We start from the raw sequence: 144,179 nt of genomic DNA on the forward strand, positions 1-144,179 counted from the left end.
ACATGAGTTTATGAAAAGTAACTCAGACTTCATGTATTCTGAAACTATTTACAAGAAAAACAATTTTTACGAGCTCATATACAAATTTTATTGACAATTAATGAGATGACGAATACTAAAGAAACTATTCTTTCCTATACTATTTTGTGTTTTTATTATGGTTTGATCATTGGAGTTAGAGGTTGAGATTTCTTTAGAGGGTAAATATGACTTATTTGATAAAGTGAGTTTGTAATGCGATTTGGACAAGTCATTAAAAGTAATGGTTAGACTATTATAATTGTTCTTGGACTCAAATACCCTAATCGCTTTACCCTTAATAAAACTAAAGTGTGGTTATCTCACATGTTATTGTTGAGTACAAGAGACACATACGAATCCCTGAAGTCGCAAATTAAATTTGTTGAATGATATTTGTGGTTACCTTGTAAATTGTTAAAAGTGACAGTTGTACTTGCTAACTAAAATTTAAGGCTTATATCATGAGTTTGACTCTAATGAGATTCACGATGAATCATTGACTTCATGGTTGTGCAAAGGCTTTTTATATATAAAAGCATAATCTCTTAGTAGGCACATGTTTTTTGGAAGGTTACTACACATGAGATTGCGCGTGGAGGGAAATAGTCCTAAAACACCATTATTTGTAGTTGACAATGTGATTTTACTACACTTGAGAGTTGCACATGATAGTGATATGTTTTATGATCATGTGGCACGACTGAAAGCATTCAGTGAGCACACACAATCACCATGAATTTTGGAATTGTGGTGAAAAATATATGTCGACGGGCTTACATCGGCTCACGCACACAAGCGATCACCTCTAACACTTATGTGACCAACCACTCATTTTCCTCTCGATTGGTCACGAATCTCACATATACGTTTTAAAGCTCGAATATTTGTTTTTAAAATTAGCGGATGATTTTTAAATGGATCCAAGTGTTTTAAAATCTTCTAAATATTTTTATGGGTCCAAAACTTATGTTAGTGGGGGTATTTTAGTGTTATTGAATCAAACCTGATTTTTAAAGTAAGCCTCTTTAATTTTTGGAGCCTTGAAAATAATAAAGTTTTAGAAAATTATTTTATTTAAGTTATTTTATTGTTAAAAGTATTATTTAATATTTAATATTTTATTTTATGTTAAAAACTTTACTTATTTAGATGATTTTATTTCTCTTAAGAAATATTTGTAAAAACTCATCATTTTATTTTATGATGCAAAATATTATTTTGGGATTTAGAAAACAAAGTTGGATTTGAAATTTAGTCCAATTCCATTTTATCTTGTTCGCTCTCTTATTTTTTTTATTCCCTATGTTTTAATTCAGCCCTTAGAGATAGCTCAACCCAACCCACAACAAGGCCCAAGGTCTTAAGGAGAATAACCTAGCCGATCCAAAGGGGAGACCCAAAGCTATGTCATTTTGGAAAAATCCTAATTTTCCCCTCCCCTTCCCTTTTTCCTCTTTCTTCCCTTTGAGACTCCACACCTAGGTTGCCACACCACCATCTCCCTTCTTGCACCGGTACCCCCTTCTCTCCTGGACTTCACCCTCACCCTGTAGCTCTCTCCCTTCTCCCTCGGCTTCTCTCATCACGACACAACGCCACCAGTTTCACCACTCTAGCCAGTAAGCTCCTCTTCCTCCGACGACCTCCCTCCCTTCCCCTCTTGGTATCTCTCTCTATTTCACTATTTCTCTCTCATTAGCCTTTGAGCTGCCGTGCGCCGCCACCATGATCTCCCAACACCACCACAAGCCCTGATTTCTTCCTCGCGACCGCCTCCCTCTCTTAGATTCTCTCTCTCTCTCTCTCTCTCTCTCTCTCTCTCTCACATTTTAGGCAGCCATCCACAGCCAATTGCAGCACCGCCAACCATAGCCGGTTGCGACACCGCCAACCACCATCTGCGACACCAATCCATGGCAACCAAATGCCCAACTTCAATGCCTCTGTCTCCCTCTCCACTTCTCTCTCTCTCTCTCTCTCTTCCCTCCTCCCTCAATCGACCTCCAGCACACACACACCTTCCTCTCTCCATCATCCATGGCAGCCTATCCACGACAGCAGCCCTCGTGGCACCATTAGCAAGGGATGAGCCTCCACCATACTTGCACCACGCTAGCCACAAAAACTACCCCTCTAGTCCACGACAGCACACACACATCCATTCAGCTCTAACTTGGTGACCATGAGCATCAGATCCATTCACCAAACACCATCGTGAGTCACTACTGTTGTGCACCAAACAGCCCACCGAGAACCACCACACGGCATACCTTCGATTTATGGTATATTTTCTATCCCTTTACATTTAAAATTGTTGTGTTTGTGAAGCTGCAATTTTGATGTAGTTTGTAATAGAGAAAACCTGGGGAGCAGTCCGATTGCTCCCCTTCATTAACCAGCCCTCCAATAGCTGTGCGCCACGTAACATGTTATAAAATTTAATCTACATTTGCATACACTTGATCAAGACCCATACAGCCCCCTCCCTCACTCCTTCGTCTTCCATACCATCACAACTCATACGAAATCACATCCCACACTCATCCCTGAAGACGCTCGACCCAGATGGTGGCAAGGAAGGAGCTTGACCCAGACGATGATGGAGCTTGATAATCTGCCAATATTGAGTTCTCAGTATGTTTGTACCCACGATTAATTAGTAACATGCATGCCTGACCAGTAAAATTTTTCTAAGCAAGAAGAACAACCGACTTTTATGTGTCTATGATTTATTGATACCTTAAGTAACCCACTCTGTCTTGCATGTAGATTCCTAAAATATTTTATCATATAATGGACAAGCTGGGCTGTAAGTTTTTTTATTCTTGACCGGGGTTTTAAATGGCTATTTTCTTGCCTAGAGAGAGAAGTTGATTTTTTTTTAGAATTTAAGTATTCCAAGAAATTGATTTTTAAGTGTTATCTAGACCAGGGTTTTAAGTGTTTTGAGAAGTTGATTTTTCCGATCTGCATATATACCTTATATATATATATATAAATATAAGGTATGACATTCACGAACAGTTTGTCTGAAAACCCTACTCTGCAAATAGAGGAAGAGAAAACCTGGGGAGCTTGGAGACGAAGACGAGTTCTGCCTTTTGCCTGTAGTGATTCTGTGGGGGTGAGCTTTAATTACTCTATTGTGTTTTTCCTACGTGTCACTATTTCAATAGAGGGCTGCTCTTCTATCCATAATACTGACCGTCCCACAACGCCTTTCTTTGTAATATGGTGGTATGATGTGCAATGATGAAATATTGTGTTTGTGAAGTTGAAATGGAATGTTATGAAATGTGTGTTGTGAGTTTTAGATTTTGAATGATTTAATTGTAGTATGGTTGTGTGTAGTATGAAGTGATAGAGATTAAATGTGAAGTTTGTGATGTAGTTGTGATTTGTGAGGTGATGAAATTATTGTGAACTATGCTCTGTGTTGTGAACTGTAGACAGTGAATGGAGTAGTTTGTGATATGGTGGAAGTGATAGGATCACTATGCAGTTGGAATGTGGTTGTGAACTGTCTGAATTGGTGGGGGTGATGGTGTAGTTGTGAAGTGGTCGGATGCTAGGTGAAGTGATGGGATCACTATGCAGTTTGGAAAATGGTTGTGAACTATGTAAAGTGATGGGATGTGGTGTAGTTGTGATGTGATTGTATGTCGTGTGGAGATAAACTATGTAGTTTGGAAATGTTATGTGAAGGGATTTGTTGGTTGGGATTGTGTTGGCTTGTAGGAAGCTTGTAAAAATAAGTGGATATTTAAGGTAGGTAGATTGTATGTTGAACTTAGGTGATAACAAGGCAAGGTATATGTGTAATTTGAGTTGTATGTTAGTATCGGTGTGTATGAAACTTGTATACACAAGCGGGAGTTTTAGTGAGCTATATGTTGATCTTAGGTGATAAAAGGGATAGGGTACATGTGTGAATGGTTGGATGCATGTATTGGATAGATCTACCATATGTAATGGATAGTCTATCTAAAGTATAAGTTTATAATGTTTAAGCGTCAAGGTTGGCTTAAAGTTGTGTATTATGCATGGTTGGAGTTATGATGAGGTGTCAGTTAGATTATGCATGAATGAAGGAATGGAGAAATGAAGTTGATAGGATTGTGCCTTAACCTTTAAAGTGAACCATGGAGATTCACTTTAAGGTATAAGGACATGAAGTTGAATGTCAAGTGTTGGAAGTGTGACTTGAATGGGTCTAAGTGAAGGAAGTATAAGTCAAGGGTAGTTTTATGCGTTTCTAATTTTAAGTTGCATATACACTTAAAAAGGGAATGATGTTAAGGTTATGTATGCATCTAAATTGCCATCTAACACGCACATGAATGAACTGCATGAAATGAAAATAACATGGAATCCAGGTAAGTATTATGTTCATACTCTTCTAGAATTTTCTAAATGATATGAAAATGAAACTTTTATGAGAAATGTTCTTTTTGTGCAATGAAGGAAAATGAAATGGTGTTTATGAGTATGCTAAGTAATAACGTTTTAAGGTATATGTATGTAATGATCTTTCTTGACGATCCGTTTTTATGCACATCAAGAATAGTTGTATGCATGTGAAATGGATGTAGTATGTAGTAACTATTATCTTTATGTTCCATGAAATGAAATGTTGTGGTTTATGTTTGATGCTAAGAAATAAAGTCTAAATAATGGGATGAAATTATGTTTAAATGATGCTACAAAATATGTTTAAATGATGCTGTGAAAATATGTTTAATGGATGCTATGAAATGTTGTTTAAATGATGATGTTTATTCTTATGCTTTGAAATGATGTTTATGAAATGAAATTGACTAATAAATGAAAAGACTGAAAATGAAAGGATTAAAAGGAAAAAAAATGAATTTTTTAATGTATGAAATTACGTAACAGTCATGACTGAATGAATGATGGGACCAATGGACTGGGCAGATTGTAATACTGGGTAAGTAGTACTAGTAGTGTACCCAATGCTACTCCTTGATTGAAACAAATTCTCAACATGTGGTCATGGGCGGAATCCGGATCCAAAAGTCCACTAACCCCAACACACGAGACGTAACAATGTGTACAAGCCAGAGGAAAAGTGATAAGAGTAATTGAATATATGAAACGATTTAGTTTCTTTATGAAGGAATGTACAATGTGTAGAAATTGTTTTGTGAGAAATGAAAACATATGTTAGTATATTTTTAAAATATGAAGTAATGTTTATTGAATATTCGACTCATTTTATTTTTATGTATGTCCCTCTCCCTTCCAGGAACAAAATGAGGACGGAGTGTCAAGACAGACATAGCCCAAGAGAAGGGTGACAGAAACCTAGGCATGTTAATGTAATGTATGAAAGAATATTTTTTTGGAAAAGGATTTTGTGATTAATTTAATGATTTTTGCTATAAACTTTCTTTTAATATACAAAACATATTTTAATTTTAAATATAGAATCTTTTATATTCTGAGAATGAAAGAAAAAAGTTTTAAAAGGTTCAATAATTTCCGTCTCATTTTCTAAAATTATTTTCTAAAGTTCTACCACAAGGACGAGCGTTACAGCTTAGGTAGTGAACATATATAAGACATTGTGTTCTTTGATACTTATGTAGCATATAGAGATGGTTGACACAATATATATATATATATATATATATATATATATATATATATATATATCGCCTTAGTTATGCTAAGATGAGATCTTTGTTATTTGTTAAAACCGTACATGGATAACCCACAATCTGTGTAACATGTGGTTTAGCTAGATGCAATATCCTATTTGGCAATTTGGATAGGGAGCAAATGGAGGGATTTGGGTTAGGCATTAAGATAGCGACTAGACTAAGATTTGTAGAATGTAATGAGATTAGACATACGCTCTTTTGAAAATAGAACTCCACGGTAGCATGTATTTCATACTACATATGCTTTTACAACCAACAATAGAGGTGAATGAATGGGATCCCTGCTTCCTCATCGTGTGAGTCCTATAGGTCATGATTGATTATCTTAATTTATTTATGCCTTTTTTTGAAAACTTTTGACCGTGTCAAGAGGTTGAAGTTTTAATGTCTACTACTTTGGCATATTATCTATGACCATGAATAATTCGATCTAAAAAGACATTGTTAGAAAAACGACTAGACTAAAACTAAATGATATGAGGGTGTAGGAACACTATTTGGTAACACACAAATATTGTGCTTATACTCGCTGCTGACAATTTATGTTACTTCTTTGAAGTTGCGATACAACTGTGGGTACATCCTGTTTTATGGAAATTGAGTATTGCTCTGAGTCATTCAAACTCGAGATGGATTAGGGATGTTTAGTTCGATTTGACCAAATGAGTCATGGCATAACGAGACACTTTTATGAATGTTGTTATGCTGGTCTTCTTTTAGAGAGGATTTAATATTGTACTCCCATTTTTCTTTTACATGTGTGCTTGATGGTCGCACAACCTATTTGTCAATATGATCAAGATTGAGAACATATTGAGAGATACAGACCAGGGATCTTACCCACTATGTGTCAGTGGGAGATGTAGTAAAGGGACGCTCATAATGGGCACCCTTTCACCTTCCCTTGGCTAGGAGTTATGAAATAGTTTAATAGTCACTTCATGAGTCTTGATGTTTGGCTTTTAATGGACAGCCAAGGGTTACACTTGGGCTATTTATATAGCCACTGTCCCCTTTGGATGAGGCATTTGTAGCACAAAAAATAAAAATCTCTCTCTCAAGTATGGTTCTCTTTTGTCCTAAGATTTAGGTTGTGGAATATGTGAGTGTTATTCTAATCTTATCATGTAGCATATTTCACTATCGACGATGATGATTTTGGATGAACAACTACAATAGAAAATCCGCAAAACAATTGCACTAGAGCCAAAATTTACTACTCGAGATAACATCACTTCTACTGTATATTCTGATATAATATTTTTAACAATTTTATTTTATTTTAGAAATCTCTTGCTATTCTGGAAGTGGGGGTACGATAGAAAGAGAAAATCTGTCATTATTTTATTTCAGAAAAAATTAACCACTACAAAATAATTTACAGCTAATAGAAGAGACATTACGAGCGTGGAAAATTACGTATGAGCTCACCATCCAGGGGCTAATACCTACAAAACTTGCAAAAAAATGTGATTGTACTAATAGTACCATGTGATATGGAGAGGCTATCATCCAACTTTTCATTTGAGCATATCAACGGACAGGCTATTATAACAATAATTATTATTATTCATTATCTTTGTACTGTATATAATTTTTTTAGTTTTTTTTAAATAAATATATGATGTATAGATGATAAGTAAAATAATTTAATTAATTTAAGAAGAATAAAATTAAAATAATTTTAAAAAAATAAAAATAAGTGTGGTATGTAATGTGTGAGATAATAAGTAACGAAACTTTTATAATAAAAATAATTTTATAATTTGATGAGTAATATTAAATCACATCAATTTATATAATTATTTTTGTATGATTTATTTATAGTTAAGAGTATTTTCCCCATTGTTATATGGCCATAGAATAGATTATAGACAGAGCATCGCAACGATGATGGACCCAAGTTAATGCTAGGGGGCCATGGCTCCCCAAAACTTCTAGGAAAATTAATATACATTGATCTTTTATAGTTTATAGGGATGTAATTAATTTGATCTTGTGATGGCCTTTCTTCCAAAATCACCTTGACTCAATCGACTATTTATTCATAAGCTCAACTTCAGAAAAATTCAGCCTAATTTGAAAACCAAACAAATAAAAACCCATCTCATTACAAAATAACAGGAATAATAGGAAAAAAAAAAAAATTCTATACGGTGCTGACACGTTTCACCCTACAGATTGTCTACGTGAGGACCTATCTAATCATTTTGCATGGAGAATTACAGTGTGAGGATTATGTTTGCCAGTTTCAGTGTTTGTTCGTGCTTTGTAATAATTTCTTATTATGTAATGCAATAATTCCCTTATGATTTTTAATGATAATAAGAAAAGATACATTGTTCCACTTATAAAAAAGATTATTCATCTTTAACTTCGTGAATTTATTTATTAAATCAAATCCTAATGCATCTTGCCTAATCTAGTTTTAGCTTCTAATTATAATTTATCTTGCTACTTATGCAATAGATTGATTAGTACTTTGTTTATCTATGATTATATTTATCGAATGACTGTTTATTTTGAGGTTGTAATTTTTTGACTTTAAACTCATGTCTCATAAGTAATTGAATTTATCCTTCTTGAAGCGTGGTTGTGGTTTACATAGAGACCCACAATCATTTGTAATCGTAGTTCTTTACTCAGACTGAGATCTGTTGTTATAACTTGTTTTGGTTGTTTTGATTTATTTATTTATTTATTTGGTTTTCCAATTTGTTGTGGAAGGATCTGTGATTTTTTGGATTTGTTGTTGTTTAGGATTTTTTTAGTATTTTCAGATTATTTTTCACCGTAGGTGGACGGGATGGGACAAACAGATGAGCTAGCAAGGCCAATTTACCCCCCAGAATGTAGCCGGGGCACCCCACACCCCGTGGTGCATGGCCGGAGTCAAGGGGGCAAAACCTTCCCCCGCCCATGCCGGGGAGGGATGCTTGAAGGGGGCCACCCACACTATGCTGTTAGCACTCCTATGAATGATGGTCCATAAATAAAAGAATTGTGTGCTCGCATGACTCCTTGTTAACCAGGTTACCCTGAATTTTTTGCACCCATAGGATTTCTTCTCTTTAATTGTTCATGTAGTTCAGATTGGAGCTGAAGTTCATTATATTTGTTTACCATTGTTAAGTCTTTAACTTGGATATGGTCAATGGAAACACTGAGACCTTTGATATTAGTCGCTATTTAACCAAAACATTCCATATTCAAAAAGCCCAGGGCCTGTTTGACAATTTTTTTTTCTTTTTTAATCTTCTAGCAGAGTTGGAACGCCGCTGATTTATTGACATTGCTTCGCCTGGCTTCAATGACAACGGTGGTACTAAAGAGTTTCTTGGGTTCAAAAGACCTCAAATTTGAATGGTTTAGGGTTTGATCTAGGGCCAAAACTCTTTGTTGAACATCCTCCTATGAGTCCTATCTACCTCTCCAAGCAGGATGATCAACTTCAAAGCTAAATTTGAAGTCAAGTCAGGTACTTCTGCGCAACCATCGCAGACTGGTTAACATGATACGATTCGAGAGATGCTGAGTCATTCGTCTAATGCCTACTTACATATGCTCGCAGCAATGGGAGCAGTGAAATGAACTCCCACTGGTCAATGTCCAGATATTAGTTTAGAACTTCTAGTTAACTCGATATTCCGTTCAGATATGCTGCTTAAACTCATACGAACAGCATCGATTTTAGATATTAAATGCTAGCTAGGGCTGGTAGTAGTTAATTTCGTTTAAAGAGCACTTTCTTGGTACATGTCCAGGAGTTCTGTCAAGCATAGAAAGCCCTCCTTGTGATCACTGATCATTGACTTCTTCGAATTCAAGTTCAAAGCAACAAGTTTTCAAAGAACTCCAGCTTTTTAAAATAATGCATATGCAGCTAGGTTTCGACAAATGATCTTACAAACCTCAATTCAACTTCAACTTGCATGTGGACTTAGTAGCGGTACTTGGTGGAGTAGTCCTTCGGTGCAATAACCAAACCACGACCCTTCCTTGCACCACGATACACCGTCTCAACAATGTCAATGAACTCTTGCTTGTCCTTCATAGCCCAGTTAATCTTGTTGTTGTTTCCAGTGCCAAGGTCAATCATAATGTGCTTGTTTCGGAAGAAGAACATGACTGTGGATGGGTCATAGAGCTCGTACATTGTGTTGAAATCAGGCACCTCGGTGATGTCCACAAGATATATTACAGCAAAGTTCTTAAGTGTCTCAGCAACAGATGCTAGCACTTCATCCATCTAAAATCCAAAACAAATAAATTGGACCAAAATCAGACATTAATCGAGGACAAAGACAGCTTTCACAACAAACTAAAAGAGAAATAGGATCATTTACTCATCCAAAAAATACAGCACTGATAATCACAGAGAAAAGATGGAGCAAGGGATAATGATTTCAAAAAATATTGTTTCCATTTAGGCTTTTGGAACTTAGAAAATCATCAAAGAATTATAAAAATCCTATTTTGTATTGTAAGAGCCCTGCCTCGGTGTTCCACATCATAAAAAAGAGTTTTGCTATGTACAAGCAAGTTTGCGTACCAATCTGCATACTAATATTGTTGCTTTCATATTCTAAATTCAAATTAGCATGGTTTTAATAAAATCTACTTTCTGACCAATCATATTAAATGGGTGCGCATATTAGTGCCCAGAATCGCTTACAATTAGATTTTTCCCATAAAAAAATCATGTATTTTGTATTAAATCAAATGACACCTCCAAAAAAATTACACTAGTGGCAGCGAGGATTCAAATTCCCCTGGGGGTACTACTTTTACCAAAAAAAAAAAAGGAAAACACTATATGGAATCATTTTGGTGCACCCCTTACGCACGAAACATGACGCGACTGCGTTTTGGCATTTTGAAACCAGTGTCTTCTCTCCCCTTGTCTTCTCTGACATCAATGATAACTTGCACCTTTTTCTCTATTTCCTGCAAATTTTCAGCACATCGTTCGGTAAAAACAATTCTCAAAACCCTTCTCCATATTTTCTTCCAGAAAAGTGCCTTTTACCCTTCCCTGTTTTGGCTCTCTAGACTCTAGTCTATAAGACTTCATGCCCAACCAAAAGTTTTCCCGCACAAGTTGATCTATAATTTTTCGAAGAGAGTACAATTTTTAATATCAGTCTGAGTCCTTCTCTTCTTGGTTGGTGAGTACCTTTGTTCCCCATCGCTCCAAGCTGTAGACAACTACTACTACCAATTGTTGGAAGTTTGGAACCCAAATATTTAAATTGTGTATTGGGTTCTATCATTAAGGTTTTTTTTCGGTTTAGTACAAAAAGTTCAGACCTTCCAAATCTGCATCTCTAACCATTTAGGGTGAAATTTTTTCAGTTTTGGTTTTCCATGGTAAACACTGTTTGTGAAACAGGTTTCATCTGGGTCTGAAGTATAATCCCAGTTTGCCTACTCTGCAAGCCGTCAAAGTCCACTGATTTGATTCCTTGTTTCAAACCAGGGTATTGAGAGAAATGTTAAAAGGTATCTAAAGTATAACACTTTCTGCAAGATTTTTGTGTTCACATCTGAAATATTTAAGATTTCTGTGTCTGGGGTTTTCAGTCTAATGCAAATTGAAGGCCCTGAACATGGCCCATCTTGTTCCCAGTGTCCTCCTCAGGCTTCTGCAGCACAGCCCATCTTGAAGGCCCCGAACACAGATATAAAGGTTGCCGGAGAGCACAGGTCGTTGCTATTGCAAGTTGTGAGCATTTTTCCAGTGCTTGCAGGTGGTGAGTTGTTCCCAAACAAAGGCTTTTATCTCAAGGTTTCAGATTCCTCTCATGCCACTTATGTATCCCTCCCTGATGAGCAAGATGATCTGATTCTTAGTGACAAGATCCAACTGGGTTAGTTTATTCACATGGAGTGTGGCTGATTCGGAGATCAGAGAAGAAGAGAAGGGGAGCTGAAAATCGGAGCTGATTTCGCAGAGGAGAAGAGAATAAGGGGAGAGGGCATGGCTGTGCTCTCATATTCTGCAGAGGAGAAGAAAAGAAGGGGAGATGATTTTGCAGAAGGGAGAAGAAGGGGAAAACGCTGGTTTCAAAACGCAGCATTTAATATTGCCACATTATGTTTTGTGCGCAAGGGGTGTGCCAAAACAATTGCATATAGCGATTTCCAAAAAACAATTATATTACTGTTGCTGGCCTAGTCATTTAACCCCACAGTACCTGACAACTGTGGTGCCCTCAGAACTAATGGACTTTTTCATGTTTTGTATTTCAAAATGAGTTGCCAACCCAAATTCGTGCTCCATTTTCTATCAAGCAAAAAGTCTCCGTCTCCCTTGGGCATCAGGCCAGAGCATCTAAAGAACTCTAAGCCCTCTCAATAAAGTACACAGGCTCAATATAAAACTCTAGAACACAACTGTTAAGCCCAATTAAATTGGGGATTGTCTGTATCAAGTCATATTTCAACCAAAAAGATCCATTTATATAATGTGACCAAATTCCATACTGGCTGACGGCTGTCATCCTGTTACAACTCTCAACCTTACTGCTGGTTTAGAACGGACTCCACATCATGTCCCATCAATGCATGCAAATAAATATTTACCATGACAGTGGTTCCCCAAATTCCACTAGCCACCAAATTAACTACAAAAGCATATTGTTTGTATAGGGTATGTAGACGCGTATGGTGTGGCATGTGAAAAAATTACCACTCCAAACGATCTAAAGCAAAACAAAACTTGCAGACGCGATATAAAGAAAACTTTTAGCAAAGGGAAAAAGTTTAAAGCCTTTTATGCCAAAAACACTGATCTAGATTAGCAATCTTTCCTATTAAGCAATAACGGTAGTTCTTTTAAACAAACCAAATGACGAATAAACTCTAGCAATTAGAAAATTGAAAAACCATGAGTATTAGCCTTGTTGAGCAAAGAAGCATCTCAATAATGATGAGACGAACAAAAAATTTAAACAAGAACAAGTTCTCCATTGCCAGCAGTACCCACTAACCTAAAAATTACAAAACTTTATAGCGAAGTCACAGTCAATACTGTGGGTAAATACAAATTTCAGTTCTTTTGTTCTACAATACAGTGGGTATACTAGTAATATACGTGTTATGTAAGAATAGGGTTTCTGAGTTCCTAATTAGTGAAATAAGATAGATGAATTTCATCTAGTAAAAAAAAAAAATAGCGTTAAACCCCGAATTTCGAATAACCATCTGACATAAAATAGATCTCAAAAACACATCGAGAGAAAGGGAGGGAGGGAAGGAGAGGAACCTGCATGCAGGTCTCGTCCCAATCATGGCCGAAACGAATGACGACGAGTCGCTCTTCCTCAGCCAGGATGGCCTGATCTACAGCCCATCCAGAGTGCAGGTGCGGCAGCAGGTATGACATCCCACCTTCTTGTTCTTGTTCTTGTTCTTATATTCCTCCTTATTCTTCAATTTCTGTGAACAAAAAATGAAGATGATGACTTAAATAGTAGCAGCCGACAAAAGCGATTGAATCACAAATGTGGGGGGGTAAAATTAGGGGTGTAACCGGTCCGGTCCGGTTTTAGACAAAATTTATGACCAAACCGATATGTACCAGTTTTGCATTTTCAAAAACCGATTATGCACCGGTTGCCCCCCTAAACCTATACTTCCGGTTTTACCCGTTCCGGTCCGGTTTTCCGGTTTTAATAATCTACCATAAAAAAAGCTGCCATAAAAATACTGCTCCCATGTAAAAAATCTGCTGCCATAAAAAATGTGCTATAAAAAAATGTGCTATAACAAAAGAACTGCTATAGAAAAATCTGCTATAACAATATAAAATCTGATATAAAAAAAATCTGTAACAACAAAATAAACCCTAAATCAGAAGCTCATTAAAGTTGTTATAATATGCAGTTATGCACATATTGATACCAGTTCACAAAAAAAAAAAAAAAAAAAGAAGGATCAACCAAAACTGAATTTTTTTATAAGTGTTCAATAGACACCAAATAAATTGATAAAAAGGAATCTCAAGTACAGGAATTGCAATGACAAGCCAAAAGGGCAAAGTACCCTGCCTCTCGTTACATAGCACAAGAGAAAAAGCTTTTGGGTTCCTTATATCAATACACGCAGAATAAAGATTAATAGAGAACGAAAGATCATCAATGCAATAACAGAAAATTCAAATAGAGAATACACACAAAAAGAATACACTCAGAATTCACACATAAAGAAATTCAAATAGAGAATACACACAATGCAAGAAAACATTGTAATGATTCAAGAAAACACAGAACACACAAGAAAACCAAACCAGTAGAATCACTGATTGACATCCATTCAACCCAAAAAAATTAATCAGGTTCAAATCTACTGACAGATATATATGAACAAACAAACAAAATTACCCACAAAAACAAAAAGGTAAAGAAATCAAGTTATTTTCAGCTGGATGGGGAACTATACATGTTCATCCTCAATGGGAGCTATACAACATTTATAAACCCTAAATCCTAAAATATAAAATATAAAATTATACCTTCTACAATTATAAAATACAGATTCAGCTTGATGGGGAGCTATACAACAAAATTATAAAATATAAACCCTAATCAGATTTCGAAATCTGTAAAAAATCCTAAATCTTAAATCTGTAAATTCGAAAAAAAAAAAAACTAAATGAAATGAATCAATTAGAAATAAATTGAAACATTGTAAAGATTTATGAAGTAAATGTAAGATCTTGAAAATTAAAAAGCATATATATGTTCACATACCGATTAGCTCGCCGAGAGAGGGGAAAACAATATCTGTGATTCTGTAGCCTCGGGAACAACTGGAAGTGGAGGAGAACAGAACGGACCAACAGTGTCGACGGCGAGGGTCTGTTGACGGCGTGAGAGAGGGGCTGAGAGTGAGAGACGGCAACGGGGACTCAGGGACTCGACAGGCAGAGCAGGGATGGGCGCCGGGGGGGGGGGTTATGTCCGTAATTTTATATATCCCCGTTAAGCGACGCCGTTTTGAGAACTAGATGAAAGCAACCAGCAACCCAGGCTCCCATTAAACGACGCCGTTTGGCCTTTGGGACGAAAATTTAATCTATATGCATAATCTATACAGTATATATAGTATAGTATATTATATATATATATATATTAATTGTATATATATAATATATATATAGTGATATTAATATATAGTATACTATAGTATATATTATAATACTAACTATAAATTATACTATTTTAGTGATACTATCATAATAATACTATATACTACACTAATACCATATATGGTTATATATATTTTGTTATAGTGATTTAACTTATTTTAGTGATTTATATATAATACTATAGTATAGTATTAGTTATAGTGATTTAGTATAACTATATTAGTATGACTATAACTATAGTCTATATTAGACAATTAGTATAACTATATATTAGTATTAGTTATAGTGATTTAGTATAACTCTACTAGTATAAATATAACTATAGTCTATATTAGACTATAAGTATAACTATAGTGAGTTTGTTAATTGTTATATTAGTATTTGTTAATTTTTATAGTGATTTAATTTATTATAACTATATTATTGATAGCATTATAGTGATAATATTAGTATAGTAATTTAGTATTAGTATTACTATATCATTATTTTATATGTGATTATTTGGTATAGTGATTTATATACTAATTTATATATAGAGTAAAGTATATTACTAATATTAATATATTATTAGACTATAATGTTATTATAAATATTAGTATTAATTATAGTGATTAGAATAACTATATATTATTATTTGTTAATTGTTATAGTGAGTTTAATTTATTATAACTATATTATTGATAGACTATAGTGATAGTATTAGTATAGTAATTTAGTATTAGTATTACTATATCATTATTTTATATGTGATTATTTAGTATAGTGATTTATATACTAATTTATGCATAAACTTAAAGTATATTACTAAGAAAAATGATAGAGCTCCCACTGGAGCTCTAGTGTATTTTATTATGTGTATTTTTTAGTTCTTTTTTTTTTATACAGATTTTTAAAATATTTTTAAAAAATAAAAAAAATCATAATATTATTAAATAATATTTTCTTAATCACGAAATAAAATAAAAAATATTTTTTATGACTTTTTATTTTACTTTGTGATTAAGGAAGTATTTTTTATGATTAAGAAAGTGTTTTGAATGATGTTCTAAATTTATTTTATTTTTTAAAAATATTAAAAAATATTAAAAAGTCTATATAAAAAATAACTTAAAAAAAAAACACATGTACATACATACTACAGCTCCGGCGGGAGCTGTAGCATCATCCTATTACTAATAGTAATATAGTTATAGTATTAGACTATTAGTATTAGGTCATAAAATGTAAATTGTAATTAATATAAATTATATACTAATATATATTAGTATTACTAATATACTAATGTCTCATGTACTTATCAAAAAATAATATTGAGAATTTATTAAGCCATCAAAATTTAGTAATAATATTTGAGTGATTTTCTTTATTTTTTTTTTCTAACTTCTTATGATAAAATATTATTAATAATTTAATATATATTTTATGTTTAAAACATATGATCAATTAAATTTTCATGTTTAAGATTAAACTTTTATTTTATAAATTATAATAACATTATCTTATATATAATTATAATTTATATTATTAGATATATTGTATATAAAATTAAAAAAATAATTAAAAATATATATTAAATAGAACCGGTCCGGTCCGGGCAAAAAATGTCCGAAACCGAAACCAAACTGGTTCCAGCTGATTTTTCAATTCCGAAAACCGGTTCCGGACCGATCTAGTCCGGTTTTCTGAGTTTTTTTACACTCTTAGGTAAACTACACTAGGCTCAAAGTGATTTTAAAGACAGAGTCCATCAAAGGACCATCACTAGAAGATAAATGAAGAGATAGGGAAAGGGGATAAGAAAGGACCAAGGGACTAAGGGTGAGGGTGTCAGGAGAAAGTAGGAAAGTGAGAGGGTCAGACACGCCAAGCAAATATCCATTACCACTACCGAGACGCAAGCAAGTAGATGGTCAGATAAAAGGGACAGGGAGCCTACGGGTTCTGGGACTTTTGGATTGGTTTTGACTTCTTTTTCGACCTCAGGACATAGAGCTCTAGATAGAATACCTTCTCCAACAAGTAGATTTACAACTCCCATTGTACAGTAAGAAATGAGAGACTACGAGAGACTGTAAACAAGCATATTATAATGAAATCTCTCTTCCCCAAACCCCTGTGGACGTAGGCTTAGTGCCAAACCACTTAAATCCGCGTGTTCATCTCTTCTTATTTTCTCTACATTTAAATACTGTTCACTGTCATTGATGTATGCACCAACACCGTACAACCGCACTGGACCACTGCGGGGGTGCTCCAAACAACACCGATCGAGGCCCAGTTCACCTCAATGCGTCTTGGGAATGGATCTTTCTTCCCTTCCAGGTTGCACCATTTTTAGATGTTAACAGTGGTGTCGTTTGTGGGATTGATATTGTTTTTGCACCGAAAGCGGAAGAATAATGATTTCTCGGCACGCTAAATAATCTCTGAAGGAGTAGATGAAAGTTTTCCAGATAAGTATCTTCAGCCTTTCCACTTTTATTTTTATGAAAAATACTACTACAGAAAAGGGACGAGTGAACCTTTCCTCACCTAGGAGATTAAGTACACTACACTTAAAATGCTTTTATATGCACACAACGTGTAAGTCGGGAACCAAACTTCACGGCCACTTGGGTTGTAAATGTCATTGCTTCGTGTACTTTACGTACATAGTACATTTGGAATACACATGGCGCATACACATGCACAATGGGCAAACACTATGCACTTAAGTGCACAGTGCCTGCATGGGCATTACGTTCTGACTGTGCATGGCATGCACAGTGCAGGTGCGTTCAACAGTTCAATGAGGAGCTCATGGCAGCCTATCGTGAGCTCGTAGGACCTGTTGGTGGCCACCGTTAGGTCCTGTCCCAACCGGTGGGGCACCCTGGACCCACAACTGGCATACAATGGCAAACAGCCACGCACCCGGTGCACCTCGGCGTGCACTCAGGGAGAGGCTCGCGGCACCTCACGGCGAGCTTAGTTGGCCTGGGACGAACACTACTTGGACTGCGGGCGCCATCTGCCTCAGTTGGGGAAACCCATGACAACAACAACAACAAGAAAGCAGTCGCCAGCAGCCGGGCACGACAGCACACAGCAACAGGCACCTACTGAAGCAGCACCACTGGAGTAGCACCGACGGTCACCTACTGAACCGTCGGCGCCGTCTGTCCCCTTGGGGATGGTCCCCGACCACCCCTCATAGCGAGGACCTCACCACGCAGGTCCCATGCCCGAAATCGTGCATGGCCGACATTCTCCTCGGCCCAGTCGCACTATCGCACAGTAAGGGTACCGGCGGCCACCACGTGGACTGCCCGCATTTTTTGTCCCCTCTAGGACTACATGTCGGCCATGCACCGCGGACAGGACTCCAAGGCCTTTCCTCCACAGCCATGGGCTCGTCGCTCAGTATTTTTAAATTATTTTACTACAATTCACAAACTATTATCTATTATTTTACTATTATTCACAAATCATCTGAGATACTCTTAGTATCCAAACAGACCTTAATTGGTTTTTGGGAAACTAGCTCAAATGATAGCAATGAATTAGGGGATGTTTGCGGAATGAGATGAGATGCGAAATCTATGAATAGTAGTGAAATAATTTGAGTTAAGATGTATTATTGAGTTTTGGAGAATAAAAGAGAAAAAATTGAATACAAATCTTATAAAATCAAAATATTGTTAGAATATAATTTATTATTATTATTTTTATTTTAAGATTTGAAAAAATTGAATTATTTTTTGTGCTTTATTATAAAGTTTAGAAAAATTATAATTATTAAGTAATGATTAAATAAAAAAATTAAAAATTAAAAAATATTTATGTTTGAGTGATATTTAAACAGAAAATGAGACAATAAACTTTTTTGACGAGATGAGATAAAACCATCTCTATTTCCAAACAATCCTTAACCTCCCAATATCGTGCTCAGTAGTACCCACAATTAGTAACATGCATATCTGAGCTTGCTTTGCTACTCCAATATGTCCAAGATGCAATTAAGTGCTCAGAATAGGAGCTTAACGCTCTTGTTAACTCGTCATCTCTACCTTCGCTCGATAGCTCTCCCTCGCGAGTACCTTTTGCTCAAATTCCTGGCCTGATCTTCGCTGAATATCACTAATACAATATTCTTTTAGGAAGTCAAATATCGTCAAAAGCACATAATCCTTAACATTTATAAAGAGATACTGGATTAAAACCAAGACTTAACCACATTTCTCTTAGGGGATGTTTGGAAAAATTTATCATTTTATTTCATCTCATTTTTTTCTCAGACATCATTCAAACGACATCGTTTAGATACCCATCCAGTAGATCAAGTTGTGTGAAAGGGCACGGTCCAAGCAACTTGGTTTATTTTATTTTTTATAAAAGCACTTGTGTTGAAACGACGTCGTTTATACGTAAGGGTTATTAAACCCTAAATGTTTTTTCTCCCAATCCTGAGTCCCTTCCTTATGTAGACGGCATACCTTCTTCACCCCGAACCCCTATTCGGCCTTCACACCCAGAGCCCCATGAAAAACACCCAAAGCCCATCAGCCCCACGTTGCCACGCCGGTCACTAGTTTCTACCGTCTAGTTGCCAATCATCACAGCTGCCGGCTAAGATGAGATTTCTTAAATTTCTCTGCTTGAGCTTAATTAGGGGGTAATATTTTTTATTTTTCGATGTAAATTTTGATAATATGTGAGGAGCTCATCTTATTGTTGTAGAATTGTTTGTCTAGTAATATTGTGCATGATTATTTGATTCCTTTATCACCGGATTGTTGTAAAAAAAAATTTTTTGACCGGATAGTTATTACATTTGAATTGATAAATATAGTGCTATTATGCTCTTACTGCCATTGACGTACAAGATAAAACCATTTCATTTTATTAGGTACCCATGATCTGTGAATTGAAACGTGTATAAAAGCCTACCATTTATGCACTGATAAGGCAGCATATTTGTGAATTTAAAAACTCTAGATAATCATAATCTGTGAATTTAAACTAATACTTAATGATTAAACCGATTTTCTAAAGTTTTTATATAGGTTAGACGAGTATAAATATAAGAGTTCTTCTACTCATCATTCTTATATCACACACCTGTTAAGGAGAAAAAAATAAAAACAAGTGTGTGGTATAGAGATGATGAATAAAATTTTTTTAAATATAATGACAAATTTGTTTTGCTAAGCTTACAGTACTTGCTTGTTAAGGCTCGGTTTGGATTGAGAGGAGCTCTCAACCCATCTCTCATCATTATAATTTTTACAAATTTCTACATAAAATATAATAAATAATTTAATTTTTTTTAAATCTAAAAATACAAATAATATTAATTAAATAATATTTTATTACTTTCATTTCAACTTACTATTCGAACCGAACGGAAGTTAATTAATTTTTGTCTCATTCTTATTAAGAAGTTGAATTTCTTTTATCTCACAACATGCAAGCCTAATAAAAATTCAAACAATTTATTTTTTAATCTCCGAATATTTCACAAGAAGTCGTTGTAGTATAGTGGTAAGTATTCCCGCCTGTCACGCGGGTGACCCGGGTTCGATCCCCGGCAACGGCGCTTTTATTTTAATTTTCCCTCTCTTATAACTAACTACCTATCGGTTTAATCAGCACTTACTGATATGGATGCCATTGAGTAAATAGAGCACAGCAGCATCATCATCCCTTTTGCAAACGGATCATGAAAAACAAAAACAAGAAAAGTAAGCGACATTGGCAAAACATCTGTGCAGCTGCCACTGGGATCATTGTGGAAGAATGTTAATACTTGAATGCGGATTCATTCCCAGAAAATCTAGCAGATAGTAATTTCCAAGAGTTTTAATAATCCTTCCAAGCAACTTTTCCATCAATGCAGAGCATATCCAAAGGACGATGCAAATGCACAATTTTTGCCAAAAACAAAAGACTTGAGAGCACGAACAGATCAAACCCCAAAAACAAACTAAGTATATATAATTAATGTTCCTAGATACAACACAAGCTCACCCTGTTGGTCTCTCATCCTCTGCTCAAGCATCACAAGCAGCAAGCTTTGTTTAGGATTTATTCCAAGTCTTGTACATAAGACTAGTGTTGCCTGTGAGCAATGTAATTCGACAAAGCAATCAATGGCGCTGCCTTCTCTGGGTAAAATCCAGAGAGCTGGTTCTTGGCATCCTTGTTCAGTTTCTTGGCAAATTCCCTCGGTTTCTCGATGCCCAGTAGCTTCGGATGTGCAACCGTATCCGCCACCAAGTCCTTCCCGGCCGTCTTCCCCAATTCCTGCGCCGATTTTTTCCCGTCAAGGATATTGTCCACCACCTGAAGCTGAAACAGCAGCCCGAGGTACCTCGCGAATTTCCTCAGCTTTTCCACCTCCCAGAATTGTTCCTAAAACCACAGCCCCTTCCAGCAGCACCGCCTTTTTATGCTGATGAATGAATTCCAGGTTCTCTAAATCAACCTCGGAAAGTCAGGCAACAAGCCCTTCGGAGAGCATGGGGCATAATAATTCCAAGCCAACCTCAAGAATGCATATATCTTAAACTCAGCTACAACGTAATTTCATAAAATGATGTAGAAAGTGCATTTTGCTTGTGTTTTTTGAGAGCAAGCTAGTGATAATTAATATAATACTAATACTTATAGCTGGAGTATCTACCGTAACTCATTTATTTTATTTATGGAATACCTAATTCAACGTGTGTCAGAAAAAGAAAACTTCAGCTATTTTTTAGCTAGCTCACGAAGCATTGGTATTCACTTAGTCAAATTCAAGATGGCCACCGTTTCGATATAGAAATACTCTCAATTCATCTTATTATGGACGTGTTTTATCGCCACCACTTCACGATCACCTGCAACCAAAGTGTGGAGAGCACGGAGTCTGAGGGAACGCCTCAGATGCCTAAGTCAATAATTTGAGGATAACAATAATAATAACAATCATTTGATCCCCCTTACTTACCTGAATTTTTCCTTTACATAGAGCTTCATGAGCTATCTTTACTCCCTCATGGATAATGGTTATCCTTTATTGAAATTCAAATTTAGAGATGATGATTCATCCCTTAGCAAATTTGAATAATAGCCTCTTTTATCTTTTGTCATTAACTGGATAGCTATCCCGTCGGTATTAGCTTATCCAGTCGTTATGGGCCATGGGCTGGTTTCCTTTGTACTGGGCTGGGCTCCACGGTTATAATATGGGCTTTAGTCGTGGGTAAAGGCCTAGGTCCATCTTAGGGGCTAACCGGTCGAGATGTCCTCTTCAGTTACCCCGCGAAGTCTCATTGATCATGGCGTGATGAGATTTAATTACTAGGTGTCGTTTCTTTCTTCGAGGAGTGTCTGTACACCGCTTCATTTCCTTTTCTCGGGCATGTTAACCGTCACTTCATTTCAACTCCTATTTATTGCCCATTTTCCCTCTTCTTTTCATCTTCTGTCACATTTCTTGCTTTCATCTTCTTTTCTGAGTTCTTGCATTTCTCCTTTGGGTTCTTGCATTTCCCTTCTCTCTCTGAGTTCTTACCTCTCATGTTTCTTGGGATTTCTTTCAATCCTTCCAAGGGTAAGGAGTTGCTACTCTGGATTCTTCTCCACCCCGCGACTCCCCTCCCCGACTAGTTGTTGTTCCGTTGACTTCCATTTTTGCGGGTTCTCCTTGGTCCTCTGTCGTTACTTCATGTGAGTTGGTGAATGCCCGTAATAATTTCAACATCCCTGATTCCGTTGAGTTGAAAGCTCCATCTCCCAACCAGAAACCTATTGATGCCAAAGGTATGGTTGTCTCTGTTGCCCTTTATCTTGCTATGTTCACCATGGGGCTTCGACTACCTTTTGTGCACCCCTGTTCACGATGTGTTAGACGTCTTAGGGCTTGCTCCAACTTAGTTGGTGCCCAACGCTTGGAGGATCTTGATGGCCTGCTACGTTTTATGGCAATGGGTGTTGGAACTTGTGGGCGATGAGTACCCAGACCTAATAGCCCGCAAATTTTTTTTCATTCACGGGTTTAGGCATCTGGATTGGAATCTCTACAGTTTTAGAGCCCGTTGGGCCTTGGTTGATTTAGAGCGGAAGTACTCTCATGTAAGGAATGGACCAACAAAATTTTCTTTATTGCAGGCTCTGGTTGGGAATTTTCTGCCGATGAAGTTCCTAATCTGGAATTTTTCATTAAGACATGTTGGTCTCCTGTCCCCGATGGGGATGACTACGAAGTGATTCTTTCCCCTCGTGAGGAGGTCTGTGTTAGGCTAGTGGAGTCTTTGGCTCAAGTTCACCTCAAATTGTGCCTCTCGGATGCGCTTTTAACCCCTAGTAACATTGAGAGGTTTGTGATTGTTCCCAGTTGGGCCCAAATTTTGGGGCGTGAGTTTTTGGGTGCCCCCCTTCGGCTGGAGACTTGAGAAAGAAGAAATGTCCTGGTGAAGGCGGGAAGAAACAAATGAATGTTAAAAATGCTCGTGTCTCACCTCGTTCCGATGTGTCCATTTCATCCAAAGGTGGGTTATCTACTTTTCTCGGCGGTGGGCAGAGATACAAAATTGGTACCTCCTAAAAAATAGAGTGGGGCCAAGTTGAGTTCTCCTCAGGAGTTGTCGAGTAAAACTGCCTCCCAGAAATGTGGGAGCACCAAGGTGGCCACTTCTCAGGAGAAACTAAGTGTTATGGCCACCTCTATGGATCCACTACTTTCTTTGGATGACGTCATGATGCAGGCCGAGGAAGACCTCAATAGTATACTCACCGCAGAGGTGGCTGCCGAAGCTGCTGCGTAGCCTTCGACGGCTCTGACTAATGATTTCTAGCAGTAATGTGATGATACTCCAGTGGAAGAGGACATTCTTATTTTGAACCCCGTCCTCCTTACAATGCCACCTTCCACTCCTGCGAGCTTCCCGCCCTTTGGAGCTTCTATGCCTCTACTGACCTAGCCCCTTCCAATCATTTTTGTGCCTTCTGACGCTTCTTCCGATCTACCTCGATTGGAGGGGGGGCGAAGAGGGGAGTGCTCAAGAGTTAGTTGCGGCGCCTAGTTCCCCCTTGCCTCAACGACTTCGGGTGGGGTTACTCTAGATTTGCCCTTTGTTTTTCCAGCCCTTTCCCTTGCTAGTGGCAGTAGGGTTTCGATTGCTTCGCCTCCTTTTAGTGTCTCTTCTCGAGGAAGTGGCGAAGCATCTGTGACAACTCTTGAGGAGAATCTCGGGATTGATCAGGCTGTACCACATCAGGATGAAACTGGTGAGATGGGGAAGGTAAAAAACTGCTTGGGCCCTCCTGCTGAACCGTTTGTTTGTTGTCCTTTGTTTACTACCACTGAAGCTGCTTTTCCCCAGGGGGATTTTGCAAACGTTTCCTCTAGCTCCCATTTGGTGGCTTCCCCAGCCTCCCTACATACTCGTCGAGCAGAGGTCATCAATGCCTTTGTTCAATAGCTTTGATAGTGTTTTTGCACCGGTATCGTTATGCTTTCCTTAATGCTTTGGTTAATAATTCCAAGGAACATATTTTTAATCCTCTCTCTCTCTCTCTCTCTCTCTCTCTCTTTTAGGGTGTTGATCGTCTTGCTGCTGACCTGGAGAATGATTGGATGCATTTGGAGGGCGAGAAGAACCAACTGGCCAACAAGTTGGCTCTCTTTGAAGCTCGCTCCCATTCTTCTGATGACGAGTTGGCTACCCTTCGCACCCAAGTTGCTTCACTCCAAGAAGAGCTGGCGACTTCTGCTGCGGATGCTAACCACTACCGTCGGGAAGTGGTAGCAATTGGGAAAGAACAAGATGACATTGCTACTAGCCTCAATGAAGCAGAGGTAGTTGTGCGAGAGAGGGACAACTTAGTTGCCCAGGCAGAGGCTTTTAAGAAAGAACGTGATGAGTTGGCTGCTCAGGTGGAGTATGTGAGAACTTGGAAATCGAAGGATTGACTAAGTCCAAATCTGAATATGCTTCTCGCCTGGCCTCTCTTGGAGACAAAAAAAGGGAGTTGCTTATAAAGTTGGGGGTGATTGAAGGGATGAAAACTAAAGGCGATAAAAAATTGGTTGAGGTGAAGGGCCTTCTTATGGATAGCGATCGTCAATACCTTTAGCTTGACAAAGTTGTTAAATTTGCCAAGAAAACAATTTCTATCCTGGAGCGCCGATTGGCTGAGATGGGATCTGCTTTGGAGAGTTCTCAGAATGACCTTAATTGGGTCCTTCCCCAGTTGGCTGCTGCCCCCAAGATTCGATTACGAGCCTGGGGTATAGGCTTCAAGTTGGGGGTAAAACCAATGTTTTGAATACCATACCGGACGCTGTATCGGTCAAGGCACTGGAACGAAATAATTCGGTACCGGTACCGGTACCGTTTCGGGATAACATTTCGGGATAGTCGATATATAAATAAATTATATTCCAAAATAGTAGTCTATATATAAATAAATTATATATAAATACATATATATATATAAATTATAAATAATCTAGTCTGAATTGAGGGTCAAAAAATGAGCTTGTAGTTTGAAAAAAAAAATAAAAAATGAAGGCCGAAATATCGGCCGGTACAGGTCAAAACGGCCGGTATTTAGGCCGGTACGAAATACAGGTAGTACCTGTACCGGCCCAGTGGCCAGTACGGCAAATACTAGCCGGTACGGTACGATTTTCACAACTTTGGGTAAAACAGCTTTGTGAGCTCCTTCTTCAGGAACCCACAATGAACCTGCATACCTTGGAATGTAAATCTATTCGGGCTAGTGAGGTTGCCCTTCATTTCTGTGACTCCCTTGGTTGGGCCGAGATGCTTGACGCCTTTCGCCGCCCATGCTGACGCTTGCCTAGCTTGGAGCTTTCTCATTCCACTCGGGATTTGCTTTTGATTTTTTTTTTAAGTCTCGTAAATGTTTGAATTTTGAAAGCCTTATTTATTTATTTATTTATATCGGACTTTTGTAAGCCGTTTTTTACGCTTTTGAACATTTTTTTGCTGGCTGTGAAGTATTGATTGCTGCTTTTGCATCATGATATCAACCCATGCTATTCATACCTTATGTATTAGCCTTATATTGTTCTCGATTGTGAGCGTTACATCACCCATCGATATGAGTTTCTCTTGACCTCTTTTAACCCTTTAGGGCTAGTGGGAGAGTTTCTCGACCATGTCGCCTTCTGGCATGAAGGTGTTAACATGAGAGTTCCTTGACCGTTTTAACCCTTAAGTTTTTAGGTTCGTTGGAGAGTTCCTCAACCACATCTCCTTTTGGAGTGAAGGTGTTAACGGGAGATTTTCTCGACCATTTTAACCTTTAAGTTTTTAGGCTCGTGGGAGAGTTCCTCGACCACGTCGTCTTTTGGCGTGAAGGTGTTAAGGAGAGATTTCTTCAACCGTTTTGACTTTTAAGTTTTTAGGCTCTTGGGAGAGTTCCTTGACCACGTCGCCTTTTGGCGTGAAGTTGTTAACGAAAGATTTCTTCAACCGTTTTAACCTTTAAGTTTTTAGGCTCGTGGGAGAGTTCCTCGACAAATGATATTATTATTTATCGAGGAACTCTCCTTTTCCTTTTTTTTTTTTAATTTTTTTTATTCAAGTCGTGGATACTTATTGAAAAGCCAAAAGGAACAAAACAAAAGAAATGGTGAACAAAACGTGATGGAATTTATTGAAAATGATATTCATACGTAAATCAACAAACGAAATAAAAGAAAACTACATATCTTTCCTTTAAACGTAGTACTTTCTTAGGTGCTCTGCATTCCATGGGTGAGGTAGCTGGCATCCTGCAGCATCCTTGAGGTGGTAAGTCCCCTGCCTGTGGCTTGCCACTACAACATAAGGTCCCTCCCACCGAGCCTAATTTTCCTTCTTCTCCCGAGGTCACGCTTGTATCCTTTAGCACTAAGTCGCCTGCTTTGAATGACCTGGGCCTTACTCTTTTTTGAAGTATTACTCTGCTTTCCTCTTAGAAGCTGCAACTCTGACTTTTGTGTCTGCCCTGATCTCCCATAATAGGTTTAGGCTTTCTTCTAACCTTGCTACGTTTGCTTTTGAATCAAAATTTCTTCTTCTGTAGCTTGGTAACCCGACCTCTATTGGTGCCATCGCCTCATTCCCATAGGTAGGGCGAAAGATGTTTGGCCCGTTCAGGTTTTTACTGTTGTTGTGTAAGCCCACAAAATTTTAGGGAGCTCGTCGGCCCATAGCCCCTTTTTTGCACCTATCTTCTTTTTCAGTATTCCCATGATGATTTTATTAGTTTCTTGGATGGTTGGATGGCCTGAGGAAGAGTACTTGACCTTGATTCCTATCTCTGCACACCATTAACAATAATGTTCAGAGTCGAATTGTCTCCCGTTATCAGAAATGCTACACTGAGGTATCCCGAACCTACATACTACTGCCTTCCATAAGAACTTTGTCACGCTTTGAGCAGTTATTGTAACTATCGCATCAGCTTCTGCCCACTTTGTAAAGTAGTCGATAACTACGATAATGAATTTGGTTCCTCATTTGCTAGGGGGCATAAAGCCTACCAAGTTTACTCCCTATTGGGCGAATGACCATAGGGATGTTATGGACCGCAACTCTTAAGGTGGTGCACCTGGGACTGGTGCATGAATCTGGCATTGCACACATTTATTCGCGAACTCCTTCACACCTTTGAGTGCGTTTGGCCAATAGTACCCTGCCCTTACAATCTTTGAGGCGAGTGATCATCCTCATGAGTGACTCTCGCAAATCCCCTCATGTACTTCCTTTATCACGTACTCAGCCTCTTCCTCTGTTACGCATCACAACAATAGGTTTGAAAAACCCCGCTTGTAAAGTACTCTGTCAATTATGTAAACTTGGTTCCCCTGCTTTTCAACTTTCTCGCTTCTTCTCGAGATGAGGGAAGTTCACTTGTCTCCAAAAACTTTTTTATATCATTAGCCTATCCTTGCATGTTCTCCCCGATGTGCAAACTTTCCTCTCCTACCACTGGCGTAGCCACTACTCGTAAATGAACCTTCCATGGTAGTGTTTCTTCTTGCTTTGCTAAGACCATGCGTGCCAATCGGTCAGCCTTGGAATTGTATCCACGAGGTATCTTCTTGATTCAAAAGTACTTGAGATCTTAGCTTTGTTCCTGTACTTGGTGAATGTATTTTATTAGCTTGGATCCCCTTGCCAAATATTCCCCTGTGATTTGCCCGACTATCACTTGTGAATCGACTTTTATCTCGACTTCCTCGCCTCCTGATACCCTCGTGATCGCCAAATCGGTGAGTACTGCTTCATACTCAACTTCATTGTTTGTCACTTTGAACTCCAATCATACTGTGTGGTATGACTCTTTCCCCTCACTTGTTACAATGCACACCCCGACTCCTCCACTTGCTCGGCAGGCTGACCCATCTACATACACTTGCCATGAATTTTCCTCAGGTGGTTTGTGGAGTTTTTCTTTGAAATTGGAAAACTCTGCTACAAAATCGGCTAGTATCTACCCTTCCACTGCGCTTTTTGGTATGTAGCTGATGTTGTACTCACTTAGTTCGATTGACCATTTGACCAACCGTCCTTAAGTGTTTGGTTTCTGCAACACCTTTTGTAGAGACGACGTGATGGGAACCAAGGTGGGCCTAGTCTTAAAGATATGTTGCAAGTTCCAGATGAGTCAATTACAAGTTCAAAGGCTTAAAGGATGAAGATTCAGTTTTGATTCATTTGATAAGGTATGAAAAGGGCAACAACATGACTTAAAGGCTTTGGGCACTTGAAGGCCTTCAATTTATTTAATTCATTTAAATGACTTATTTATTAGTTTAGAATAATTAGGTTTATTACGGGAATAACTTAAGGGGGCCTATGCAAGGGCATATTGGAAAAATTATTATTTTATTGAACTAAGATTTCAAGAGGTTACTGTAGCGTTACTATAGCCGCGACATTGTAGACACGGTAATGTTCATCCAGGGGCATTTTGGGTAAAAGGAACTTTATTTTAGCTAGGGTTTTAATTAAGTTTTGGTTTAAATACTCTTTGTAGCCTCATTTTCAGAAATTTATGAAATTTGATGAATTTATTCATTGTGAGTTGAGTTTTACTCCTCTTGTTCTTAATTGAACATTTGAACTTATCAAAGGTAAATCACAACCTTTGTGGCGTTCCACCTTTGTAATCTGGGTTCTTGAGACGGGTTCTTCAACGGGTCTAAATTTTAATATAATCTAGGTTCTTGAAACGTGTTCTCATCGGATCTAGGTTCTCTATCCATTGACTTGATTTTGGCTTTCTTGGGGAGTTTTCAAATTGATTGTGGGTTCAAGGGATTCCGTTTCTGCGGGTTCATATCATTTGGTATTCAGAGCAAGGTTTCCAATCAGGTCCAATTCTATCTTTTAATTTCTTGTTTTTTTTTTAATTTAATTCTAGGGCTTCATTGTTCTAGGGTTGCAAAAAAAAAAAAAAAAGTAGAAATAAAAAGTAGAATGCTGAAATTCTTAGGGTTTTGGGTTTGGCTGAAATTTGCATTACCTAGGGTTTCAAAATTCTAGGGTTTCTTGCATCTCGAAGTTTATCAGTTGCTTGAAGTGCCTTTCCATTGATTCTCTTCTACTTCATTGTCAATTCTTGTGTGATTGAATTCAATTGCTTGATTTTCACAATTGAATACTGCTATTTGTGATTGAATTAGAGAAAAGAAAAGAAAAGAAAAGAAAGGAAAAGAAAAAAAAATCGAAAAAAAAAGAAGAAGAAGAAGAAGAAGAAGAAGAGGAAGAGAAAATGTAGCATATTCAAAGGTTGCTACATTGTTACAAAGAAGAGAAACAAAGAAATTTGTTGATTGAACCTTATCATCAAAGGGGCTGCATACATCATTAAAGTTGGTATCTTGTCTTATTGTTACTCTTTCATTCGTATAACTTCCTTGATTCTTGGGTCATTTTTATTCCTTCTGTGTTTCTCTTATTCTTGTTTCTTGGACCTAATTACTAGTTGAGATAAAACAAGATTGCCTTGTCTTGATTGAGTTCATTTAGTTCTGAAAGAACTTGAGTGGGAAAGCTCTTGAGGTAAAAGGTAAGAGAGTGTGAGACTATTATTGAGAAAAAGCCAATTAAGAGTGAAACACGAGTGGAGTGTCATTATTCGAGTGTAAACACGTAAGGGAATGTGTGAGGTTTTCTACTAACATTCTTTTTGTGCAGCACGTTATTATGTCTCATAGGAGTAACTCATCACCAAAGGAGATGGTAGATAACTCATCCTTTCTGTTGCAAGCCATGCAATAACAGTTTGAGAAGTTGAACTTGATGTTGGGTGAAGTGAGGGATAGGATGGATCATCAAGATGCGGTAATTAGAAAACTTCATAGCAGGAGAGATAGGAGACGACGTGAGCCTAGTATTAAGAATGGATATGAGAATGAAGAGTATGGTGATTCTCTTGTTACCAGGCATGCACTCAATACAAAAATTAAGATGGATGATATAGAGCAGCAGAGTGAGAACATTTTTTATACTAGATGCCACATCAACAACAATGTATGTAATATGATCATTGATTTGAGGAGTTGTCTTAATTTGGCTAGCACTATTTTAGTTGAGAAATTGAATTTACGTACCTTGAAACACCCTAGACCATATATGTTGCAATGGTTGAGTGATTGTGGGGAGGTTAGGGTAAATAAGCAAGTGCTAGTTTCTTTTTCAATTGGAAAATACCAGGATATGGTCCTTTGTGATGTAGTGCCTATGCATGCTGGTCATATTTTGTTGGGGAAGTCATGGCAGTATGATAGGAAGGTGATCCATGATAGGTTAAGGAACATGTACAGTTTTGAAAAGGATGGAAAAACAATCAAACTTGCTCCATTAACTCCAACCCAGGTCCATGGGGACCAATTGAAGCTGAAAAGTGAGGTTGCTTAAAAAAGAAAGAGTGAAAATGAGAGTGATAAAAAATTGAAGAGTAAAAGTGAGACTGATAAAAAAAAAAAAAGTGAAAAGGAGATCGAGCTAATAAAACAAAAGTGAAAGTGAGATTGAGCTGAAAAAGAAGAGTGAAGGTGAGAGTGAAAGTGAAATTGAGCTGAAAAACAAGAGTGAATGTGAGATTGAGAAAAAAAGAAATAGTGAGGCCGAAATGGAGAAAGAGAGAAAAATGAGAGAAAAAAAAGAAGCGGGTGAGACTAAGACCATAAGAAAAAGAGAGAATGAGTTGAAAAATAATTGTGAGGTCAAGAGTATAAAAAAAAATGAAAAAAAAAGAGTGACAGAAAAAAAGAGAGTGAAAAGGAAAATGAGTGTGAAAGGGAAAAAGAGAGTGAAAAAGAAAAATAGAGTGGAAAGAAAAGAGAGAATAAAGAAAGTGAGAGAAAAACAAAGAGAAAAATGAGTTTTTATACTAAGGCGAGTCTAAATACTAACGAACTTAACGTATGTTTGCCTAATATTATTGTCTCTTTGTTGCAGGGACATAAGATCATGATTTCTAGTGGTGTGTTTAGTGGATTACCACTTAGTAGGGAGATAGAGCACAACATTGATTTTGTGCCAGGTGCGACAATTCATGTCCGACCTTTCTTTGAAGAACATGAGTCATTGACACACTTAAGGGAACAAGGTAAGTTGTTGACTAGAATGCATGCTAAGTGGGAGGACTGTATTGAGACTTTTCCTCATGTATTCAAATACATACAAGGTATGGAAAATTTTGTGGTTGACGTTTTAACAAGAAGGTATGTCATTGTCTTCCTTTTAGATGCAAAATTGTTGAGACTTGAATATGATAAGGAATTGCATGCTAATGATGATGGCTTTGCTAGTGCGTATGGAACATGTGAAAAAGCATCATTTGGTAAGTTCTATAAACTAGATTGGTACTTGTTTAGAAAGAATAGATTTTGTGTGCCTACTAGTTTTATGTGTAAGTTGCTTGTGTGTGTGAACATGCTGGTTTGTTGGGTAACCTTGGTGTAAGGAAGACTTTTGTTGTGTTGCATAAACGTTTTTGGGAATATCATTTGCCATTCAATGATGTGTTGCATGGACGTTTGTGGAAGTATCATTTTTCATTCATTGATGTGTTGCATAAACGTTTGTGGGAATATCATTTGCCTTTCATTGAAGTGTTACATGAACGTTTGTGGAAGTATCATTTGTCATTCATTAACATGTTGCATGAACGTTTGTGGGAGTATTGCTTGCCTTTCATTGAGTTTTCATTTAATTGGAGTAGTCATTTTGGTGTAAGAAAAGCTTTAGGTGTGTTTTAGGAACGTTTGTGGGAGTATCATTTGCCATATATTGACTTGTTGCATAAACGTTTGCGGGAGTATCATTTTTGTTTTATTGAGTTTGCATATAATTGGAGTTGTTATTTTGGTATAAAAAAGATTTTAAACGTATTGCATGAATGTTTGTGGGAGTATCATTTGCCATTTATTGAATTGTTACATAGACGTTTCCGGGAGCATCATTTGCCCTTATTAGAGTGTGCATATAAAACCTTCCATACTACTATTTCTTATTCTCCGTTTGAAATTGTTTATGGTTTTAATCCACTTACTCCTTTAACTTTGATGCTTTTGCTTGTTAATGATAGGAGTAGCTTGAATCAACATTTTCAAATTCTTTAGAAAATTAATCAAAATGCATATAAAATGGATCTTCCAGGTATGTATCATGTTTCTGTTATTTTCAATGTTACTAACCTCTTTCCCTTTGATCCAGGTGGAGATTCCTTTTGAGGAGAGGGGGAATGATGGGAACCAATGTGGGCTTAGTCTTAAAAATATGTTACAAGTTCCAGATGAGTCAATTAGAAGTTCAAAGACTTAAAGGATGAAGATTCAGTTTTAATTCATTTGATAAGCTATGGAAATGGCAATAACATGACTTAAAGGCTTTGGGCACTTGAAGGCTTTCAATTTATTTAATTCATTTAAATGACTTATTTATTAGTTTAGAATAATTGGGTTTATTACGAGAAGGACTTAAGGGGGCCTATGCAAGGGCATGTTAGAAAATTATTATTTTATTGAACTAGGGTTTCAAGAGGTTACTGTAGCCACGGTACTGTTCATCCAGGGGCGTTTTGGGTAAAAGGGATTTTATTTTAGCTAGAGTTTTAATTAAGTTTTGGTTTAAATACTTTTTGTAGCCTCATTTTCAGAAATTTATGAAATTTGATGAATTTATTCATTGTGAGTTGAGTTTTACTCCTCTTGTTCTTAATTGAACATTTGAACTTATCAAAGGTAAATCACAACGTTTGTGGCATTCCACCTTTGTAATCTGGATTCTTGAGACGGGTTCTTCAACAGGTCTAGATTTTAATATAATCTAGGTTCTTGAAACGATTTCTCATCGGGTCTAGGTTCTCCATCTATTAACTTGATTTTGACTTTCTTGGGGAGTTTTCAAATTGATTGTGGGTTCAAGGGATTCCGTTTCCGAGGGTTCATATCACGACGAAGTGATTATCTTTACTGGATGGGCTTGGAAATAAGGTCGTAATCGCCTTGTTGCTACTACCACTGCGAAGGCGACCAACTCCACATTTGGATGCTTGGTCTCTGCTCCTCTCAACGCCCTGCTTACATAATACACTGGCTTTTGCTCATTCCCTTCCTCTTGTACCAACGCAGCAGATACTGCGTCTGGAGTTACTGCTAAGTACAATGACAATGACTCTCCTAGCTTGGTGTGACTGATGAATGGTGGCTTAACTAGATACTCTTTTAACTGAGTAAATGCTTCTTCGCATTTGGCATCCCACTCTCATTCTTTCTTAAGCACTTAAAAGAAAAGAAGACATTTATCTGTTGATCGAAATACAAACTTGTTCAGAGCTACAATCTTGCCTGCTAGTTTTTGTACTTCATTCAAGTTCGTGGGCGACTTCATCTCCATTATTGCTCTGAGTTTCTCAGGATTTGCTTCGATTCCTCTGTTTGACACCAAAAAATCGAGGAATTTTCCCGACTGCACTCCAAATGTGCATTTGTTGGGTTGAGCTTCATTTGGTACTGACGTAAAACCTGGAAAGCCTCCCTAAGGTCTTTTATGTGTTGGTCAAACTCCCTGCTTTTTACTAGTAGATCATCGACGTACACGTCCATGCTTTTCCCGATCTGGTTTTTAAACATTTTGTTTACCAACCTTTGGTAGGTTGCCCTATCGTTCTTCAAGCTGAAAGACATCACCTTATAGCAATATAATCCATGGTCAGTTATGAAAGCGGTTTTCTCCTGATCAGCCTTTTTCATCCTGATTGATTGTATCCTGAGTAGGCATCCATAAAACTTAACATTTTATGCCTTGCCGTTGCATCTACTATCAGATATATTCTTGGTAATGAGAAACTGTCTTTCGGGCAAGATTTGTTGAGGTCGGTAAAATCCACACACATTTGCCACTTCCCGTTGGACTTTTTTACCAGCACCACGTTAGATATTGACTCTGGATAACGTGCTTCTTTGACGAACCCAGTTGCTAATAACCGATCCACCTCCTCTACGATTGCTTTGTACTTCTCGATACTAAAGTTTTTCTTTTTTTGACTCAATGTAAGTACGTTTTTATGATCTAGAAGAAAGTCTATCAGTTGTTGTCTATCTTCTTGTGCTAACTTTGTCCCGATCTTTACATGGCTTTCGGGATGAACTCTAGAGGCTCACCTATCTCTCCATGCTTCAAGGTATCTTCTTCTCTAGTCTCTAACTTTGTCGCCATTACCTGTGGTCCCAACTGGAGGACTGCCTGTTCTTCAGAATCCATGATACTGACCTTTGCTTTTCTTTGTCTAAGTTCCTGCACATAACATTCTCCAGCCAAGACTTGCTCGCCGTGCACTTTGCTTATTCATTTTTAGATGATGGGTCAAGATGATGGCCTTAAACCATTTAACGTGGGTCACCCAATGATTACATTATATGCCGACCGAGTTCTTACTACTAAAAACTTAGTCATCGCCGTGGCGACATAAGGGTCTATACCTACATATATTGGCAATGTAATGGACCCCATTGGTTGCATTGCATCTCCAGTGAACCCTTTTAACGTGGTTGGTGCTGGTTTCAATCGTTCTTCGCCGATTCCCATTTTGTTGAAAGAGTCTCAAAACAAAATATCCGCCAAACTTCCATTGTCAATTAATATCCTCTTGGTGGTAAAATTTGTCTCCAACATTGTTACCACCAAAGCATCATCATGGGGATATACAACCATTCGACAATCTTCCTCGTCAAAAGATATTGTGGGGGATACTTGTACTCGGGCTGTTTGATGGGCCTCTCTACGTTGTAGACTTATTCATTTCTCACCCACCTTGCATCGGCCTTTCTTCTTGAGAAAGTTGGGCCACCTCCTGCATATTCACCGATGATAGTGTGTATCTCGCTCATAGGTGGGTTTCTTTGGTTTTCATCCGCTCTTGTTCTTCAATCCCTAGGTTTATTTGACCTCCTTTCCCTTTTTGGTGATTCCCGTCGCCTGGGGCTCTTACTTCTTCGCATTTTATGCTCATTCTTTCGTTCGTTTGTTCGCCGTGGAGGGGTGATGTTCTGGGCGATCAACCGTTCCAACTCGCCACTGTTCTTCATTTCCTCTACTTTTCATTTCAAGTTGTAGCAGTCCTCGGTTCTGTGTCCCCTTGTTTTGTGATAAGTATAGTACTTCTCGGTTTGCCATTCGTTCTCAATTGGTTCTTTTTTTTTTTTTCTAAATAGTGTACATAATCGCCACTATGCCTTCTTGAATTGCTATCTCGCCTTGACTGCTATTAGTCCCTTTTCACCTTTTGACCTCCATCTCAGTCTTTCCCCTGCCCTCATTTTTGTTCCCGTTCACTCCTTCTTTCTGGCTGGGTGGTTAGGGCGATCAAGGTGTCTTCAACATTAACAAAATTGTCAACTCTGTCCATGAACTCTCGTAAGGTGGAAGGGGTTTTTCGGGCCAGCTCGACCATAAAAAGGCTCCTTGGCCAAACACCTCCCGCTGCTAGCATGATTTTCTCATCTTGGTCATCGGTCACCATTTTTTCTTTATTGAAGCATTTTAAATACGCTTTCAAACTTTCATCCTCACATTGTTTGATAGTCAACAAGTATGTGGTGGGTCTTCTGTGCTCTCTGCTCACCATGAATTGGATCAAGAACTGTCAGCCCAGCTTTTAGAAACTCTCCATGGAGTTTGGTTGCAGTGCACTAAACCATCCTCTTGCCGATCCCTCTAGAGTCAAAGGGAAATCTCTATAAGCAATTTTTCCCAAGAGCCCGTAAAGCGTCATATAGGCTTTGAAAGTCTCAAGGTGCTCCACGAGATCTTTTGAGCCGTCGTATAGGTCCATTGATGGGACTTTAAATTTCGCAGGTAGGGGCATCATCAGAATCTCCGTAGAAAACGGTAGATTTGTGCTGGATAGCAACTGATCGACCGAAGAAGACGTTCCTATCTCCTTGGCCATATCTTCATACTTGTCCATTAAGCTACGTAAGTCGTGGTGCAATTTCTTTGCTTCCTCGTTCTCTTGATGGCCTTTTCTCGCACTATTTGCCTCCATCTCTACCCTGTCAGCCTGACTGGGTGTCGCATCCTCGCCTGACGGCCCATTTCGTGACTTAAGAGTCTCATTTTCCTTTCGCAAGGAATCCACCTCCGTGGTAAGCTTCTTTATCATTTCTTCCATTTCTGCAATCTTCTCCTCCATGCTTTGTGAAGTTTCTCCCTGATCTCTAGTTGTCTGAGACCGAGTAGTGATGGGCATGTGAAAAGCACGCAAGGTGTGAGACTTAAAGATCCCACAGACGACGCCAACTATTATGGATGTGTTTCACCGCCACCACCTCACGATCACCTAAAGATCGAATGATTGTTATTATTATTGTTATCCTCAAATTACTGACTTAGGCATTTGAGACATGAGGCATTCCCTCGGACTCCTATGCTCTCCACACTTTGGTTGCAAGTGATCGTGAGGTGGTGGCGGTGAAACACGTCTATAACACATCTCACATCATCATTACAACTTTCTCAAATTTTCATACAAAATATAATAAATAACTCAACTTTTTCAAATCTCAAAACAGTAATAATATTAAAAAATAATATTCTAACAATATTTTATTCAACTCATCTCATCTCATCTCACTATCCAAACGAAGTCAAAATGTATAATATAGGCTAAAATAGATCTGCATTGGCTTAGGCTTTATGGAGGTCAAGTCTTTTAGAAAAAAACTGTGTAAATTGTAAACTGTGTAAATTATGCCTGCTCATTTGTTGTTCTTGAATTTAGCCCCCAAGTTAATGCAAGGGGGCCATGGCTGTGGGAACACCTACAAGAGGCCGTGGCTGTAGTTTAGCATGGCTTTCCACTCATAAAAGAGGTTGTGAGTAAGAAGAAAAAAGCTCTTATGCCTACCAATTCTTATCGCTCTACTTGACTGCTCGGGAAATTTTTTATTTTTATTTAATGGTTAAGGAAGTGATTTTTAAGTGTATTAGTATATATATTTTTTATTTTTTTAAAAATATTTAAATATATTAAAAAATATGAATAAAAAAATGAAATAAAAAAATTATAAAAATAAGTAGAGGTAACAATGAGCGATGCTACTCAGACTCGAGTCAGAAAGCTCCGTTAAGAAATAATGCTATTCACCCACTCCCATCTTATTTTGATTATACTAAGTGGTATGTGGTACATGTATCACCATTAAATGATAAAAAATATGTAATAAATAATTATTTAATGATGATAAATATGCTACATCATATTTAATAGAATGAAAGTGAAATGATAGTATAGTATATAGAATTTTTCTCCATTCAAAGATGAGCACTCTCATTGGATTAACTAAAAGTTAAATCCAATGAGTATTTAGCTATTAAAGAGTAAAATATGCTCACATTGAATTAGTCAAATTCTAAATATTTGGAATTTAGCTATATTGACTTTCAAAAGTTTTTTCAAATTTGAAGATTACTGTACATACATCAAATATATATTTTATTAATTATTTATCTCTCCCTTTCTTTCTGTCACATATTTTATCACAATTAATATATTAATTTAATTTAGTAATATATTAATTTAATAAGAACATGATTATTAATTAACATATAATAAGTAGAATAGTAAAATATGATAAAATTAAATAAATTAATAATTAAAAAAATTCAATATTTTTAAAATTATTAGTTATTCATTATCATATAATAAATAAATATATAATTTAATATAGAGATTTGATGTGAATAATCAAAACCAAATTCATCTTATATTATTTTATTATTATATAATGAAAAAATAGCTATTCTAAATTTCTAATGTGAAGATTTATGCGAATGAAATAGTTAAAAGTTAAAATTTTCTTACATTTATCAAAATTATCATTTAACTTTAACTAATTTAATGAAAATGCTCATAGTGAATTTGGATTCCCGCCTTTAAGCGAGGTTGCATTCAATACGTTCCTTTAATTGAGTACGCATTATATAATAGCTTCAAGGTGACAATTGGGATGGTATCGTACGAGGCACTGTACAGACGCAGATGTCTAAAGCCATTGTATTGGGGACCAAGTTAAGCAAGAGAGACCGCTTTAAAGTGGCTTTAAAGCATCCCTCGTGAATTGGATTGGAGCAAGTTTTTGGCTTAATAAATTTTTATTTTATTTTATTATTTTCCGTATTGTATTTGTTGTGTTTGAAATGATTGTTAGAAACTCCCACCTCACTAAATCTTATATTCTTGTAACCGTTTAACTTATCTATACAATATTTGATTTGCCGAAAAAAAAAAAAGTTAAGTGAGAGAACTAGATTGACGATAAATTTATTTAGGATAGCTAAGAAAAAGAATAACATCTACTACTTTTTTTGTATTTAATTTTTTTTAATTTTTAATTTTACTTAATAATTAAGAAAGTGAGTATTAGTAAAATTATATATTTTTTTAATTTTTTTAATGATTAAAGATGTTAAAACAATACTTGAAAGAAAATGATAACAAAATAAAAAAATAAAATGATAAAAAAATAAAAAAATTTGAAATACACTTAAGTAGTAGATGGATAGTAATAGGATAGTATCCCTATCACTACCCTAAGAAATATAGCTTTCATCAAATGAAAAATGAGATGACAATTCAAAGTTGTCAAAGAGTTGTGACAGACAATGTCGATGAGAGCTAGACATGGTGTTTATAAAGATTTCACCTATGAAGAGTGCAATGAAGTTCGATAAGAAGGGAAATCACAATATCTTCATTATTTTCTTGAAATAAAGAAAAAAAATAATAATGTTACATGCAATCATAGAGTACACAAGCGTCGTGCAATCGCTTTAAAAAAGAATGAGACCTATTGTTAAAAAATTATTATTTTTTCAAATGAGTCTCGTATTTATTCACTTTTTTTCAAAGTGATTTCACGGCGTTTGCGCACTTATGACTGCAACTATCATTTCTCGAGAAAAAAACCACCTATGAAATTAAGGACCGCCGCCTCCTAACTCTTAAGCATGTTTTTTTTCTTGCTTTGTTTCTATTTGAATTTACAAGCGTAATTGAGATGATTTATTCTTTAGGGGTGAGAGGAAGTTTTAAAATCCAACTAAATATAGAAGTCATTTTACAAGCGATTAGATCTCGAGACGTAATGACATACAAGATCTGAAAACGTAGAACACATGCAAATTGTTTTTATATTTGTCAATACAAACAAAGGGAACAGAGAAGAATAAGATAAATAAAGGAAAGACCAAATCTCATCTATCCTCCTTCAGTATCATGAAGCATAGGAATAGTTGCACGCACCGGTGAATGCTCCAAGTTATCAACCATGCTTGTGCTAGCTATAGAGTTGTATTGGTTGGTTTCAGTTCCTTCCGTTTCAAAAACACCCTTAAAGCTGTTTACATCGTCAAAGCCCCAATCAGTCAAGTATCCGGGTCTTGAAGTTACAGTGCTCACTTCAGCATCTCCTGAAAGCATCGCCACTACACGCGACATTGATGGCCGTAGCATTGGTGATGCTTGACTGCACAATAGAGCCACTCCAATCACTCGTTTTACTTCTTCCTCACCATAAGTTGCTAATTTAGAGTCCACCAGCTCAATATCACTTTTGTTTTCATGTAGATGCCAAGCCTAGGAAGCAGAAAAAGGACAACATCCATTAGTGAAATAGCTTTGGACATGAGAAATACTCAGGTCTTTTTTTGTCAGGAAAGTTTCACTTCGATCATTTTGACTTCAACGGCAAGAAGTATTAAAACACTAGTTTCAGCACAATAAATTGTGGAAGGCACTTTGTTAAAGACAACTATTGGGGTGTTGCAACTCTTTAGTGAATTTAGTGTCGAGTCGTGCTACACAGAAGCCCCACACTCTCCACACCACTTAAAAACATGTGATTTTACTTTTTTATTCTCATGTTTTATATTTCATGAAATATGAAATATAAGGGTAAAATGATAAAATCAAATATTTTTAAGTGGTGTGCAGGAGTGTAGGGCTTATGTTTAGAATTTCTCTTTAGTGTCACGTCTTAATGAAGCTCTGTTAGAAAAGTTATAGAAGTTAATCATATGTCAAGACTCTTTAGTGTTATGATAAAATGCATTACTTTGCAAAATCTGCTAATACCGTAAAAAAGAAGCACCCCAACCAAAATTTTCTATACTGTAGAAAGGAAAGCACTGGGAATCTCAGACCCCGATCAAGCAATTTCAAAGGCTCAGGAAATTGAGCTGTTTCACCATTGCAGGCAGGGGTAACTCCGACAAGAAGGTCTATCTACGATACTACAAACCAAAATGAAAAAGAGAAGATAAAAGCAAGTCTATGAGATATTCTAACAAACTACTCTATTCTGCATGACCTATCACTCTTTTTTGAATGACCCCACGACAGATGGATTTTGGGGTGAAATCAAGCTTTTCAAAACATTGAGAAAGAAAGTCGGGATAAATTTCAAAAGTCATGGACATCATAAAATGCAAATAGGTATATAATAAGCAAGTAACAGAGCAATTATGTCATATCTTGGAAATCTAAAAAGCTTTACACATACCATTAAGAGATGCTCATTTCATATCCCATCAAGTTCATAACTGGACTCTCATGAACTTCTATGAAAATAAAATAAATATCATTTCATTGGATGTGCAGGATTACCTCTTACTTTCTTTACTAAATAATGCTTCATTTTTCGTCTAATCCAAAAAGAAAGGAGTCTGAACCATGATTATCATATGTCTGATGTGGTTTCCAGAGTTGGGATGATTTGGAACTTTTGAAAGGATCAGTATTTACCAAATGAGAAAGAGGAATCTAATAAGGATACTGTGATATCTTCTTACCCATTCAAGTAGATAGAACCTCTCTTCGTCTAAGCTTTTGTCAGAGTTAGGCCTGCCGCTAATGATCTCCAGAGCCACAACACCAAAGGAAAACACATCCACCTTCTCTGTAAGGTGTCCACGCATGGCATACTCCGGTGCAAGATATCCACTAAACCAATAACAATTAATGCAAAAATTATTAGCATAAATGTCTGAAAAAGTAACACAAATAAAAATAAACTTCTATGACCTATCACATCATTCTTTCTTGACCCTATATCATTGACTCAGTCCAACCCGAACCATAATTTGAAGTTTCAGACTTCAGTGTAAACTACCCTCATAAACAGTCACTGTTAATTTGTTGCTTAGTTACTGAATTGCCCTTTTGTACTCTTATGGCACGCATGTGGATGTATTAGTACTGAAACAATTATATGCCCATTTACAGATTACAACGTCCATGTTGCCTTTGTTTGAAAATACAAAACATACCCATCGTTTACACCAACATAAAGATAAACAATTCAGAGGAGATTGCATCAATTTTGAAATAACCAACAAAGAGCAGTTCCCGAATCTGCGGTGCAAGAAACTGCAAAACTACAAGACATAAGTAGTGGTTGTGGAGAAGGCCATTGACAAGCTAAAATCCAGACCTTTATAGCATTCAACCACTAGTATATCAAGAAAATATGCCTCGATCAAATACGTTTCCAAGTTCACCTAAAAGCCACAATCTATCTATTACAATATATAAAAGCTGAAACATCCTTTTTGTAAAATATTGTGCCATCTCAGCATTTGTCTATTTTAATTTTAATTTTAGTTAGTTTATTTTTCCCTAATTATAGAACAAACACATTTACACTTCCACCTTTTCTTTAGCACTTTATTACCTTCCCACTTCATTAGCTGTCTCTTGCACTTCTTGTCACTCACAGCTTTTTATTTTCTCAAGTTAAATTTTACCTTAAAACCGTTTGTTTTCCATATTATCAAAACTATTCAGTTTTCAGGTTATTAAAGATTATTAAAACAATTAGATAGTCATCTCATTATTAATTTATTTCCTTAAACACTATTTGGTTTTCAGGCTGTTCAGTTTCCAGGCCATTTGGTTTCTAGGCTTAATGGGAAGTCTATTACACTTCCGCTTATTTCTTTGCAGATCATGGTCTTATATATAATGTGTCCTTTTTTGTTTCGTTGTCATCGGATAGCCGATTGTCAATTTTGAAATCATTGAAGCCTCCAAACAACATTGCAGCTTTTTCTTGAAAACTCATCTCATTGGGTGGTTGTGAAAGGTTCCAAAACTAATTTCCCTCTTAGAGATGAAACTTTTTGTGGCAATGTTGGTCGTTTGGTGGCCATCTATTTTGTGCAAAAAGCTGCAGGAACTGAGACTTTAGTGCCAAGCCCATCATCTAAAGATGTCAGCTTTGTACCCTTTCTTTGCATTTCTTACAGCTTTGACTTTTGGATTGTTCTTTTGAGCTATAGTGGTCCAAGCCCAATGACCAACATAGATAGACAACAGGATGGTTCATTTCTCTTTTGACCGACCCCCGCCCCCCCCGGTGTATTAATTAACCAGTATGTTGAGCTTCTCATGACGACGAAGAGAGTTAGGAGAATATATAATAGATTAATCCAAAGCACTGGTGTTAACCTAATGACCTATTCTTAGCACAAGGAATTATTCTAACAAACTATCCTCCAAATCATTGAAAAATTGCTTCAAAGCTTATCTGTTCCAAACCAAACCCTCACGAAGCATACTCAATAGCTTCTCCTACTGCCTTAATGCCAGTTTCCTGAATGTAACCTTTGCAAGCAGTAAGAATAGAATATAAACAACTACAAATCCTAAACTGAAGGGAAACACAAATTTCTTTTAGAAAGAACCCAGAACTCTCTAAAACCCAAAGAAAAATCGAAACAGTAAACAAGAAAGACACACAAATGGGGGTACAAAAGGTTTGTGATACTCATCGAAGAAGAGACAGGATTGAATATGACTGGCCGAGCTTGGTACAAAGTTGGTTTTTGCTAGACAAGTATTTGTAGTTTTGGATAGTGGAGCTTGGTTTGGATTTCTGGGATCAAATAATGGCAGATAGGATGGCATCTTAGTTGAGGTTTTTGATGTAGGTGTGGAGGCCATAAATGTCTACTTTGAAGAAGTTGAGGAGAGTGACGGAAGAGAGATTGGTATGGTAGCAACCAGTAAGTCTGGCTGTCATTTCAGGAAACTTTATGGATAGGGGGTAGTATTTGAAGTGCCATGATTCTGCCCCATAACATGTCTTTTGGTGGAAGGCTAGAAAAGCACATAATTTAGTCTTCCATTTCATGTTAAAGACATTTTCACAAGGGATGTAAAGAGTGTGTAGCACGTGTGCCGTTTTCTGTACATTAATGCCGGCTTTTGTAAGGGGGTAACTAGCAATTTACTTCAAATACGAATCTCAGTTGGAATGAGTATAAATTTATGACTGAGTGAAAATATAATTAACCCAGAAATATAGTTATGAGGGATCTTACATGGTCCCTGCAACGCGTGTGCTTATGTGGCTCTTTTTATCATCATAAAGTTTGGCTAAACCAAAATCTGAAATTTTGGGAATAAAGTCAGAATCGAGCAGAATATTACTGGCCTTCACATCTCTATGTACAATTCGAAGCCTTGACTCCTCATGAAGATAAGCTAGACCCCTTGCTATGCCCATGCATATATTGAAACGCGTTGGCCAATCAAGACTCAAACTTCTTTTTCCTGCCACATGCGAACCATATATAATAAATTCAACAGTTGTTGTACTTGTTAGAAAAATAGATAGAAAGTTCAACAACATATTATTCTCTTACCAAACAATGCTTGATCAAGACTCCTGTTCTCTAGATACTCATAAACAAGAAGTCTTTTATCTCCATCAATGCAGCAACCATGCAATTTCACAAGATTACGGTGCTGTACTGCAGATATGGTAGCAATCTCGGTTACAAATTGGTTCTTTCCTTGGTGAGATGCTAATGAAAGTTGCTTCACAGCGACTACTCTGCCATCATTAAGTGTCCCCTATACAGAACAAATTCAAATAGAATTTGAGGCAAACAAACACTCTTCATGAACAATTATATTATCATGTCAAATTCAAGTTGTAGGTATCATTTTACAAAAAAGATATCATGCTCTAATTTCCACTGATTGGATGTTGAGACATCTGGACATAAATAGAATCAAGTTATGCATAGCAAATCTGCACATCCATTTATGGTAGGAAATCAAACCAATTTACTTATTTTAGTTACATTGTAACTATTAGTCATTGGGCTCTATGGTCATTTAGTATTTTACTACTCATAACCGCATTGTAGTTTTAGATCTAGAAGACATATCTAGATTATATATTTAGGGATTTTGTGGAAGAGAGAGTAATTCTCATCTTAAACTTCGTCCACCCAAGCAGTGAAGTTAATTTTCATCTTATTAGAGACAAGTACTTAGTGGGGATATTGCTACATCATTCTTGAAGTCAGTAGACCAGTTAGCTGACATGTGGTCTTATGTCGTAGTCAGTCAGAAGTCACCTGTCCAATCTGGGCTTATACGAACGAGAATTGTTATGTCCACACAAGCTTTCTACAAAAGGCAAGTTACGTGCTGATTTCGCAAAGACAATATCAATCTTGGCTTGGCAAAGAGTTGACTTCAAAATTCAATTTAGAATAAAATTAACGGACGCATCGGCATGTAAAATCACTTTTGCATGATTCCTGAGTATGCCAAGTAATTCCCTAGACGATTTATGCTCTAGCTTGAGGGGACTGTTATAGAAAGTATTTTCATGAAAATTATATTTCAAGTAAGAAAAGTATATGAGGGATCTTTTGTAATAAATATTAGGTCGCCTTTGATCTCTACATAATATAATGTTTACAGGAAGAAAGAATTACCTTCTTCTTCTTCTCCTTTTCTATTCAAACTCTGATCATTACGTGTTACTAGTAATGACATCGAGGAGATTGAAAACTTGTCTCCAAAACATTTGGAGTTGAAATTGTATGTGGATGGAAAATGTGAAAGAACTGAAGAACTGTCTTTTTGGGTGTGGAAAAGGTATTGGTACTAAGGTATGCAATTAAAAACAAAAATTGGGATTCTAATTTCATAGTTTTTTTAATCTATGACTTGTTGGTTGTCAGAAATTTACTTATGTAAAGATGTATAGTGCTGCTCTAAATGTTTATAATAAATCTGAATGAGTGAACATGTAGCACTTCTTTGACCTTGCAGAAACATTGAAAATTTCTCCAAGTACAAAGAGTTGCTGGTCAAGCAACTGATGAAGTATTGTTTAATCAAAAGCAGATTATCAGAGACGTATCATTTCAACACCAAAACATTGTTTTTAAAAGTTCTGTGCAATTGATGAGATTGATTCGTGTATTTTGCATTAATTTTTAGAGGAAATACAGGGGATTAAACCAAGCTTTAAGGTGATTTCGGTAATAATTCCAGCACAAAGATGGATTTGTTCCCACACCAAATTCCTCGCAGAATATGGAGTGTGGAGAACATTTGGTCATAAAGAACCATGGAAACCTTGTAAGCCCCAAGCAAAAAGAAAATGTTAAAATAAGTGTAACAGACTTTCATCATATCTTCACTAGGACAAGTTTGAATTGGGACAAAATGTGGTTCAATAAGTGAAAAGAGATAGAATATGTCTATTTGTTTTCTCATTGTGAAATTTTTTAGCATAGCTAAGAATTTAAAGTATAGAAGACTCTGAACTTTAATTACTTCTTAAGTAGCCACAAGCAGAAAAGGCATGTTTAGAACAAGAATACATGGGCATGGAAGCTAATAGTAGAGAAAGACTTCCAATTTGCATGCCAATTTGTTTTTAAATGGTGTCTGTCATAATTAACACAATAATGTACAGATATTGCAATAGCCAGCATCTTGATAATCAGAAGCTCACAATATTTATTGGTGGTAACATGCACTTTCAAGTTGACTAGTCAAATTTGCATCATTGACATGGTCTTCAGAACAGTGACTTACCTTGTAAACAGGTCCAAATCCTCCCTCTCCAAGTTTATTAGAAGTACTAAAGTCCTCTGTGGCAGTCTTTAGTTCACTGTAACTGAACGTGTACAGTCTGGCATCTATCCCTAGGAGCTCTGCAGATTCAAAACAAACTCAGGTTATGGTTGTGAACTGTTTGTCTGCGTCATGAACTTTTTATTTAGTTATGTAGCATAAATTCCGTTAGAACAGTACTCGTGAACAGTATCCGCAAATAGTGCTTCTGTTTGTAAATATTGCAAGGACTGTGTAGTATACGGTTTTAAAGAAAGAAAAGGTCTAGAGTTCCAGGTTTCTTGGAAAATTATTGGGAGTTTCAAAGAAGAAAACATATATGAGAAAGATAACTCAAGCTTCACAATACTGTTTATCGACATCACACCTTGGAAATGGTTGAATTACACAATCAAAAAAGTAGATGCTGGAAATTCCATAGTCATTTTCTTTCATTAGTAATTAAAAACATTACATTCATAAACACACAACACACACACATACCCATGTAAAGACAGATAATGGCCAACTCTAATGGACTTGGGTTCCTTAGACTTTAACTAGTAAGCCCAAACCAAATACTTGAATTTAAGTATGCAAGTTCATAAGTAGGCTACACATGATCTAACATATGCCAACGTTCCCAAGTATTGAGGCATCACTTGGAGTTTCAACTGTTAACAACTCCACCAACACACAGGTGGTTACATACCTCACACACACACACACACACCACTTAGTAACGTTTTGAGACCCTAGAAAGCTGTGCACAAACCATGGTATTAGAGGGCCTTAAGAGTTTCCAAAACTCCAAGCACATACTTGGTGGAAATTCCTCGAGTCATGAGACCGAATGTAAAGAAAAATCCAGTAGCTTTTATGACTCAAGTTAGTGACCTTTTAAAACTTATCAATAGAAGGATTGGAAATAAGTGAAGTTAGGTTTAGCATATTCAGATGCATAGAGAGAAATTAAGAAAACAAATCAAATGTTTACTAAACCGGTAGCAAGTCCACCTCCTAGGTATGATGTGATCATCAATGAACAAAAACATTGGTTTTTTTCCCTTTAAAATACAAGTGTCAAATAACTGAAAGTAGACCTGTTTCTATGTACAAAAGCATGAATAAAAAGACTCAAAACATTTGTGCAAATAAAAATAAATATTAGAAATGGTTATGAATGCTTTCCCTAGGTTGTGAATAAAATGTTGATATTTTGAGAGTTAAGGAAACAAGTAGTATGGTAATACTTTCAGCGATTATTGTTATTATATGCTATGATATTGACCTTTCATGAAAGCTCACTTTTATTCAACTTCGATATGAGTACTAGTAAGAGGGTAGGACAAGATTTTATACTACCCATCAGTTTCCCTATTCTCCATTAGTTCACTCTCAAAACACTAACTTTGGAATCGTATTAGAACTAGCTGGCTTTTTTTTTTCGGAATCGCACAAACTGTTTGCGCAACATGTTTTTTACCCGATTAAATCTTGTACCCGTGTAACACATTCCCATCACATGGATAAGGTAAATCATTGATGAAATAGATGCCAGTCACCATAATGGGACATGGGAGCTTGTTTCACTACCTCCTGATAATCAGGCTGTTGGATGTAAATGATCTTGTGTAACATTTGAAAGCTTGCTTGGCTGCTAAGGAGTATACACATAGCTATGATGCTGATCAGAAGGAGACCTCCTTTGCTGGTACCAAAATTTCTTACATTCGAGTATTGATATCCCTTGCAGCTAATCTTGATTGGTCATTATTTCAGTTAATTAAAAATGCCTTTCTACATAGTAATCACCTGAGTTTGCTGCTCATGAGGAGAGCGAGGATACAGTGTGCAGGTTAGAGAAAGCATTATATGGCTCGATGCAATCCCCAAAAGCAGGGTTTGGGAATTTTTTCATGTTGTATTAGTGTTTTGTATTAAAGAGCTTACATTTTGTTGACAATGCTAGTCGATGATATTGTAATTACTGGAATGACCCAAGTGATTGGTAGGTTGAAAAAGTTTCTGTAGGATCAATTTCACATAAAAGATCTAGGAAAACTCAGATACTTTCTTGGGATTGAAGTTGGTAGATCCAAAGAGGGTATTATTCTATTCCATAGGAATTATGTACAAGGCGACTTGGCTTATTGGAAGGAATTGGTGTATTGGGTATTTTTGTAATTATGAATAATTGCCACTTTACTACTGATTTGGAGCAACAAAAACATCATTGGGAGGAATTTATGATTCTTTCCTTGCTATCTAGTTTAGACACTAATCTACGTGGGTTCAAAGATCAAATTCTTGCTAGTGAGACCTTACCTACAGCTGCTAATGCATATTCTCGATTGTTGCGCTCACCCTTGGGGCAAAATTCCACAGTCACCTCCTCAGAGTCTTCAGCTTTAGTTTCGAATAGTAGCAGTCACAGTAGCCCACAAGGTGGTTTTTGTGGTGGCCTTAGAGGCCATGGTTCCCGTAGTGGTGGTTGTACTGGTGGACGAGGTAACAAGAAATGCGATTGTCATAATGGTAATGATCATACTCAGCCACATTGTTGGGTGAAGTATGGCACTCCAGATTATGTGGACCTACTAAGTCACAACTTACCTCTTACTTCTTCTGGGAATATAACTTCTGGTTTTGATTTCCATAATGTACTCACCACTCAACTTAGTGAGCTTATTTAGCGCCTCAGTACTACACTTCCTTCTTCCACAGCTACATAGCTGATTCAGGTAATGCTACATGTGTGGCCAATTCCTCCCCGTCTTGGATCATTGATTCTGGAGCTAACAAACATATATCTGGTATACGATCTCTCTTTCCTAATTTGATTCCTGTTGGACATGAAATTGTTCTAGCCCACAGCTCTACTCGGCCTGTTTTTGGTAAAGGTTTCCTTCATCTTTCCAATTTGTTATCCTTACCATCTAGTCTCTATGCTCTAGATTTTCCCTTTAATTTTCTTTCTGTTAGTCAATTAGCTAAAGTTTTAAGTGTGAAATTTGTTTTCTCCTATCTCTTGTATCTTTCAAGATCTCAAGGCCAAAACGATGATTGGTTCAGGCATGAAAATGACGCCTTCTTTTATCTAGATCTTTGATGGCTCTCGTTCTCTTATTTCATCAATTTTGAGTGCTACCATATCTTTCAGAATGTTGTTGCCTGCTCTAGTGCTGAAGCTGAATATAGAACTTTGGCTCATACCGCTTCCGAATGTTATGGGCTCACTCCTTCCTTTGTGACTCGGGTTTTGATGTTCATACTCCTATGCAGATGCAGTGTAACAATCAAGCTGAAATCTTTATTGCTATCAATCCTGTCTTCCATGACCGTATTAAACATATCAAAGTTGATTGCCATTTTATTTGAGATTTATGTGACTCCCTTTGTTAGCTCAGAAGACCAGGGTGATATTCTCACCAAACCATTATCGCATGCCTCCTTTCAGCAATTATCCAACAACTTGGGCATGTTTGATTTATATGCTCCAGCTTGAGGGGGGGTGTTAGAGTTGCATATTTTATATAGGAACTTGTTACTCTTAGAACTTGAAGGTATTTTTTTAATTATGTTATAGTTACTCTAGTATTAAAACATGTATGCAGGCAGTCAATAGTAACAGACTCCTTTTTCACATTTCCCTCTATTTTTGTCCTGTTACACCTTTTCTGAACTCTATAACTCAACTTCACTTCTCTATTATGATGACGAGGATGAGTTGACATGCTAGAACTAGTAGTTGAGACCACGACCTAGTAGTGTTCATTTTATTTTGTTGCATTCCATACTATGGTTCAATAAAATTTTAAGTTATGGCCTGAGATATTAAAGTTTATGGATCTCTTATTTCCTGGCACTATATAGTGGTATGATGTGGCATTCCAAAAGAGTGAGTCAAACCATAAAACTAAAATAACAAGTGCATCCATTTTGGGTTGAACACAACCTGCATGGCACCAAAAGCTACACCCATCATTAACGAGATCTGATTTACATAGCAAAGGAAGTTTTCAATCTTTAGACCCTGCCACAATTGAGAAGACAGACAACTACAGTTGCAAAAGACCACCTGCATTACCTTCATTTTTGTTGGCGTGACGTCTTTTTCTTTTTTGAAGAATGCACAAAACTGCAAAAACTGCAAGAAAGCTTATGAGTCCACCAACAGTGATGCCCACAATGAGACCGGTCCTATTCTTCTTCCTGGTTGGAGGTGTGTTACTGACAGTAGGTTGGAAATCTGTATAAAAGTTCAATAAAAATTGAATCAGCAAAGCAGAAGGTGAAAGAAAACAAGCGGATGAGTGATTAGCTCTTCTAAACTTTCCCGAAAACTGGATATTCAGCTCTCCACAACACGTCACACCACAAAAGACCTTTTGGAAATAGATGGCTAAGAAACCAGCATGTCATCACCACAGGTAGTGTTCAAAATGGTTTTCTTTTTTCATTAGTTATTTAATTTTTATTAATGGTCAAAAAAGACACCATCTAAGTATAATGCAAGTATACATCAGATGTATCTAACTAGAGAAAATAATAGGATCAAGAAAGTCATGAAGATTAAAGCTAGAGAAACAAAAATGTTGAGCCATACACAAGTATGGTGTGTTACGGAATAACACTTTGAGATTCTCCATTTCCCTTGTGTTGTCTTTAGAACTCTGATAATTTATTTCACGCCAAATGCACCACATAAAGCATATTGAAATCATTTTCCATGATGTTCTGTTCTGTTCTGTTCACTTTCAAACCAACCTTTCTAACTTGCTAATAGACCTCTCAAGCTAAATGTTCAAAATGCTGTGGCTCTCACAAAAGGCAGAAGCTTTTATAGTGTAAACTGCTCCTCATCTTTCTATTGACCAAAAATAAAGGACAAGCTTCTTCCGTTTTAAAGATTCTATTGAAGGCTGTTTCCAGAAAGCACTAAGAGATTGTGACTATTTTCTCTTCTGTGTTCCTATTTTCTTGTCATGTTTTTATTTTCCCTAGCAATATGAAACCATATTGCATGTGTTCAAGGTCTGTTTTTTTAAATTTTCTTGTAAACCACTTGGGGTATTCTGCGGCTTTAATAAATCCTGTCTTTAGCAGCTTCTCTCATTTCTCTTTGATATTTTTTTATGACACTAAGGCTCTAGGCATACCATCATAGGAAAAGGAAAAAACATCATTCTAGTCTTTCACAAGGTCAATCACTTTTTCAGATCTTCTAGAATCAACCCTTCCCTACTGACATCCAGCTGAATAGGCAGGGTTTCTTTCACGACATGATACTAAAAGGATGTCATGGGCAAGAGCATACAAGAGAGATATAACTCAACAAAAAAAAAATCAAAAGCTAAAGCTTTGAAAAACCATGAACGTCCAGAAGGATAAAGAGAAGGGGTGCATGTGCCTCTCAAAATGCCAATAACCCTTGGATTGAATTGCATCACCTTCTCCTTAGAGGGTGGAGGTTGAGATTATTCAGTTCTGTGCAGTTGTCTAAGTTATTGTATTTGTTTATTACAAAAGAAGTAAAAAGGAAAACAAAGTGGTCGAACCAGTGAGAAGAAGAGAATTGCGAGAATACCTAAATGCATGCCACATGAATGCAATCTTGTTCAGAAAATTGACCTAGTACGTTATGTGGTGAAATGCATGAAAAGGAGGAGATTCTGATTCCACAACTGTAATATGGATAGCCACCTTTTATTCCGAATGGTCTCTAGTGATATCATACTAGTTGTTTATGCCACCGGAACTTCAAATGGTCCAGTCTTGTCCTACAAGTGTTTATATACATGGGAAGGATGCAGTAACATCCGCCATTCTAGGTCTCTTTGATGTTGCATCATTTCATAAAAGGAATTGGAAACCCAGTCCCCCTTGCAAAATTAAATATAGTAGAATCACAAAACTAGTCATTAAACTCCTAAATATATGGTAGCAATTCCTAATCTTTTACCTGGGGTAACACGGATGGCAGAAATAGAAGGCCCATAAGTACCTACGCTAGGTATGCAGCAAGTCCCTTTCCCAGTCCAAAATAGATGAATTTCAAGATGGTTGTCCGATACCTGAGCCTTAAACCCCTTCTGGACAGCTCGAAATGTGACCCCATTTGCCTCTCTTTGTATGTTAAAATCCTTCAAAACAAGATTCCCCTGGAAAATAAAGAAATTTAGAATTTGTATGATGATGATGATAGTATTACTCATAATATATAATAAACAAGAACTTAGGGGATTTATTGTGTTGAACTCTCAATAATTATGATTGGGTTGGGAAAGTAAGAGCATTTTACAAGACTTTTTGTTTAATTAAATTTTATTTCATTTGTAAAACTTAAATTTGTTACAGACGAGGAGTAATACTTGAGAAAGATAATTATAAAAGTAAACAAATCATAATCAACTAGTAGGGTAACAAGGAGTGTGTTGCCCAAAAATCTCAGTACAAGAGACAGTCAAAACAGTTTCAAAATAATTCAACGATATAATACAGACCTGGATATAAATATCAAACAGGCGTGTCCCAAGAGTATTCCACCTAAAAGAACCTTGGAAAGCTGTTTCTGCAAACTGGAGGGTCACAGTGTAATTGCCATTCTCTAGCCCCAACCCATAATATCTCAAGGAAGAAGCAGAGATTCGTGCCGTCTGGAAGAGCCTTACGTCTGAAGTATTTGTAATCTGAGTAGATGTAGAACTTTTATATTGAGGATTGTTGCTCTCAGCAAAATATCCAACATTGCTAACTGCCCACCTCATATTCTCAGTAACATAATATGTAGCAGGGCCAAGGGTCTCATTATCCCATTCATATGCAATGTCAGAAGAACTGATCTGTGGACCACCACAATTGATAGCAAAATTATAATCTGCATGGCATGTAAAACAGCTTGTCAAAGTAAGTTCAGAAAGCTCTTCTCGCGTACAGAATTGGCATCATCTTTATCTCGATTTGCTTGAATACATGTAAGACAATTTGTCAGGACATTATTGAACTCGATTTTAAATCCTATTCAAATCCAGGAGCCCACTTTCCAGATCTAGAATTTTATGCATGGAATTTAGTAGGCCATTTGACTGATAGGATTGAATTTTGTTCGTAGCACTAACGATAGTTCCATCACTTATGAACTGAAAACTTAAAATATTCTCATACAACTTCAATATTTAAAAAATCAGCCTAAAGTTAATGGCCGAACCATAGATCTGTGCAATAGGGGAACTCATGCAGCTGACAATTTTGTAGATTGATAAAATGAAAAATCTTTTGCTGCACATGTTTTTTTTATAGGTAATCAAGAAGTTTTATTCATAAGAAAAGAAGGCATAGCCCAAGTATACAGGATTTTGCTGTACATTTATATTCATAATGAGAAAACCATTGCACCAGTAAACAATTGCCTCCACCATATAAGTTGAATTTATGAGTTTAAATGGAGGACCTCAGTAGCAAAAGAAGTGAGCTCATGACATTAAAGTGGTGAACCTAAAATGCTTTAGTTAGTTGGCAGAGCCACAAAACATTTAAGATTTAATGGTACGTCTACTCCTTTCAAGACACAGGTTTGAGGTTGACCTATTTGAGTGGGGATCTGTAATTTAAAATGAAAATAGTATGATATATGTTAGAGGGCATCATTGTACTAAGTATACCCATCAGGGTATATTTAATACAATGAGGAGGAAGCATATACTTGGCTTATTGAAAGAAACTGGTTTAATGGGTGCTCAACCTATTGATATTATCAATCTGAATTGTAAACTTTTTCTGGATGAGGGAGAGTTGTTTGAAGATCCAAGCAGGTATAGTCAACTTTTTGGAAGTTGAATTATCTTACCATCACCAAAACTAACATTTCTTATACAGAGAGTCAATTCTTGGAAGCTCATGGGTTTCACAATGCGATGCTGTAACACATATTCTTCTCTATCTTAAGCGAGCCCCCCGGTCTTGGATTGCTACATAGGCGAACAGATGTTCCTGAGTGCAAGATTTTTCAGATGCTAATTTGGTAGGGTCTACTTCATATAGAAGATCAACTACTTGAGACTGTACCTTTTTGGGAGGTAGTTTGATTACATGGAGGAGTAAGAACAAATAGTTGTAGCTTGTTCACGTGTAGAAGCTAATTACAAGGTAATGGCTTATACCATTAGTGAGATCATGTGAGGACCTCGCCTATTCAAAGGTAGGAACTCCACACAAGCAAGCAAACATGACTGGGAGAAATGTTAGGAGGGCGAACAAGAACGAGGACTAAGCGAGTAGAAACATTGGGCAAGCAAGATGTCATGGCGAGTAAAGGCACAGGTTGTGGAGTGCAAGTGAGCAAGTCAAGCGTCACCTCGGGAGAGCAACAAACAAGGCAACCGAAAAAGTACGTGTCCTACATCGAGCGAGTAAGGGACGTACAAGCGATAAATTAGGCGAGCTAAAGGGTAGGCAACGATGTGGGCAAGCAATGTTTAAATGCGAAAGTATTTCCTGGGAGAGTATCAAAGGACGCAGTACGAGAGTTAGAGTGCTCAAAGAGTAACAAGTGATTTATCGAGGCACGTACTCCAATGGCAACATTCTACCAAAGCAAGTGTGGGAGAAGAGGAGTACAGATTTGAACATCATGTGTCTGACCACACAATCAAGTTTAATGCCACGTGGGCAAATTTCATAGGTGGCAAGCTGAGCTTTTATATCCGAGGCGGACTGCAGGGACGTGCAAGACTTGTCCACTCAATCAACTCAGCTTCTGCCACTCTTCAATGCAGCGTACACTTGGAAGATCAAGATTCATGGCTTCCCTCAGCCAATTAGAGACCAAAGTTGACAGACCCTTGATAGACATAACTGTCCGTATAAAACATATTTTTCCGTCAGTCTTCATCTCACGTTCGAGATCTCCAAGTATTCAAATACTCTCTCTCTCTCTCTCTCCCGTTCTAAACTTCAAGAAGGAGAAGGCTAAGCTAGGAGTCTTCATCAAACAAGGAGGCTAGCATCTTCAATGCAATGCTCAGTGATAATTCACTACTAAGGTATTCATTCCTACGACGATGCTAGTAATGTGGGGTGATGTCTATGTGGGATATGTTCAGGATGCTTATCTCCTATATTTCAGTCTGTTTCTCTCATGATTTTCCTACGTGCATGCTTTCTTATTATGACTTACTGATTACTTTGATGTTACTCTTTCAAAGTACTTAATATTCGTTTTTAAAAGAAGTTCTAGGTGTGTGAGTGGATCACGAACTCCAGGCCGGGATGAGACATTATCTCAATGGAGCTTCTCTAGTTACTTGAGAGCGCCTAAGAATTTAGTAACGTCCCTTGGATTGTCGTTGGGTGAAAACATAATCGGGTGAGATGGTAACACTCTTGGGTCAATGTTGTTACCTCTCTTCTGGCGGAGGCTAGATGACACTAGGCAACAAATGCGTCGGGCACTGAACTAGGTGTTGCTTGTTACGAAGTCATACGCCTGGTCATTACCCACAGTATGGCGAAGGGAGACAGGTGTGTGTGTGGCCAATTTATGGGGAGAAGTAGTGCATATGTTAATAAACAAATATGGTTGGTGTAGTGATTTTATGTGTTGATTTGGATCTGGAGTTCGGGAAATGATATGTTATGAGATGATTTGGGCACTGGGTGCTCGGTGATGTTTATTGTGTAATGATTTGGACACTAGGTGCTCGGAGATATTTACAATGAATCATGATTACTTTGTTTTGCTAGGAGGTTGGTACCTCAGTATGCTTATGGTAAATGTGATTACCCATTTCATTTACTTGAAGCTTCTACATTCATATTCATCGCCATTTCTTACATCAATAGTGTTGTCTTGGGTTTTAACTTGCCAAAATCTCACCCATGGCTGTCCCACTACAGTTTTGCTCATTGGAATCGTAGATTTTGATGCAAATGTAGCTTAGGAGGGTTAGTTTGAGGAAGAAGGACCAGCGCAGCCCAATGAATAGCAATGGGGGCCTGTCCCCATTAAGTTTAGAATCTCTTGTAATTTAGGATGTTTACTTGTATTAGGTGACAAACATGGGTTCAATATTATTTGTGTTAGGTGATGAACAAATCTTGGTCTGTAATTTGATGTGATTGTGACTTATGGATAATGTTATTGATGGGCGAGTTATGCATAAACCTCTAGTACTATTGTTTCTAGTTTCCGACTAATACCCTACTCTTTTCCGCTGCGACATTTGTATACATGTGTGCTTAGCATACGAGCACACAAGACTCCTACGTGTGTAAGGGGATGCAAACCCGTGTGGCGTGCAACCCAGGCACTACGGTTCCTTACCAAACCACAACCAAGGCCTGGGGCGCCACAGTTGACATGGTTACAACACTTTCTTCAAGAGATTGGCTTCCTGTCTCCTCCTCATCAATTGTTTTGTGGTGGTAATCAAGTTGCAATACATATTGCCTCTAATCCTATGTTTCATGAAAGGACTTAGCATATAGAGACTGTCATTTCACTCTAGATAAGATATTGAGTGGTGATATTTCTATACCTTTGGTGAAGTATGTGAAGCAACTTGCAGATGTATTTACTGAGTCCTTGTGTCATGATCTAGCATAGCACAAGAGAACTCTGTGAAGGTATTAACCTCCCAATCACAAGCCACTCTCAAAAAACTTTCAGTCTACTGAGGAGAGACATTTGAGAATTTCAGTAGATTAGAGAGTAAAGCCTCTAGTCCATGCACACAACTATACACCTCTAGGAAACTTCCTTGAGAGCCCAATAACTATGGTATAAGTCATGCTAGAACTAGTCCTAGAGCCATCACCCATGTCAATTCTAGTATGAATGGAAAAAAACCCCATATTTTCTCTTGATATTTCTCCATGTCCCCACATCATGTAGCCCATGTACCTCATTAGAACGCAACCCACCAATCAGTTTGTGAATGTTTGGAAACATATCTCATCCTATCTCATTTTTTTCCCAAACATCATTCAAACACAAATATTTTCAAACTAATTATTACAACTTTTCCAAATTTTCAAACAAAAAATATTTCAATTTTTTCAAATTTCAAAACAAAAATAATATAAAAAAATAATATTATAACAATATTTTAACTTTATAATATTTTTTATTCTTTCATTTCTCAAAACTCAATAAATACTTAACTCAAACTATCTTATTACTATTCACAAACCATTTTACTACTATTCACAAAATTCTTATCTCATCTCATTCCCTAAGCATCTCCTTAGGCCCGGTCTGGATACAAAAGTCCCCCCAACTCATCTCAACCCATCTCATCTAATCATTATAACTTTCCCAAATTCTCACACAAAATATAATAAATAATTCAACTTTTTCAAATCTCAAAATAATAATAATATTAAAAAATGATATTCTAACAATATTTTGTTCAACTTTCAACTTTTATTTCAACACATCTCATCTCAACTCACTATCCAAACCTCTCCTTAATCTCCACTACAGATTTCCACAAGGCCTTCCTCTCATATTGCTCGTGTCAAGTCACTTCTCTAGAAGGACACAATTCAAGAAAAAGAAAATACATTTCAAACTCTCCGATCTCCCCCTGAAACCAAAGTTCACACATAGGCCTAGTTCACTATGCGATATTTGAACTCTTCACCTGATGCACTCCATAAAAATTATTGTTGTAGTTCCTTCATTCAATCAGCCATGCTAGTTGGAAAACAGCAACAGGAATATTTTGGCATATTAGAGAGGGTACCATCGATCAAGATGATCCTACCTTCAGAAAAGTACATCCCCTTTCAACCAACCAATTAGTGCTCAATCTTCTTAATCACACCATCCCGAATAGACTTGGCATTGAAAGAGCCTCCCCAAAGGGGGACCATAATATTTCATATGAAAATCAGTGTTTTTGATACCGTACCGTACCGTACCGGCCTGTACGGCCGGTATATGCCGTACCGGCCAATCGGCCGGTACCGGTGAAATAAGTGTTTCGTTTCGGCCGAAATTTCGACTGTACCGGCCGGTACATGACTGTACCGGCCGGTATTTTACGTTTCGGCTGAAACACAAATTTCGGCCAGTACGCTTTTCAGCAGTTGGGTTGATGGCATTTTTGTAATTTTTGCAAACTCTAAAGGGCAAGTTTGGACTTTCACCACAAAATGAAAACCTATTTTGGCCTTAGTTTCGGTCCTTCGGAATTCTCAGACTCTCAATTCTCAAACTTCATTTTCGGCGCCCAGCATCTCACAACTTCACGCAGCTGCAGCGCACCCGAGTCCCAAACCAGCCAGCGGCCAGCAGTCCACCGCACGTCGCCGACCACCACCCTCAAGGCCTTAACTCGGTATTTTATTTTTACTATTTTTTTTGTTTATATTTATAACTTAATTTAATTATCTTTTTGTTACTTTTTTGATAAACAAATCAGAATTGTATTTTGATAGATGTTTTAGATTATATTGTTATAGTGTTTGTTTGTATTTTTATAGATATTTTAGATTATATTGTTATAGATGTTTGTTTTTATTTTGATAGATGTTTTAGATTATATTTTGATAGATGTTTTAGATTATATTTTTATAGATGTTTGTTTGTATTTTGATAGATGTTTTAGATTATATTTTGATAGATGTTTTAGATTATATTTTTATAGATGTTTGTTTTTATTCTTATAGATGATGTTTTAGATTATATTTTTATAGATGTTTGTTTTTAATTTTTATTCTTATAAATGTTTTTGATTATATTGCATAAGTAGTTTAGATTTGATGAGTTTCTTCTTAATGACTTACTTATAAGTGTTAATTTTTTATACTTTAATAGTTATAAATGTCTAGTTGTCAATCAACCGGTGGTATGACTTCAACTCCAACACTTGCTCCTGTAAGATCAGAAGATCCAGCATGGGCCCATGCACGTGCTGTGCCAGGGGCAAGAAATAATACTGAATGTTTATATTGTAATAAAGTAATTAGAGGTGACGGGATCACTCGGTTGAAGCATCATCTAGCTGGAATTCCAGGCGATGTAGAAGCATGTAAAAAGGTGTCTGAAGATGTAAAATGGCAAATGAAGGAGTTGCTTAATGAAATGAAAAAAAGCAAAGAGAAGAGAAGGAGAATAAGGTCAGAGATTGGAGGCGATATAGATTTAACATCTGATGATATTGATGATCATAATAGTATGGAGGGACAGTCTCAGCTTTCAAAAGGTAAGGGGAAGTCGAAAGAATCTGGAACTGGAGAGTCAGTGGGGGGATTGAGTAGATTTTTTGCTCCAAGAACAACTCCTGGGGCCCAACCTTCAATTAAGAGTTCTATGTATTCAAATGAGATGATTGTAAAAGCAAAGATGGTTGTAGCACGCTGGTGGTATGATGCTAATCTGCCTTTTAATGCTGCTCAATCTAAGTTTTATCAACCAGCTATCGATGCCATGACTGCCATCGGGTCAGGATTCAAGGGCCCATCTTTATATGAGTTGAGAGGAAATTTGTTAAAAATGGCTGTGGATGAGGTTCAAGATTATTTGCAACAAATTAAGAAGATTTGGAATGAGACCGGTTGTTCACTAATGGCAGATGGCTGGACAAACCAGAAGCAATAATCAATAATCAACTTTCTTGTTTATTGTCCGAAAGGTACAATGTTTTTAAAGTCTGTTGATACATCTGGTCTTAGAAAAGATGCTGAAACATTGTTTAATATCTTTGATGAGGTTGTTCAAGAAATTAGAGCTGAGAATCTTGTGCAGTTCATAACAGACAATGATGCAAGTTATAAAGCTGCAGGAAAAAAGTTACAACAGAAGTATGGCTCTTTCTACTGGTCCCCATGTGCAGCTCATTGCATAGATTTAATGTTGGAGAATTTTTCTGATCCAAGATATTTTTTCCTTATTGATGATACCATAAAAAAGGCAAAAAAGATAATAAAATTCATCTATAACCATGGCTGGGTTTTGGCATTGATGAGAAAAGACTTTACCAAAGGTCATGATTTGTGTCGTCCTGTAGTTACAAGATTTGAGACAAATTTTTTAAGTATCCAATGTTTGCTCTTGTTTAAGAAAGAACTCAGACAAATGTTTACTTGTGATAAATGGATTACATCAAGTCATTCTAAGAGCAGCATAGGGAAAGAGATAGCTGAGATCGTTTTAGAAGATAAAGAGTTTTGGGTTCAATGTCAATTCATTGTTAAAGTTAGTGAACCTTTGGTTCGTGTTCTACGACTTGTTGACAGGGATGAGAAGCCTGCAATGAGATACTTGTATGATGAAATGGAAAGAGCCAAAGAGAACATAAAAGCAAGATGCAATAACAAAGTCAGTTTATTCAGTCCATTCACCAGGATCATTGATTCCAGATGGGATAGACAGCTTCACAGTCCATTACATGAGGCGGGTTGTTTTCTTAACCCTGGAATTTACTATAGCCCCAATTTTAAAAATAAAAATGATGTTATAAGAGGCTTCAACAGCTGTGTTATGAAAATAGAACTTGATCCCGATAATCAAGATAAGATCATTGCAGAACTTGACTTGTATAAGAATGCAATAGGTGAGTTTGGACATTCTTTAGCAATCCGCCAGCGTGATAAGATTAATCCAGGTATTATCATTTATCAATATCATTTGTTAAATAGTGTGACTTTGTACTTTAAATTTTATCTTATTTTATTTTTACTTGTATTTAATTAATAATTTATAATTGCATTATTGTTATAGTTGCATGGTGGACCCAATTTGATTGCGAGGTTCCAACGCTTCAAAGGTTTGCTGTTCGAGTACTAAATCAATGTTGTAGTGCAACTGGATGTGAGAGAAACTAGAGCACATTTGATTTTATTCATTCGAAGAAGAGAAATAGATTAGTGCATAAACGTTTGAATGACTTAGTATTTGTTCGTTATAACTTGAAGCTGAGAGAGGTAAATTTTTTTAATACTAATGTTTTCACTGTTGAAAAATATATAACATTTTCACTTATGTTTGATTTTATTTTGACAGGAGCATAAAAAAGGGAAGAGATGCTTTAGATCCAATCAATCTTGAAAACATTGATTTGATGAAAGAATGGGTAGGTGAAAAATCTGAGCTTCTTGATGGAGAAGATTTGGATTGGGCAAGTATTGAGGAGCCATTGGCCTCACTAAATGAGGAAGACAATGATAATATTGGTGTTGATGTTGATGACGGAGATGACGTTGATGAAAATATTTTGATTAACATGTCGAATCCTGATCCTTATTGTCTTTTTCTTTGATGACGTAGTGAAGTTAATGATTTTATCATGATAATATTGGTATTTATAACTTTATGTTAGTTGTAACTTAAAACTTAAGACTTGTATTGAGAATATTGAGTTTGACTTATTTTGTTGTTATTTTGGAATACAGTTAATGCTTGTATATATATAATTTATCCAGGTTTAAATTATTCCAAAACGGTATACAAAACAGTACCGGTACCGAAACGGTATCGTGACCTAAATATTATGCCGGAACGGTACACGAAACGGTACCGGTACCGAAATATTTCATTCCAGTGCCTTGACCGGTACGGCTTCCGGTACGGTATTCAAAACTTTGATGAAAATACCTTACACCCTAATATGCTAGTCAAACAATATTGACCCAAGGAGCAATAGCACATCTGCTATGACAAAAAAAACTAGTCAATTTGATGCTTCTCTAGAATCACATGTAAATCCGAATTAGTAGTAGTCAACGTGTGACTTAGCCCTCATGACTACCTTTATAATAACTCGGCCACTCTATGTGAGTTCTTCATTTTCCCAACAATAGGAGTGGGGTGTTACAAATTGCCCCTCTTAAATTGCCAATGTCCTTATTACGGCCATAACATACAGTACTCAAGTATCACACAGTTTGGCCTTACTTGGTTGCTTTGATACTATATGTAGTAGCCATGCAAAGAAAGCATTAGCCATATCTGCACTATAGCCCCAAAAAGACTAGTCAATTTAATGCTTCTCTAGAATCACTACTCCCATCAAGACCATATTATATCCTCCAGTATCACATGGTTAGCCGTATAACCTGGATCTGATACCATAAATGACCCAGGGATAGCACTAATCACATCTATCTTATAACCCCAAAAAGACTAGCAATGTGAAACTTCACTAGTAAGTAGCCATAGTGAGACTTTGCACCCTGACTACTTTATAACTTTTCCAATTTATGACCAGGGTGTTTCAATGAATGAAACCATAAAATGCACTTTAAAGTCCTCCACGATAACCACACACAATGTTGAATTTCCTTCACTTGTAATACCTAATCTGATGGCATTGTAACAGTACAAGCCCCATTATCATTGGAGGGCAAGAACTCAAGGGGACAGAATTTCCTCTAGAAACCCTTTCAATTTCAAACTGGACAAGACATCACCTCACCTATTCAAGCCAATACCACCAATCTCAGCCTCTTCAGAAGGTATCACCACCTTACCTTAATCCAATTTGGTGCTATTCTCCATTAACTAAGCAACGAGAGTCACCCAAGAAACTCAGCGAGGGGAGAAGGGAAGAATTCTGCCAAGGGGAATCATGTTTCTCCATTGTCAAACATGGTTCATTCCAAGCATTGAGAGTCACCCAAGGGTACTAGACTTGAATTGAGGATCTTCATCAACTGACATCTACCCATTTAAGGACCACACCTCGACACCGTATCCCCACCCCTAAAGCTCTTTATTGACAAAAGATGGGTCAGAAAAAGAGGGACCCATACCAGAATATGTATCATCATTGGAATATTGCCAGAGGGTTCCTCCACCTTGCTCCATGGGGCCAGGGTTCTTCAGTCAGGCACTCAACTGGGACATAAACTCATTTCCATGGGAAGAAAAGCATGAGGTCAGTTTTCTACTTTGTGTTTTTCCTTAGTCTTAAACAGAAAAAAACAATAAACACAAAAAGGGGAATGAATAACAGCATTAGAAATTTAGAAGCATCTCACCACAGGCTTTGTGACCTTGCATTACAGTCTATACTGATCATCCATCACTTTTCATGGATGTAAATGTCTATCATTTGCAATGCTACTTGGTCATATTTGCCGAGGTAAAAAGTAAGTATTTTTTTTTTTTGATAAGTAAGAAATTTATTGAAACCACGTAATTAGGCATAGCCCAAGTACACAAGAAGTATACAAGAGAAAACACCTAATTACAAACTAAAGCTGAAAAACAGCATGAAAGTCATTTGGCACTAAACCCATCCATTACAAGAATAGAAGCCCAAAGCAACAAAGAGTGAAAAAAAGAAAGCCCTAATCTCATCCACCGAGCGTTCTCTATTATCGAAACAGCGACCATTCCTCTCATTCCAAATACACCACATAAGGCAAAGAGGAACCATCTTCCAAACAGCCGCTATTTGATGATCTCCTTGAATCCCTCTCCAACAGGCCAAAAGATTCACCATACTCTTAGGCATCACCCAAGCAATGCCAAGCTTGGCAAAGACCTCATCCCACAAAGCCCTCGACACATCACAATGAAGAAGAAGATGGTCTGCCGATTCTCCACACCTTTTGCACATAAAGCACCAATCCATTGCTATGATACTGCGCTTTCTCAGCTTGTCAATAGTAAGGATTTTCTCATGAGAAGCCAACCACCCGAAGAATCGGACCTTTAGAGGCACTTTGCATCTCCAAATATTTTTCCAAGGGAAAAAATCAGTAGAAGGTTGTGACACCAAAACCTTGTATAAAGATCTAACTGAAAAATTCTTATTACCAAGCTGATTCCATATTAATCTATCCTCCCCTCCAGCTTTAAGTTTAGAGAATAGAGCAAGCTGTAGAAATCAGTGATGGCCCCCACCTCCCAATCATGAGCATCTCTAATAGAACTTACTGACCACTGAATAAAACCAGCAGTGTTGTCCATGCAATCAGCCAAAGGAGCGCCTTTATCCAAAGCTATTCTAAAGAGGGAAGGGAAAGCAATATTCAAGACCACGTCTCCACAGCAAAAATCATGCCAAAAACTGATTCAGTTACCCCTATCCACTTCAAATCTGAAATTTTTGGAGAACTCCCCCCATCTATTACGAATGAAATTCCATAACCCCACTCCGTATGCCCCTCTAACTTCGTTTGAGCACCAAGCTCCCCAAATACTCCCATATTTGGCATCAATAACAATCCTCCAAAGAGCATCCCCTTCTTGATGATACCGCCACAACCATTTCTCCTTTATACTTGGGAGGTTTGGGGATTAGAAAGCTGAAAAGTAAGTAATTTATGTTCAGTTGATAATATTACTAGTATTTTTTCTTTAGAAAATTTAAAATCCTTGAGCAGATTGTTTGTCATGGGTGTTAAGGAAAGGGAGCATTGGATGGGAAGTATGCAGTAGAGGTACACGAGGCAAGAGGTGAAGCGCAGTGAAGTGAAGTATCAGGGCCCGAGGGAGCATGTGGGAAGCACGTGATTCATTAAGTGGGGGAATTTACTTTAGTGTCCTTACTGTAATGGAATTAACTGTAGATTGAATTGTATAAAGGAATTGTCATGAGAGGAAATAAACACAGAAGGATTTTCATAAATGCAATCTGCATTTTTTGGAGGCGCTGGTTCCTCGAAAACCAGAAGTTCATTTCCTTGATTCTCATTCTCTTTACATACTTTCTTTCTTGTATTTTTCATGATCTTGGTTGAAGAAGCAGCAGAAGATACTTGGGTTCTTAACATTGTTCTCCTTCATCGAACTCAATGCGAAATCATCCATTCCAATCTGAATCTTGGGAACTAAATGGAAATAAATTGTACTTACAGACTCCACGACCTCGATTGCATGGGAAGTTTCGCTGAAGACAGTTCAAACCTGAAGGCAAACTGCTGAAAGCAGAAAAGAATCAGACATAAGACAAGGTTAAGCATCATTTTAACATCCATATATTTCTACTGGGATTAAGTAATCACTGCTATAATGAGAAAAAGTGCAATGGTGAAAAGAAACAAGCATTCTCCTTCTGTATGTGCTCCAATGATGACAATTGATTTGGCTATTATATAGGGCATCCACCACACATAAATAACGACTCTTAGATGATTTTAAGTATCGAATAGATTCCTTTCTTTCTCTCTTTGATGACTATGAAGTTAACTCCATGATAGGGCATCTCACTTCCATATAGAAAAAAGGATAAGAGCTAGAATTCTTTTTTTCCCAAATCTTAGTTGTTTTATACACCCAATCAGTTTTTTTCATATTCAGTAACAGCAATGTTACAGAATGTTATGTCCTAGATTTATGTCAATCCTTTATTTGCTCCATGTAAGTAGCATCGTTTGTTAAATTCCAACAGCAATGATTTGCTCCATGTAACCTATTTTTCATCTATCTTAACAGTCAGTATTGAACGGGGGGGCACTGTGTGTCAGTTCATGATAGCTAGAGACTGCAATGTGCCCTGTTCGGTAATTTGGAGTAAAATTGCAAAACCCTTGGTAATTCGAAAGTGAAAATTTACTCTGTATATCATCTACAACTTTTTTTGTGAGACAGCAGAAAATATTATTTATTTATACTTACTAAAGTAGTATATTGCTCATAGAATAGAATGACTTATAATAATGTTTTCACAAAACTGCAAGAAAATATCTATCAGAACAAATAAGTATATTGAAAACCTCAATAATACTGCTTACAGTGTGACTAGCCATAATTGGAAAGACATCCACAGCAAGTGCAGAAAAAGACAACAACATTGTAGTTGAAGTGCAAAGTAACTATTTACCATGGAAGACTCGTGCAGTACAAGTAAAAAACAACAGAGAATCACCTGTTGTTTGAACTTCTAATTGTGAAGTTGTTGGCAACTAAGTTACTGCATATTACATCCCATGAAAAACAAAAGTTAGTTCCACAACCATTTAAATGGATGCAGAATAAAAGACCATGTAGAAAATACAACTTTTTGGAATCGTTGTTAAGAAGAAATAAGTTATTCCAGAACTAGAAGATCGTACTATTGAAAAAAAGGCACATAGAAACATTTAGTACCACAACTGGAAAACAAAGGAATGAGTAACAGTAAACATACAGTTGTAAATTTTCTTCATTGGCCCAAGAAGGAAAGCTCCCAACTAAATTATTGTATGACAAATCTCTGCAAGAAAAAAAATATAAGAGAACATAAGCACATTCAAGTAAATTAGACTTTCAGAGATTAGTCAACCCATCAAATGTTTTTCTTATAAGCTAGACACCACAGGAATTCAGATCTAAAATCTTTATTTCTGCATACTTCCTTATAGACCTACGCAAGTTGGTCATACAAAAGGGATATCCAAACTTTCATATATATATATATATATATATAAATAAGGATATCCAAACTTTATAATGCAAAGAGTTTCAAGACAACCAATAGAATATGCTTAAAGAAAAGTTCAACGAAGAGATACTTCGAAACAGATGTAACCTATTGTTTTAAAACAAACAGAGAAAGCCAATTTGATGTTAAAGTTGACAGTCAAACTAACTGACTATTTCACCTTGCAATTTTATATTGAAAACCAGTCACATTCTTTTTACGTTTTACCTTTCTTTCTTTTTTCTTGGTCTTTTATAAATGTCATTAACCAAAAAGAATAATGGGCCCCAAGAGAGCTAATATCATCACATGAAATTGCTTTTGGTGCACATCTATATCCATGTGTAAAATTATGTTCTTTTGTACTTGTGTTTTTCTAGCTATCTATTATTATTATAACTTCACCATAGAACAGCCAAAAGGAGCACAGTGGCAAGAAGATGTCCATAAGACCCTTTATAAGACCTAGACAACACCTTCCTTCTATAAGACCCTCACAAATCTGCAGCACAATCACTTTCCTTGGAAAACCATTTGGAGAAATATGGTGCCTCTCGAGGCGGAATTTATCGCTTGGACAACTTCTTTGGGCAAGATTTTGACTATGGATAACTTACAGAAACGTAATGTGATTGTTGTGGATTCGTTTTGTATGTGCAGGAAGAATGGCGAGATTGTGGATCATCTGCTACTACATTGTGAGGCCGCTAGGGCGTTATGGGATGATGTCTTTAGAAGATTGGAGCTAGCCTGGGTTATGCTTGCTACTGTGGTTGAGCTTATGGCCAGCTGGACAAATTTGAGCAGTATTCCACCAATCACAGCTATGTGGAAGATGGTTCCTATTTGTATTATATGGTGCCTATGGAAAGAATGAAATGATCGAACTTTTGAAGATTAGGAGAACTCATTGGAGAAGATTAGATTGTTCGTTGCTAAAACTTTATCCCTATGGGCTAAAGGCATAGATTTCAATGGCCTAGATTTTTATGATTTTCTTGTTTCTATTTCTTCCTCCAAACTAGGTGTTACCTCTTATATACTCTATGTGTACTTGAGCTATACCTATTCTTATCAATATAATCTTTTACTTATCAAGAAAAAAATGACCTAGGCCACAATGCCATAGACTAGAGTGCTCGATGAGGAGAGACAGATGTTATGTCCCAATAAAGGCCACCAACTTTGTGCCTCATACCAATCATACTCGTTGTCTTGAGATTCTAAAACATACGAAAAGACAGATAAAACTTAGAGATCACTAGATAGTTTTGGTGTTCTTGCTAATAGACAATAAATGAAAAGGAAAACAAAGAACATAGAGAACGAACAATAGGTATATATCGTGAGTAAGATGTGCATGCAACTTTAGCTAGGGATACCATTAGCAAAAATAGCATTTAAGGAGAAGAAATAGGATGATAATCAGACAAGGAGCCAGATAAACAAGTTATATGTTCAACTGTGCCATAACTGATGACCCAAGAATCTCGAGTGGAGGATAAAAGACATGTAGGTGTAGTACCTAACTAGGGCAGAGTAGCCATGGAGGGAGAAGTGACCTATTGATGAGTTAGGAACTTCTTTTGATGAGGAGGAATCCCAGACACCGTGCAAATGCATCATGTCTATTACCTACTTAAACCCTAGGCCCATGTAATGCGTCTACACCACACAAATGAAGTAAGTCGTTAGCCTTTCACTAAAGGGATCAGGCTAGTAGGAAGTGTTTGCACCCAAGGGTTTGAACCTTAGTCGTTGGGGGAGCATACCCCAAGAACAAGGTTCTTACCACTTGAGCATCCACGGGGGTATGAGTTAGGAACAATGCATATACATCTAGCGGAATAGGAATTGACTCAAAATCCAATGTTGGAGTCAGGTTAGATAGGAGTCTTGATGATGAAAGTAGTTCGTTGTGAGAAGTAGACAAGATGAGCTAACCCAAATATGGCCTTCTATGTAGACCGCATCAGTAGTTGACTAAGGGACTAGCATGACCACACTGAGTACATGTTTTAGACTCAGGGCTCGTTTGAACACTTAGAATATTTCAGAATATCTGTGAATAGTAATGAAATGGTTTGTGAATAGTAGTGAAATGGTTTGGGTTAAGATGTTTTATTGGGTTTTGGGAAAGGAGAGAAAAAGTTGAATAAAAATATTATAAAGTTAAAAAATTGTGTGAATATAAATTTTTAATATTATTTTTTTTTTAAATTTGAAAAAGTTGTATTTTTTTTTGTGTTTTGCTTGGAAGTTTGGAAAATTGTATTGGGTTTTATGTTTGGATAATGATTGCATAATGATTAGATGAAAAAGTTGAAGATTTGAAATTGAAAAGTGTTTTGTGTTTGAGCGATGTTTGGGAAAGAAATATATGAGAATATCTTAGAATACTTGAGAATACCTCAGTGTCCAAACTAGCCCTCAATCTCAAGTATGACCACGGCTTGAGAGACTACAGCCACATAAATCACAATAAGCTTAATCAATGCATTCCCCATGCAACTACTAGAAATTTTAGAGAAATTAGATAATTTAGGGTGCAAATTGAAGCTTTTTCCATTTTGAGGTGCAAAGTGAACAAAATTTAGTAGTTTGTGGGTGAAAAGTGCAACTTTCCAAATGAGAAGAATAAAAGTTATATTAAGGAACATGACTTGGAAAAACATTTTTATAAGTAAAATGAGTTTTATCAATGATAATTTACTGGACTATACAAAATGTACACCTAGAGAGAGAAGGAAAAAGGAGCAAAAAATACTGATTTTTTTTTTTGACAAGTAAAAAAGTATTAGAATTAGTAAATAGGCGTAGCCCAAGTACATAAGAAGTATATAAAAGAGAAGACCTAATTACAAGTTAGAAGGTAGAAATAGAAATGGATGATAGAAAATCATGAAAACTAATCCCATTGAATACAGTAGTAGAAGCCCAAAGGAATAAAGTATGGAAAAAGAAACGTCTAGTATCATTCAAAGAGCATTCCTGACCTTCAAAACTCCAGTCATTCCTTTTAAGCTAATGCACCAAATGAGACAGAAATGGATCATTTTCCACACAACAGCAAGTTGGGGGTCCCTTGAAAGCCCCTCCAACAAGCAAGAAGATCCACCACCCTTATAGGCATCGCCCATGCAAGTCCAATCTTGCTGAAAATATTGTCCCATAATGCTCTTGTCACCTCACAATGGAGTAGTAAATGACCCACAAATTCACCACATCTTTTACACATATGGCACCAATCTGTGAAATTAAGCCACACTTCCTAAGATTGCCAATGGTCAGAGACTCAGAAGTATCTCAAGGGAAGCAATCCAAACACAGAAAACAACCTTGGAAGGAACCTTACACCTCTAAATGCATTTCCAAGGAAATAGATTATGATTTTGACATGCCAAAATCTGGTAAATGGATAGAACAGTGAACTTCTTGTTCCTAGTATAAATCTAGAGCATCCTGTCAACCTCAACGCTACCAATACTCAGTGTGCAGCAAGCAGAAAAATTCAGAGATAATGCCAATCGTGGGCGGCTCTAAGAAAACGAATATCCCACAGTAAAGAACCACTAGGTTGTCCCAAAAATTCGCCACCAAAGCCTGCGGATCGTAAGAAATCCAAAAAAAAGGCATAAACACAATCTTGAGAGCTTTATCAGCACATCTAGTGTCATGCCAAAATCTAACCCTGGAACCTTCACTGATCCCACATCTAATATGACTAACAAGCTCAACCAACCATTCCTAACATTTTTCCACAACTCCACACCATACACGACTCTCACTTCATTAGAACACCAAACACCCCAAGCACTCACACATTTGCAATCAATAACAACCCTCCACAATGATACCCCTATTACGGAGATGTGATTTGGGAGATTTGTTCTATTTTTGGTCATACTTTCCTTTCTAGCTACATTGTATATAGCTGTCAATTAGGATGTAAATACTTACCTTGTATAGCATATTAGTGATAGATATATACATAGAATCCGACAACAATTATGTAATCTCTACTCTATATAATAAATGCAAACCCTCAGTAAAGGGCATTCAAACCAATTTGACATGGTTTCAGAGCCACAAACTTAGAAATATTTTTGGTTCTTTCTCGTGGGATTTTTTTTTTTGCTGGTGGATGATTGGGTTGATCTTGTTAGCACTTTCTGTGTGCCGTTTGGTTGTTTAGGGGATGTACTTCTTCTTCCCGTTGGTAGGTGATAGTTTTGCCACTATCGGCACTGTCTGTGAGCATTCGTGTCTTCGGCATAGCTGGGCTGCGACATTTCTTGGTGTTTCTCGGCATTGTCTGTGTGGTTCTCGGCAGTTTGTGTGGGTGGCTGTGTGGTGGTCAACGGTCTTTATGGCAGTCGGCAGTCTCTGCTCTGGTGTTTCGTTGCTTCTGGGCATGTTACAGTTTTTTTCGCTATTTTTATGTGACTTTCATCATGTCTGTTGAGAATACTATTGTTCGTTTTACTAGAAATAAGTGGGAATTCCAATTTAAAATGTTTCTGAAAGGGAATGAATTATCAAATCATATTGATGGTTTTGCTAAAATTCCCACTGATGAAAAAGAACTTGTACAATGGGAGGTCAAGGATGCTAAGGTGGTCTCTTGGCTGTTGGGGACGATTGAGCCCCACCTTGTGACAAATCTTCGTTGTTTTACTACGGCTCAAGTTATGTGGGACTATCTCCATCGTATTTATCACCAAGACCACAGCGCTCGAAAATTATAATTGGAGTTGGAAATTAGCAATTACATTCAAGTTACTTTGACCATTGAACAATTTTAAGCGAGTATTCTGCTGCAAGGAATATGGGCAAATTGCTACCAATTGTCCTAAGAAATATTGTTCTTATTGCAAGAAAAAGGGTCACATTATCAAAGAATGTCATATCCGCCCCCAAAATCGTCGGGCCCAAGCATTTCAAACTTTTGTGATTGTCCCTCCCATAACAACTTCTATAGCATCTGTCTCTTCCTCAGGTGCTTTCTTTGATCTTGCACCTCCTGCAGCAAATTACTACACACCAGAAATGATGCAACAGATGCTAATTTAGGCCTTATCTGCAATGGGATTGCAAGGTAAAAATTCTACTAAACTCTGGTACGTAGACTCGGGGGCCTCTAATCACATGAAAAATACTCCCACCGCTCTGTGTCATGTTCGGGCCTATGCTGGTCAATCTGCCATTCAGACTGCCAATGGAAGTTCTTTGCCAATAGTTGTTGTTGGAGATGCCTCTTCTACATTTACTGATGTGTTTCTTACTCTCAGCTTACCATAAATCTTATTTCTGTTAGTCAATTAATTGATAACAATTGTGCTGTTAATTTTTCTGATGATGGTTGTGTTGTGCAGGACTAGGTAACTGGGGAGCCGATCGTGAAGGGACCTAAAGTGGGGCGCTTGTTTCCACTACTTTTACCTATTACAGCACTTTCTCCAGTTTCTTCTATTAAGCCTTTTGCTTGTAATAATGTTTCCGATCTAAGTATGGTGTGGCATCGTCGTTTAGACTATCCCAATACTTAGATCTTATCTCATGTATTGCACTCTGGTTTTCTTGGTAATAAAGAATGGTATTCTTTATCTCTTAAGTGTGATTCTTGCAAACTTAGTAAAAGCAAAACTCTTCTATTTCCTTTGCATGCTAGTAGAGCTTCTCACTACTTAGATCTTATCCATAGTGATGTTTGGAAACCTTCCTCGGTTAATTCACATGAAAAATTTAAATACCATGTGACTTTCATTGATGATCATAGCAGATTTACTTGAGTTGATTTTCTTCGCTCTAAATCTGAGATTTTTCTTACTTTCAATGAGTTTTTAGTGTATGTTGACAATCAATTTTCTACGACTATTAACACATTACGCATAGATTCTGGTGGTGAATATTTGTCTACTGAGTTTCAAGCATTCTTGGCATCTAAAGGTATTATTCATCAACGTTCCTGTCCCACTACTCCCCAACAGAATGGAGTAGCCGAACGCAAAAATCATAATCTTCTTGATGTGGTACGTACTCTCTTGTTAGAATCATCTGTTCCATCCATGCTCTGGGTCGAGGTTCTGAAAATTGCTACTCACTTGATTAATCGTTTACCTTCCCAAGTCTTACAAATGGAGTCTCTTTATTTCCACTTATTAGCTAAGCAATCTAGTTATGATAATCTCCGTATCTTTGGTTGTGCATGTTTTGTTCATTTACCTCCTCATGAGCGATATAAATTATCTGCTAAATCTGTTAAATGTGCATTCTTGGGATATAATGTGTCAAAAGGGATTTGTTTGCTATGATCCTACTTTACATTGTACACGCATTTCTAGCAATGTTATTTTCTTTGAAAATCAACATTTATTTCTTGTGTCCTTTGTGCCCTCTTCTTCTACTGCGGTCCTTCCCTCCTTTGAGCAGCATTTCTCAGATCTTCATCAAGTTAGCTTCCGCTTTAAACCAGATATTGTGTATACAAGACACTCCTACCCACAGTCTCTTACGGTGGCTCACCCGATATCTAATCCTACCATGCTCCAGAACCAGTCAGTTGCAGCACCTCCAGAACCTTTGGTACATTGCTCTCCTCTAGTGTCTATACCTCCGGATAGGTATGGGTTTTCTTCTGGCCAATCTATTTCAACTCTTACTGCTGCATTGTCCAATTTTGATATTCCCACATACTACTCACATACTGTCAAGCATGATTGTTGGCGACAAGCTATGCAGGAAGAAATTGCCACTCTAGAGGCCAATCACACCTGGGACATTACGCCTTGTCCTTCCACCATAGTTCCCCTAGGTTGCGAATGGGTTTACTCCGTCAAGGTTCGATCTGATGGGAGTTTGGATCGTTATAAAGCTTGGCTTGTTGCACATGGGAATAATCAGGAATATGGTGTCAATTATGAAGAGACCTTTGCTCCTGTGGCAAAAATGACCATTGTTCATACGATTCTAGCTCTTGCTGCTTCCAATGATTGGCCACTACATCAGATGGATGTCAAGAATGCTTTTCTTCACGGGGATCTTAAAGAGTGTATTTATATGAAACCACCCTTGGGATTGTTTCACTCTCCGACCTCACATGTGTGTAAACTTCGTCATTCTTTATGGTCTCAAAGAAGCTCTGAGGGCTTGGTTTGATAAATTTCTCACCACTGTACTACAATTTTTATTCAAGCAGAGCAAGTACGACACTTCATTGTTTCTTCGTAAATCAAACATAGGTATTGTTGTTCTTTTGGTTTATGCTCATATTGTGATCATTGGTTCCGATTCTGCTTTACTTGTCCAGCTCAAGACTCATCTCTCAGAATCTTTTCATATGAAAGATCTTGGGTCTCACATATTTTCTTGGTCTTGAGGTGCATCGTAGTTCCTCTGGTATTTCACTCAATCAACATAAATATGCTAGTGACTTGGTGGCTATTGCTAGACTACAGGAGGCCACTTCTATCGATACTCCTATGGAATTAAACATCAAGCTTCGCAAAGAGGAGGGTGACCTACTTGCTGTGCAGCAGGTCAGTCAATTTATGCAGGCTCCCCGACATCTTCATTTAGCTGTTGTCTGCCGCATTATCCGATATTTGAAGGGCACCTCTACTTGCGGGTTGTTCTTTCCTAAAGAGTCTTCCTTACAGTTGGTGGGGTCTAGTGATGCTGATTGGGCAGGTTGTGCAGATACTCGTCGCACGGTTACTAGGTGGTGCATGTTCTTAGGCAATGCACTCATTTCTTGGAAGAGTAAGAAGCAAGACAGAGTTTCCAAGTCCTCCACCGAGTCTGAGTATCGTGCTATGTCTTTCGCATGCTCTGAGATCACGTGGCTTCGTGGATAATTAGGTGAACTTGGTTTTCCTCGGCTTCATTCTACTCCTCTTCATGCTGATAATACCAATACTATACAGATCGCCGCTAATCTTGTTTTTCATGAGCGTATGAAACACATTGAAGTCGATTGTCATTCCATACATGAAGGTTTTGACAAGCACATGATTACTCTTCCTCACATTTCCACCCAATTTCAAACTGCTGACATATTCACTAAAGCTCTTCCTCGGCATTGGCGTCAATTCTTGCTAGACAAATTGATGCTTCATGATCTACCAGCATCAATTTGAGGGGGGATGTTACATAGATGTGATTTGGGAGATTTGTTCTATTTTTCGTCATACTTTCCTTTCTAGCTAAATTGTATATAGCTGTCAATTAGGATGTAAATACTTACCTTGTATAGCATATTAGTGATAGATATATGCATAGAATCCGACAACAATTATGTAATCTCTGCTCTATATAATAAACGCAAACCCTCAGTAAAGGGCATTCAAACCAATTTGACAACCCCTTCCTAATGGTACCACCATAACCACTTCCCAAGAAGGGCCTCATTAAAAAACCTCAACTTAGGAACCCCCAACCCTCCGCTAGAAATTCGGGAGCAAAATTTATCCCAACCAATCAAGTGGAACTTAGCTTCCTCCCCAATTCCAGGAAAGCACGAAAGATCTTCTTTATTTGATAAGCCACACCTACAGGTAGGGGAAATAAAGAAAAGTATATAGGGAGGTTTGAAAGAACACTTTTAATTAATGTAATTCTTCCCCCTTTTGATAAATAAATCATTTTCCAACCAGCTAACCTTTTCTTTATCTTCACGATCATGTCATTCCAATAGATCTCACCTTGAAAACAGCCCCCAAGGGAAGACCAAGGTATTTCAAGAGCAAAAAGATATCTTACATCCCAATATATTCGCCAAGCTTCTAATATTCCGCACTAAACCCACCAGGACCATTTAGGACTTTGCAAGGTTCACCTTTAGGCCAAAAACAATTTCAAAGCAAAGCAAGAGAGCCTTCAATGATTTAACATGGTCATCGTCCGCCTCACAAAAAAGTATTGTATCATCTACAAAAAGAAGATGGGACACAATGACAAACCCATAATCAGATGAACCCACCAAAAATCCTTAAAGGAATCCACCTCCAATAGCAGCCCCCAACATCTGACTTAGGGCATCCATAACAGTAACAAAGAGGAAATGAGACAACAGGTTCCCTTGTCTCAATCCATGGGAAGCGGGCAATGGAGACAAAATGCTTGATCCATTTACACCACCTCTCCCCGAAGCCACACCTCCCAAGTAAATAAAATTAAAAGACCTGAAAATTAAACCTATAGAGACATCGGTTGGCTCTCGTTCAGTGATAGAATGTATTGAAAAAGAAATAGAATGAGTACAAGGTTAATAACTTCCATGCAATGTTGCTAGTCAAAGATGAAAACAATGATTGACAGCTCCCATCATGACCCAATTCTTTTGTTTGCTTGTGCATGTGTTACCTATTCAAAATACGAGATTCAAGAGAATGAGTATGGCATTCAGACCAAATTTGCCTATTCCAATTATGACCAATGGATCTGAAGCTCCTATTCCCCTTTTTAGACAGGTCAGTTTGCCCAAAACTTCGTATACCAAGTTCAGTTTCTGATGCAATTTACTTTAGGTGGTTGTCCAAACACTAGTTGTAGGAACTGTGCTATTGATTTAGTGACAATGACAAAACACAAAGTACTGATTTTTCGAGTCCTAGCCTTGTAAGCCTATACCTGTATAGAGTAGATCATTCAACACCAATAATGCAAACCTATTTTTGACCAATTTTCCTAATTTCAAAAATTAGGATGATAAATATAATGATATTACAAAGCCTTCAAAATGAACAAACAACACGTTCAATAACAAAGATATATTCTTTGTTCAATGAACAAGACTTCAAAATGGACAAACAACACGTTAGATAATCAAATACAAATTACATCAATCCGAGCTTGAGTTCGTATTGGAATTTTGATTCAAGCAAAGTATATATATTAATATTATGTGCATGCATACACATATTATATGCTCATATATATTCACTTACAATCAAAACCGTTTCACATACTGTCCGAGGCAAAATTGCAAAATAGAGTCAATCAATATTAGTGGCACCTAACTAAAAATAAAGATTTAAACAAGTGTGATTTGCATAGAAAAAATATTCATTTATTATGACAAAGAAAGAAAATTTAAAAAAATATTGATTGGCCACCTCCTAATTACTAGACCATCATGCTGTTATAATTCACTAGACACCTACTGAAGGGGAAATAAGTGTACGGTTTTTTAAGGGATTGATACACAGCGGCAAAATCTTTTACTATGGCTTGGAATGGAATCATAGCCCATCTTGCTTCTGTCAATGGACAGCTTTGCTGTCCATAATCAATCTTCTTTCCTCCTTCTCTTCTTTCCTTATTTTATCTTTACTTCCGTTACTTAGGCTTGTACAGTTAGCATATTGACAGAATATATAGTTTCCTTATAAGGCTAGATTGCTAGAATCACTCAGCAATTAGTTTCTTCCCATGTATAGTTCTCTTGTAAAGTTTCTATATAATATACAGATCACTCAAAAGGCCAATTGATTCGGCCATTCATACAAAACTTTGATCTATTTTGACAGCTTCCCCCCGCCCCTCTTTCCCTCCACCACTAGACAAGGGGTTTAATTATTTAAATAACTTTAAATTTTAATGAAAAGATGACCTCTACTCAAAAAAGGAAACAAAAAAGAAAAAAAGCTAAGTCTTACTTTCATATGAAACATAAAGTGTTGTAAACAAATTATTAAATGTACTTACATATTGAGAAGAGTTCCACTTTTTGACGTTGGAAGGGTACCATTTAATTTATTGTTTCCAAGAAACCTACACACGAGGCAACAAAACACACTTCAATATATGAGGGATAAATGTCAGGAGAGAACATGGCACAATTGAGCAGATAGTTTATTACAGATGAGACAGAGAACTCATCCTAAAAAGTGAGTCTGGAACCTGTCCAGTTATGTTGTTGAAGCTCAAATCCCTTACAAAATAAAGACAAAAGGACTACAATTATACGGTTGTTTAGATAAGAAAGTTAGCTGACAGAACATAAAATCAAATAAAAAATTTGGAAAACACACATGATCTTTGAAGAAAATTAAGCCCACACCTAATATCCCAACTCCCCAACAACCCCCCCCCCCCAAAAAAAAAAAAAAAAGGTAAAACACAAAAGCACTGTACTGACCTTGGATTTACAATGACCAACCCTATAGAGAGAATTTTAAATGCCATACAACATAAACTGGTAAATATATTGCTTCCTCTATATTAACTAAACATATTATATTATAATTAAGCTATTTAAATATGTTCCCTTCAGGTTGAGGTTATTAACACATTGACACCCCTCCCAGATAGTCATCCATCAAAATGTACAACTTACAGCTGCCATAAGCTTTGGTATTCTCCAATATTTGCTGGAATTGAATCAGAAATATTGTTATTCCTTAAAATTCTGCAATAAATGTAACCAAGCTGTTAATTACTTTCCAGAAGAGCTACAAGTATAACAAGGAAAACAGCAACAATATGTTAGTGTCATGTAAACACACCCACAATGGAGAAAGATAAGATGAAACAGAAACGAATTTATGTCGTCTGGCAAAAATTCATATGTCCTGGTAGAAGAAAAGATCAAAACCTCATGATATCAAATTGAGGATTACCAAGCTCTCAACCTCACTCTTATCTCTCACTTTCTGATATAACAGTAGCAGCACCAAGGCCTCACTGTCCTGGCCCACAGCTAAAGCCATTGACCATTCGGCTTCTGGTAAAGTACCCTTTGCAGTACTCAAAAAGTGTCCAGTCAAAAATACAATATGCCTCACAACATTATAAAAACAGTTAATTATAAGATGGAACTCTTACAAGATTGCCAGAGACTTCATCTCCCTAGTGAATGCTAATGAAGAACTGCCATTAGATATATCACTTATTCTCCTACATTAAAAGCATACAAGGGATAATCAGCCTCAAAGATCTAAAACATATAAACAACATTCTGAATACACATTTGCTTCCTAAAATTTAGCCTGCATCTGTTTTGGTCCCTGAAATGTGAGAAGTGCTAATTTTATGCCTTGAGGTTTTAAAAGCTAGCAATGTCATCTTTGTTTCATTGTACATGAATTGGAAGCCATATATGAGTGGTAGAAGGATGATGAAACACTGTTATAATCTAAGAGACAGCATTACTGCCTACTAGTTTTTTCAAGGATCCAATCGAAACTTCCAATTTCAGGGATGAAAAATTATTCTTTGGCTAAATTTTAGTGGACAAAAGTGTAATTAAACCTGAAGAAAATACTGATAGATGTAGGCACTCACAAGTCTGTCAGAGAAGTTAAATTAGAAAATGAAGGTGGTATCGAACCTTCAAAAAGGTTTCCTTGAAGCCTCCTACAAAAACATTCAGAAATAGCAGATTGCAAACTGCAAACATAAAAACTTATGTGCAACAGACAAGTATAGCCTACATTTTTCTATATTTTAACAGTTTTCAGTTCGAGTATGCATTGTATTGGAAGCCTAGCTTGTCTTTTAAGTGTGATTCAACAAAAGTAAAAAAGAAAAGATCTAATAATACCGTCTTACAAGGTTTGAAGTGCTGACCAATTCCCTATGAAGTTAGGTATCCGACCAGTGAGTTCATTGTTTGATCCCAGCCTGTGACAAACAGAATATCTTTTCAAGAAGGAAACATACTCAGATTTTACATGTTTTTCAACAGGTTTAATTATCTTACATTATAAACAGATTCTGTAGATTAGCAAATGTACGCGGAATCTCACCACTAACTCCAGAACTATCAAAATACCTGTCAAGACAAATAAAAAATAAAAAGTTCTGTTGCAATCTAATATTCATTACTTTTATAAGTAAAACATAGTTAATAGTCGTCAATGGTAATTGATAAGTGCAAACAACCATAAAACATGGGGCAAGCGGTGCTTAAAGGTTAAAAGTAGGTGTTTCACTAATATGAAGGATTTGGATATGCTTGCCCCTGAGCCTGACAACACACTTTACTGCAATGCACCCATATGAACACAGCAACACAGCACTCAATGTTTTCTATAAAAGGGGTTAAAAAGAATAACAAGTGAGATTTACAATATAACATAATGTTGGCAATCGGCCTTTTTCAACTAGAAATGTGCTGACATGGAGGGGAAATTTTTTCTCTCCATTTTGGAGAGGCGATTAGGGCTTTGGTGATGGTGCTAGCCGCCGGCCCTGCAGCTGGGCCTCCGTCTAGGACGGATGGAAAGGGTGGTGGCACTGGTTCTGTTCGGGATGTTGTGAAGATTTCGGGTTTGAAGGCCGATGGAGGGTCTGCTACATCTGGTCCTGCGTTTGCAGAGGTTGTGATTTCAAGGCCTCAGATGCTCCCTGAAGTGGAGCTCCCATTACAGGAAACAAAATTTTCTGGGGAGGAGACGTTTTTTCTGTTTTCAAAGTCTGAAATTAAGCAATCGGTGGAACCATTCAGATATTCTGTGGTTCTTAAATTCTTGCGTAGAAGACCATCTCTGGATCAGATAAATGGGTTCATAAAACATCGTTGGGGGATGCGACGGTTCCTGTGGTTGGGGGCAATTGCAAAATCCACAGAATGTTCTTGTTCATATTTCGAATGAGGAGGATTTTATCAGCGTAATGGCTCAAGGAATTTCTAATATAGAGGAGGTTCCTTATAGAATTTCACATTGGACACCGGATTTTGTAGACGACTCGCCTTGGGTCCCTATATGGATTACGTTGCCGGGGTTGCCCCCTAATTTTTTTCATGAATCTATTTTGAGAAGCATTGGTGGAGGATTTGGTACTTTTTTGAAACGGGATAATGCAACGGTGTGTGTAACTCGTCCGAAGACAGCAAGAATCTGTGTTGAGATTGATGTTTCAAAACCATTGCGTCATTCTTTTTGGCTGGGAACGCCAAGGCTGGAAAATAGCCATTTTCAAGAGGTAGTATTTGAAACAATTCTGGTTCTTCGCTTACATTGTCCAAAGCAAGGTCACTTTGTTCATCAATGTAAAAGGCAAGAGAGAAGTCAAAACAAAGGAGATTCGGCGAGAGTTGATGTGGGAAAATCGGACAGGCCAAAGAAGGTGTGGAAAATTGTGAGTGCTAAGGAGCAAGAAAAGGTTGTTGTAGAACAAAATATTGTGGATGGAGGGTTCGATGGGTTGTGCCAAAAACAAATTCTAGAAGCAATAAAATTGAGGAAGGCTGGGGTGGAGAAAGCCACACAGGAAACGCTCTTTGTTGCTGCTGACGGTAAGGTGCACTGAAAAATTCAATGTGAAGGTATGGTTTCTGATGTTGGATTACCGGAAGTAGTGGAAGTAATGGCGGAAGGGGCTTGCTTGACTGATAATTATCCGGCTAGGAAGGATAGTTGGTTCAAGCTTTTGGAAAATGTGTCAGAGGATGAGGAAGATACTGTTGTGGGTGTTTTTGCGTCCCCGAGGAGTTCTCTTAAACTTATTGATGAGGCTTTGGAGTTTGAATTGGGAGGGCTGGCAGAGAGGGGTTGTTTAGGGGAGGAAGGGTGTAGAGAAGAGGATTTGCTCTTGCATGGCAGAACAATTTCAGATGTTGATCCTGAAGAGGATTTGAATGAGTTAGTAGTAAAATGTTTTGACTCAAATCCAGATTTGCACGTCCCTTTGAAGAAATTTAGAGGGTAAGGAAAGAAAAATTTATTGTGGTTTTGGAGCGAGTTACTCGCTCAAAAAAATTGCTTTAATTGATGTTGAACATATTGACATGGAACGTTAGGGGTATTCTTTCGTCGAAGAGTAGACTTTGGAGTTTATTGAATAAATGTCGCCCTTATGTGGTAGCCCTTTTAGAACCTTTTCTTGGTGAGAATAAATGTCGCCGGTGGGCGTGTTGGATGAAGTTACCAAATTTTGTTAATAATGCTGAGGTTGGGGGGGAAACTTTGGCTTTTTTGGGATGATGATATTGTGTTTGATTTAGTTTCAATGATGGATCAGGCTATTAGTGGTTGGTTTTCTCAAGGAAGTTTGCGAATCCTTGGTACATTTGTCTATGCTAGTTGTTTTTGGAACAGGAGAGGGGAGCTTTGGGATTTTTTGTGTAATCAAGATCCAGGTAGTTGTCCATGGTTCGTTTGGGGGAGACTTTAATATTATTCGCTGTGATGAAGACAAAGTTGGTGGGATTATGCGAGCTCCACGTGGAAAAGCTGAGTTTAATGAATGTATTCAACATTGTGGGTTGCTTGATTTGCCTTATGTTGGAAATCGGTTGTCTTGGTGTAATGGTAGACTTGGTGTGAGGCATATCTGGGCCAGGTTGGATAGAGTTTTGGCGAATATGGATTTTATTAATTTATGGGGAGATGTGCATGTTGAATATCTTCCGAGATCATCTTTGGATCATTCACCGATGTTGGTGTCATTAGGTCGTGAACAGAGCATGGGTGCAAGGCCGTTTCATTTCCTGCGCATGTGGCGCACTCCTGAGGGGTTTCTTCCCCTTGTTAAGGAGGTTTGGGATGTTTCTGTTGATGGTTGTCCAATGGTTCAGATTAGTAAGAAATTAAAATCATTGAGAGGGGCTTTGAGGAAATGGAATGTTGAGGTGTTTGGAAGAGTTGAAGTTGAATTAAAAGAGCTTGAAAATCGTATTGTTGGGCTAGAACAAGCGGTGGTAAATGATTACTCTTCTCAGGCTGAAGCGGAACTTTTAACTTTTAACACAGGTTGACGAAGACACGTTGTCGCTGCTAACGCCATCTATATCCGAATCTGATAATGAAGCTTTACTCGTATGTCCTTCTATGGAAGAGGTAAAATCTGCACTTTGGTCTATCCCTTTGGATAGTAGCCCGGGACCTGATGGGTTTTCGGCTAGTTTTTTTATTCTTGCGTGGGATATTGTTAAAAATGACATTTTGGAGATGGCCATAGAATTTTTTAGGGAAAGCCGTTATCAACATTTTTTGGTGCTACTAATCTGGTGCTCATTCCTAAGGTAGATGAACCTATTGGATTTGAGCAATTCCGTCCTATTAGCCTTTGTTTGGTGATCTATTGAATTTTGTCGAAGGTGATGGTGTTCTGGCTGGCTCCGTTATTGCATAAAGTTATTTCTCAGGAGCAATCTGCATTTATTAGGGGGAGAAGCATTTTTGATAATATGGCTATCGCTCAGGAGTTGGTTCAGGGCATGAATCGGAAAGTGAGAGGAGGGAATGTTATGTTTAAAATTGATATGTCCAAGGCATATGATAGGGTTAATTGGGGGTTCTTATTGGAGGTGTTGAAAAGGTTGGGCTTTTTCCGAAAAATGGAGGAATTTGATTTATAATTGCATTTCTTTTCCATATTTCTCAGTTATGTTAAATGGATGCTCTTGGGGATTTTTCAAGTCTTCAAGGGGACTACGTCAAGGTGATCCTCTCTCTCCATATTTGTTTATTTTATCAGAGGAAGTACTCTCGCGGTTGTTAAATAGGGAGTTCCACTTGGGAAGGATTAAGCCTTTTAATTCTTGTGGAGGAACCATGATTAGCCATTTGCTGTATGCGGATGATTTGCTTATTTTTGCTAATGGTGGTAAAGATTCAATTAGAAGACTTTTGGAGGTGATTCATCTATATGAGGCCATGTCGGGACAGCGGGTGAGCAATCATAAATCTTCTATGTTTTTCTCTTCTAATTTTTCAGTTGATAGAAGAGTGGAATTAAAAAGAATTTCTGGCTTTGAGGAAGGGGTTTGGCCTTGTACCTATTTGGGTATTCCATTGCATGTGGGGAGAATGAGATTACGAATGTTTGATGGTTTGATTTCTAAAATTCAGAAAAAGTTAGCCGGGTGGAAAGGTAAACTTCTCTCTTTTGGTGGGAGAATTGTTTTAATTAAGCATGTATTGAATAGTATGCCGATACATATGCTTTCAGTTTTGAATTTACCAAATGGAGTTTTGAAAGCTTTGAAAGGGATTTTCTCCAATTTTCTATGGGGATCATCCTTAGAGAAGAAAAAAAGGAAATGGATTTCATGGAGGAAAATTTGTCTACCGATTGAAGACTTGGGATACACGATTTATCAGAGGTGCAAACTTCGTTGCTTATGAAGTTTGCTTGGAAAATTTTACAAGGTAATTTGTTGTGGGCTAATTTTTTCTCTACTAAATATGTGGGGGAGAAGCATGTTTATTCAGTTATGAATTTGAGGAAGGGGTCTCGGTTTTGGAAGGGCATTATGCAGTTAATGCCAATGGTGTTGGAAAATTCAAGATGTGTTGTTCGTAATGGGAATTCTAGTTTCTGGTTCGACAAATGGGTGGGAGAGGGAATTTTGGCGGAGAGTTGTTCGGTGATAGGAGATGATGGGCTGCAAATAAAGGATCTATGGTCTGAACATGGCTGGAATGTAGAGAGGCTGCGCGAATTAATTCCTAAGCAGATGGTGTAGAGTATTATGTAGTCAAAAATCAGGTTGAAGAATGGTGAGGATGTTAGCGTCTGGGTACCTTCGGTTGATGGAAAATTTTCAGCTAAATCCGCATGGCAGATTGTGAGGAAAAAAGGAGCATTATACCCTTGGCGCAGGTGGTTGTGGAATGATTTGGTCCCCAAAAAAATGTCATTTTGCTGCTAGAGAGCTAGAAGGAAATCTTAGCAGTTGATGAGGCTATTATGAAGTTGGGTATTCCGTTGGCATCCAAATGCTCCTGCTATACAGAGCCAAAGATGGAGTCATTAGATCATGTTCTTTGTGAGGGAGAGGGGCCGAAAAAAATCTAGAATCATTTTGCAGTAATTTGCGGGATTCGGTTACCATGAATTATGAATTGGGATGGGATGATGGTGCTATGGTGGAGGCGTGCAGCATCGTCTTTGCAGGTTGGTTGGGTCCGAGGTGTGCTGCCTATTATTATTTCTTAGGCTATTTGGAGGGCGAGATGTGCTTCTCGGATGGAGGGAGTAAATTTTGATTGGAAATGAATTTTGAGAGTAGTGAAAGTGAATTTAAGAGACATCACCAATGGATTGAGGAAATTTAAAATGATGGGTGCTAATGATTTTTCAGTTTTGCAGGATCTGAATTGTCCTGTTATCCCGGTTCGTCGAAAAATTCCAAGATTAATAGCTTGGAAGCCACCAGAGAGAGGATTAATTAAACTAAATGTTGATGGTGGATCTTGTGGAAATCCAGGGAGGTCCGGTGGGGCATACTTCGGGATTCAAGGAGTAAGGTAGTAGCGGGTTTTGCACACTTTTATGGCCATGCGACGAATACTATTGCTGAGTGCCGTGCTCTTCTTGATGGTCTCCGTTTGTGTCAAACTCTTGGGTTGAGAGATTTATTGGTGGAATCTGATTCAAGCGTTGTGTATCAAAGGAAAACTAGGATTTTCTTTAAGATACGGCAGCTAGGCAGCTAATCTCCTATTTTACTGGGATACAGCTGAACTGAATTTCAAATTGATTAGGATTTATTTACTAATCTTATCTTGTATTTAAATTAAACTTGTACATATTTAGATAGGATAAAGTTAGGTTAGTTTAGATAAGATAAAGATGTAGTTTGTTGAGATTCAAATTGAATTCTCAATCTTATCTTTGTAATTATTTCTAGAACTATTTTTTATATAATGAGAAGGAAGCACCTCAAAGAGGTATTCAACCAAAATCTGAAATGGTATCAGAGCTACTCTAATTTCCTATTTTTTGCACTTCCTCGGCCAACCTTAAAATCTTTAGGGTTTCCGTTTTCTGTTTTTTCCAAAGGCTGCTTCTAGTTTCTTGATTTTCCTAAGGTCCTCTATTTCACAGCAGCAGCTCTCTTTTCTTGCTCTTGGTCTGTTTTTCATGGCATCTGAAAAATCTGATTACTCGTGCATTCGGTTCAATGGAAAAACTTATTCTACTTGGGCATTTCACTTTCAGCTTCTTGTCAAGGGTAAAGAACTCTGGGGTCATGTTGATGGGAATATTCCAGCCCCTAATGGTGCAAAGGAATTGTCTACATGGGAGAGTAAGGATGCCAAGATCATGCCTTGGATCCTAGGTTCTATTGAGCCTCACATCATCCTCAATCTACGACCCTACAAAACCTCCAAAGTTATGTGGGAGTATTTGAAGAGAATCCATACTCAGAATAATTCCACTCGAAGATTTCAGTTGGAATTTGAGATGGCTAATTTTTCTCAAGGTGGCTTATCAGTGGAGGACTTCTATTCTGGTTTTTCAAATCTGTGGGCTGAATACACTGACATTGTGTATTCTTCTATCCCTGCTGATGGTCTCCCTCATGTGCAAAGTGTGCATGAAACTAGTAAGAGGGACAGTTTCTTATGAAACTACATTCAGATTTTGAATCTGTTCGTTCTCAGTTAATGAATAGAGATCCAGTTCCTTCTCTTGATGATTGTTTGGGAGATTTGCTTCGGGAGGAGCAAAGGTTACTTTTTCAGAGTACAATGGAACAGCAGCTTGCATCTCCTGCTCAAGTGGCATTTACAGCACAAGGAAAATCCAAGGGCCGAGACTATACCACTACACAATGCTATAGTTGCAAGGGATTTGGTCACATTGCCACCTACTATCCAAAGAAATTTTGTAACTATTGCAAAAAATCTGGACATATTATCAAGGACTGCCCAATCCGACCTCCTTGGAAGCAAGAGAGTGCCTATTCCACCTTTGTTGAAGTCTCGGGTGCATCCTCTTCTTCAGCTCCTGCAGCTGCCACTCATGCTTCAGCACCTGCCGATTCTAGTTCTACTACTCTTACTCCCAATATGGTACAAACAAATGATAATTTCTGCCTTTTCTGCTTTAGGCATCTCAGGTAAACCAAAGTCCTCCCCTAATTCTTGGCTAATAGATTCTAGTGCCTCAAATCATATGACTAATAATTCCACATTGTTGCACAATCTTCAGTCCTATGATGGTTCTCTCAAAATCCACACGGCAAATGGTAGTTCACTACCAATTTCTGCCGTGGGTGATATGTCCCCTGTCATTCGAAATGTTTTGGTTTCTCCTACTCTCTCCACAAGTTTACTTTCTGTTGGACAGCTTGTTGAAAATAATTGTAATGTCTCTTTTTCATCTTCTGGTTGTGTTGTACAGGATCAAGTGTCCGGGAGGATGATCGCTAGGGGTCCTAAGGAGGGTCGGCTATTTCCAATAAATCCTAGTTCAGCTTCTATTGCGTCTAGTTCCTTTATTTCTTGTAATGCTGTCAAAATAAGTACTAAGGATCGGCATCGACGTTTAGGACATCCCAATCCTAATGTACTCCAAACTTTGTTTAAATCTGGTGCTATTGACAATAAAAATTATGTTTCAATGGAAACAATTTCTTTTGATTGTACCTCTTGCAAACTTGCCAAAAGCAAAGTGCTACCATTTCCACAATATGGTTCTCATGCCTTTCGGGTGTTTGATATAATTCATAGCGATGTTTGGGGTATATCTCCTGTTTTATCACATGCTCACTACAAGTATTTTGTTACTTTTATTGACGATTGCAGTAGATTCACTCGGATCTATTTTCTTCGTACTAAAAGTGAAGTATTTTCTGTTTTCAAGGTCTTTCTTGCACTCGTTCAAACACAATTTGCTTCCTCAATCAAGGTCTTACGATCTGATTCTGGGGGTGAATATATGTCTCATGAATTTCAGAATTTTCTTCAAGAAAAAGGTATTCTTTCTCAACGTTCTTGCACATCTACACCACAACAAAATGGTGTAGCTGAGCGTAAGAATCGTCATCTACTTGATATGGTTCGGGCTCTTCTTATTGACTCATCCGTTCCATCTCGTTTTTGGTGTGAAGCATTAGCTACTGCTGTCCATTTAATTAATAGATTGCCCACACCGGTTTTACATAATGTTTCTCCCTATTCCATACTGTTTGGTCACACTCCTAGTTATTTTGATTTGCACATCTTTGGTTGTGTGTGTTTCATTCATCTTCCACCACATGAAAGACATAAATTGACTACTCAATATGTTAAGTGTGCTTTTCTTGGATATAGTTCCACTCAAAAAGGATTTCTTTGTTATGATCCTAATGCACGAAAAATTCGAATTTCCAAGAATGTGTTATTTTTTGAAAATCAGCATTTTTTTCTCTCATGTCGATCCTATTTCACCTAGTTTTTCAATTCTTCATGATGAGTCCGAGCCCTTCCCTATGCCCATTCCTGATACCTCTTATGCTCCAGTGGCCCGGTTTAAACCTGGTTTTGTCTACACTTGACATCATAGCACCCCTTTAGCCAAGTCTCCTATGGTTTCTCAAGATTCTCCTACTCCGGCACCTAATCCAACATCCACCATAGTTCCTGCTGCTTCTGTTCTTTGGAAATCTACCCATGTCTCTCACCCACCAGATCGGTATGGTTTTTCTTCCCCCATTTCTATGACTGCTACATTATCTTCCATTGCTATCCCTTCTTGTTACAAACAAACTATGGAACATGAGTGCTATCAGCAAGCAATGCAGACAGAACTTGATGCACTTGCGGCTAATCAGACCTGGGATGTGGTACAATGTCCTTCTATCAAACCAATTGGTAGTAAATGGGTATACTCCGTAAAGCTTCGTTCCGATGGCTCACTGGAACAATACAAAGCTAGATTGGTTGCTTTGGGGAATCGCCAAGAGTATGGCATAGATTATGATGAGACATTTGCTCCGGTTGCCAAGATAACTACTATTCACTTGTTACTTGCTCTTGTGGCTTCTAAACCTTGGCAATTACGTCAAATGGATGTCAAGAATGCTTTCTTGCATGGCGATCTAAAGGAAGATATCTACATGAAACTTCCATCTGGTATGCCTATTTCCTCCCTTACGGCTGTTTGTAAATTGAAGAGGTCTTTGTATGGTCTTAAACAAGCTCCTCGAGCTCAGTTCGAGAAATTTCGCAATACTTTGCTAGGGTTTTCTTTTAAGCAAAGTAAGTACGATGCTTCCTTATTTTTGCACAAGGGCGATGTTGGAGTAGTATTTTTATTGGTATATGTAGATGATATTATCATCTCTAGTTCGGATGGACTTTTGATTCAAAAACTTCAGCAACATCTTCATAATGTGTTTCACATTAAGGATCTTGGGGATCTTACCTACTTTCTAGGGTTGGAAGTTACGTCTCAGCCACATGGTTTATTTCTCAATCAACACAAGTATATTCAAAACCTAATTCAGTTAAGGAGATTGGAAGATACTACTCCAGTTGATACTCCTCAGGAGGTGAATGTTAAGTATAGGAAAGACGAAGGAGAACTTCTCTCGGATCCTACCTTATACTGTAAGTTTGTTGGCAGCTTGATTTATCCTATGTTGTCCACAGTGTTAGTAAGTTCATGGATTCTCCTAGACATCCTCATTTTGTAGCTGTTCGTAGGATTATTCGCTATCTACTTGGGACTCCTAATTGTGGACTGTTTTTTCCTAAGGATTCTTCTCTTCAATTAGTTGCCTACAGTGATGCAGATTGGGCTGGATGTCCGGGCTCTCGACGTTCTACTACTAGATGGTGTGTCTTCCTTGGGAATTCTCTTATGGAAGTGTAAGAAGCAAAATTATGTATCTAAGTCATCTACAGAGGTTGAATATCGGACAATATCTGCTGCATGTTCAGAAATTATGTGGTTGCGTGGTATTCTTTCAAAACTCGGCTTTGCACAGGCACATCCCACGCCTCTTCATGGTGATAATACAAGTGTCATTCAAATTGTAGCCAACCCAGTTTTTCATGAACGAACGAAGCACATCGAGGTTGATTGTCACTATATCCGAGATGCCTATGAGTCTAAAGCTATCATTCTCCCTCATGTGTCCACTGAACACCGAATAGCTGATATCTTCACCAAAGCTTTGGCTCGACGACGGCATTAATACCTAGTTAGCAAATTGCTGCTAGTAGACTCACTAGCATCAATTTGAGGGAGGGTATCAAAGGAAAACTAGGGTTTTCTTTAAGATACTGCAGCTAGGCTGCTCCTATTTTACTGGGTTGTGGCTAGGGTTACATGGCAACTAATCTCCTATTTTACTGGGATACAGCAAAACTGAATTTCAAATAGATTAGGATTTATTTACTAATCTTATCTTGTATTTAAATTAAACTTGTACATATTTAGATAGGATAAAGTCAGGTTAGTTTAGATAAGATAAAGATGTAGTTTGTTGATTCAAATTGAATTCTCAATCTTATCTTTGTAATTATTTCTAGAACTATTTTTTATATAATGAGAAGGAAGCACCTCAAAGAGGTATTCAACCAAAATCTGACATTGAGATGGGTTGGCTAGCTTCCGGGATATGCAAATATTGGTTTCTTCGGGATTTTTGGGAGGAGATTAAAACTTTAGTAGCTTTGCTCAAAATATGCTTTCGACATAATTTTAGATAGGCTAACATGGCAGCAGATTTTTTGGCAAAAAAGGGTACGATAGGTAGAACCATTGATTTTACAGGTGAAAATTTGGTGCAAGGACGGCTACGGGGAATTGTTCGACTAGACTTATTGGGGATTCCATTTATTTGTTATTAATGTATTTTTTGATAAATGTTGTCATCATGGTTTCCTCTACCATAGTGAGGGATTAATAAGAAGAGGCTTGACCTTGCTTTTATAAAAAATTAAAAAAAATTAAAAAAAAAGGAAGAAGGTGAGATTTACAATGGTTTACGGTGGTTATCAAAGAGATAAATCTGCCAACCATCACTAGTTGTTGTCGATGACCATAAAGGTGATTCTGCTATCCTGTTCAGATTTAGTTTGGACGGTGGGATATCTAAATCATTACTTATCTGAATATAACCATTACTCTACAATATAACTTGCAGTCACAGCTAAAAGAAATATTGAAATTCTATCCACTATACAGTTACCTAATGGCTTACTCAAGACTAAAGGCAGAACCACAAATACTGCTCTTTTATCGTCCATGAAAACAAACAATCCGTTCTTAAACATGGCTAGGGGCAGCAGTCCAGGTATGAATTTGAGTCCGCCCCACCTCTGCATGGGCGGGGTGGACCCCCGTCCACTAAATGCCACCCACCCTGCATCTGGGCACCTAGCAGGGGTGGGGGGCGGGCAGGGCCCAACTTTGCTCAAGTAAAACTCTTGTATTGCCTTGGCTTCTATATAAAAGTTGGTTTAGGAGGCCAATGCAATACACTCTTGTGAACAAGTCTAACAAATTTAAAAACTGATAACATAGTTTTTATGTTATCAATTTTCAAATTATTGCTATATATATAAATTTTAGTTTACAATTTAAATTATATAATAATTTGGGTTTGGGTCCAAAAATAATATTTTATTTTTGGACCCATTATATTTGTCAAGATAATTATAGTTTCCTTAGCATCTGTTGCACCATTTCAGGAGTGCAATAAGTTGCTGCAGGAGATGCAAGATCAGAGGAAACACCTGAGGAAGAGTCATGTGCTGCAGAAGTCGCTATAGGAGAAACAGACACAGAAGTCTGAAATGCTTGAGCCTGACGATTCTGGGGGCGGATATGACATTCTTTGATAATATAACCTTTTTTCTTACAATAAGAACAATATTTTTTAGGACAATTGGCAGCAATATGCCCATAGGCCTTGCAGCAGAAACACTGCAAATTTTTAGAAGTCATAGGTGATCCGTGTCCTTGGGCAGCATAAGCCACAGTTGCCGTACCGGAACTACCATGAGATTGCTCCAGAATAGCTTGAGTACTAAGACGTTGTTCCTCGCGAAATAACTCACCAAAACAAATATCCAGAGAAGGAACAGGAGATCTGTTCAGTAGAGAAGAGAGAACAGATTCATATTCCGGGCGTAGTTTCATAAGAAACTGATCACGCCGGCTAGTCGCATGAAGCTTCTGAATAGTCGAAAGTGCGGCAACAGGAACATCCGCTATAACCAAATCAGTATATTCATTCCAAAGAGTCAAGAATGCCGAGTAGTAGTCTTTGATGGAAAGACTACCATGTTGAAACATGGCAATCACATGTTCCAACTGAAAGCGACAAGCATCATTGTCTTGATGATAAACTTTCTTCAAGTAATTCCACATGGATTGAGCGGAGCGATGAGCCCGTAAGTTAGTGACAATATGTGGCTCCACTGAACCAAGAAGCCAAGACATGATCCGAGCATCAAGCATATCCCAAGAAGGCGAAGACACGACATCTTTGGATTTTTCAGTATTGGATGTTTGTGCAACATCCGTGCCATCAATATGGCCCCAAAGGTCTTTTCCCTTGAGGAAAAGTTCAAATTGTAAAACCCAAGTAGAATAATTTTTGCCTGTAAATTTGACACACACAGGTGCAGAATCCATTGCAAATAAATGGAACTCGAGACGAGAAAAAAAATCCAGAATGAACTTAAAGGAACCAAAAAGATGAGTTTCTGCCGACAAATGTGAGAAGGCAAAAAAAATAATACGAAGACCAAAAAAAATTGTGCCGAAATCACCCACTCAGGAATGTAAACAGATAACGCAGGAAAAATTGCCCAGACCTTAAACAGAGGCTGCCGAAACACACCACTCCAGAAGAAGAGCGTGTCGATGGAGGAAGGAGATGCCGAGAAGGCCCAAAACAGAGACAGAACCTGCCGAGAAAAGCTACCCCAGAAACAGAGTGCCGAAAAGACGAAGCTCTTACGTCTGTCGATACACGAGAAATCGAAGATGCCGAGAGGACCACGCCGACACACGAAACTGAGACAAATCGAAGATGCCGAGAGGTACCGCCAATACTCAGACCACGCCGACACACGAAACCGAGACAGAAGACGATGCACGCGGGCAACAACGAAACCGAGAGAAAAAAATTCAACCAGCTCTTGATACCATGTCAAGATAAGTTAAAATGCGATGTATGAATAGCCGAATCAATTGGCCTTTGAGTGATCTGTATATTATATAGAAACTTTACAAGAGAACTATACATGGGAAGAAACTAATTATCGAGTGATTCTAGCATTCTTAGCCTTATAAGGAAACTATATATTCTGTACAAGCCTAACTAACGGAAGTAAAGATGAGATAAGGAAAGAAGAATAGAAGGAAACTATATTGATGATGGACAGCAAAGCTATCCATTGACATTCTGCAGTGGTTGGTGCCACCTGGGTGTGTCCGGAATGGAGTTTTCCGGCTTAACAATAGGTTTAACGTTGTTTCGGATGTTTTCCGAAGTTGTATCCGGTATTGGCTCCTGGATTTGAGCTCACCATCGTATTCTATATTGTCTATTGACTTTCTCGTCGGAGGAGGCCACCTGTCGCTGCAATGTTGAAGTTGAGGGAGTGTTTGGTTGCAGTGCTCAGGCATCTGGCCTTGGGGTGAGGCTGTCCTTAACTAGAATTAATTGTATGTTCCTATCTCGAATAGAGCCAGTTTGGTAATGAGAATAAGATAACCCACAACCACTCATTCTTGTTATAAATCAAATCTAAGTTTCAAGCCAGATCCGGTACAAGGCCATCCGTACCAGTACATACCCTGTTCGGATTCAATATTTTCCGGTTCATACTGGTTGGACCCAATACAGACTGGTTTGGAGCCGATATTCAACTATTTTCGCCAATATTTGCAATTAATCAACTGGTACAAACTGAAATCCGGTCATTCAAGTCTATCTCTTGCATTCTTTCCTAATATTTCACACAACTACTTCAGCTCAGATTTATACTTTTCAGATTGGATTCAAGCCAGTTTCTTCAGTTTTCATCCATATTTCACATTTTGTATTGGTTTGCTACCTTTGGGTTGGATTGTGTTGTATTTTTCAGCCCCAATGTCTACTAAATTTGAGCCATTGTCTCTTACATCAAGCTTTAATGTGCCTATGACCTAGGTGAAATTGAAATGAAAGAGCTATGTGCTTTTGGTCAAATTCTCTTAAAGTGTTTTTGAAAGGCAAGGATCTTCGTAGCCACTTGGTTGATACAAAACTCGACACAATTAGTACTACATATGCTCAATGTGAGGAAAAAGATGCTCAAATCTTGTCCTTGATGTTATCTAGCATTGAGCATAATATTTGTTCTAGTTTGATGCATCTTGACACTACTCAAACAAATGTATTTAGGTGTTGGGAACATGACCCGCATTTATGAGTTGTGTAAGCAATTCTTTGGGTTGGAACAAGGTACTTTGGGCCTTGAAGAGTAATATTCTCAAGTGATGAGTATATGTGAGGAGCTCATAATGTATCAACCTATTACTCTCTCATGAAGGCTTCAATGTTTGGGTATATTACTCTTGCAGAAGTTGTTCAGGTCGCGCACGGGCTTCATCTTCCACAGCTACTCTTACCCATTCAAGTACAATGTCCACATGTCTTATCTCATCTACTCAAGATCCATGGATCATCGATTCAAGAGCTAATGAACATTTGACCGGTTTGTCTCATTTCTTGTCTAAGTTAGATACCATAACATCTCCAAAGAGTGTTACTCTTGTTAATGGTTCTCTTGCTAAAGTTATAGGCATTGGATCCACTAAGCTCACTGACTCTATATCCTTGTCATTTGTTCTGTATGCTCCTAATTTTCCCTTTAGTTTGTTGTCCATTAGTAAGATTACTCAAAATCTTCATGTTCGGTGACATTTTATCCCTCTTTATGTATCTTTCAAAATCTCAAGACGGGGGGGAAGAAGATTGGTACAGGGCATGAAGCTGATAGTTTTTATTACCTTGATGTCAATCAGTCACCAACTCAAGCCCTCATATCCTCATCACCATCTGCTTTTGAATGGCATTGTCACCTTGGTCACTCCTCTCTCTCTTTTGAAACGTCAAGTTAAGAATCTTGGAAATGTGCCTTCTTTTCCTTATGAAGCATGTCAACTTAGCAAACACCATCGTCTCTTTTGTACCTCGAGTTGATAATCGAGCATCTAGTCCTTTTGAATTGGCTCTCTCTGATATATGGGGACCAATCAACATTGTATTAGATAAGTTTCAGTATTTTGTTGATGACTACTCTCGTATGACATGGTTGCTTCTGATCAAGGTACAATCTGAACTTCTTTACATATTTAAAGTCTTTTGGAAAGAAATTAAAACTCAATTTAGACAAAAAAAATTCAAGTTTTGCATTCTGATAATGCTAGAGAATATCAATCTAGTGTCTTTGCTACTTAAGTAATAAAAGAATTATTTATCATACTTCATGTTCTTATACACCCCAACAGAATGGGGTGTCTGAACGCAAAAAACGTCCTTTGTTAGATGCAACCCGAGCACTTTTACTGCACATGCATCTTTCTAAATGATTTTGGAGTGATGGTGTTCTTACTGCTTGTCACCTTATTAACCATATGCCTTCATTAGTCTTCGATGGTTCCTCTCCCTTCTTCATATTGTTCCCTTCATCTCCGTCTTTTTCTCTCCCTCCAAAAATCTTTGGGTATGTTTGCTATGTTCATAACGACCCAAGCTTTGATAAGCTTGATCTACCTGCTACCAAGTGTATTTTTGTTCGTTATTCCCGGACTCAAAAAATGATATCGCTGCTATAGTCCTGCTCTTAGACGCTACTTCATGAGTGCTGATGTCACCTTCTTTGAGTCCATACCCTATTTCTCGAACAAATATTCGATTGTTGAGTGTGATCCTCTACCATTACCTACTCTTACCCTTTCTCCTACACAGTGTGATCCTCTACCATCACCCTCCCATACCCAACCCTTAGTGCCTTCCCTTGTTCCTCTACAGGTTTACTCGCATCGCTTGCGGCCCTCAGCTCACATGCTTCCACCAACCTTGACTCCATCTTCAGATCCTGAGTTACCTAGTACTTCAGACTCTCCAACTATTGCTCTCTAAAAAGGTACTCGTTCTTGTGTTACTCAACATCCAAGTAGCCAATTTGTCTCTTGTCATGCCTTATCTCCTTCATTCTCCAGTTTTACTTCTCAACTTTCAAAACTTTCTGTTAGGATGCTTTATCTGATCCAGAATGGAGGACAGCTATGAAAAATGAAATAGACATCCTTCACTGTAATGGGACATGGGATCTTGTTCCCCTACCATCTAGTAAACGACCGTTGGCTGTAAATGGGTATGTACAATCAAATTCCATCATGATGGTTCTGTGGAACATCTGAAAACCTGTTTGGTTGCTAAGGGTTACACTCAACTTATGGCATTGATTACGACGAGACTTTCTCCCTGGTAGCCAAAATTTCTTCTGTTCGAGTGTTGATCTCCCTTGCTGCTTATTTGGATTGGCTCTTATTTCAGTTGGATATTAAAAATGCATTCCTACATGGCGACTTAATGAGGAAGTTTAAATCGAGCAACCACCTGGGTTTGTTGCTCAGGGAGAGTATCGAGATACTGTGTGCAAGTTAAAAAAGGCATTATATGGTTTGAAACAATTTCCTCGAACGTGGTTTGAGATGTTTTCTGATGTTGTATTGGCATTTGGTTTTCATAGATGCCAAATAAACCATTCAATATTTCACCAAAATTGTGATGCAGGTCATATTTTGTTGGTTGTATACGCAAATGACATTTTAATTACTGGGAGTAACTCAACTGGAATTGCTAGGCTGAAAAAAATTTTACATGATCAGTTTCAGACAAAAGATTTGGGCAAGTTTAGGTATTTTCTTGGAATTGAAGTCGGTAGATCTAAAAAATGTATTAAGTTATTAACCTATCTCAGAGAAAATATATATTTGACCTTCTGGAAGAAACTAGCATGTTCGGTGCACGATCTATTGATACTCTTATGGATCCAAATCGTAAACTCTTGAAAGAGGAAGAGGAGTTATTTGGAGATCCAGATAGGTCTCAAAGAATTGTTGAGAAATTGAATTATCTTACTATTACTAGACCTAACATCTCTTATGCAGTAAGTGTAGTGAGTCAATTTCTACAAATGCCAAAGGTCTCACATTGGGATGCTATAATCAATATTCTTCGTTATCTTAAGCGAGCTCCTGGCCTTGAATTGTTGTATAGACCAAATGGACATCTTAGAATTGAAGCCTTTTCGTATGCTAATTGGGCAAGATCTCCTTCAGATAGAAGATCTACTACTCGATATTGTACTTTTGTGGAATGTAACTTGGTTACATGGAAGAGTAAGAAACAAACAGTAATAGCTCGTTCTAGTGCAGAAGCTGAATACAGGGCAATGACCCACACTACTAATAAGCTGACATGGTTGCAACACTTCCTTCAAGAGATTGGATTTCCAAACTTTTGTCCCTTTTCAATTATTTTGTGATAATCAAGCTACAATGCATATTACCTCTAATCCTGTGTTCCATGAGAAGACTAAACACATAGAGATTGATTTTTATTTCATACGAGATAAGATACTAAGTGGTGACATTTTTATACCATTTGTGAAGTCTGCTGATCAACTTGCAGATATGTTTACTAAGTCATTGTGTTATAGTCGATTTAAAGCTTATTTGTTCCAACTTGGATTTCTATGATATATATGCCCAAGCTTGAGAGGTAGTGTTAGAGGACATGGTTGTAATTAGTGTAACTTGTGAGGGTATATTTTTCAATTGTATGTATTATATATATCAATTGTATGTATTATATATATATATATTTATGTCAGGGAACCTCTCCAAGTCAGGACCCTTCGGACCCACTCCTGTAAAGTAAACCCCAGTCCTGTACACCACACCCTAGGAAGTTTCCCTACACAGAACTGGTTAAATCGTTAGCTTTTCACCAGGGGGTGTGGCCCCAAAGGATTGTTTGCACCCATGAGATGTTGAATCTTGAATCTTGAAGGAAGTGATACCCCAAGACCAAGGCCTTCACCACTTGGGCCAACCCCTTGGGGTATCACTGAATAGTATGAATAATATGAAAGTATTCTCTCTATGCTCCTTTACAGCTTGAAACCATAATATGAGTCTATTCCTTCCCAAATTCTGGCTAGTCCACAACTCTACTCATTTCCTGATGTGTTCTCTCGATTTTAACATGTCACATTATTTGGACATGGATCTCATCTTTTCTGATCATAGTAGTGAGATATCTACTTTAGTTGCCTCTTATAGGAGTCACAATGTTCCTCCTATAGGGCGTGGTGGTGAGGTGCACGTGGGGGATGTGACACCAAGGGTGGTCATACACGAGGTCGCGAATCTCATAAGTGCAACCATTTTGGTCATAATAATCACTCGATAGACTATTGTTGGGATTTACATGGTAGACCATTTGGGTCCACTAATCAGGCCATTTGTCAAGATACATCCTCACCATCAACTAGCTCCAACCCACCTCTAGATTCAGACATGATAACCATACCGAGGGATAAGTATGATCAGCTTTTGTCTCGCACACAGGCTTCTCCATCTTCCATAGCTACTCTTGCCCAAACATGTACAACATCTGCATGTCTTCTCTCATCCACTCAAAATCCATGGATCATTGATTCGGGAGCTAATGAACATATAACCGGTTTGTCTTATTCCTTATCTAATTTGGATACTGTGAAATCTCCAAAGAGTGTTACTCTTGCTAAAGGTTCTCTTACTAAAGTTGCAGGCATTGAATCAACTAGTACAATTAAAAAGCTCCAATGTTTAGTGAGTTTTTACTCCCTCTTTATGTATCTTTCAGGATCTCAAGACAAGAAGATTGATACGGAAGCACGAAGCCGGTGGCTTATATTATCTTGATTTTGAGCATTCACCCACTCAAGCTCTCACATACTTTTCATCATCCGCTTCTGAATGGCATTGTCACCTTGATCACCCTTCCATTTCCATTTTGAAACGTTAGATTAGGAATCTTAGAAATATATCTTCCTTTCCTCATCAAGCGTCTCAACTTAGCAAACACCATTGTATGTCTTCTATACCTCAAGTTGACCTAGTACATAATTTTCTCAATCCTTCTCCTCAATTGCCAAAATATGTTCTGTTCAAGTACTAATCTCTCTTGCCGCCAATCTAAACTGGCCCTTATTTCAGTTAGATGTTAAAAATGCATTTTTACATGGAGACTTGCACGAGGAAGTTTATGTCAAGATTGATCTGAATACCTCTTCCATTAGGTTTCTTTCATTATTTATAGAAAAGAGTTACAACTTGCTAGATATTTCTTCTACCGATTTCTCTGTAACACGTTAAGTATCTATACACGTTAAGTCTATTTATAGTTAGCCTAATTCTCTGCTATACAATCTAAATATAGAAAGACCTAAATTATATTCATAACATCCCCCCTCAAATTGATGATGGTATCGTTTGGGCAATAAAGATTCATTTTCTTCTTCTCTTGTATCTTTTGATTGTGCTATATTGTCGTCTTGGTAAAAGTAAGACTTTACCTTTTCTTGCGCATGGTAGTCGTGCTTCTAACTGTTTTGAGATCGTACATACCCCCTCAAATTGATGCTGGTATCTTTTGGGCAATAAAGATTCCTTTTCTTCTTCTCCTGTCTCTTTTGATTGTACTATTTTTTCGTCTTGGTAAAAGTAAAACTTTACATTTTCTTGCGCATGGTAGTCGTGCTTCTAATCGTTTTGAGATCGTGCATACTAACGTTTGGGCCAGATGTGCGGATACTCGTCATGTATTTAGGCTAACTATTTCTATATTTAGGTCTTTCTATATTTAGATTGTATAGCAGAGAATTAGGCTAACTATAAATAGACTTAACGTGTATAGATACTTAACGTGTTACAGAGAAATCGGTAGAAGAAATATCTAGCAAGTTGTAACTCTTTTCTATAAATAATGAAAGAAACCTAATGGAAGAGGTATTCAGACCAATCTTGACAAATAAGACATGCACATGAATATGACATGCCATGAACATCAAGAAGTCAGAATGTTCTCATGCATCGTGAGAAGATAACAAAGAAGTTATGTGAATAGTAAGTAAGATTTAATGTTTGGCCTTATGTTATGAGTGGATGTGCAAGCCACAAACCTAAGCGTGGTCCACCATATGTCATGTTATGATTAATGCGGCAATGACAATTGGACCAATGCACATATGATATGATAGCCACTGTGCAAGTGAAAGGCAAGATTAACAAGTCATTCACTCATCCATGTTACATGAATTGCCATGATTACGTCTAACATTCTACATATGTTACTATTGAACAATCCACGTGCTATATATAAGTATGATCATGCATGAACTTTTCAAGGTAAAGCCTAAGGTCAAGTTAAGTTAGATTTGCAGTATGATGTGTTGTTTATTGAGTTTTCGACTCACATTTTGTTTGGTTTTATGTTTTAATGTCCCGGGCGATGTACAGTGGACACCAAGTAGGATGGCTAGGAGTAGATTTATTTTACCAGTCTTAGACCTTACAAATAAGTGTTATTGTCACATAGGAGTAGTTTATGTTTTACGTAATTGTGTCATTACGTTCAGTTTTATAAGACAGTTTCATGTTAAGCAATTTTATGCTTCAATAAGATGATCAAGGTTTCTATGATGTCATATCTATTAACCGGGCATAAAGTTATGCAAGTTCATAACATTCCTAACCTACAGGAAGGGGTGTTACATATTTGGATTTGTTTACGCAATGTACCTTACTACCTACTTCAATAGTGAAAGGGACAATCACCAATGATACACACCAGCATCATCCACCATTCTGCCTACCATTATTGGCTCTGACACCAATTGTTAGAGAGACAAACACCTTTAGGAATTCTTCAATGAAATTATAATATTACATAATGGAACACTAAAAAACCAAAAATTGGGACTATAGATTTGGTGCAACTATGCTAATATTAATCGCTTGCATTTATTACATATTTTCATTATGTGATTTAACTTCTTACATTCACACATGCATACTCAACAACGATAACATCAAAGAGTAATGTATTCTAGTCATTTAATCAACTAACACCGCCATTATTGGCATGAATGAATAATAATTCATTCTTACCCACAAAAAAAAAGAATAATAATTCATCACCTTTGCAAAGCTTCTTAATAGGTGCAATGCTTTATCAGTGAAAGCTAAATGCCAAGCCAAACCTCTCCCCTCATGTCCTTAATGTTGGACAATATCAAGGGGAGATTGTTGGAATCCCACACTTGGTTAGAAGGTTTTTTTTTCTTGATTGGTTTTGTAAAGTGGCTACTTACCACATTGAACAAAGGAAAAACCAAAGTTTACCCTGATTTTTTTCCTAGAGTTAGATTTCAAGCAGTGAGACCATCTTCTCTTTCCCGGCTTTTATTTAGACCAACATTTGGTTACTTCCAAAAACTTGTTATCAGGATGGAGACCTTCTTGTTTAGTCTTTCTGTTAATTACTCTTTAGCAATCTTCTTTAAATGAATCTTTGCCGCTTTTGGTCAGATCTTCCAACGGCTAATTTTCCAACAGCAATAATTGTTAGGTGACCAAATCTATTCGACAAAGTTTAATCAGTCCAACTGCACAGCCAACAGTTACTTATATGCAATTGTTTCATCAGTTCTTGCACACAGTGACAATCGATACTCATTGAGTGACTTTCGAAACAAAAATGGATATTTCAGCATCGGATATCTGTCCCACTTCAATGGTAGTGTATGGCTATGGTAGTTGTATGAAACACGCATAAATATTGCAGGGAATATATAAAAGAATATTGTAATGAAAAGGATTGGATGCATCAAATTAATACTAGGTATATCTTATAAAAACTTCAAATTGGGTTCCTCAGGTATGAATCCTAGGAGTTGGTCAGTACTGCAACTTTCTAGAATATTCCCCAATATCTTTAGGAGATCAAGTTCAAATTTTGAAATATTTCCTTACCGTATTTCTTAGGTTCAATGCAATTTTCTAAGCCATGTAAATAAAATCCTTTATTTATAAAACCTCAAAGTCATCTTTATCTGAACATCCATAACTTTTACTCGTATGCCAAAATGAGAAGATATTGCTTTTGCATAACCTTGTTCTTCTGCCAGATAGACTGTATATATTTGGAAGTTGTTAAAAACGTGATGATTTTTAATTTTAACTTATCAAAAAAAGATAATTGGAAATTCTTTCAGAATTTTCCAAAGCTATATCTCCAAGCTACCAAATGTGGTCTACAAAAATGTGGAAGTTCCAAAAGAAATGGAAAAGACAGTCGAGGATGGAATAAAACTTACAATTGTTCTAATTTGGTTAAATTCCCGAGCTCAAATGGCAGAGGACCAGAGAAGTTGTTAAACCCGAGAGCCCTACAAAATTGAAAAGTGAAGTAAAAAATATTATTCCAAGGGTTTTATGATTTTAGGTTCAGATTATTAACATTGAGTAAATGAACTAAGTAAAAGGTGACTGGAATTCACAGTGATCTTAATTCAGTAAGCTTCCCAAGTTCCACCGGAAGCTTCCCAGATAATGCATTAATGCCAAAGCTCCTGGTCAGAAAATAAATAAACAACACCATATATAGGAATTAAGTACCAATCAATTGCATTCAAATCATACTGTAGATGAGCTTACAGGTACAGCAAGCCAGTTAGGTTGCCAATAGATGCTGAGATGGGACCAGTTAAGTAATTCTGGCGCAAATCCCTGTAAGAAACAAAGGAAACTCAATTTCTCCTATTAGGGAATAATGCTAATGAAAAAGCATGTACACATTTACCAACACCTCCCAGAGAGAAAAATAAGAAGTGTAGCACATACTTCAAGCAGTTGATAATGTGCAACGTAATTCTCATTCACCTTATATACAAGAATATAACCAATCATACAGTTCAGATCAAGTATACCAATACACAATTGAGAAACCATACAGATTGGTGAGGTAAGCCAAAGTCCAAAGCTCATCTGGTAGTACACCAACAACGTCCAATTCATAAACCTTCCTGTCAAAAGAATTTGAAAACAAACAAAAAATTAAATGAGAGGATAAAGATTCATATATCCAAGATTTCAACTAATTCCAATTGAAGGTTTTAAGCTAAGACATAATGGTCTTGTTACAAGGATAGCCATATTAAAGGGCTCTGCCTACTCAATTTTTTGATTCTAGAAGCTCTTTTCCTTTGATTTCAGTCAAGGCAATCTTTTCTTCCTGATAAAACTCGGTAGACTGCTTTCCAGGGGCAGAGAAGTTCAAATCCATGAAAGCCATGGGATACCTTAAAATCAAATTTCGACCAAGAAAACCAGAGTGGGAACCTGAATGATTCAATGGTGAATACCCTTACCACTGGGTTTCCTTGTTTAATATATTTCTCAAAGAAAACGAAACTCCTCAAGCTGGAAGATCTACACAGCCTCATGTTACATGGAAAGGGAAGCTTTGCTTTGTTTGAGGCCATGGAAGCAGAATATTTAAGGATTGGCATGGGTTCATAATATATTACTCCCATCCTGGTGCAATGAACGTTTTGAGAGCACTAGAGGGTAGTAACATCTTTGGGGAGCCATTGACTCAACTGGTATACCAAACAACCTCAATTTTTTCAAATATTTTCAAGAGGTAACAGAACCTGTGAATCACAACATGGAAGGAATGCCACAAGAGGAACTTATGCTAGTAGAGAAGTGGATTTTTAACCAGTCAGTGTCGGAGGAAGGCTCGAGCTGGTGAGGCATTTTTCAAGGTCTCGTAGGGAAAAACAAATATGGAGCATTAAGTATGGGTTTGCAATGATGCTTGAAATTGGTTGCTGGTGCTTAAATTGTTTGGGTTCCAATTTCCTGTTGATTGTGTTGATGGGGTTGCATAGCAAGTGTATGTATTTGGATTTTGTGCTTCATATGTTCAATGAAATGCCCAAAGAGATTGTAGAACTGGGATGGAAATAATTACTGCAAATATATATTTTTGTTTGGTGGAAGTAATTGAAAATGAAAGATTCCATGGTTAGCATGTATTTGGATCAGGCTAATTCTTGCTGTATGTTCTTCTCAATGGAACAAAATTATAAAATTGAGCCCATTTTAGAGCCTTATGTGTCTTCTTTTATGGGGGTTGTACAGTGGAAAACCCATAGGCTTTTCCCCGTGAGCATTCAGCAACGTGATAGCAGCATGCAGACTGAGGATATTGACAGGAAGTATATACTTCAGTTTTGTGTTGTACAACTCGTCGCTTTTTTTTTTTTTTTAATGACGAGGAATCTCTGAGACCTTGCAAGTGAAGCATGTCTTTTACCTTGTTAAACCATGGACAACTTGCAAAGACAGTAAAATAAAAAAGAATGGGCGTGAGTTTTGGGATAGAAAGGGTGCCATCAAGAACATATGTGGAAATATGCACTCGAAGTTCTTAGTTTTCTTTAGGATAGCAAAAGAGGTCATGGAATTGGAACATGAATTAATTGAGCCATGGAAGTATATTTCAGCATTAAATTACTGGTGCATGCCATGAATTGGAAGAGTGGAAGCAATCCAATGATGATTACAATGAGGCTCAGCAAGACCTTGAATTTCTTAACTCGGATCCATTTCCAAGTGAAAATAATGATGAGAAGGTAACATTTTTGGAAGGTGGTTTTATGGCCAATTATAAAGTTTGAAGAAGCCTTAAGAGCTTTATATTATGAAAGTCCATACGAAGCATTATTACTTGAAATGAAGTGGTTAATGTATATGTGGATTCTAGCTTGATGGGGTTGGCTGTGGAAATCTTTTTTTGGAAATCCTAATGGATTACTCGTGGAGATAAGCAAACCTGTCTTCCAGCCAATGGTTGTAAAAAATCTCGGTACTGTTTACATCCATAATGGAGCAAACACTAGTTGGGATGTACAGCTGGTAGTAAAGTTCAAAGATATACAGAGAGTAATTATTCCTTCAATATATACTTACAAAAAAGAAAATTATTCCTTCAATATTATCTTCACGTGTTGCTTGTTTCAAATTAGTGAAAACTTATTTGTGTAGGTTCATACCTGAGGACAGCTGTAGGTAGTATAGCTATATTGAGATGTGCATTTGATATTGCTCATAATGCTGTCAAGTTGAAGGATATATCTGCTTAAGTGGAGTTAAAATGTAGTTGTAATCACCTTGTGGGCAAAGTCTTCTAAAGGGGAAGGTCTTGACACATGTCAAACCAAAGGGGCTTGGAATACATAGTGGACCTTTGGTCCATTGGGTGATCCGTAGTTTGTTAGAGATAAGTTAGTAGTTAAGCCCATTCTCCTTGTATAAAAGTAGCTTAAGTCATGTAAAAAATCATTCAAAAGCTTAATACAAAATATAATCTCTTTTTTTTTTCTCTCTTTTCTTGGAGGCACAGTCATCCTCAAATTTGAACAATTTTCACTCTTTCATTCACTTTTCACTTATCCAAGCATGTTCCATCAAGCATGTAGCAATTGGTATCAAAGAAGTAGATACTAAAATGGCTGAAGATTACACCAACCGTCATCTCAACTTTGAGAATTATCAAGTTGTGATCCCCATAGTACTTTTCCCTCCGTACACTTAGCATTTTTCTCTCCGTACACTTAACGTTGCAATGGCGGCTGAGGGTGTTTGACGGCGAGTTTGTTGTGTAGGAAGGAAGATGGGTCTTTTGAAACTGGTAGTGATCGAATCAAAGGTATTTGAGGTGATAAGGGATGGTAGATATCTGCACATTACTGAGAGGAGCTAGAGAGTTGTGAAAGATATGAGTTTGGGGTTAGCCACGGCACTCTGGTTCACCAAAGCATTGGAGGACTATTTGAAGGGTGAAAGAAGAGAGTTTTATACTGCTCATCGGGAGGGAGATAGGGGTTTCATTGTGCAGTTCTAACTCCCGCGGCTATTACATGGCACTGGTGGAGTATGTAGGTAGCGGTCGATGGAACTCCATTTTCATTCCAGAGGAGAGGGACAAAAAGGGATGGAGGAAGTTGGTGGAGGTAATGAGGGAGGCTGAGAGAGAGGGTGGACATGTTCGTATGCCACCGTCTATAACGACGGTGGCTTTGAACCAGCCACACACGCTATCATACAGGGAGGCCCTTCAACAATAGCGGGCACCGATGTCATCTCGTGAACGCATCAGACCAGGAGCAAGGTTTGACACGTCGACTAGCTTGAGAGGAGCTGCTGGTCCAGCAAGGTCAAGTAGTGCTGCTGGTTCAGTAGGTGTACAGAGACACGATGGTGGTGGCAAGTGTGTTGTTGGCCTAGCAGAGGAAGTTGTGCATCGTACTCTAACGGATATGAAAAAATAGATAGATGAATTGCATGAGAAAAAGGAATGGCTAATACAGTGCATTGAAAAGAATAAGGAGGCGGGCTTTGGGCCATGGACTGATTAAAGGAAGTGTAATGGGCAGCCAGGTCACAGACAGTTTAGTCAGCAAGGTTTCAATGGGCCACGCCAGTAGGCTTCAATCTGAGAATTTAAATAAAGGGAAGGCAAAGCAAGGCTCGGGCCCAAGCTTTGGGCCTCAGCCCGTGGGACAGTTAAACACCAAAAGATAAGCAGGCCCTGTATGGAGGAGACTGAAATCATGTGACACAGGCCCATCATCGAGTGGGTACCAATCAACATTGCCGGAGAAAACTTAGGTGGTCTCGTTGCAGGTAGAGGAACCATTGGCGACGGAGGAGATGGAACCATCGGTGGTGGAGTCGACAGAGATGGTACTCCCGGCACCAGACATAGTTTTTCAAACCGCCTCACCGTCGACCGTCAGTTTCCAGGCACAGAGTCCACAGAAAGGACCGACGGGAAGCACAAATAAAAGGGGGTGGCTTTTCGAGTGGCATTTCCTCCAGCGAGCATGTTTGTGGTGGAGCCAACAATACTAAACAAGAGAAATTCACCTCCCATCATGTTGGCTGGTCGTACTCGTGCAGTTTGTGGACAGAAAGGGCCAAGGGGTAGAATAGATGAAAGGGAACTAGAGCTTGCACTGGGTGGGGGTGTCGAGGTCGTTAATGAAGGAGTTTTACCGATGCCAGACCTGTGCATGAATCTCCTAAGTGGGAATGCAGGTCTTCTTTTGCTGAGGAGGTGACAGGATGGTTGTTGACATTGCCGTGGACATCAAGGGAAGGGATTGAGATGGATGGGGAGCCTATACCACTACAATCTCTACCTCCGTGTCAGCATACTATTTCGGACTGGGTTATGGATAAGTTGTAGGAAATCCAACGTTATGTGGGAATTCAGTGTGATGGTTTTGAAGAACAATTTATGGCTTTGCTTACTTCCATTGAAAATGGAAACATTTAGATCACGAACTCTGGTTCAAAAAAGCAGCAAGAGTTCAAGAGATTAACTTGGTCTATTAATTATGAAGGCAACTCAAGTAGAGAAAGATCCAAAGGGAGGGGGTCGACATTGTCTATATGAAGCCTAAAATTATTTCCTGGAACGTTCATGGGCATAATGAGATTAATAAGCGCATGCGGACAAAAACTTTACTCCAAGAGTGGAAGGCGGATATTGTGTGCTTGCAAGAAACCAAGATGGAAAATATTCCAAGGGATATTATTAGAAGTTTGTGGAGCTGTCCGTATGTTGACTGGTCTTTCTTGCTTAGATTAGGGCATCTAGTGGAGAGCTAGTTATGCGGGATAGAAGGGTGGTGGAAAAAATGGAGTATATCAAGAAATACACAATGGCTTGTTCTTTTCAAAATGTGGAGGATAGTTTTTGATGGGCTTTTGCTAGAATTTATGGGCCGACTTGGGACAGCAGTAGACACTTTTTATGGGAAGAGTTAGCTGGGCATAGCTAGCGGGTCATTCCTTTGTGTATAGGAGGGGATTTTAATGTTGCCATATTCCTAAGTGAAAGATCAGGAGATAAAAGGTTGCAACCAGCAATGTCAAGTTTTTCGGATTGCATTTTTGAGTTGAGATTAGTGGACATTCCTCTTATAGGTGGTGCATTTACATGGTCCAATAACCAAACGTGATCTAGATTGGACATATTCTTAGTCCCCCCAGAGTGGGAAATACATTACCCAGAGGTATGTCAAAAAAGATTGACTTGCCTATGTTATGACCATTTCCCTATTTTATTGGATTGTGTGGGTATAGGAGGGAGGAGATACTTTAGGTTCGAGAATATGTGATTAAAAACTGAAGGATTTGTGGAATGGGTTAGGCAAAGGTGGTCCTCCTATTAGATCCAAGGTACCCCTAGTTTCATTTTTGCAGGTAAATTGAAAGCTTTAAAAAAAGATTTAGGCCTCATTTAGATTCGAAACTCACCTCAACTCATATCATTTCATCATTACAACTTTTTCAAATTTTTACACAAAATATATTAAACAATTCAACTTTTTCAAATCCCAAAACAATAATAATATTAAAAATAATATTCTAACAATATTTTATTCAACTCATCTAAAACCATCTCAACTCATCTCTGAATCCAAATGAGACCTTAAAGATTTTGAATGTGCAGTCCTTTGGAGATATAGGCAACCGCAAGAAGTCATTATTGGAGGAGCTCCATGAACTAAAGAGGGAATAGGAAAGACGGGCCCTTTCTTTAGAGGAACTTGCTCGGCGGACAAAACTAGTTTCAGAACTAGAGAGGGTTACCCTATTGGAGGAGATCTCTTGGCGGCAAAAATCTCAAGCTTTGTGGCTGAAAGAATGAGACCGTAGCACGAAATCTTTTCATACAATGGCAAATTCCCATAGGAGAACTAACACCATTGAGACAATGACTATTGGCAGAGCTGTTTGCACGGATATCCATTGGGTCCAAGAACATGTCACTAGTTATTTCGAGCAGTCACTAACTGAGCCAATGGGGTGGAAGCCGAAGATCAATGGGCTAGCTTTTGAGTCCATTGAGCAGCAGAATGCCATTTGGCTAGAGAGGCCGTTTGAGGAGGCCAAGGTTCATGAAATTATGAGAAAGATGCTAAAAGACAAAGCACTAGGACCATATGGATTTTCTATAGGCTTCTTCCAATCTTGTTGGGAAGTGATGAATGAGGACTTAATGAAGGTATTTCATGAATTTTTTTCGTTTAGAAAATTTGAGAAAAATCTCAATGCCACTTTTATTGCACTTATTCCCAAGAAGGTGGAGGCATCGGAGGTTAAGGATTACCTGCCTATTAGCCTTATGAATGGGGTGTATAAGATTATTTCCAAGATGCTTGCAAATCGATTGGGAGGAGTTTTGGGGCGGATCATTATGAAACCTCAAAATGCCTTTGTACAGAGAAGACAGATCTTGGATTCAATACTCATTGCTAATGAATGCTTAGATAGTAGGTTAAAATCTAGCAATCTGGGTCTCTTGTGTAAGTTGGACGTGGAGAAAGTTTACGATCATGTCAACTGGAACTTCTGGTTGTATTTGCTTGGGAGGTGTGGTTTTGGAGAGAGGTGGTACACATGGATTAGGTGGTGCATATCGACAGCACGGTTCTCAATTTTAGTGAATGGTTGCCCAATTGGTTTTTTTAATAGCTCCCGAGGTCTAAGCAAGGGGATCCCTTGTCCCCACTTCTCTGTCATAGTCATGAAGGCGTGTAGTAGAATGATTTGAGCAATGGTTAACACTGGGTTCTCGGTTGGATTTTCGGTTGGCGATATACATTGAGGTACTCTTCACATTTCTCATTTGTTGTTTGCAGATGACACTCTTATTTTCTGCGGAGTAGATCTAAACCAGACTCAGGCACTAAGGGCACTTCTACTTTACTTTGAGGCGTATCTGGGTTGAAAGTGAATTAATCCGAGTCGGAGTTGGTTCTAGTTGGCAACATTCATAACATCTAGATGTTGGTTAACATCCTTGGTTGTAAGGTCTCCTCTCTCCTTATGAATTATCTTGGCCTTCCCTTAGGGGCCATCTCCAAAGCTAAAACTATTTGGGATGCAATAATTTAGAAGATAGAACGAAGATTAGCAAGTTGGAAGAGATTGTATCTGTTGAAAGGTGGAAGGATTACTCTAATCAAAAGCACTCTTTCCAATCTATCTACATGTTTCTTATCCTTGTTTCCAATTCCTGCAAATGTGGCGACACGTATTGAGAAACTGCAGCATGATTTCTTTTGGAGTGGACTTGCGGATGAATTCAAATTCCATTCGATCAAGTGGGGCAAGGTATGCTCTCCAATCTTTTTTGGCAGTTTGGGAATTAAAAATCTGAGGGTGTCCAACAGGGCTCTACTTGGGAAATGGTTATCGATATAATACGAAACATGAAGCTTTATGGAAGTCCGTAATCGACTACAAATATGTAGGTTTGTGTGTGTGTGTGTGTGTGTAAGGGGGGGGGTTGGTGCTCTAGGGAGGTACGTGGGGTTTATGGCGTGGGTATGTGGAAGCACATCAGAGGAGGGTGGGGAGTGGTTGCTTGTCATACTAGAATCGTGATGGGAGATGGCTCAAGATTTAAATTCCGGCACAACATATGGTGTGGAGATAGCGCTCTCAAGCACTCATTCCCTATATTGTTCATACTTGCGCGTGAGAAAGAAGCTTCAATGGCGGGTCTCATGGAGATAGATGGTGACTTATTTCAGTGGAATGTGAGCTTCACTAGGGTGGCCCAAGACTGGAAAGTCAACAATTTTGTAAATTTCTTCCAACTCCTATTCTCCATGAGACCGAGCACCCAACGAGCTGATATGTTGTGGTGGAAACCTGCTAGAAAAGGTAAATTTTCAGTTCGTTCATTCTCTAAGGCTCTCACACAACCGCAGAATAATCACTTCCCATGGAAAAGAATTTGGAGAAACAAGGCCCCTCCTAGGGCGGCATTGTTTGCATGGACAGCGTCTCTAGGAAAGATCTTGACGATGGATAATATATGTAAACGTGGGGTGATAGTGGTGGAATGGTGCTACATGTGTAAACAAAGTGGTGAGACAGTGGACCATCTTCTACTACATTGCGAGATTGTTAGAGCGTCATGGATCGATGTATTCAGACGGGTAGAATTACCCTGGGTTATGCCTGCAACGGTGGTCGAACTTCGGGCATGTGGTCGAATATGGGTGGTATTCCACAAATCTCGGTTGTATGGAAGATGATTCCTATCTGTATTCTTTGGTGCATTTGGCAGGAGCGAAATGGCCAGGCCTTCGAAGACAGAGAGCAATCATTGGAGGAGATTAGATCGTTGTTTGTTAGAACTCTGTTTCTTTGAGCCAAAGCTGTAGATTTCCACGGCCTAGATTTTCATGATTTTCTTATTTCTCTTTCTTCTTCTTAAATAGGTGTTTACTCTTGTATACCCCTGTGTACGTGGGCTAAGCCTATTCTCATTATTATAATATAATCGTTTACCTATCAAAAAAAGAATTATCATGCTGCCATTAAGAGTTAATTTCTTAGTTCTCCAGATAAAAAGTTCTCACTGTAAAGTCTTTGGAAGGCAAAGAATTACAGATCTTGATTCAATATTACTATATAATTTCTTATGTTAAGCTGAGTAATGAGTATTCATATGGAAGAGATATTTATCCATTGGAGCAGCAAGAATTGATACATAATGGTATATTCTTGAAAGATGAACTGATAGATCAAGGTGTTCGAAGACGGTTTCATCTTCCCTACAGGTTTGGACTCGGTAGAAAATTGAAGAAGCATTCATTGCAAAATAGTCTGTTTCTTTCTCTCATTTCATGGAGGTTTGGCTATCCTTGAATTTAGCCATTTTCTCTCACTTTACCTTGCAATTTTCTTTTTGTCCAAACTATAATATGTGAAAGTGTGGCATCTGTCAACATTTAATTCTACTTAACAGGAACCCAACATACAAATCAACATTTTGAAACACAATAAAACAATATTAATAATGCATTAGTCAACTACTATGAAAATCAAGCATGCTAGAATTCAAAAAAAAAAAAATTTCAATGCACTGAAGTGCTCTAGAAATGCAACAATGAGGACTCCGCACTAAGTAAATGTATTTCTGGGATTAGAGGAAGTGTACAAAGTCTAACCTCAAAACACAAATAATTCAGGAAGAAAATTTTGATAAGATTCAAAAAAATCTTATTCAAGCCATAGATGAAAAGAAATCAATTATAACTATGGAAATTTTGAGAACGAGTGCAAGACACCAAATCCAACACCACCATACCAAAACCTTGAAATGACCCTCATTTGATTAACTCCACCTCTCCTAATTCCTTAGTCGCTTACATCTCTATTAATACCATAAGAATATCAGAGGTCCCTCTCTCCTAACCTTTGTGATCACCAAAATTCCTAAACTCTACAAACCATTGAACAAGGAAAAAATCTCTTTATTGAGTAATAAATTGAATATCGATAGAAGAAATTGCCAAAAGTAGGTATGCATGAGGTATTAACCAAGTTACGACAAGGACTTAGTAGCATGTTTTAACGAGTACGATGGCAAAACTTTCATATCTTGAACAAGCATTGAAAAGTGAAAGATCAAAATCTGATGAATTGAAACATATAATCCAGTATAAGATTTATATATTTTCCTGTACCTGAATGGTGAATGACATTGCTTGAATTGGGAAAAAGTATCCAATGGATTAAAAAAGTGTTAATCTTGTATTATTCACTTCTTATACATAAGAGCCCTTAATCAAATGTCCCAAATTATTATAGAAAACACCATACAAGTAAAAATGCTCAAGATCCAATCATCTTCATGGCATGGTGTCCCATCAGGGTAAGCATGGCTTTGAGGGCTAGTCAAAGTAATGTTGGTGTGACCCATTATCAAAGGCTATAATGGGGACTAACTAAATTAAGGTTGGATGGTTTCCATAAGTAATAAGGAAGAGACCAGTCCAAAGGAAACAAACCAAGAGGCCTCACTTTATTGTTGCACAATTTGCATCAACAAGAGAACTTCTAAGGCTAATTTTGCAATGACTACTCGGATTTAATATACAGAGGGGCCAGAGAGGGCACTCACATTGTAGGTACAATGAGCATTTATATAAAATAACCCAACCACAAACATGAGAATTTAGTTATGGTAAAAAACTTACAGCTCATTGATATGGCAAATGGTGCCATTGTTGTATGAACATTTGCATTTGATAAAGGGGTTGTAATCCGGGTTAATAAAGCTGGTGTTGTCAGTGGCAGCTCCACTACATGGCTCCCCACTTATATTCCATTGACCTTGTGGTGCTGATATCTTCCATTGTTTAAATATTGAGTTTAATACTTTCACTGCAACAATGAATTTACAAGTTATTGACATGTTAGTCTGGTTGAGTGTTACAGATCTACATGTTAAGAAGTATTTTGATATAGGAATCTTGGTAGGAGTCTTGATGAGAATAACTATCCCATAGATTTCAAATAAACTTTAGACAATAATAAAATTTGAATGAATAAAGTTATGAGGAATGTGCTTATCAAAAAAAAGTTATGAGGAATGTCACTCTTCATCCTAAACCTTGTCATCCCCAATCACACATGCTAATGTGCCATATTTCAAATTGCTTTTTCTATCAACCACTTAAATGGCACCCACTTGAAATATACCACATCACTCTAGGTGACTGGGAATAAGGATTAGGATGAAGAAGAGTTTTACTCTAAAGTTATTTATATTGACTTATTGTTTACCTTAGAAGTCATTTAGCTTAGGAATTCTTGGTGAGAACTAGAAGTCTTGGGGCTTGTTTGGGAAGGGAGATGATCTCATTTCATCTCACAACATTTCATGATTCCCTTCCCAAACATCACTCAAACACATACACTTTTCAATTTTAAATTTTCAACTTTTTCATTTAATCATTACAACTTTCCCAAACTTCCAAACAAACTACAAAAAACAATATTAGTTTTTCAAATTTCAAAGCAAACATAAAATTAAAAAATCATATTCTAACATTATTTTAACTTCATAATATTTTTAATCAAATTTTTCTCTCATTTCCCAAACCTAATAAAACATCCTAACTCAAACAATTTCATTACTATTCACAGAATTATCATCTGATCTCACTTCCCAAACGAGCCCTCATTCTTCTACAATTCTATTTCTTGTAGCTTACATTCTAAGCACCCACTAGTTGTCAAATTACAACTTAATCACGCGGCACATTATATTTGAAATCAGGGTGCTCAAGAAAACCTACAAGTTAAATAGTTGGCTAACGCACTGGCATTGAAACTAACATTTCAGGTTCATTTCAATTCTCTAAGACTAATGATGAATGTGATTCCTAATTAGTCTGCACAACATTATCAAGTGTTCCTATTCAAAAAGAAAAAAGAAAACACAAGGACTTGATTTGACTAGTTTAGAGACATAACCAGACACTACCTCATTTGTTTTTGGAGATGAGATGAGATGAGTTGAGATTAAAATTAAAATTAAAAGTTGAATAAAATATTGTTAGAATATATTTTTTTAATATTATTTTGGTTTTGGGATTTAAAAAAATTGAATTGTTTATTTTATTTTGTGTGAAAATTTGATAAAGTTGTAATGATTAGAAGAGATAAGATGAGATGAGTTAATAGGAGTTGTGAAAACAAACGAGGGAAGCTGGTAAAAGATAAAGTGTACCAGTTGTATAAATTACTACCTACATTAGTACCATTTTCTGAATAATCTACGGCAATCTGTAGTACCGCAGCATAATTTGATAGATCTTGGATTCTTTTATCTTTTTTTTTTTTTTAACGGGGTCTAAGGTATTGAACGAAGTTTTTATTGCTGTTAATGTACGCAACTGTTTTCACTCCTGTTCTAATCAGTGTTTGAAGAGAAAAACTAATTAGATAATGAAGTATTGGTTCTAAGCCATCTCAGCCAACAAATCAACAATTTGATTTGCTTTTCTTGCCCACTCTAGATAACCCAACATTTATATAGACATTGGAAGATACGTTTGGGAAGTAAGAAGCCCCTTTGGCAACCGCTCATCAGGAAAGAAAAAACTCAATCCAAAAACACAGGTGACGGGCTGATCTTTGGGTAGGGAACATAGCGGATCTGCAGGGTTCTGAATAATTGGCTTATTAGATAAAAGTCTTGTTCTTTGGAAGATCTATCTCGTCTTGTACTGCACGGTTCTACTCTATATGTGTGCTCCTTTTTAAAATGATTTTGTGAGCTTCTTGGTACTTATTTGTCCAACAAAGCGAACACTTGTACGCGCGCACACAGCAGTTTAAAAATCAAGCTTTTTCATACTTTCAACTACAGCACAGTAGCTTCTAATAAAGCAATTACATTTTGCGAAATGAAGTAGAGAGAGAGGAGAGAGAAAGGCTTTTGTACCTTCATACGGATCGGTTACAGCTTTTGTTTGATTCTGGGCTTGAGCAATATTAACAAGGCCATAGATGCAGAGAGCGTAACAGGCAGAGACAAACATGGCCGAAGCTCCTGACATTAATATGGGTACAAAACGAAAGACAAGGGAGCTTGAATAAAGTGATGTTTCCTTCACAAATCAGTCCCTCTACATTTATAGCATATATGGACCCAATGTGGACAGAAATCAAGCGCCGCCTTCGTGGAATTGGAAAGCTATCACATTGTTTTATGCAGAAGGAAAAAGTTAAAATCAAAACAGTTTTTCACATTATCTATTTATTAATCAAAATAACAATAAAATATTATTAATTTAATATTTTTTTATAATTTTTTATCTAATTTATTTCTCTCATGTCTTATAATTTAAATTCATTGAAAATTGTATGATCCCAAGCACATATATATTTATAAATAATAATTAGTAGTGCAAATATTATGTAAAAAACAAAATGAGAGAGAAATTATCTAATAGAGGGTGAATAGTAATCATACAAACATAGAGAGTTAATGTAGCTGGCAAGCAATATATTTGCCTTATACCTATTTTAATATAGACCATTTTAAGGGAGTGTTAGCTAAATTTTGATTTGCATTTACAATTCACTAAGCCAATGAGAAATTTGAGAATGCTCTAAGGTTGGCCAAACTTTTTTTTTATTATTTGAGTTAGTTACAAAATGAGTAAGTTTTTAATTTTGAAAAAATGAATTCATAAATTTTGAAAAAATTGCAAATAAGTAGCTCTATCAATCTTCCGATAGAATATTAATCTTCTATTAGTGATACTATGTGTGAGCCAATTGAAGATTGACACATTGTATTAGTAAGTCATGCAACAATCATCTATTAATTTTTTAATAGAAGATTGAAAGAAATATATAATTATGAATTTTTTAAAATTAAGGCAAAAATTTTAAGAAGGTTAACTATGTTTGGCAAGTGAGGTACTCTCACTACTATTCTTTATTTTATTATTACTTTTTACCTACTTTTCTACTATTCATTACTTTTCACCTTCTTTTTACTACTATTCAATATTTTATTATTACTTTTTCATTACTTTTTCACTACTATTCACAAATATTCTCAACACTTCTCACTATCCAAACATATCCAAATTAGTTTCAACAAGTACTTTTTGTAAAATAAAACCCGACATTTATTGCATAATTGTAATGTTTTTCAATTGGTTAATATAATAGACGAGTGATAATATGTGACACGATGTTAATTTAATATAAATATAATACAAATTTAACAAATTTAAATTTGATGTTAACAAGTTAGATGGCACTTTGTGCTAGTTTCTATTTATACAGTTATTAACTTATTATTACGACTGTTTGGTTGGTGGTGTTGGTGTGACGTGCTGCATGGCCCTCGTTATTATTTTGACACGTGAGAAGAGTACGTATATGTCTGTTGCGAATCGGTCTCCTTCATGCAAATCTTTTAGAACTTGATTGAAGTTTACTTCATTACTAATAATTGGGCTTTTGGACTTTTCCCACGCCTCTGCTTGATTCGTACACAAAAGTCTTTCTTTTAAGGAATAAAAAATAAAACCTTGGTGGCCTTCTTTTGACCGTGTACGTTGTCCCAATAATTTATGCTCTTAAGAAAATAAATTTTTACTTAGTAATAATCCCTCTTGCTATGCTCAATTCAAATGTTGCTCAATATAAAAATAAAAAAAAATTAAAATCCACGGTACATCATCAAATTATATCAATTTATAAGTAGTTTGAATAATTTTTATTTAAAATATTGTTCATATATTGGAATAGTTTTAGAAAAAAAGAACTAAACAAGATCATCAATTTGAGCAATAAAACAAAATTAAGGATACATTTAGATAGTGAGATGTGAGATGAGATGAGTTGAATAAAATATTATTATAATATTATTTTTTAATATTATTATTATTTTGAGATTTAAAAAAGTTAAATTGTTTATTATATTTTATATAAAAATTTAAAAAAATTATAATAATAAGATGAGATCAAATAAGATGAATTGAAAACATTTCTGTATTCCAGTAAGGCTAGTCGTTTAGATTCAAAGATAAGTTGAAATGATTTGTAAATAGTAGAATAAAAGTTAAATTGTTTATTATATTTTGTGTAAAAATTTAAAAAAATTATAATAATAAAATAAAATGAATTGAGATGAGTTAAGGTGTGTTTTAAATTCAAACGAAATCTAAGATAATCTTAAGGCTCTCACCATGGCCTATTGAGATTAGGGCTGAGCAAAAATCCGACAATCCGACTCCGAATCCGACTTGTCGGATTCGGAGTCGGAGGTTTTTTCCTCTTAAAAGTCGGAGTCGGAGTCGGATTCGGATTCACTGATGATCTGACTCCGACTCCGCTTCGATCCGACTTCGATCCTCTGCCTCCGACGTGGCCCTCCGACTCCGCCTCCGACTCCGCCTCCGCCTCTGATTTTATACATATTTTATAAAAATATGTGTTTTTCTATATATTAATTATTTAAATTTTATACAACTATATCTTATATAGTTAGTTAAACTCAATAATATACTAGTTCAATAATATATTTATACTATAATATATAGACTAAATTGACTAATAATAGTTTAGTATATGACTATAATATACTATAAACACTAAGATGCATAATAACATCAACATGTAATATTGTAGTACTAATGAATAAACACTAATCTATAAATTTATAATAACATATAATACTAATGTATAATAACTAAAGTATTATTCATATAAATTACTAATAGTATTAATTACTATATATAAATTAGTAAACCACTTTAAGCCTATATATAAATTACTATACAAATCACTATAGTATTAATTACTAATACTATATTACTATATATTTAGTATAGTGATATACTAGTATTAGACATTAGTGTACTAATACAATCAGTGATATAGTTAGTATAATATTTATACTAATACTATTATATAATTATACTAAATTAAAATCACTATAGCAAATACTAATATATAATTATGTTAATCACTATAACTAATAGTAATACTAATATAGACTATAGTTATAACTATATTAAATCACTATAACGTATACTAATATAGTTCTATTACTATAGGGTACTATTAAGTTATTAACTATAGTGATATACTAGTATTAGTCATTAGACATTAGTGTACTAATACTATTAGTGATATAGTTAATATAATATTTATACTAATACTATTATATAGTTATACTAAATTAAAATCACTATAGCAAATACTAATATATAATTATGCTAATCACTGTAACTAATAGTAATACTAATATAGACTATAGTTATAACTTATAGTATTATAACTATATTAAATCACTATAACTTATACTAATATATTATATAGTTATACTAAATCACTATAACTAATACTAATATAGTTATACTAACCACTATAACTATATATAGTATTAATATCATTGTTAGTATAATATATATTATTAATAATAACTAATACTAATATAAATCACTATAGCTATATATAGTATTAATATCATTGTTAGTATAATATATATTATTAATAATAACTAATACTAATATAACTATTAGTATAACTAATATTAATACTAATACTAATATACTAATACTATTAGTGTATAACTAATATTTATATATATTAATATATATATATCAAGTATAAGAGATTAGAGATTTAATATATATATATAGCAAGTATATTAGTGTATTACTAATATTTCATATATGGTGCATTTATTTAATATTCATATATAATAATATATATATATATAATATATATAAAATAGATTAGTATTGTATAGTACAATACGGTGCCATTTCTACTTGTTAATTAATCGTTTAGTGAGGGTTCCTGAGTTCGGAGTTCCATTTCGGCATTTCCCCCTCTTTCATCTTCAATTCTTATTTCTTTTGTCTTCATCTTCAATCTAACCCTCCCCTCTCTCCGTCTCGCAACCCTCCCCTGAGTCCCCTCCCTCTCACAGGCTCGCAGCCCCTCCCTCGCGCAGCTGCTCTCTCAGTCTTTTGCAGCTCCTCTCGCGCAGCCCCTCTCTCACGTAGCCTCTCTCGCAGTTTCCCTTGAAACCCTAGGTCCCGCGAGTCCGTGACCTGTCGTCGCCGTCGATGGCCTCTTGAGGTGTATTGCAGCTGTGCAAACATGGAACACCGTCCCTCGAATTCGATCATAGATCAATCACTGCCCATTGAAGATTCGGTAGGTTACCCAAAGTCCAAACCCATGTCTCTGTTTTTGGTAATGTTGATTTTTTCTATGTTTATTTCCAGATTTGGCATTATAGTTTAATACATAACAAAATGATCTCCATAATTTTACGTGTAAACCAAGTGAGTAATTTTGAAATGAAAAAATCTAACTCCACTCCGACTTGTCGGAGTCGGATTCTGTACGTTCAGAGTCGGAGTCGGAGTCGGAGGTCAGATTCGACCTCCGACAAAGTCGGAGTCGGAGTCGGAGGTTGGGCCCTCCGACTCCGAAAGGGTCGGTGCTCAGCCCTAATTGAGATCAATTGCAAGTCGTGCCCCCACCTCCCTCAAAATCAGTATCCATAAAATAAAATAAAAAATGGTGGGCCCTGACCAAAAATTAGTGGTACCCTGTCGTGATGCCCGCCATTTGACGTCGTAGGCAGTAGTCGTCACAAATTTGGTTGCGGAGAAACCAAAGTCTCCGGTCTCCTCCACTACACCTAGAAGACTTGCAACCAAAGTCTTCGTGCACGGGAATCATAAACTCCCCCTTAACAGCCAATGGAGATTGTTGTTACCCTCCAAATGTTTTCTGTAATTAAAGTTTTTTTTTTTTTTTTTTTATGAACTGTAAAGTTTATTTTGTTGTTGACACCAAGGTAATTATACATGCAACTCTTTAATAATTATTTTACTATATATTTTACAGCCAGCTAATGTAATTGTACCATTTTTTAAAAAATAATTTGAGTTTTACATAACTACTATCTATTTAAAATGAATACACATAAGTCATATCACTTATAGTGGGATCTATTATAATTTTTAAAAAATAAAAAATCAAATATTTTCCAATATAACTAATGTGAAAAGCTTACACGTCACCAATGCGTTGATTGTATAAAATATACAACTTATAAATATATTTTTCTTTTAAAATAATGTTATTGAGTGTCGTGGACTAGTGAAAGCTCCAACCAAAGAAAGTTAGGAATCATAACTAAAATAATGATAGAGAAAATATCACAAACTATATATATATATATATATATATATATATATATATATATATTATAGAAAATTTGAACTTCATTGCATTGAGGTACGAAAGACCTCAAAACTGAGAACAAGATAATTGATCAACAAAATTAATATGTTCAATAAAAGAATGAACTTTATGCCACCATAGCTGCATTCGAGTATTATGACATGCTTGTCAAGCTAGGTGATGTGTTGCAGCATTCGAGAGGCAACCACAATGCTGAATCTTGCAATCCCCAAAGCTCTGCATGAGTCTTCTAATTTCAGTAATAATTATTCTCATAGCTATATAAGAAGCTTCTTTACTATTGACTTCCTCAATCAAGTGTTTGCAATCACTTTCAATCACAAGGTTTTGGATGAAAATATATTTAAGCAGAGTTGCAATCCCCTCAAAACGGCCATGGCCTCCACAATTTCTGGTTCCAAAAATTCTTCTTCCCCTCTACTTAGAGCCATAAAAACAAATCCATGTGAATCTCTAAAGATAGCCCCAATACCAGTTTTATTTTGGTCAAAAGAACAAAGCTCCATCACAGTTAAGCTTGAACCAATTAGTTGGTGGAGGAGACCACCTGTAAATCATGGTCTTGGAGGTACCATGAATCTGCAAAACAAATGACTGCATACACTTTTTTGAAAACACAAAATCCATAACTTTCATGGGTGGTAGATTAACAAGTTTATGAATCATCTTGTTTCTCCTAAACCAGAAATCCCAAGCCATCAGAATAAAATTAGAAAAGTCCTCTGTTGATTTTTTTAAAAAAACTTGCATTACAATAGTCATGAAAGAAGAAAATTGATTGATCTATGGAAAGTTAGGAAACTTTCTCACCCAAATTGAAGGACAAAATAATAATGCATGAGCTAAATCTTCAAAACTATGATCACAGAAATAGCAAGCCCCATTCACATCCATCCTTTTACTAAGAAGATTAGCTTTCGTGGGAAGTACTTCTTTGCAAGCTCTCCAAGCAAATAGCTTGACTTTGTGAGGGATTTTTAGTTTCCATAAGCCATTCCAGAACTTCTTTGTGAGAGCCACATGGGATGTTTCCCCCACATTTACTGTAGAAAGTGACTCAAACAACCTGTATGCACTTTTAACACTAAAGCAGCCACTTCTTTCATGCTCCCATACCCACATATCATCTTCATCTGAATAACTAGGATGTAGCCTTAGTATTGCCTCTGTAATTTTTGGATTGAAGAGAGATCTAACCTTAGATAGATTCCACCACTTGGTATTGTAATCAATAAGAGAATCAACATGTCCTTCTAGTTGCTCAGTCCTCCCATCCTGTTGGGGATTGTGAACCATAATTTCCTTCCTCAATTCTCTAAAACCAGGCAGCCATACATCATCAAGAATATGAATACTTCTTCCATTCCCTACATTCCATCTCTCACCTTTTAAGAGCAGATTCTTAGCCTCCCATATTCCTCTCCAAGCATAAGAGGGAGAGTTACCAAGATGGGCCTCAAGCAGGATACAATTTGGAAAGTACCTTGCACTATAGATTTTATGGAAGAGGGAGTCTTTGTGTTGCAGCAGCCTCCACCCCTGTTTAGCCAGCAATGCCATGTTAAAAATTTCCAATTCTTTGAAGCCAAGACCCCCAACAGCTTTCAGACAACACAACTTATGCCAACTAACCCTGTGAATCTTCCTTTCATCATTTTTTTGCCCCCACCAGCATTTGGCCATCATACTTTCAATATCAGCACAAAGTTTAGAAGGGAGTTTGAAACAACTCATTGAATAGGAGGGGATGGCAAGAGCCACAGCTTTAAGAAGTACTTCCCTACCCCCTTGAGAGGACATGTGACCTTTCCAACCTTGAAGCCTTAACCAGACTTTTTGCTTAATCTCAGCAAAAGCAGCCTGTTTGGATCTACCAAGAATAGAGGGTAGTCCTAGGTACTTATCATACTGTTGGATCTGATTAGTACCCCATAAATCCATAATAGCTCTCTTCTGCACATCACTTGTATTCTAACTAAAAACCATTGCAGATTTGTCTTGGTTGATGAACTGACCAAAAGCCTCCTCATAGAGCTTCAGTAATCTTAACAATTTGAGATTAGTCTCCACACTAGCATCACAGAAAATGAGGTTGTCATCAACAAATAGAAGGTGGTTCAGTTTGGGGCACCTTTACAAACTCGAATTCCAGAGATTGCATTTTAGGTGGCTGCATGCTTTAACAACCCAACTAGGCCTTCTCTGCATAACATAAACAAATAAGGAGAGATAGAATCTCCTTGTCTCAAACCCCTGGATGGGATAATATGACATGTTGGAGATCCATTAATAAGGATTGAGAAAGAAGCACTTTGCACACATCTCATAATAAGTTGGATCACTCTATCATGGAAACCCAGTTTGCACAAAACAGTTTGAAGAAAAGATCATTCGACCTTATCATAAGCTTTACTCATATCAAGCTTAAGTGACATTAACCCTTTTTTTCCCTTTTTTTCCTCCTTAGAAAGTGAAAAACCTCATAAGCCACTAGAACATTATCTGTTATCAATCTACCAGGTAGGAAAGCAGATTAGGTTTCTAAGATAACAGAAGGAAGCACTTGCTTGATTCTATTAGCAATGACTTTTGATATCAATTTGTAAATAACATTACAGAGGCTAATGGGTCTAAAATCATTAACTTTAATGGGGTTCTTTTTCTTAGGAACCATAGTTATAAAAGTATGGTTCAGTGCTTGAGGGAAAACACTAGAGTTGAGAGCATTGAGGACAGCATCAGTAATAGAGTTACCAATTTGGGGCCAAAACTTTTGGAAGAACAAAGGAGGTAATCCATCAGGACCAGGGACCTTTGAGGGATGCATTTCTTTTAAGGCTCTGCATACTTCCTCTGCAGTGTATTCTTTAGTAAGGTCTTCATGCATTTCTGCAGTGACCTTGGTATCAATTCTGTCAATAACAACAACATTATGGGAACCTATAGAAGTAAACAAGGACGTAAAGTGATTAATAATAAGATTATTGCATTGCTCCCCTTCCTACCAACTCCCATTTTCATCCATAAGTTTGATTATACTATTCTTCTTTCTTCTCTGTGATGCCTTAGCATGGAAGAGTTTGGTGTTTTGATCCCCTTCAGCTAGCCAAAGGGCACGGGATCTTTGTTTCCACATTATTTCTTCCCTTGCTAGCCATGTTTGTACCTCCTCAGATGCAAACTTTATAACATCTTAACTTAATGATAAGGGATCCCTCTACTGTGCAGACTTCAATCTTAGTCTTTCCTTTTGCAGTTTGGCTTGAACTTTCCCAAACTTTGCTTTATTCCATAATTGCAGCTTAGTAGTGCACCCATCAATGGACTTCATGACTCCTTTTAGGTCATTCTGGCCTCCTTGGATACTCCAAGACTCTTGAACAATCTGAGAACAAGCTTCTTCTTCCAACCACATAGCCACAAACCTAAATGGTTTAGGCCCCTTTCTTCTACATTGGATTCCCATAACATCCACCCAAATTGGTAAGTGGTTTGAATAAGAGATAGAACCATGAGTTACTTCAACCCTCTCAAACATATTGCACCAGGCCAGATTTCCTAGGAACCTTTCCAACCTTTCTAAAATTAAAGTTGATTCCCCTCTCTTGTTGCACCAAGTAAATTTAGGCCCTTGAAATCCCAGATCCTTCAGATAACATTCCTCTAGTACTTCTAATAATTCCTTAATTTGATGGTCGGGTCTATCTCTTCCTCCCCATTTTTATTCTTGTGAAAATATTTCATTAAAATCCCCAAAAACAAGACATGCTTCTGCTTTATTCAAACTTTTAATTAAGTTCCAAGTTTCAAATCTTCAAGACACCTCTGGGTGGCCATATATCCCAATAATAAACTATTTCTTTGAGTCTTCCTCAATTACAACATCAATATGGGAGGGTGAATAGCTAAGAATAGTCAGCTTAACTTTTGCCTTCCATAAGAGGGCCAAGCCCCCACTATGACCAATAGCTTCAATAGTCAAACAATTTGCATACTGTAATTTTACTCTACAGATTTCCATTTTTGTAGCTTTGAGTTTTGTTTCTTGTAAAAACAAAACTTTGGGATCTTCTTTTCTGATCAAATCAGAAAGAGTTTGAATAGCACGAGGGTTCCTAAGCCCTTGTGTATTCTAGCTTAAGAGCTTCATTGCTCTCAGTGGGATTGTTCAACAGCCACCACTAATGATAATTGAGAGATCTCAACATTTGCCTCATTTAGTTCAACCTTCTTCTTCAATCTCTTTGACATTCTAGGTGCCACACCATCACTAATGTCAACTGAAGGTCTTTTACAACCACTATCAGCATCAAGACAGATGGAACTATTGCCATGAGATCTTGCAATACGCTTCCAAGTACGAGTTCTATGATTTTGTTGGTTAGGCACGTGCATGGGTGTAATTTCTACATTCCCTCCCCTTGTTGTACTCAAACCCTTCCCTTTGTCAATGACAAAAATACCCTTGTCCACATCAACATTCTCAGAGGCCTTCTTCAAGCATTTACCATTTATCCTTCCAGGTTTATCAATTAAAACCTCTCCATAATCAGGTCCGATGATATCACGTCAAGATTGTTATTTTGAAATGGTGGCTGAGTAACAACATGATTAGCATTGATTCCTTTCATAACAGGAGGATTAACTCCACAATTAATTGGCTTTGTGTTTTGTGCAAAAGCAGAGTTATCCATCATAACCATATTTTTATGGATATTTGCTGCATCTCCAGCAGCCACAGCGCTACGGCTGCTCCGATGACCTTCTCATCTCTTGTTGCTGGAAGAAACGACTTCGCATAGCACTCTCATCCCTTCCCTGATTCCCCGCTCGTAGCCATAGCCCAAAAGGGAAATCAGAAATATTCAGATTAGTCATAGAATTTATCCAGTGCTCACAATCACGATGTAAATGCCCCATCAATCCACATAAGTAACATAGATTAGGGAGATGGTCATAGGAAAATCTTACCCAAATGGGATGAGTAGATCCTACACAAACTTTCTTACCACGAAACAGAGGTTTTGATACATCCATGCATACCCGAATACGCATAAACTCCCCCCATGCCAATTCATCTTGCTCTAGATCCACTTCAATTACCTTACCCAGGGCCTGACCAATGAGTCTTCCCATAGAAGCGCTACGGATCATACTGAAAGGTCATGGATACGTACCCAGAGCAAAGCCTCAGTTAAATGAACTTGATGTGTTTGTTTAAGCCCTCCACATCGCTAGTTAGCACAAGTTGCTTATCAAACGACCATGGCCCATCTCGTTTAACACGATCCTTATCTTTCATATCTTCAAACTCAAGCGATAAACAACGTGGGATTCAAATCACACATGGTGACAGCCTTAACAAGACGCCATACCTTCTTCATTGTCGATTTCAACGCTTCCTTATTAAAATGCTTTGTTGTTAAAAGTGTCGTTCAGCCCTCACCAAAACATCTCCCATCGCATTCTCCTCCACAACAATCACCTCTTCCTCTTGTTCCGTCAGCGAGAGACGAGCACACAAGTTCTTTATATTATGCTCCAGGCTAAGTAACATTCACAGAGAAAGCCCTAAAAACGAGTTGTCAAGATGACCATGCAAACCTGCACTCGGCAGGAGAGAGACCTCTACATAGATAGGGAATTTAAGTACGTAAATATCACAAACTATATTAGAAATGGAGAAAACTAAAAAAAAAAAAAATCCAACGAATGATACAAAAATCTGAAAAATAAAAACTTACGTTGTACATTTCTAAATTTCAACCTAAATAATTATAAATGGAATAAAAAAAATAAGAAAAATACTGAATAATGAAAATTTTAAAATTAGTTCTAATAAACAAATATATATCTAAAAGGAACCTGCATACACTAAAAGCCAATTGACTCACTTAGAAATGGTTTGTGATTTTGTGAATAATAATAAACTAATTTGAGTTAAAATATTTTATTGAGTTTTGGAAATTTAAAAAGAAAAAAGTTTGAATAAAAATATTATAAATTTTTTAATATATTTTTTTAATTTGAAAAAGTTGTATTATTTTTTATGTTTTGTTTAGAAGTTTAGAAAATTTATAATAATTAGGTAATGATTATATGAAAAAATTTAAAATTTTGAAATTGAAATTTTTTTTTGTATTTTAGTAATGTTTGAGAAAGAAACATCTAAGAATACCTAAGTGTCCAAACAAGCCCTTAATATCTCCGAATATTATTATTTTTGTTTGAGATTTCAAATAATTGTATTATTTTTTGTGTTTTGTGTTGAAGTTTGAAAAAATTGTATTGAATTTTGTGTTTCGATAATGATTAGGTAATGATTAGATGAAAAAATTGAACATTTGAAATTGTAAAAACATTTATGTTTGAGTGATATTTGGGAAGGAGATACTAAAAATATCTAGAAACACCTCATTATCCAAACTAGCCTAATTGTACAAATAAGAGTTGCACTTGTCCATATCATCCTCATATTCCAAGTGGCCTCATTCTCCATGCATGTCCTCCATCTATCTCAAAGAAAACATGCTTTGTATGTGTTGTCCATAGAGCATGATGAATTGCAGAAAAAGAGATGAGTATGAGATGTTTGTGAAAAGTTCTTAGACAACTTTCTTGTAAAATATTCATTTCTATTTCAGAGAATATTCATACAGTTTTTCTACACACATACACCATGCACATGGCCACTATATATAGACCATTTACATAATAGAATTGTACTCCCTAGACACACATATTTTGACACCTAGTTGGCCTAATCATTATTTCTGTTACAAAAAGATTCTCCAGAATTATTCTTCACATGTCTAGACGGTTCCTTGGTAGAGTGTAATTCCACTGCCTTAACATCCCCCTGAGATTCAAGCAGCACTAAAGATAGAGTGAAGCTTGATCGAAGATATAAAAACCGATTAGTAGAAAGGGGTTTAGTGAGTATATCTGCAATCTAATCTTTTCTGGGCACAAACAAGACTTGTAATAATTTTGCTGCAACTCTTTCACGCACAAAGTGGTAGTCCAACTCCACGTGTTTAGTTTTAGAATGCAAGACTGGATTCATGGACAAATACGTGGCGCCTAGATTGTCACACCATAATGCAGAAAGAGTAAAAAGAGAAATGACAAGTACACCTAAGAGATTCTGCAACCAAATAAGCTCACAAGCAGTGTTAGCAACAGATTTATACTCGGCGTCAGTTGAAGACCGAGCAATTGTGGGTTGTTTCTTAAACCCCAAGAAATCAAATGTTTCCCAAAATATACACAAAAACCACATGTGGATCGTCAATCATCAGGACATTTAGCCCAGCCGGCATCAGTGAAAGCAGATTGTTGATGAGATGTATTAGAGGAAAAACAAAGACAAAGATATCGAGTATTATTAAGATATCGCAGAATGCGTTTTGACAGCTGTCCAGTGAGGTCGTCGAGGACAATGCATATATTGACAGACAATTGACAGACACAATTTACTGTAAATGAGATATCAGGTCTTGTAAAAGTAAGGTATTGTAAACTTCCAACCACACTACGATACAATTGAGGTCCTCAAAAGTACATCCATTAAGAGCAGTGAATTTTTCCGAAACTGACATGGGAGTGGAGACACTTTTGGAATTGTGCATGTTGGTTTGGTGCAACAAATCAATTATATATTTGGATTGAGATTAATAAAAAATAATAAAAAAAAAAAAAGGCCAGAGGCTGTTCTATGGGCTTCAATGCCTGAGAAATAATGTAACAAACGAGAAAGGAAACTCGTGGAGCATTGATAAAATTAGATATTAAATCAGAACGAGACCCAGTCACTAAGATATCATCGACATAAATCATAATGTATAGACAACCCAGCTCAATACGAAGAATAAATAAAGATGAATCAGAAGATGAACAATGAAAACCTAAAGATAACAATTTATCACTAAGCTTAGCAAACCAGGCTCTAGGAGCCTGTTTCAAACCATATATAGACTTTTTCAACTTACAGACATGCTGTGGGAAGTTAGGATGCACAAACCGAGGAGATTGTTTCATATAAACATCTTCTTGAAGGTCTCTGTACAAGAGTGCATTCTGTATGTCCAATTGATGAAGTGCATAGTTAGAAGAAACTGCAAGAGAGATAAGAAGCCGTATGGTAATAGGTTTTACAACAAGACTAAACGTCTTTGATGAAACCCCTGAGCTACAAGCCAAGCCTTGCGACGCTTAAGTGTTCCATCATCCCTCCATTTGATCTTCAAGACCCACTTAGAACCAAGAAGATTATAGGATGGAAAGGAGGGACAAGGTCCCAAGTATGGTTGTGAAGAAGGGCATCTATTTCAGTAGCCATGGCAGTGCGCCACTCAATGTGCTTGGAATCTTCGGTGAAAGAAGACGATTCTTCTGGAACAAAGATGGAAGAGGAGGGAGTATAAGAAGAAATATGAGTGAGTGAAGCCATGGATTTTGATGGAGGCCATGGAATGGTCCCATCTGTTCGACGAAAAGGATAAAGACTCTATGTTTGGGACCGGGTAACCATGGAGTGTTTGAGAGGAGGAGTTGAATCAGAAGTAGTAGAATCAAGCGATGGACCCGAAGAAATAGTGAGAGGCAAGAGATGGGAAGATGATGAGGCTTTTATGCTGCTAGGGTTTGCATCTGTGCGGCTAGGGTTTTGTCAAGAAGAAGCAATGATGGGAAGGGGAGAATGCTATGAGGCTAGGCTAAGTTCTTAAGGGTTTGGTATAGAATGCGTTGCATCTAATACAGGAGATGGGCCGGTGGACTGAGTGGAAGTAGTGGGCTGAGATAATGGGCTAGGTTGAGAAAGTAAAAGGGAAGGATGGACCGTGGGGAGTGAGTTTGAAGGAAATGGGTTGATTGCAAAATGTTGTGAGTCGTTGGATTGAACAATGGCAATGGGCTGAGAGAAGAGAAAACAATTTTCATAAAAAAATAACATTCCGAGAAATGTAACGACAACCCGATGAAATATGAAGACAGATATAACCCTTGTGATCCGGGCTATAGCCCATGAACACATTGTTGGGAATGATAGTCCAACACACAGATCCAAACACACAGAGAAAGAGTAATTAGGAGAGGAACCCATTAATTTTTCAAAAGGAGATTGATTATTAAGCACATGTGTAGGAATGCGATTTATGAGATATGTCGTTGTTTGAAAAGCATCAGCCCAATAAATTTTAGGAACCAAAGCATGAGAAAGTATGAACAAACCTGTTTCAACTATGTGGCGATGACGTTGTTCGATACTACCATTTTGTTGGTGAGAATATGGACAATGAATGCGATGATTGATGCCTAAATTTTGAAAAATAGACTAAAGAGGCTTAAATTCACCTCCACCATCTGTCTGTACCAAAAGTATTTGAGATAAAAATTGAGTGTAAACATATTTCAAAAAGGCTAAAATTATAGAAGTAACATTGGACTTTAATTGAATAGGAAAATACCAGATGAATTTAGAATGATCATCTACAATAGATAAAAAGTAACAAGATCATTTTGTAGATATTACTGAAGTCGGGCCCCATACATAAAAAAAAAAAATTAATTGAAAAGGATAAGTAGATCGGGTGGAAGAAGGAAAGTGTAGTAAGGCTTGAGCCTTAGCAGTAGGACACGTTGAACGTGAAGAAAGTGCAGTAGCTGTAGTGAGCAGAAGACAAAAATGACGGATGATCAAAGATGTTGTGTGAGAGGAGGGGTGACCCAACCAGGAGTGCCATAGCTGAGCAGAGGTTGGTTCTAATTCCAGAAAAAGCTTGTGGTGAGATAGATGCAGGCACTGCAGCCGAGTGGAGCACAGACCGGCCATCCTCAACGGACTCTTGAAGAAGAGTTTCTCGAGATTGTGCATCCTTCTCAAAAAATATAGATGAGTGAAACTCAAAGAATACACCATTATCATGACAAAACTGTTTAACAAAAAGAAGATTGCTAGAGATGGAGGGAACATGAAGAAGATTTTTGAGAATGAATTTGCCATTATTGGAACTGAGTTATGCTGAACCAACATGCTGAATTGGAAGACTAAAGCCATCACCGATGCATACTTGGTCAGATCCTTGATAAGAACTTGAATCCACAATAAGATTAGTAACATCAGAAGTAAAATGATGTGTAGCGGCAGTATCAAGGAACCAAGTATTTGGGAAGGATGAAGATGTATTAAGAGCTAAGAAATTTGCAGTGAAAGCAACAGAAGGTGGGGACTGGTAGGAATGATCAAAACGGTGATAACATACAACAACCAAGTGACCAGACTTATTGCATACCTGACACACAGGCAGTGAGTCAAAACGAGGGGAGAAGAAATTGTGAGGTGGGCGTGGTCCAGGAAGAATATCTTTGCCAGTGCCACGACCACGACGTCCCCCTCGGAAAAAGTTGGCACGACCACTATTAGAGTTTGGGTTTGGAGGAGTAGGAGGTGTGAATTTAGTGGTGTTATGAGCAGCTAGGGAGGTGCCTGATACAAGAGATTGGGTTTGATGATGAGGCTGAGATTCATGATTCAAAAGGTAACTAAAACTCTGATGGGGAGAGAGGGAATCGGGTCATGTAGTTAAAGAGGTAACTAAGGATTCATATTCAGTACCTAGACCAGCAAGAAGATAGATAGAGATTTCAGAATCATCAATGGGATATCTTGAAGCACCCAAGGTAGAGGCGAGGGACTTCACTTTGTTGAAATATTCAGTCATGGATTTTACCCCTTTCTTGAGAGTGGCTAACTAATACTTGGTATGTATAAGGTGGGTAGAAGATTTTGTAGCAAATAAATTCTATAGGGTTGTCCATACCTCACAGGAAGTAGAACAATCCAGAACTTGTGCCAAAACAGAGTCAGATAAGGAGGAATTTATGGTGGAAATGATCAATTGATCTTCTAAAAGCCACTGCGTGTACGCTGGATTAGGCTGACCATCTATCATGGTAGAAGGTTTGGGAAAGGAACCATCAACATATTAAAAAACGTTGTTGCCCTTCAGAAAATGAACAATTTGGGCCTTCCACAAAAGAAAATTCTTGATGGTGAGTTTGATAGTAAAAAAATGAGATGCTGAGTTGAGATGTGTTGGATTAACAGAAAGGGGAAGGGATTGTTCAAGAGAAGCCATGAACTAGAAGAAGAGAATAATCGGGACGTTGGTCCTTTATGCTCTAGATACCATGATGGAATGCAGAAAAAGAGATGAGCACAAGATGTTAGTGAAAAGTTCTTAGAGAGCTTTCTTGTAAATATTTCTTTCTATTTCAAAGAATATTCACATAGTTTTTCTACACAAATACACCATGCATAGGGCCAGTATATATAGACCCTTTACATAACAGAATTGTACTCCCTAGCCATACATATGTTGACATCTAGCTGGCCTAATCATTATTTCTGTTACAAAAAGATTCTCCAGAATTATTCTTCACTTGTTTAGACGGTTCCTTGGTAGCGTGTAATTCCACTGCCTTAATAGAGCAAGTCATTACATGAGCAAGCCAAGGCAACCTCATCTGCTGGTTTGGATTCAGAGATGAGATGAAAAAGTTTTAGATGAAATATGAAAATTGAAAAAAAAATTATTGTTAGAATATTATTTTTTAATATTATTATTATTTTGAAATTTGAAAATTTTGAATTGAGATTTGAAAAAAATTTAATTATTTACTATATTTTGTGTGAAAATTTAAAAAAATTATAATGATGAGATGAAACACTTTCAGAAACCAAACGAAGCCTAAACTAAGGTAGTTTTATGTCAATGGGAAAACTGGACAGACTTGTGACAACAAATGTAACACAGGTTCTAAACTAGGGACTTAGATTATTATTATTATTATTATTATGGATTTAGTTCAATTATTATTATTATCGTTGTTGTTGTTGTTTTTGTTGTTAGTATTATTATTTTGAAAATCTATTTTTAAAATTGTGATTTTATTTGAGTGGGATTCTTCCACTCTCTACACGTTTGTATATCTCTCAGTTTTGATTTCTTACTTTGAAAACCTTACTACCCACTAAGCGGATTGATTTTCTTGTAGGCTTAGATTTTAAGTTGGGCTAATTTTTGTTAATTGGGCTAGGCTTGAATTTTAAGTTAGGCCTAATTTTACATAGATAAATATGTTAGTTCATAAACTTTATTTTTACAAAAAATAATTACGGATTTAAATTATATTGCCAAGTATTAAATTATGATTTGATCATAGTAATAAATTACATATATTTGAATTTTAAGTATAGTCAAGTTTAATTATTGAAACGAATTTATGTTTCTTATTTTATCAGATTTTGATAAAAATAATATGCTATATTTTTAATTATAAAATAAAGGAATATGTTACAAGTTGTAAATAATATTACTTTGTATTAATTTTAGTATGTATCTGAATGTTGATTAAATCATTCTCCATAGTATGAATTTAATTAAGTAGAATGCTACTTTCTAGAAACATTAGTGACGATTCGTATTGTATAGATAACAAACTTCGAAGTGGGATTTTGGAAGCAGCGCTACAAGGTAAGTAGCATGATTATAACATTTATGTGTGTTGTAATTATTTTGTTTTGTATGAAAAAATGTTGTTCATCTATGCTATATACAACCAATTCGAGGTTAGCCTCTCTTTATAAACCCTCGATAGATTATCATAATATGCTTGTGATGCAATTACGTATGCTATGTTGAATTGTACGTTTGCTATGTTATGGTATGGAATGCTTATGACATGTTGTGCTATGTAACGCTATGTCATGTTATGTTATGTAGGTTATGTCATGTTATATGATGCTCATGTTAATATGTAATGATCAATGTTATGTCATGCATATAAGTAAGACATGCTATGAAAATTAAGAAGTCAACATGTTCGTATGCATTATGATAAAATAAATAAGAATTCATCTGAACGATAAGTAAGTTTTAAGATTGGCGTTATGTTATGGGTGGATGTACAAGCTATGGACCAAAGTGTGGTCCACCATATGCTATGATGTATGCGGTGACATTGACCTAAGCGTGGTCCACCATATGCTATGATATGATGCATGCGGTGATACAGATTCAAGCATGCTTTACCATATATTATTTTATGATTATGCGATGCCATGGATCTAAGTGTGGTCTACCAAATGATTTATGTGGTCAATGACAATTTTATCGACGTATGTATGTTATAATAGCTGATAATAGCTGAAATTGTGCAGAACTTTACAGCTTTAAATAAAGTATTATCACAACTATGTATTGTTAATTCTTACATTTTTATTCGTCTTGAAATATTTATTTTTCCTACAGGAGTAACAAGAAATAAACTTAGGACGTGAACGTAAAAGGAAGAGATAAGAAAAAAAATAAAGAAAAACACTTGAAGACGTGGAGGGGCTGGACATGCAAGGACACAAGGGAAATGAAGGACTATGACATATGAAATGTAATGCCCCGGTCCCGCATGGGGTCGGAGAGTTACTTCTTATCACATTCTAACAATATATTTATAGACTTCAAATTCCCAATATTATATAAAAATTTTGATTCAAACTAATTTCCTCAATTTAATCAATCTCCCAAAATGCCAAATCATCAGTACACTACAAACTTTCTTAACAAAAATCATCAATACTCGTGGAAACCTCCTATGCTTAAATCCACTATGATTAAAATCATCTCACCTATGCTCCATAATCTTGATACTCAGTTGAAATATCCAAATCATCTGAAAAATGTTGTGGAGATAAGGAATGAGTTATTAACTTAGAAAGAAAAGAACATATATTAGTATGTAAACATGAGCATTTATAGAGTTTGGAATGTAGAACAAAATATTTACTTTCAGAATGCATAATCGGAACATTTGCATTCGGAATACAGAATCAAAACATGTTATTAAAATAGCAAAGTAAAGTTTTCAGAAAACATTCTTATTCAAAATCCTTTGGCATATCAAAATCTGAAACATTATCTTCATATCATATAAGAGTATCACATCGAGACATATACCATATTTACCCCCCAGGCGCGTGGTAGGGTTATAAACCACCATTATACCCGTGACAGGGCTGTATGCCACTATTATACTCATGATAGGGTTGTATACCATGTTTAATCCACTTGGTAGGGTTATAAACCACTATTATACCTAAGGCGGGGCCATATACCACTATTATACCCGTGGCAGGGCTTAACAGAGACAGAACAGAGGCAACATCAGAACCAGATCATATTCAGGTACATAATCAAAAATTCATGTCAAGATTTTTAGATGACACATCATATCAGAATAGAGTACTGCATAGATTCAAATAATCTCTCATATTAAAAAAAAAAAATCCAATTCGAAAAATCCTTGCATCACATGCACAAATTTTCATAGATTTCATATTCGCACTTTTATCATAGATCAGAAATATAATGTACAAAATTAGCTCATATTTACACCAGTCATGCCAAAAAAATACTTTCTCTTATACATATTTCATGCATATGCAGAACACATATTTGAGCTAGTTTGCAGATTTCTTTTCAAATCAAACATGCATATTTTTAAAATCAACATTGTTTCAAAAATACGGCAAAACAACTAAAATTCATTTCAAAAATTATCTCAATCATATTTAGAACTCACATCTCTAATAACTATTATTGAAATGATAATTTAGTACTGCTAACATATAACGTAGTAGGAAATCGTAAATTTTTTAAACAATAGTAGTTCATAAAATATCTTTAATAATACTTATATTAAAAATCATTACAAACAACTAATAATATCAAATTTAAAACCATAGAAGGTTTATTTTATATAATTGGCTAAGTGTTAAAATAAAAGATTAAATACTTATAATTCACTATCAAAATCAAATTATAAAATTAATACTAAGTAATATAATTAAAGTCTTTAAATTTTTTTTGTGAAATCAAGTTTATGGCTAATATTTTTATTAGAATAAGATCATGCCTAATTTTTAAAAATACCAAACACAACCTAAATTAAAATAATATATTAATCTCTTAGTACAATAAAATAAAGTGCATTAAAAATTATTAACATAGTTTTTGAAAAATACAAAATCTAATTTAAACATCAAGCTCATATGAAATGATAAGCTCATTTAAAATATTTCAACAGTTTTTGAATTATAATAGCCAATCTATACTTTTGATTTACAACTTGATAAAATAATCATATCTAATTTAAATAATATAAATAGCTTAAAACTCATTTAGTAAGATAGACTTAAATTGGTTTTAAAGCATTTAGAATTAAAATCTTTTTTTTACTACTGAAATTAGTTGTAAAATATTTAGTAATTTATTCTGAATCCATAAATGTAAATTCTTATACTTCAAACAAAGCCCACTTAAAACAAGTTTAATGTAAAAATCAATCCAATATGAAACCATCTAAAATGAGAAGGGCGTTATGGAAAAATAAAACCATGAACATGCATGTGCCCTTTGGTAATGGCTGGAAACAAGAGATACGTGAAACAAAAGTAAAACGAAACTTGGTCCAAAATTGTGCAACGTAGGAGAGAAACTCACCAAGACAGGTGAGAGGTGCGAAGGGAAAGTGTGCTAGGCAAAGGTCGACGATGGTGAGAATGGCGGCATTGCACCGGACGAGAGAGAGAGAGAGAGAGAGAGAGAGAGAGAGAGAGAGAGAGAGAGAGAGAGCACGGCGTGATGGAGAAGTGAGATGTTACTGAGAGAGCAGTGGCTTAGGGTGGCAACAGATCATGGAGTGGCACATGGGTGGCGGAAGGGTTGCTGGTTGGCCTCGTTAAGCTTCACCGACGTGTCATGGGGCTGCAGAACTGAGACGGAGGAAAGTGGTTTTATTGATCTGTTTCGAGCATCAAAAACATGAGACACGCAATGGCTTGAATGGTGGTTTGATGGTGTAGGGGTAGGGGTAGTGCGGTGGAGGAGTTCTTTGTTGCACCAAAGGTGAGCGAAAACTTCTGTGGTGGTCTTTCTAGCCGTTGGGTTGTGGGGAAGAAACCGAGAGAGGGAAGAGGTGTGAAAGAGGCTCACGGTGTCGCAGCGTGGGCTGATTCAGTGGTGAGTGGCTGATGGTGATTGAACATGGCTGGGCTTCATGGATATACCGGTGGCTTCCATCGAGAAGGTTGGTGGGTATCTTGGGTTCACGTCGGCAGCAACTTGTTCATGGTGGTTGTCTAGTGACGGTACATGTGGTGCAGCACGGCGTTGCATGGTGTACGCAATGATTGTCGAAGGAGCTTCACGGTGTAGAGTTTATTGGCTAATTCTGTCGTGCGGTGACAATGGCAATGGTAATGAACTGTGGTGGCTGCATAGCGCTCGGCGTCTCACTGAGTGGCATTAGTGCGACATTTCGTGGCATGATCATGCTCTGTTTTGTGAGCACAAAATAGAGGCGTGCTCTTATGCTTGTTCCGTGCGACGGTAGTTTTTGTTTTGGCCTAATGAGGTTGACGGTGCTATTGGTGGGTGCGATGCATATTGACTTCAATTTAGGGTTTCAGATTGAACCCCTAAATCAATTTAGGGTTCCAATCCAAAACCCAATTGAAACCCCTAAATTTCAAGAATGGGTTTTGGATTGGAATCCTAAATTGATTTAGGGTTCCAAATCTAAACACCCAGAGGTCAGGAAGTGAAAAAACTACAAAAAAAAAAAAAAAAAAAAAAAAAAAAAAAAAAACAATGAATCAAACACATGCACAAATTTCTCCACAGCACACAAGTTCACAATTATTCCCATCCTCCATCTCCTATTCAACCCATCATTCCTCCAATATCCAATTCAAAACTAAAAAAATAAAATCTAGGGTTTCGGATTTTTTACCTTTGAGTGGCGGCGAATGCGAAGTTTCAACTTTCAAAATAGGTTCGCACGAGTCAATGAAGGTGTAGTGACTGGACTGTGGTCTTGCTCGTGCAATCGTGCAAGATGGGCAGAGAGAGAGAGAGAGAGAGAGAGAGAGAGAGAGAGAGAGAGAGAGAGAGTGGTGCGAGTGAGAGATAGAGAAGAAGAGAAGGTGTTGGGGCGGGGGAAACCTTAACTAAAAGTGAAACGGCGTCGTTTCACTCTGACCATCTCTTGCATAGGTTGGAGTACAATAGATGGACAACTCATGCACAAGTTCAAGCTTCTCAACTATCCGAGGTGTTATTATGTTCTCATATTTACCAATTCCTTCCCTTTTCAATTGATACCCCCTCATCAGGTTCTTCCGTATAGTCTCCACCATAGCCACAATTGGCTTATCTCGTGCTTGCAGAATATACACGTTGAAACATTCACTGAGATTATTCACTACTAGGTCAGACTTACAAGATGTGTTAAACCATGCTTTAGACCATTGTGATGGGTCTATGACCTTCAGGTAGACATATGCAGGCTCACTGAGGGCTTTCAGTTCCTCTATAGCTCTCTCAAAGTCCCTCTTGGTGTATGTTGTGGCTGTTTGCCACAATTTATCCTTCAGTGACACACTCCTATGGCCAACATCTCAAAAATTGGCATATAAATGCCTCACACAAGTACGACTGTCATTGTAAGGCACCAACTCTTCCATTGCCTCACACAAAAAATGTACAACACGTGTCTCCAACCCCATGTTGATAACCAGGAGTCCAATATGGGCATCTCCAAAACTTCCTTTTGTAGTTATCGTCCGTAGTTGACACTATTAAACATGCCCGCAAATTGCAACAGCAAAATGGGTCATCCAGTGGTGCTTTACCACCTCAGCTTATGCTAGATAAACCATTTGAAATCTTTCACAACCTGCTGAAATATACGTGTTAGTCGTGTATAGGAATACTTGCATCACTTGCTTATGCTATAGTTCTTTCACCTGGGAAAAAAAATGAGGAAACACACCAATCTTCAGTGAATGGATGCGAAGCCCCTCCCCTACTCCTCTACGAGATGCCCAGATGCAAAGTACGGTAGATATTGAGGGATTTTGACCGCAAGGTGGAGCACGGGGGCCATGAAGTCGATGAAATCAAGAGTGATTTTGTCTTTACAGTGGTAGTTAGGCACGTGAGAAGTAGGTGTTCTAAATTTTCATTACATTTCACTCTAGGAATAAATGGAAGGGGGCGATTTGTATGTTTTGAAAGTAAGTGGGTCCATTTTGTTGTAATTTTTAGTTTCGGGAGCACATTGTGAATTGAGTAAAAGTTCATAGGGATAAAGTGTAATTAGCCCTATTATATAATTAGTATTACATATTATTATACATTAGTGTTTATTCATTAGTTGTTATTATTCATTAGTGTTACATAGTAGTAATAGTTAATAGTATGATGTTTACATATACTAAACTATTATTAGTCAATTTATTCTATTTATATTATATTATAAGCAAATTATTTTATAATAATGTTTATAATAATTTACTCATACTAGTATATTATTGAATTTGATTAACAATATAAGTTATAGTTATATAAAATATATATGATTAATATATAAAAGATACATATATTTTTATAAAATATGTACAATATTGGAGTTGGAGTCGGAGTTGGACAATCAGAGTTGAAGTTGGTACTTCGCCACCTCCGACTCCGACTTCGACTTTTTTAATTAAAAAAACTCTGAATCCGATAAGCCAGTCGAAGTCAGAGCGAAACTGGAGCGGAGTCAGATTTTTAAATTTTTGCTCAGCCCTACTCCATCCCATCTATCTCAAAGAAACCAAGTCAAGGCAACCTCATCTAAATATTGTCCATAGAGTAGTTTTATGTCAATGGAAAAACTGGGCAAACTTGTGACGACAAAGGTAACACAGGTTCTAAACTGGAGACTTAGATTATAATTATTATAATTATTATTATTATTATTATTATGGATTTAGTTTGACTATTATTGTTATTATTATTATTGTTAATATTATTATTTTGAAAATCTATTTTTAAGATTGTGATTTTATTTGAGTGGGATTCTTCCACTCTCTACACGTCCGTATATCTCTTAGTTTTGATTTCCTATTTTGAAAACCTTACTACCTTCTAATATTTTAAGTGGGTTGATTTTCTTGTAGGCTTTGATTTTAAGTTGGGCTGATTTTCGTTAATTGTGCTAGGCTTGAATTTTAAGTTAGGCCTAATTTTACTTAGATAAATATGTTAGTTCATAAACTTTATTTTTACCGAAAATAATTAAGAGTTTAAATTATATCGCCAAGTATTAAATTATGATTTGATCATAGTAATAAATTACAAAGATTTGAAATTTAAGTATAGTCAAGTTTAATTACTGAAATGAATTTTTGTTGCTTATTTTATCAGATTTTGATAAAAATAATATGTTATATTTTTAATTAGAAAATAAAAAAATATGTTACAAGTTTTAAATAATATTACTATCTAGTATCTATTAATTTTAGTATGTATCTGAATATTGATTAAATCATTCTCCAAAGTATGAATTCAATTAAGTAGAATGCTATTTTCTAGAAATATTAGTGACAATTCATATTGTATAAGTAACATTATATCTCCTACAATTTCATTTAAGATTGAAAATCATCATATTGAAAGAGTTTTGTTAGATTTGGGGGGGAGTGTAAATTTATTACCATATTTTGTATATTTGCAGTTAGGCTTAGGGGAGTTAAAACCCACTTAAATGACACTTTAGTTAGCTGATACGTTTGTTAAGATCCCCAGAGGTATTGTTGAGGATGTGTTGATCAAAATTAATTCATTATCTTTTCCAATTGGTTTTGTGGTATTAGACATTAAGGCCAGTCAAATTGTCAGGACACAAATCCATGTTATTTTGGGTCACCATTTCTTAGCCACATCTAATGCTTTAATTAATTGTTGAAATGGTGTGATAAAAATTTCTTTTGAAAACATGACTGTTGAGCTTAATATTTTTCACATAAGCAAGCAAATGCCAGAAGATGAAAATGAGGTCAATATAATTAAGAGTTTTGTCCAGAACACTTTTATACAAACAAGTTGTGAGGAGCCTCTAGAAGCTCATCTTACATATTTTGGGTGCAATTTTGATGTTGAGAAATCAATTGAGGAAATCAGTTCCTTGTTAGATTTAGTTACCTCTTTGAGCACAACCAAGTGGCAACCAAAAGTGGTCCATCTTCCTCGATCTTCCATAGCTCCCATCTGATGTAGAGGTCGTCGGTTGCAGAAGTAATGATCATAAAGTTGTCATCCCTTATCACCTATAGAGAAGTGGTCAAGTAGAGATATTCAATTGGGAAATCAAGAATATATTAGAGAAAACGGTAAATCCCACTCTTAAGGATCGGTTTTTGAGACAAAATGATGCGTTATGGGCATACCTTACAACATTTCAGGCTCCCATTGGAATGTTTCCATACAAACTAATCTTCGGTAAGGCCTGTCATCTTCCAGTTGAGCTAGAGCATAAAGCTTACTGGACTATTAAGTAGCTAAACTTTGTCCTTGACAAGACAAGTGCCCATAGAAAACTCCAATTGAATAAGTGTTGATGTCATGTAGGTCTAGTTTGTGTTACTTTATTATGTTTTAGCTTTCATTTATGGAACATGTTATGCTAAACAAGTTTTATGATTCAACCAATAAAGGTATTTTTATGACATCGAATCTTTTTACCAGACATTATACTACAAATGTACATGAAATTTCTGACTCACGGGAAGGGGATGTTATAACAAAGAAGCATTCCATACTGATGCTGATCTTGCTCTTCATGAAAGACTGAAGGAATATGGATATCGATTACCATTTAGCCTGTGAAAAGTTACAAGTTGGTGTGATTTAAAGCTTCATAATTCATCTCAGCATCAACTGAGTTATATTTTTACAAAACCTTTTAGGTTCTGCTCATTTCAAGTTGTTGATTGGCAAGATGGGTGTTTTGAAAAATTTAGCGTATGAATTTTCATTAAAAAATACCAATTGAACCAAGAATATAAATTCAGATGTTGTACAAAAATAACTTTAATCATCAATTGGGATGGTAATCCAAATAGATTATGGGATTCCTGCCAAACCCATACCGATGCCACATTACTCATCTTTCATCCCAGAAGTGATTACCTGTGTACTTCTAAGAGCCAATAATCTTAGCTAATAATTAGCTTTTCTAAACAGAAAAATATACTACCCGAGTCCCAGATTCCATTTCTAGCCTTAATTACCAATAATCCGAACAAGAACACTTCCCACCGCTAAAATGGTGAAACCGGTATGGATCCCTTAAAGTGATTTTCCGCCCAACAGTTCCACTAACAAACTTGTAAAAAGAATGGCAATCACCACAAACACGAAGATTCTTGAAAATCCTGATGGGTGAACCTTCTGGAGTATAGATCAACCCAAATGCTAGGGCAATTCGCTCACTGTGGTTCCAAAGATTGTGCTCTTTTTGTTCTTCATCCATATCATGCAGTGAATAGGTTATATCAGGAACATAACCTGCTTCTTTAATCATCTTCCTAAGCTCTCCCAACTTGGAGAATATTTGCTTGGTCTCTGGATGGGACTGATCTCCCATTCCGAAAGAACTCACCTTATTTTTCAACTTTACCCAACTGCACGCAGGCTTCTTCTTTATGCTGTTAAATCCCATTAGCCTTCTGACATTCTCTACGTCCTCCCATCTCCCAGTAGTTGCACAGACATTTGAATAAAGAACATAGGCTGAGTCATCTGATGGAGCTAACTCAAAAAGATGTCCAGCAGCTTTCTTTGCAAGCTCCACATTGCCATGAATTTTACATGCAGCCAGCATGCTCCGCCATACCAAATCATTCGCTGGGACTGGCATCTCTTTGATAAAATTTTCAGCCTCAGCAAGCCTTCCTGATCGCCCAAGAAGGTCTATCATGCATGAACAGTGCTCTATTCCTGCTGGGATACCAAATTCTCTAGTCATTGAAGCATAGTACGCAAGACCCTCACCTACAAGACCCGCATGACTGCATGCAGATAGAAGAGAGACAAAGGTAACATGGTCAGGTTTCACCCCCAGCTTTAGCATTTCATCAAAAGTATCCCTAGCCTTCTGGAAACATCCATGTCTTGCAAAAGCTGATATCAAAATGTTCCATGCTAATCGTGACCTGTAGCCTGGTAGGGGAAGTACTCGTAGCACATCGTCTATTTCTCCACATTTTCCATACATATCCATCGCAGTATTTATAACATAATGATCTGAGTCAAACCCAAGTTTAATTGCCAAGCTGTGAAGCTGCTGGCCTTCCTCCAGCATAGCCAAATCAGCACTAGCAGCAAGAGCTAAAGAGAAGCTGAACTGATCTAAATCTAGTCCAGCATGTCTCATTTTGGCAATAAGGATAAGAGCCTCTTCCCCTTGGCCATAATGAGCATTTGCAGCAATTATAGAATTCCACGTGATAGAGTTCTTAACAGTTAAATGACAAAAAATGTAATTACTTGAATTCAGATGCCCACACTTGGCATACATTGTGATAAGGGAATTCTGCACATACAGGTCTGATTCGAATCCTGTCTGAACTATATGTGCATGGATAGGCATCCCGTGTTTTAGTAGATTATCAGCAGTAAAGCAAGCACCAAGAACATTCACAATTGTAATGTAGTTTGCAGGTATACCATCTTTTCTCATGAATCTAAAAGCTTCTACTGCTTCATCCGGTTGTGCATTTTCGGAGTGACCACCTATGAGTGCATTCCATGTTACTTCATCTCGATTGCGAATTGTTTGGAATACTTTTCTAGCATCAGCCATCATACCAGATTTTCCATACATAGAAACTAATGCATTGCCAACAATCGAGTTGTCATGCAAGCCAGCAAGGGTTACAAAGGCATGAACACTCTTGCCTACAACAAGAAATTCAGGATCTGAACAGGCAGCCAAGAGATTTGTAAAAGTCACATGATTTCTTGCTTTTCCCACCCGAATCATTTCCATAAAAAGTTCTAAGGCATACTGGAACTTGTGATCCTGAACGTAGCATGTCATCATGGAGTTCCACGAGATCAAGTCCTTTTCTGGCATCGCGTGAAATACCAGCTCTGCATCCTCACTTCTTCCAGCCTCAGAGTACATATTTATAAGAGTATTGCATACACAAACATTCATTTCTAGCCCCATTTTTACAATTAGACAGTGAATACCTCTGCCCCACTTAAGATTATCTACAGAACCGCACACTGTTAACAAAGTTGAGAGTGTTGTAGAATCTATCTTGTTATGGACATAAGACATCCAATAAAAATATCTTAATGATTCGCCAAAAAGTCCATTATGTGTATTTGCAGCAATCACTGAGTTCCATGATATCGTGTCATGTTCATCCATGTGATCAAACACATGGCAGGCTGCCTCCATTTGGCCAAAACTACCAAACATTGATATGAGGGAGTTTCCCACAGAAACATTAGTCTCTAACCCGGACTTTACAACATCCCCAAGAACTTGATTACCCAATAGTTCATCTCCAAGCATCCCACAAGAACTTATTACTGCAGCATGTGTGTTCTCATTGCAACATACCCCTTCACGCTTCATAAGCCGATAGATATCTATAGCTTGTCCCAAATCTCCGCTATCTGAGAATCCAACAATCAACGAAGTCCAAGTGACTACATTCCGCTCAGGCAACTCCTCAAAGAGCTTCAGAGCGGAAGAAACAGACCCATAGGTGAAATAAAAATTCAAAAGAGAAGTCCCTACAAAAACATCACACGGAAATCCAATCTTAAGGGCAAAACCATGGACTTGAAGTCCTTCATCTAACATACAATCCGACCTCTCACATGCCGTTACCAAGCTAGCAATCAAAAACCCACCTGGCTCGACACCATGTACGCACATTCCACGAAAGAATCCAAAAGCTTCTGGGTACAGACCCACTCGAACAAAACCTGACATCATGTTATTCCACGAAGCTTCGTTTCTATGAGACATTTGATCGAACACGTCCCAAGCCCACCGTATATGACCAAACTTTGAATACATATTTATTAAAGTGTTCGAATGAAAGATACTCAAACGCACTAATCCCTTCATGCAGAGTCCATGCACTGCTCTCCCAACGATTTCCTCGGTAATATCTGAGAAACCTTTTCGAGCAAAGCTCGA

General features: G+C 37.0%; 3 protein-coding genes, 1 non-coding gene and 1 pseudogene across 7 annotated transcripts in view; 1 reads left to right on the forward strand and 4 right to left on the reverse strand.

Moving 5' to 3' along the window:
- Window positions 1–9,420: 9,420 nt before the first annotated feature.
- On the reverse strand, window positions 9,421–14,649 carry LOC108998021 (thioredoxin-like protein YLS8). The gene is made up of 3 exons (XM_018974444.2): window positions 14,459–14,649; window positions 12,973–13,145; window positions 9,421–9,954 (listed from the first exon to the last, which is right to left on the reverse strand). The coding sequence occupies exons 2-3, from the start codon at window positions 13,090–13,092 to the stop codon at window positions 9,646–9,648; spliced, it is 429 nt and encodes a 142-aa protein (XP_018829989.1). The 5' UTR covers window positions 13,093–13,145; window positions 14,459–14,649; the 3' UTR covers window positions 9,421–9,645.
- Window positions 14,650–20,362: 5,713 nt separating this feature from the next.
- TRNAD-GUC lies at window positions 20,363–20,434 on the forward strand. The gene has a single exon. It is a non-coding gene; the product is annotated as a tRNA-Asp (tRNA).
- Window positions 20,435–20,866: 432 nt separating this feature from the next.
- On the reverse strand, window positions 20,867–22,400 carry LOC108998001 (annotated as a pseudogene).
- Window positions 22,401–39,431: 17,031 nt separating this feature from the next.
- On the reverse strand, window positions 39,432–114,938 carry LOC108998009 (probable LRR receptor-like serine/threonine-protein kinase At1g56140). Of its 4 annotated transcripts, XR_001997258.2 has the most exons (25): window positions 114,760–114,938; window positions 112,505–112,691; window positions 102,377–102,448; window positions 102,081–102,152; window positions 101,924–101,995; window positions 101,741–101,812; window positions 79,342–79,413; window positions 79,191–79,262; window positions 78,924–78,995; window positions 78,465–78,536; window positions 77,977–78,048; window positions 77,500–77,571; window positions 77,346–77,411; window positions 66,366–66,431; window positions 66,105–66,149; window positions 65,093–65,157; window positions 52,788–53,161; window positions 52,247–52,445; window positions 50,372–50,533; window positions 46,264–46,382; window positions 44,061–44,271; window positions 43,737–43,968; window positions 41,682–41,781; window positions 41,205–41,355; window positions 39,882–39,990 (listed from the first exon to the last, which is right to left on the reverse strand). XR_001997258.2 is itself a non-coding variant. In XM_018974426.2 (24 exons), exons 1-24 carry the CDS (start codon window positions 114,872–114,874, stop codon window positions 39,613–39,615), a joined length of 3,087 nt encoding a protein of 1,028 aa, XP_018829971.1. In that variant the 5' UTR covers window positions 114,875–114,933; the 3' UTR covers window positions 39,432–39,612. The 4 variants fall into 4 exon arrangements, 3 of the variants coding, with proteins under 3 accessions (XP_018829971.1, XP_018829969.1, XP_035543728.1); XM_018974426.2 differs by lacking the exon at window positions 41,682–41,781 and having other exon boundaries at window positions 39,432–39,990; window positions 65,093–65,154; window positions 114,760–114,933; XM_018974424.2 differs by lacking the exon at window positions 41,682–41,781 and having other exon boundaries at window positions 39,432–39,990; window positions 114,760–114,933.
- A 26,066-nt stretch (window positions 114,939–141,004) lies between these two features.
- Window positions 141,005–144,179, reverse strand: part of LOC108998013 (pentatricopeptide repeat-containing protein At4g14850) — a 3,435-nt gene continuing 260 nt past the window's right edge. Inside the window, exon 1 of the mRNA XM_018974435.2 lies at window positions 141,005–144,179. This exon is cut by the window's right edge and continues 260 nt beyond it. Coding sequence (XP_018829980.2) covers window positions 141,243–144,107 — 2,865 coding nt within the window. The 5' untranslated portion in view covers window positions 144,108–144,179 and the 3' untranslated portion in view covers window positions 141,005–141,242.

The sequence above is a fragment of the Juglans regia genome, chromosome 2 (genome assembly GCF_001411555.2).
Source record: "Juglans regia cultivar Chandler chromosome 2, Walnut 2.0, whole genome shotgun sequence".
Taxonomy (NCBI): domain Eukaryota; kingdom Viridiplantae; phylum Streptophyta; class Magnoliopsida; order Fagales; family Juglandaceae; genus Juglans; species Juglans regia.

Bases quoted from the DNA above. Each gene is read 5' to 3' on its own strand.
- LOC108998021 (XM_018974444.2), bottom strand. From the start codon at position 13,092: ATGTCATACCTGCTGCCGCACCTGCACTCTGGATGGGCTGTAGATCAG. The intron at 9,955-12,972 runs GTTCCTCTCCTT...TTTGGATTTTAG, and splicing joins GGGACGAGACCTGCATGCAG to ATGGATGAAGTGCTAGCATC.
- LOC108998009 (XM_018974424.2), bottom strand. From the start codon at position 114,874: ATGTCAGGAGCTTCGGCCATGTTTGTCTCTGCCTGTTACGCTCTCTGC. The intron at 78,049-78,464 runs GTAAGAGTTCCA...CATTTATTGCAG, and splicing joins ATGAAGTCTCTGGCAATCTT to AATTTTAAGGAATAACAATA. The intron at 52,446-52,787 runs GTCTGTATTATA...TTTATTTTCCAG, and splicing joins TGTTTGATATTTATATCCAG to GGGAATCTTGTTTTGAAGGA.